The sequence below is a fragment of the Acomys russatus genome, chromosome 12, assembly GCF_903995435.1.
Source record: "Acomys russatus chromosome 12, mAcoRus1.1, whole genome shotgun sequence".
Lineage (NCBI taxonomy): Eukaryota > Metazoa > Chordata > Mammalia > Rodentia > Muridae > Acomys > Acomys russatus.
Genome location: NC_067148.1, coordinates 26,551,847 through 26,688,852, shown reverse-complemented (window position 1 = coordinate 26,688,852; position 137,006 = coordinate 26,551,847). Strand labels below are relative to the sequence as shown.

Sequence of the window (137,006 nt, the reverse complement as noted above, 5' to 3'; positions counted from 1 at the left end):
TTCTGAGGGTATGAGCAGTCTTTTGCCCCTCTTGATCTTCCTGATACTGAACTGTTGCTGGCTGTGAGTTCCAAAAATGCTTCCTCTAACATTGATTTTCTAATTCTACCATAAGCTCCCAGTGACCTTAGCTCAACTCTCCATCCGTGTGCTTTGCTTTGCTTTGCTTAGTGGTGTGTTCGTTCTTCTATTCTTTTTAGATGTGTTTGTGTATATGTGTATTTGGCATGCATGTATGTATGTGCACACCATACACATACCTGGTGCCTGCAAAAGTCAGAAGAGGGCATCTGATCTGGAGCTGGAGTTACTGGATGGTACTGGGAATCAAACCTGGGTCCTCTCTCAAACTCTGCTTTGCTTTTTGAGAAAAGGCTCTTAGATAGCCCAGGCTTGCTTCAGACCCTTTGTAGCAGAGCATGACCTGAACTCCTGCTCCCTGCTTCCACCATCCCAGTGCTGGCGTTACAATAGCCATGTGCCACGGGGTCTGGCTCCCAAGTTATCTTCTCGAACTTACTACCTTTTGTGGCCAGTTAGAGAAGCTGGCCCATTTTTAACCCTTTATTCTCTACACAGATTTGGACCAGCAGAGCCTACCAAGTGAGCCAGAAGAGGCTCTGAGCCGAGAACTCGGGGAGGGAGAAGAGACAGAGCTAGCCCCTCCTGAAGACTTGCTAAGTGCCCCTCCAGCTCTCTCAAAGCAAGCCCTGGATACAGACGAGGAGGCTGCAGTCAAGGAAACATTACTTCAGCTCTCATCTCCTCTCCATTTTGTGAATACGCACTTCAATGGGGCAGAGTCCCCCCAGGATGGAGTGAAACTCTCTCCTGGAGGACCAGTGGAAACCCTAAGCCCAGAGGTAGTAAGTGGTGACCTAATGGCTCCACCCAGCACCCTCTCACCCCCACTTGCTGAAAGTGGTCCAGTTTCCCTCCTGTCCCCCTCTGTGCACCCCTCCCTTCCCCAGGACTTACCTCAACCCCTGGCTGCCCCTGAGGAGGAAGAAGCACTCACCACTGAGGACTTTGAGTTGCTGGACCAGGGGGAGCTGGAGCAACTGAACGCAGAGCTGGGCTTAGGACCAGAGATGCCCCCAAAACCCCCTGATGCTCTGCCTCCTCCTCCCCTGGGGCCAGACAGCTGTTCTCTAGTACAGTTAGACCAAGAGGCTCATGCAGTGCTTGAGCCATGAGCCATGGCAGGATGAGCTGCAGGCATACTAGGGCTTCCTGACTAGGCATGTCACATTTCCTCTCCCTACCACTCTGGGAGAGGCACTGTGTGGAGAAGCTGGCCGTCAGAAGGAAGCCAGCACACTGCCTGCCTGGCTGCCTGCTGTCCTGGGACCTGGTATAGTACCTGTGCCTAGGATTGGTTTTACATTTGTAAATAACTTTCCATTTGGGTTAGTGGATGTGATCAGGGCTAGGGAAGTCCTTCCGTAGCCTGCACTTGCTTCCCTGCCTCATTGCTTCTCATTCTACTGTGTCCCAAGCCCTGGTGGTCACTTTCTTTTTCTTCCTTTCCTCAGGGACCTGTGCTGCTCTGCCCTCATGTCCCACTTGGTTGTTTAGTTCAGGCACTTTATCATTTTCTCTACTGTCCCACACTCCCTTTGGCTTTATTTCCCTGCTGTGTCTGTCCTTAGCAGCGTGATCCCCACTCTGCCTACTCCTGCTTTCCCACAGGCACTGGCCGAGTTTTCGGGCAGGTTCTCATCTGAGAAGGAATAAACCTGGAGTTGTGTAAGGCCAATAGTGCTGTGCTTAGGCCACTGTGGCCCCAAACCTGCACTGCACCCTTGCCCATTTCAGCCCTCATGATGCCGGACAGTGGGTCCCATAGCACTTTGCCAGCACTGGGGTTGATGAGCATGCTCTCTTGCTCTCTAAGGTCTGAGGTGAGGGACTCCTGTCTTAGAACAAAACCTACTGGACCAGTTGAGACTCCTTGCTAGGGTCCAAAGTGGATAGTAACATCTGCATAGGTGTTAACTGGAAAAATAAAGTGTCGATTGGCTAGAACTGCTGCCTGCCTGTCTCACTGTGAGCTGCACTTTGTCCCCTCCTCATCCTTATGCCCTTTATCCCAGTACTGGCTCTCTTGGTTATTTTCCTTGGTGTAAAAGCCAGAAGCAGGATTAGCCTAACAACCCTACTTGCTCCTCATCATCTTGACTGTATGATATATAGTGAGACTTAGCATGTGTGAATAAATTACATGCAGGAGGAAATTGCCTTGTCTTCCCAATCAATGAAAACATGGAGCCATAACAACTGTTTCCTACTACGTGCCTAACCCTTTAGTACTATTTCTGAAAGTCACCTATCTACATGCTAACAACTCAATCATGATTGTACTAGGCCTACTAACCAGCAAAGAGGACTGTAAATATTTATATAAACTGGCAAAAGGCCAAGGGACTAAAAGGGTATCTAAGATTTCTTTTTGTTCGTTTGTTTTGTTTTGTTTCAAGACAATCTCTGTGTAGCCTTGGCTGTTTTGGACTCTTTGTAGACCAGGCTGGCCTTGAACTCACAGCAATCCACCTGTCTCTGCCTCTGAAGATTTCTTAAAGTATAATATGTGCTTGGCACTAAGTATTATTTTTTGGTTGGTTTGTTGTTGCTTGTTTGTTTTTGTTTTTCTTTGAGACAGGTTTCTGTGTATAGCTCTAGCTATCCTGGAACTCAGAGATTTGCCTGCCTATGCCTCCAGAATGCTGGAACTAAAGGCATGCACCACTACTGCCTGGCTGATTCTGAGTCATTTCTATATACTAATACTTCGGAGCTTTTCCCTACTTTTAAAATGAATTGTCTTATTGCTAAGCATGGTAGCTCACATTTCTAATCACAGCAGTTGGGAAGCTGAGGCAGGATGGTTGAAAGTTTCAGTCTGGTCTGGTCTACTACATGAGAAGACCCTGTCTCACAAAACCAGAAGCCCACTATAATAAAAATACTGTCAATTCTGTTTTTTAAAATACAACTTAACTTCCTGAAGGACCTCACAAGGGTCAATGAATGGAGCCATGAATCAAACCCAGTGATTGATGCCAGTAAACACAGTTAAGCTTCTGGCCAATGATGGGCACACAGGAAGACGCCGGGAGCTGAGAAAACAATCTAGCATCTTGTTATTGTGCAGAGTGGGCTCTTGGCTGTCCTTCCATCTTGGTGAACAGCTCAGAGCCAATGATTTGCTTAGTGACTTTATGTCCTCAGCCTTTACTCGCAGCTACAATGTAGCAATGCTACTTTTGACAGTGACTTCTTTGCAGGTGTGTCCTGGTGTATGCCAGATAAAGAGAATTTTCTGGGCGTTTGACATTTGAGAGAGAATCCCTGTTGATTGAGCCATTGAAGAAACATGAACTAATGCAGAGATTTCTATTTCTGAAGAGAATGCAAAATAGATCTAACCAATGAATAGGCAGATCCAAAAGGAAATAGCCTATCGAGAAAAAATTGTTTCCTTAAGCTGGGCTTGGTAGTGCACACCTTTAGTCCCAGCACTCGGGAAGCAGAGGCAGGAGGATCTCTGTGAGTTCAAGGCCAACCTGGTCTATAAAGCAAGTCTGGGACAGCCAAGACTACATAGAGAAACCCTGTCTCAAAAAAAAAAAAAAAAGTTGGCTTAACCCATTTCCTTATTTCAAACTTTGGACTGAAAACTGGAACTCTGTAGCTGGATCAAACTATTACAGTAGGTCTGCAGTCTGTCACTCCTTCACATTTACCGTACCATCCGTGGTTTCTTGCTTTACTGATGATGATTTCCACTCTTGGCCAATGAAAGGCCTGAGAAGAAAACTTCCTGAGTAAAAGAAAAATGAGCAGAAATTTAAAACTCATTATTAGGACACACACTCCCTAAGCCGAGGAAGGAAGAATGAAGGACTGGGGATAGATTAAGGCCAGTCTGAGTTCCGTAAGAACTCCTGGGCAGTGGTGTACACACCTTTAGTACCAGCACTGGGAGGCAGAGGCAGGCAGATTCTAAATTTGAGGTCAGCCTCGTCTACAGAGTTGGTTCTGGGTAGCCAGGCCTACATGCACACAAGAGGGGGAGAAGAAAAAAAAGCTCTCAAAAAATAAACTAACTGTGATCCCAACACTCAGAAAGGCAGAGGCAGACGGATCTCTGTGAGTTACCCGCCATCCTGGTCTACAAAGTCAAGTCCAGGTCAGCCAAGGCTACACAGAGAACAGCTGTCTTGAAAGAACCAAAAATAAATAAACAAACCTACCAAATGAGAAGACTTGGCTACATGTTTTATGTTCAGGAAGTGGAACAATACATTTTAGTTAACTTATGTATCCAAATAGCTAATAGTGTAACTTGTCTGCCCTAATGGAAATGTAGTCTATGTAGCTTTAGCTGGCCTGCAACTTTAAATGTAGATAAAGTTGGCCTCAAAAATGCAGAGATTGCCCGGTGTGGTGGCCCACGCCTTTAATCCCAGCACTCGGGAGGCAGAGGCAGGCGGATCGCTGTGAGTTCGAGGCCAGCCTGGTCTACAAAGTGAGTCTAGGATGGCCAAGGCTACACAGAGAAACCCTGTCTCGAAAAACCAAAAGGAAAAAAAAAAAAAAAAGCAGAGATCTGCCTGTCTCTGCCTCCCAAGGGCTAGAATTAAAAATGTGTGCAACCGCCGGGCGTGGTACGCACCCCTTTAATCCTAGCACTCGGGAGGCAGAAGCAAGTGGATCACTGTGAGTTTGAGGCCAGCCTGGTCTACAACGGGAGTCCAGGGCAGCCAAGGCTATACAGAGAAATCCTGTCTCAAAAAACCGAGAGACAGAGGGGGAGAGAGAGGGAGATTAGTCAGGCATGGTGGCACATGACTGTAATCCCAGCACTCAGGGAGCAGAGGCAGGTGGATCTCTGGGAGTTCGAGGCCAGCCTGGTCTACAAAGTGAGTCCAGGGCAGCCAGGACCACAAGAGAAACCCTGTCTCGAAAAACAAACAAAAATGAGTTGCTGAGGCTGGAAATGTGGGTAGCATTTGCCTAAAACGCACAAAGCTATGGGATGGAGCTGATGCAAGCCTAGCACTTACGATGGGGAAGCAGGAGAATCAAAAGTTTAAAGTCAGACTGGAGAGACAGCTCAGTGGTTAGAGCACTGCTGTTCTTCCAGAGAACCCAGGATTGATTCTCAGCAGTGACATGGCAGTTCAAAACTATCTGTAAGCCCATTTCTGGAAGATCTGTCACCCTCTTCTGGTCTCTGCAGTCACAGACATGCAAATCGGGAAGATATCCATATGCATAAAATAAGATTTAGGACTGCGGTGGTGGTATATGAAGAACATTTGCTTAGCATATTCAAGACTTGAATCCCAGCACCACACCAGGTGATTGTCTCTCTATAAAATAAGAAAACAAGCATGGAGACGCTAGTAAAGGACACTGTGCTCTTTCTTGCAGCAGCTGGCATTCACTGGCACTGGGATGTGAGCATGGTGGAAGAGCTCCTTTTTCTATGTATTTGGTTGTTTATTGTTTTTTCGGATAGGGTTTTACTGTGCAGCCCTGGCTGTACTGGAACTCACTTTGTAGACTGGACTGGACTAGAATTCAGAAAGATCCTCCTGCCTCTGCTTCTTGAGTGCGGAGATTAAAGGCATGTGCCACCACCGCCTGGCTCATTATAACTTTTTTGTTGGTTTGGTTTTGGAGATAGGGTTTCTCTGTGTATCCTTGGTTGTCCCAGGCTTGCTTTGTAGACCGTGCTGGCCTCGAACTCACCAAGATCTGCCTGCCTCTGCCTCCCAAGTGCTGGGATTACAGGTGTGTGCCACCACGTCCAACTATAACATTTTAAAACAAGTATATTCTATACCTTGGCTCATGTTCACTCCTCTGCATCTCTGATGTGTACACACACACACACACACACACACACACACACACACACACACCAAGGCTTGTGTCCTTAGTGCTCAACTTCTAGTTAGCAGGAGATTGAAGAGAGGTTACATCGTAAGTCTGCTTGCTTTGTGAATAGGTAAATCCATTGATGACATCATAGCCAAATAGGCTATGGGATAAAACTGAGTCGGAGGATTATGTCACAGAGGGATATGCCTTTGAAGGGCATATGCTCACCCTGAACTTGTCCTCACTCTTTTCTGCTTCACCTGGGGAGAGGTGAGCAGCTTTACTTCATCCTGTCTTTTTTCTTTTTTTTTCCGAGACAAGGTTTCTCTGTGTAGCCTTGGCTGTCCTAGACTCCCTTTGTAGACCAGGCTGACCTCGAACTCACAGCGATCCACCTGCCTCTGCCTCCCAAGTGCTGGGATTAAAGGCGTGCGCTACCACGCCCGGCTTCATCCTGTCTTCTTTACCATGAGACTCTGTCTTAAAACAGGCCCAGAGCGCCAGGTGTGGTGGCATGCGCATATAATCCCAGCATGCAGGGAGGCAGAGGCGGGTGGACCTCTGTGAGTTTGACGCTAGCCTGCTCTACAAAAGGAGTCCAGGACAGCCAAGGCTACACAAAGAAACACTGTTTCAAAAAACAAAAAACCAAAACCAACAAATTAATCCACTGGGCCTGTCAATCATCTGGCAGGAGTCCACACCATGAAATCTAATTCACCTGAACACATGCTGAGGCTATAGGAATAATAATCTCTCTCTGCCCCCTCCCCCCCACACAGTTATTCACCGAAGCCTAGGTATACTTTCCAAAGGCTGTTGTTGCTTTCTCTTTCTCTGTAGCCACCCATTCCTTCTGCCATGGGCTACTTGCCCACCTCTATTATAGAAGTTAGAGCTGTCTCTTTTCTATCTCCCTCTTCTAGGCAGATGTTGAGGTTGATAGCTTGCCTGCCTGTTGTTCTTATCTCAAATTAAAATTAAATTGCCCTTAGCCTTCTGAGTCTGTTGTTTTAATTCAATTATTATTTGTGTGTCTGCATGCGTGTGTGCATGTGTGTGTGTGTGTGTGTGTGTCTGTGTGTCTGTGTGTGTGTACCTGGGTGTGTGTAAGTGCACCATGTGCATGCAGGTGCCTATGGATGTCAGAAAAGGGTATCAGATTCTCTGGAACTTGAGTTGCAGCCATTTGTGAACTGACCAATATGGGTTCTGGGAACCAAACTTGGGTCCTCTGGATGAACACTAAATGCTTATAACTGCCAAGCCATCTCTTCAGGTCCCCAGGTCAACATTTTGTTAGAAACCTTCAGGGCAATATCCACAAATCTTCAAGCTAGAGCTCTCTGGAGAAAACCTGTAGTTTCCAGGTTGGTGCATTGGCCTGGGTCCAGGAGAAGAAAGGCTGCAGTGCCTCCTGCCTACACTAACTCAGCAGATGGGCCTTCTACTTTACTCTGCAGAGAACAGGCCTCCTGTTTTTTCTCAGGGTAGGAGGATGCAACCACCTGACTGGCCAGATTAGGAGGGAGTCTGAGTGCCTAACTGTTCCTTTGACAAAACTTTGCTGTGACTTATATATGGGTCATCCATTTTGAAACTTCCGTTGAAAGTGAATCCCCACTAAAGAGTGTTGGCTTGGTGGTAAAGCGTTTGCCTAGCATGCTTAAAGTCCTGAGTTGTAGCCCTCACAATGTAAGAAAAAAAAATAATAAATGTAATCTCCATTATGAGATATTAATAGTGGTCAAGTGGGGGCATTGAAGAGTTCAGTAGGGCTGTAATGAAGTATCTCAAGAGTGCTTCCATTACAAAACCTATGTGGCTAAGACTTTCCTGCACTTCTGACTCTTGCAGTCTTAGAACTCCGTCAGCAAGAAAGTCCTGATCAGACATGGGTCTCTTACCTTGGACTAGAATTGTGAATCAAAACAAACTCGTTAAAAAGCTGTGTGTAGTATCACATGATATTAGAGATGTCTGGCCATGGCTGCACTTGCTAGCTATTAGAGGTGCCAGCGTCTGCTATTCCAGGAGGCTGTGGCTCACCCCTAACACTGCTGTTGCACAAAGCCATTTAGCAGGTTTAGGTGCTCGACTGTTGACTGATATCTTCTGAAACAGCCATGCAAGTTACAAATCGTTATTAGATTTCCTTCAGCATTCACCTTTACTCAGGAACCAAGGAAACCACATCCGAGCTATGTGTTGGGAGAGCTGAGACTGGTTTGTACGGCCTTCTCTCTGACACTGAGGGGCATAGTAGCAGGCTGTGTTAATGAATACCAAGAGCTGTGTGGATGAAAACTGGTCAGTAGGGAAAACAGTATCTAAGAAGATGCTCAGAGCATCAGCCTCTCTTACTAAGGTAAATTCATCATGGCAATTAAAATATCTGCCGGGTGGTGGTGGCTCACTCCTTTAATCACAACACTGGGGAGGCAGAGACAGGGGGATCTCTGAGTTCGAGGCCAGCTTGGTCAACAAAGGGAGTTCCAGGACAGCCAGGAGTACACAGAAAACCTATCTCAAAAACATACAAAAAATTATAATATTCTAGCTGGGGCCTAAAGTGTAGCTCTGTGGCAGAGTGTTTGTTCCTCATGTGTAAGGTCCTGGCTTCCATCCTCAGCTCTATAAACAGCAAAGTAAACAAAATCCATCAGACCATTCTGATTCATGCTCAAGCAAGAATCCCAAAGATATTCCCCCTCCCTCTCTCTCTGAGTTCTCAAACCCTTTAGCCATTCATAGAGTGGGAGTGAGGAATGATAACATTCATTTTTGTTTTGTCTGACCTGCACCAAAGTTCCTTTAACCAGAAGCCTACAATTCTAAAACAATGATGAGTGTAACATGGAAACCAAAAACTAGGGAGCTGGAGAGATGGCTCAGAGGTTAAGAGCACTGCCTGCTCTTCCAAAGGTCCTGAGTTCAATTCCCAGAAATCACATGGTGGCACACAACCATTTATAATGAAATCTGGTGGCCTCTTCTGGTGTGCAGGTGTACAGGCAGGCAGAACATTGTATACATAATAATAAATAAATAAATCTTTTTTTCCTTTCTTTTTTTTGTTTTTGTTTTTTGTTTTTTTGGGGGTTTTTTGGGGGGGGGTTTGAGACAAGGTTTTTCTATGGAGCTCTGGCCATTCTGGACTCACTTTGTAGGCCAGGCTGATGTCGAACTCATGAAGATACACCTGCCTCTGCCTCCCCAGTGCTGGGATTAAAGGCGTGAGCCACCATGCCTGGCACAATAAATAAATTTTAAAAGAAAGAAAGAAAGACTAAAAACTATAACTCCTAAAACCATCTGGTCATAATTTCACTTGGAAATAATTACTTAAATTCACTTGTTAAATTAAGTGGCTAAGACTGGTGGCACTCACCTTTAATACCAGCACTTCACTGGGGAGGCAGAGGCAGGCTAATTTCTGAGTTCAAAGCCAGCCTGAAGCCAGGGGTGGTGGTGCATGCCTTTAATCCCAACATTTGGGAGGCAGAGGCAGGTAGATCGCTGTGAGTTCAAGGAGGCAGAGGCAGGTGGATCGCTGTGAGTTCAAGGCTAGCCTGGTCTACAAAGTGAGTCCAGGACAGTCAAGGCTACACAGAGAAACCCTCTCTCGAAAACAAAACAAAACAAAAGGCTGTCTGAGGTGGACACGGTGGTGTGTGCCTTTTTAATCGTAGCATGCTTTTAATCCCAGGCAGAAGCAGGAGGATTGCTGTGAGTTCAAGGCCAGCCTGGTCTACAAAGTGAGTCCAGGACATACACAGAGAAACTCTGTCTCAAAAAAACCAAAAATAAAATAAAAGGCTGTCTGAGTGATGGCTGTCACAGATAACTTCAAAGTAGAGATAATTTTTCATCTAAATGAATAATATAAACTGGGTATGGTATTCTAGGTTTATAATCCCAGCACTCAGGAGGTTGCGGCAGAAAGTTTGCCACAAGTCCAAGGCTAGCCTTGGCTACATAGCAAGGGTATTTCCAAGGAAACAAACAAACAAAAAACAAAACAAAACAAAACAAAAACCCAAGCTGATTGTGGTGGCATTCTCCTTCAAGCCAGCACTTCAGGGGCAGAGGCAGGTAGATCTCTGAGTTCAAGGCCAGGTCTTGAACTGGTCTACATGGTGAGTCCCAGGCTAGCCAGGTCTACACAATGAGACAGAATCTCTAGCAAAACCAACCAAGCAACCAACCAACCAAAAATAGGGCCAGGTTAAAGCTCTAGGCTCACCCCCACTCCTTTGTACTGCCTAAACTGGGCATGTGTGGTGTCACATGCCTATACTTCCACACTGGGCGGGTAGAGGTGGCTCAGGAGTTCAAGGTCACTATTGACCACAGAGAGGTGCTCTACAGTGCACACCTGTCTCAAAAAAAAAAAAAAAAAAAAAAGAAAGAAAGAAAGAGAAAGGCATCTTCATTATAACATTGAAATCGTTAATAAGGAATGCAAAAATTCTCAACAATTTCTGGAACTAAGTCTTGAAGTTACTAGATTATAATGTAAATTGATTAATATTAAAAACAAATAGCTGGGCGGTGATGGTGCACACCTTTAATCCCAGCACTCGAGAGGCAGAGACAGGAGGATCCCTGTGAGTTCAAGGCCAGCCTGGTCTACAAAGGGAGTCCAGAACAGTCAAGGCTAACACTGAGAGACCCTGTCTTGAAAAACCCAAAAGAATAAAATAAAATAAAAACAAACAAAAGCCCCAGAATGCCTCTTCAGGGTTACATACGAGCAGCACCTTATCAATTTGTGCAGGGTAAACTACTTTTATCAGTATGGAGTTGTCAGTCAAGCACACTACAACGAAATTTGCAATTTCTGCGAGCAACAGATGAAGGAGAAGAGGCTTACTAGATAGGTACTAGTGGCTGTTTGTTTGTTTGTTTGGCTGGTTGGTTTGGTTTTGGTTTTTTGAGACAGGGTTTCTCTGTGTAGCCTTGACTCTCCTGGCCTCATTTTGTAGACCAGGCTGGCCTCGAACTCACAGCGATCCACCTACCTCTGACTCCCAAGTGCTGGGTTTAAAGGCGTGCATCACCACGCCTGGCTCTTTTTTGTTTTGTTTTTCCAGATGGGGTTTCTCTGTGTAGCCTTGGTTGGCTCAGAATTCACTCTGTGGAGCAGACTGGCCTGGAACTCACAAGTGCCATCCTGTCTCTGCATCCATGTGTTGGGATTAAAGGCATGTGCCAACTCTTGTGCCACCACAAAAACAAAGCCCACCACCACCACCAAGACCATCTACTCTAAAAGACTGCCTCTAGACAGCCAAGGAAGGCTACGTAGAGAAAAAAGAAAAACAAAATAAAACAAAACAATAACAACAACAAAAGATTGTAGCTGGAATTCAATGGTCAGTGTCTACAGTTTCAGCTACTCAGAAGGCTGAGGCAGGAGGATTGAGACCAGTCTGGGTAACTTAAAGAAGAGGCTCTGTCTCAAAGAAACAAGAAACAAACAAGCAAAACCAAAAAGGAGAAACAAAACAACCCCGTCCCCCAAAACAAAGAAACAAACAAACAAGAAAACATAAACCTTTAAGTCCCAGCACCAGGGAGACCGAGGCAGACGAATTTCTGAATTTGAGGCCAGCCTGGGCTACAGAGTGAGTTTCAGGACAGCAGGGGCTACACAGAGAAACAAAACAATACGCAACAAGCAAACAAAAAACCCCACAAACAAATAAACCAAAAAGGGCTGGAGATGTAATTTAATAGCACAGCCATCACTTCTATGTCCTTGGTTCAATCCCCAAAAACTGACAGAAAAAAAAAAAAAATTAACGGGAAATCAATGTGGAACCGCAAAGACACTCTTCAAAAACCAAATACAATTGTTTAATATGCGATAACTAAATAGGTTTTGTCTTTAGAAGGGAGGTGAGAAGCGGATATCTGACAGACAGTGAACAGAGCCAGGTCACAGCAGGAGGGAGACAGAGTAACACTCAATCCTGTTGTTCTCCAGATCAAAATCCATGAACCAAGACAAAAATAGCTCTGCACAGCCTAACAACCTCAGCATGTTCTCACATGGCACACTCGAAAAGACAGACGGATCTCTGTGAATTTGAGGCCAGCTTGGTCTACAAAGTGAGCCCAGGACAGCTAGAGCTACACAGAGAAACCCTGTCTCAGAAAACCAAAAAAATAAAAATAAAAAGCCACCCTTTAGTTTCTTTTGTGACACCGGTTGTTTTACAGATATCTATTCTTCCTGAAATTTTATCTGGGCATACGGCCACCTACATTTTCCACTTCCCCTGGAGCCAAGAATGACCATATGACTAAGTGCCAGCCAATGAACTGTCTAGAAATGACACACGCTGACACAGGGTCAGGCCTTCAAATGGCAGAGGTAGGTCCTCCTTTTCCTTTCCTCTATGCTGTTGCCTGAAATAAGAACTTAGTTGGGCCGGGCGGTGGTGGCACACACCTTTAAACCCAGCACTTGGGAGGCAGAGGCAGGCAGATAGCTGTGAGTTTGGGGCCAGCCTGATCTACAAGGTGAGTCCAGGACAGTCAGGGCTACATAGAGAAAGCCTGTTTTGAAAAACAAAAACACTGTCTTAAAAAACAAAACAAAACAAAAACAAAAACAAAAAAGAAATTAAATGTCTTTCTTGCTCATGCTATTGTGGGAGTATGTTGTATCATTGTTTTGTTGCCTTTTTTTCCCTCCAGAAAGGGTTTCTCCGTGTAACAACCTTGGCTCTTCTGGAACTTGCTTTGCAGATCAGGCTGGCCTCAAACTCACAGAGATCAAGCCAAGTATGGTGGCGCACACCTTTAATCCCAGCACTCAGGAGGCAGAGGCAGGAGGATTGTTCTGAGTTTGAGGCCAGCCTGGTCTACAAAGTGAGTCCAGGACAACCAAGGCTACACAGAGAAACCATGTCTTGGAAAAAAACAAACCAAAAAAACCAAAACCAAAAAAAAAAAAAAAAAAACTTCACAGAGATCTGGCTGCCTCTGCCTCCAGAGTGCTGGGATCAAAGGTGTGTGACACCACATCCAGCTTTATGTCTTTTCTGTTTGGTCAGTTTTTTGTTTTGTTTTGTCCCGCTCCCCACCCCCAATCCTGCACTGCCCCACCACCACCACAGGGTTTCTCTGTGTAACCTTAGCTGGTTTGGACTTGCTTTGTAGACCAGGCTGGTGTCAAACTCACAGAGATCTGAAGATCTGCTTGCCTCTGCCTCCCTGAGTGCTGGGACTATAGGTGTGTGCAACCGTGCCTGGATTGTTTTTGCTTTGTTTTTTCCAGACAGGGTTTCTCTGTGTTGCCGTGGCTGTCCTGGAACCCACTCTGTAGACCAGGCTGACCTTGAACTCACAAAGGTCCACCTGCCTCTGCTTCGAGTACTGGGATTAAAGGCATGTGCTGTTACCTCCTGGCTCTTCTTTTTTTTAAATTAAAAATTCCAAGTTTGTGTGTATGTCTTGTGTTTGCCACAACACAAATTTCGAGGTTGGTCAACAGCTTCAAGAGTCTGTTCTCAGGGACTGGAGAGATGGCTCAGTGGTTAAAGAGCACTGTTTGCTTTTCTGGAGGTCCTGAGTTCAATTCCCAGGGACCACATGGTGGCTCACACCCATCTATACTGGGACCTGATGTCTTCTTCTGGCCTGCAGGTGTACATGCAGATAGAACACTCATATACATAAAATAAATTTTTAAAAAAGAGTTTATTCTCTCCCTCCAATGTGTGGGTCCTGAAGGCTTGGCAGCAAGTGCCTGTAGTGGCTGAGCCAACCCACTGGCCCATGCTATCTAGCCTCTACCCTATTAGCTAAAAATAGAAGTCTGAGGATATTTCACCTGTCAGATTTTAAGGTGTATAGAGTTTTCCTTTTGAAGTTCTGTGGACTGAACTTGTACATACCGGGCAAGTGCTCCTTGTTCCACTGAGAGGTATTTCCAGTCTCCTTTCACTTTTTGAGGCGAGGCCTCACTGAATAACCCAGGCTGGCCTCTAGCTTCCGCCTTTCCAAGCAGCTAGGGTTGCACACCTATGCCGCCAGGCCCTGTGCCGCCAGGCCCTGTGCCGCCAGGCCCTGTGCCGCCAGCCCTGTGCCGCCAGCCCTGTGCCGCTAGCCCTGTGCCGCCAGCCCTGTGTTGCAAGGCCCTGTGGCACTCGGACTTTAAGCAATGCAAAATGTTTGACTTTGTTTTGTTTTGAGACAGGGTTTCTCTGTGTAGCTTTGGCTGTCCTAGACTTACTTTGTAGACTAGGCTGGCTTCGAACTCACAGAGACCTGCCTGCCTCTGCCTCCTGAGTTGCTGGGATTACAGGTGTGCGCCACCACGCCCAACTCTAAAACAGGTTCTTGCTATGTACCCTTGAACCTCCCAAGTGCAGCATTATAGACATTACCATTATAGCTTGGCTTGCTTTTGTAAAGTATAAAAACTGATTTAACGGATTTCTTCAAATAAAGCTCTCTTATAAAGAAAAAAAAAAAACCAACAAAGTTAAATACTAGAAACATCAAATTTTCGTCTAACAGGACTGATGCTGGATTTCACAGATGCGTACGTAAGTCTTGAAATTTGCAAATGTGAGCTCTTGGGTAACTGTCCTTTCTAAAGGTTTATGTCAACACTGAATGCCTTCAGTAGAGGGCCCTTAGATGCACATCTGAACAGAGTCTCCTCTCTACCATGTTATTATCCTGACCAGAGATTTTTGACAAAGCCTTAAACAATTGCTCCAATAAACAGAGCTACCTGTAGTCACTGTAAAGGAAAGTATCCTCTACATACACAAAAGGGGTGAAGGCTCACACCTTCCTGATGTGAGGGAGCCTGAGGTGGGAGAATCTCGGAAAGATGAAGACCAGCCTGCGCTATCCTGTCTTAAACAAAAATGAGGCGGTGAGGATGCAGAAATGGCTGATGGTCACACAGCACTTGCTGCTTTTTCAGAGCACTCAGAATTCTGGTCCTAGCACCCACACTGAGGGACTCAGTCACCTAGCACCCACACTGAGGGACTCAGTCACCTGTAATCCTTAACTCCAAGGCACAGGTCCATCACCTTTTCGGTCCTCAAAAGGCACCTGCACACACACATGGGATACATTCACAGACATAAATGTAAATAAAAAATAAAGGGGGAAACTGGAGAGAAAAGCAGGGGTGGGGTCAGCGGCGGAAGGGTGCAGCGAGATGGCTCAGTGAGTAAAGGCAATGCTAAACCTGAAGGCTTGAGTTTGAACCCACAGATCCGTACAGTGAGGGGAAGAGATATTTGACTCCTCCAATTTGTCCTCTGACCTCCACACTTGTGCTGTGCTTCCTCCTCCCCACCTCCCTCTGCAAGTGCTTATAACCACTGTGTAGGAAGGGGGGACAGAGACACACAGGTCCTGAGCGTTTTGTTGGCCAACCAGCCTGCCTAACTGAAAGGGTTAGCTTCCAGTTCAGCGAGAGAGACTGTCTCAAGGCAATAGGCAGACAGCAATAGATGACAACTGACATCCTGCTTTGGCTTCTATGAGGGCATGTGTACCTTCAGACTCATACACACACACACACACACACACACAGAGAGAGAGAGAGAGAGAGAGAGAGAGAGAGAGAGAGAGAGAGAGAGAGAGAGAGAGAGAGAGAGAGAGAGAGAGAGAGGGAGGGAGGGAGAAAGGAAAAATACAAAGTGGACAGGACAAGAGGGAGAGAGGTGAAATCAATAAATAGCACTTAGCTGTAGCTTTGCTGGGGGTTGGAGACTCAGAGACAAAACATGTCAGATAGTGTTGAGTTAAATCCTTGGTGGAAGGTGCAAGGTTAGTGTCTTTCTATGGAGCTCACTGTGTCTCATCAGTGTTGCAGATAACGTCACTTGGTCATTATTTCAGTGTGGCAGCAGGGCAGATGGTCATCCACCGAATGTATGTCACAGACCAACTTTATTATGAATACTGATGCTAAACCAGAAAAGAATCTGATTGGCCACATGTATCGGATGCTGCAGATCCCCTGTGCTATGCCTGCCCTGCCCATTTCAGCTTTCCTTGCAGCATTTTGTGTGAGCTTTAGTGGCTTGCCTGGCCTCAGTATCTCTGTCTCAGAGCATCTTGTAAGGCCTCTGAAGCTCAACCAACAAGCATGAGCGTGGTATAAAGACAATTTATATTTCAGAGGGCTTTTCTAATTACTCTCTCTACCTACCAAATGAATGATACAGAGATTATATTTATTAATAAGCTTTAAACTCAATAACTGGGAAGATATTCATTTAGACTAATTCTCTGTGCTAGTCTTGCTATTTCCCAATCATGTGTCCTGAGTTACTTGCCATATTGGTCCTGTCTGGGGTCCATCAGGTCAGTCCCTCATAGTGGTGTTCTCTCTTCTTCCTTCTTCTCTCTCTACCTCGTGGTCCCTACCTGAGACCCTGAGCCAGGAACGGAAGTCCCTCCTACCTATCTTCTCTGCCCAGAACTGGCTATAGAGCTTCTTTATTAACTAATCAAAGTACATGATAATGTACTTATCTGGAGTGCAACTAGATCTCAGGGCCCAGGATTCAGCATTTATATACACGGGACACCAGACCTACTCCCAACAGTGTGCCAGGCACAGAAGTTGGCAGATGACCCAAGTCAAGGTGGTTGGGCTCATTAGAGATGAGATTAGGACTTCTGCCTGAAGTAGCCAGGAAAGACAGTCTTAACGTCTATTGGCCTTAGCATCGTGAGGGTCTAAGAAGTAGACATAGTGAAAACCAAAGTTGGAAGAGGAGGGAAGGCTGAGAGGCAGAAACTGTCTTTTTACTTCACCTGTTTATTTGTTTCCAGGTCCAGGCCTGTGGGAAGAGAGTGTGACCACCAATTCCAGGTAGGAGAAGTCCTGTGCAAATGGGCTAAACCAGAAGGTTCCTAAAGGTGGACACTAGTTTAATACTAAGCTAATGTTTTTCAAAGTGAGATATACGAGAAATCTGTGTTAACATTCCTTTAGGAGCGTCCCACTGAATCAGAAGTCCTAGGACCCAGGAATCTGTCTTAAACTAGCTTTGTAGGTGACCAGGTTTCACATCTGAAACTGCTGGATGCTAGATAGTTAGGTGCTGGGAAACAGGTAGACCTGGTCCCTGACTCTTCACTATATTTTAATTACTATCGTGCGTGCGTGTGTGCGTGTGTGTGTATGTGTTGGAGGGAGGGGGTAGCTCCTATGGAGTTTTCTCCTTCTCTCCTTTCATTATGGATGCAGAGAGTTCCCTCGTGGCAGACGCTGCTACCTGGGAAGTCAGCTCCCAGTTCTTCTTTAGTTAACTTCTTTTCTTTTTTTGTCTCTATGTAGTTTTGGCTATCCTGGAACTCGCTATGTAGAACATGCTGGCGTCAAACTGACAGAGCTCCACCTGCATCTGCCTCCCAAGTGTTGGGACTGAAGGCGTAAGACACCATGCCAGGTTCGTGAACAGCTGATTTCAATGAGGTGCCATGGAATGGAAGGAAAGGAGTGTCAGAGCTAAGTGTGCCTAGGTTAGACTGATAAAAGGCTAGGGATGTGTTAGAGAGTAAACATCAAAGCTAAAGCCTGGAAAGGACTCTGCATCACAGTTAACTGTCACTTCTTACACAAAGAGGCAGCCTTGGCCTTGAGAAATGGCTAGAGAAAAGTGACGCGGTAAGAAGCAGACCAAAACCGAACCGCCTCCAAACCACCCTAGTCCACAGATGCGTCCACGCCTCTACTGGTCCTTTCGTTCATCCCCAAAGCTACCGAAAAACTCTCATCGGGTTCCCGGGCGTGGCTCAACTCTTCTGGGACTGTTGGCAATCTACTGCTGCTCGCGACGGGCCCGCCCGACGTGATGACGTCAGTGCGCGCGCGCCCTCCGGAGGAGGAGTAGGGGCCGCGGGCTGGCAAGCGCTCGGGCTTTGGTAACCTGTGCTAGGCAGGGGAGAGGGAGGGGCGGGGCGCCCCCCTCCCCTCGGAGCCTCCCCTCGGAGTTGCTGGGTTGCGGACCGGACCCGTAGCAGGAGTCCACGGCACGCTCAGCGCTCGTTTCTTCTCCGCAGCAGGCCCTGCACGGCCGGGCGATGGAGTTTCCGGACCTCGGGGCTCACTGTTCCGAGCCGAGCTGTCAGCGCTTGGGTGAGGGGAGGAGCACACGGAGCGGGGAGGGGGAGGAGGTCGGGGGGCGGGGCTGGACGGCTAGGGCTAGGGACAGCAGGTGGGGCGGGGAGGGTGGGCACTGGAGCTGGAAATACCAGAAGGGCGGGGCTCGAAGTTGGGGGCGTGGCCAAAGAGATCGTGAAAGGTGGAAGGGTGCAGTGTGTTGCAAGTAGGGAGGAGTTTTTCCTACCGGAATTGCAGCTTTAAAGAGGAAAAAGGACATCCAGGTTCCTTTGAACCTACAATCCGACCTACCTCCCTGTAGATTTTTTGCCACTCAAGTGCGATGCCTGTTCGGGCATCTTCTGCGCAGACCATGTGGCCTACGCCCAGCATCACTGTGGATCAGCTTACCAAAAGGTGAGGGGGCGACCGTGAGGCTGGCAGGGGATGGTTGTGAGGAGAGCGGGTGCAGATGCCTTCAGGAATCTATGTTAACATTTCCCCTCTTACTTACTGTTTTTCTAAGCCTCAGTACTGGGAAACTTTGTTTTCTAGTGTATTTGTAAGTGGTATATCCAGGTTCCTTAAGAGGTTGGTTGCCTCTCAGACTGACTCCTGCCCCTTGACTGTAGGATATCCAGGTACCTGTGTGCCCCCTCTGTAATGTGCCTGTGCCAGTGGCCAGAGGGGAGCCTCCTGACCGGGCTGTGGGAGAGCACATTGACAGAGACTGTCGCTCTGATCCCGCACAGCAAAAACGCAAGGTAAGTAAATAATGGAGGGATTAGTGATAAGACAAACCCAGCTTGGAGTATTGATCTCTGCAAACCTCAATGGCTAGCTTCATGGCACTAGAGGAAGAGATGTTTCATAAATGACAAACCCTGCTTCATCTCAGATTTTCACCAATAAGTGTGAACGTTCTGGCTGCCGGCAGCGCGAGATGATGAAACTGACCTGTGACCGCTGTGGCGGAAACTTCTGCATCAAACACCGTCACCCACTGGACCATGATTGCTCTGGGGAGGGTCATCTGACCAGCCGGGCAGGGTAATTACTTACTTGCTCTGCTCTAGCCATGTCTGCCTTGACCAAGGGAGTTTTTATACTCTGCCCTCCCCCCTGGCGCCCCCCCCCCCAACCCCGCTTTTGTTTGCAGTACTGTGGATTGAAGCTAGCCTCTTGCACATAGTAGGCAAGCACTCTACCATTAAGCTACTGCCTTGGCTCTTTTTGGTTGTTGTTTTGAGAGAACGTTTCACTTCTTAGTCCAGGCCAAATTGTGGCAATCCTCCTGCCTCAGACCCTCAAGTGCTGAGATTATAGCATATATTACTTCAGACTCTTATTCCTTGGAGACAAGGTTCAACTAAGTTGCCCAGGCTGTCATTGAACTTGCTGCCCTATACAGTTTTTTTCTTTCTTTTTTGGTTTTTGAGACAAGGTTTCTTTGTGTAGCTCTGGCTGTCCTGTACTCATTTTGTAGACTAGGCTGGCCTTGAACTCACGTGCTTCTGCCTCTCGAGTGCTAGGATTAAAGGTGTGCACCACCACGCCCAGCTCCTATACAGTTTTCTGTCTGAACCTTCCAGGTAGCTGAAATTACAGGCTGTCTATACAAATTTGGGCCAAATTCAACTCCTTTTCAAAGTATATGGTTTTGCAGAGTATTAGAGGAACTCAACAGGCTAAGCATATCCTGGAGGTATGTTAGAATGACTTTCTTTCCTACAGGCTTGCTGCTATCTCCAGAGCACAAGGTCTGGCTTCTACAAGTACTGTCACCAGTCCAAGTAGGACCACACCTTCCTCTCCCAGCAGGTAGGCCTACCTGTTTCCCCTCTCCCCGTTTTAACCCCTTCACATCTCTGACCATAGCCTATTTTAATGTCTGCCACAGAGCTACATCCCAGCTTCCACCCAGGACATCCCCTCCAGTTATTGCTTTGCAGAATGGCTTGGTGAGTTGGGGAAAGGTGGGATAGTCAGAAGAAAATCCACACAGAGTAAAGTCCAAGGAAAAAAGGTCTCTTTCTCTCCCTCTGCAGAGTGAGGATGAGGCTTTGCAACGTGCCCTGGAACTATCCCTTGCCGAGGCTAAACCCCAGGTCCCAAGGTACCCACTCAGAATGAGGACAAGAGCTCTTTGGAAGGATGGGGGTGGGATCACTCCAACCCACTACTTTAGCTAAAACTTAGCTTCAAAATTAAATGGACTCTATATCCCCAAAGGCCTTGATTTTCTCGGTACCAGTGGCAATGATGCTAATACCTACCCTGCTGGTTAAAGATTGAGGTCACACTCAAAAGGTACTCAGTACCTGATACTCAGGAGATCAAATCCTCAGACTTTAGATATTATGGACACCAATTCAAGTTCTTCCTTTCTCAGTTCTCAGGAAGAAGAAGACTTGGCATTAGCCCAGGCACTGTCAGCCAGTGAGGCAGAGTACCAGCAGCAGCAGCAGGTATGAGGTCTATGTAAAAATGAGTCCTGTATTGGTAGAAGGTGAGGAGGTAGGGCTGGCCCCTCCCAGTGGTAGATAGCGTTGTGATGGCGATCATCCCATCCCGTTGCTCCCTTCCAGTGACTCCAGCTCACGCTGAGCCCTGGAATGAGGCCTGCCCTCTCCTGTCCTTGCCTTTACACCCTGTCTCCTCCTCTCCTTGCTCCAGGCGCAGAGCCGCAGCTTGAAGCCGTCCAACTGCAGCCTGTGTTAGGGTCCTGGGCTTGGGAAGGGAGGCTCACCCGAGGACTGTGGCCCTCACATCTCCAGGATACACAGGGAAAAGAAGCACAGAGAAGCCCGGTTCACAGAGACAAGCAGGACTGACGTGGAGGACGCTCCATGGGGCCTGGAGAGGAAGGAAGCTTGTGCAGCTGAGCTGAGGAAAAACGCTGCTAGCTCTGCTGCTGCAGGAAGGGTGTTGGGAACTGTTCTGTGGTTGCGGCTCTGGTAGGTGCTAACCAGACTCCAACCCAGCCCTTTCATCATGTTACCCCTTTACCTTGGGGCTGCCACATGCATTGGACAGGGAGAGGCCTGGGGAGAGTAAAGACCTTGGCAGTTAGTAAGATGTCTGAGCTGTGTTTTTTTTCCCTCTCCAACGCACAATAAGCAGTCTTGTCAGGAATGTTCATTCAACTCAAGGATAGAGGCCCCTTGTACCTCACACAACCAAGCCACAGCCATCCTTGCTCAGTCCATTTATTTCCTTGCAGTGCTTTCTGGAAGGTTCCTTTCCCTTACAATACCTAGCACCAAACTCCTACACCAGGATGAAACAGGCCATAGAGAGGACACACATCTTTCTCCTGAGTTAGCCTTTGGAAGGGAGGAGGTCGCTTGTGTCATTATGCTGTGTCCTGAGGTTCAGAGTCTTCAGAGACAGTTTCTTGTCCTTGCTGCTGCAGCTGCCACATCTCAGCATACACACCACCTCGGGATAATAGAGCTTCATGCCTGGGGTAATGAAGCAGGGATGAGTCCCACCCATTGGTTTCACCCCAATCTCAAAGAACAGGGGGTGACTAAGGAAGACACCCTGTTCATCCTACATGGCTTACCTTCCTCTCTCTATGATGCCACCGTCCTTGATGACGAGGATCTGGTCAGCATTGACCACAGTTGAGAGCCTGAGAGGTCAGACATCAGTTACCTACTACCCCCATCCAAAATGGTCCACGCCGCCAGCCACATCAGCCCTGTCATCCTGTACCTGTGTGCTACTACGATGGTGGTGCGGTTGGTGCAGATTTTGGCCAGAGAGGCCTGGATGGCTCTCTCATTAGATGTGTCCAGTGCTGATGTTGCCTGCAGAAAGAGCCCGAGTGAAATGCTCTTGCTACCTAGAGGCTCCAAGGAGAGGAGGACGGAGGTGGCTAGTGGAGGTCTCAAGGATAGTTTGGGTTCATGACCTACATAGGGTTTTGGTGAAGAGAGACTAGTGATGCCTTTGCAAGGTGGGAAACTGCTCAGGCAGTGGCTTAGGCAGAGATGGGAATAGCAGGCAAGTGCTGGGGCCTCACCTCATCCAACAGAATGATGTCTGGGGCCTTGAGAATGGTGCGGGCGATGGCCACTCGCTGCTTCTCGCCACCGCTCAGCTTCAGTCCTCGCTCGCCCACCTGTGTCTCATACCCTGTGGATGTAAAGCACCTCCCTCACGTCACATGTAAATAAATTTGGTTTCTGCGGCCAGGTGGGCAAGGAAGCGGTGGAACTGAATGTGAGGGATTAAAAGGGCTTCACTGGGTAGGGAGAAAGACCTCACCTTCAGGGAAAGACAAGATGGCATCGTGAATGCCTGCAGCCTGGGCAGCAGCCTCTACCTCATTGTCCCCAGCTGTGACACGACCGTAGCGGATATTGTTGGCAATGGTGTCGTTGAAGAGGACAGTGTCCTGGGGTACAACTCCAATGTGAGACCGGAGAGAGATCTGGGTCACCTAAGACCAAAAGACCAAAAAGCACCCTGTCCTGTGAGATCCCTCCAGGATTTCTTAGAGCACCAGGGATAAGCAGCCTAGGATAAGACTCCACTCATTGCCACCACAAGCCCTAGTGGGATGAGCACATCACAGTCTCCCCAAGTCCTCCCCATTCATGAACAGAAAACATGGCTTCTTCATAGACAAGCATACCTCACAAGACACCATACACACTGTCCTTGTGATTACTTTCCTGGGTGACTCCTGGTCACATGGCACTGAGGTCACACTGTTGGATAGGCCACTAAGGTGTAGCCCTAGCCTCGAGCCCCCCTCCCTTATTTAGAGATAGGGCCTGGCTAAGTTCTTCAGGTGGGCCTTGAACTCTTGTAGCTCTGGCAGGCCTTGACCTCGCTCTCCTCCATCCTAGATGATAGACCTTCAGCATCAGACCATGCAAGGCCCCAGCTTTTTTGCAAGGCTGATATCTCAGGATGCCCACCCACGGGCCCCTAAATTTGTCTTCCCTGCAGCAACGTTACCTGTGAAATGTCCTGCCCATCTATTCGGATGCAGCCAGAGCTGATGTCATAGAAGCGAAACAGCAGGCGCAAAATGGTGCTCTTTCCCGCCCCAGATGGGCCTACCTTCATTGGAAACACGGGAAGAAAAGTCTCAGGCCCTCTGGCATCTAAGACTCCCTCTTTAAGAGGCCACCAGCATCCAGGAAGGCTGTTACATTCAGTCTCATCGCCTGTTCTAACCAGGCTTTGAATGCCTAGCCTGGCTCATAATGAGCTAGCTATCTGTAGGCACTGAGTGAGAGAAACTCAAGGAATATGGGCCAAGAAACTAGGTCTCCTCTCACCAGAGCCACTGTCTGTCCCGGCATCACTGTGAAGGACACATCTTGTAAGGTCTCCCGCCTGCAAAGAAGGGTGGTTGATTCAGTAGTGGATCTACTGAACCATACAGTAGCACATCGAGTCTCCATCCTCAGAGCTACTAATGGTCCCTCCCCCTCTCCTGTGTAGGGGCTCTTCCCTACCCCACAGTGGTGGATTGCAAGGCTGAGGCTCAGAGCAGGAAGAAGGGCAGGAAGGCAGTGTGCCAATGTATGAGGGGAGAAGAGAGCAAGCAAAAAGGTAGCACTCACCCATCAGCATAGCTGAAGTGTACATTTTCAAACTCAATCCGGCCCTTATGAAAACGAAGGGGCCCTGCTCCAGGAACATCCCTCACCTGGAGAACACAGGCAATGTGTGCTACCATCACTGGCCTGGGATGCTCCAGACACAAGAAACTCTCCCCTACCCCATCTTACTCCTCCCTCTGCTCACTTCTGTTTCCTCTTTCAGCAAATCAAACATGTTCTCCATGTCAATGAAGTTAGTCTGGATCATCCTGCAGAAAGAGCAAAGGCTGGGGCTCCTCAGGGAACCGAGAAGCAGCAGGGAACCCTGAGCCAGTGAGGGACAGGGATCAGATTACCTGTAGTAGGTGCCAAACCAGTTGAGAGGCATGTACAGTTGAGTGATATAAGTGCCAAAAAGCACAAAGTCCCCAACCTGTAGAGACCCAGAGAAGCAAATATGTCACAGGAAGCCTTGCAGATTGCTCTTGCTGTCGCTTTGTCTACGTCCTAGCCAGGAGCCTAGTGGCTCACACAGGGCCCACTTCTTGGTCCCCTCCTCTTTCCTTCTCAATTCTGTCTCACCTGCAGCTTCTGCTCACTGACGAAGTATGCACAAAGCAAGGAGCCAGCAAGGAGCCCAAGCCCAATCACCAAGTTCTGGGTCTGATTCAGTACAACCAGTGAGGCAGTTGACTTCCACTCCAAACTCTAGGGACCAGAAAACAGGAGGAAGGAATGGCCTGCATGGGCCGACCACCACTATGTCCTAATCTGGGTCCCAGCACCTTCAGCTTTACCCCTGGATCTTACTCTCCTCAGGCCTGGTAATGACACAGGACAGTTCACACGAGTACCCTCACCTGAAATTTGATGATAGCCTCTCGATAGCGTTCTACTTCATAGCCTTCAGCGTTGTAGTATTTTACCTGATGGATTCACATAGCACAGTTGAGGGACCATTCTCTCCAGAGTCCTGAGCCCTGTAGGCTCAATTTCCTTAACCAATATATTTTATTATGAACTTATTTATTGAGAGTACATCCCTTATAACCCGACCAACAAAACAATAGGAGGATTAAAGAATAACAAAACCGTAAGGATATCAGTTCCAAGGAATGATTCTCCTGGTGTTGCCAGCAGGATTTTGTCTGCTGGAACCTGGAGTAACCAGAACCCAGAACCTCAGCAGGAGCCCAGAGCCCCAAAGCCTTCCCTTGAGTGGTTCTCTCTAGGAGCATCTCAAAGTGGCGCGATGGACAGCCAAAACTATCCCAACGTCTTCAAAAGCCTCCCCTCCAGTTCTGGGCTCATTTACATATCTCCTCCCAGAGTCTGTGCCTGGATCTTTTCAGCTGGCAACAATCAAGTTCCCGCATGAGGTGGTTTGTTTTCTAGTGGAACCTGTTCTCACAAGACCGTTCCCCACCCCACACTTGAGATCATAACAAAACAGGCTTATCTCTCCTTCAGATCCCTTCTTCGAAATTTCTAAATTTTTTTTTTCTTTTTGAGACAGGGTTTCTCTGTGTAGCCTTAGCTATCCTGGACTTGCTTTATAGACCAGGCTGGCCTGGAACTCACAGTGATCCACCTGCCTCTGCCTTCCAAGTGCTGGGATTAAAGGTATGCGCCACCATGCCTGGCTCTTTAAATTTATTTTTAATAGAAAACTAGGTATAATATTTTGAGATGAGGCCTTGTTATGTGGCCTAGTTGGCCTGAAACTTGCTATGTTGCCCAGGCTAGTCTTGAACTCAGAGAGCTCTGCTTGCCTCTGCTCTTTCCCAACTTCTAATATCCTCTCCAATCCAGGGGTGCTCCCAGCATGCTCCTCCACCTCTCTTTGCTTCCCACCACCATCCTGGGGCCTCTGTTACCGTCTCAAAGTTTAGCAGAGAATCCACTGCTCGTGCCCGGGTGGCATTTTCCTGTGTGTTCATACTACGGCGAAACTTGGCTCTCCACTCAGTGACCACAATAGTTAGTACTAGAGGTGGGTGACAGGAGTGGAAGGAACAAGACGTCATCCCCAACAGCTGAGACCAAATATAGATGGCCATCCTCTGTGCCACACATGCCAAGCCTACTCTAGCATCCAGAGACCCAGAGCTGGAGGGAAAACTATAAATTCACCAAGGAAAGGAGTTGTGTGCAAGATACCTTTGCAGTCTTGCAAAGTTTCATGTAGAAGACCTTTTTGCTTGTTTGTTTGTTTTGTTTTTGGAGACAGGGTTTCTCTGTGTTATCTTGGCCGTCCTGGACTCACTTTGTAGACCAGGCTGGCCTCGAACTCACAGAGATCCATCTGCCTCTGCCTCCCAAGTGCTGGGATTAAAGGTGTGTGCCACCACGCCCAGCTAGAAGACTCTTTTTTTAAAAAAATTTACTTTTACCCTATGTGCACTGGTGTTTTTGCCTGCATGTATATCTGTGTGACAGTGTCAGATCTTGGAGGTACAGATAGTTGTGAGCTGCCATGTGGGTGCTGAGAATTGAACCCAAGTCCTCTGGAAGAGCAGTCAGTGCTATTAACCACTGAGCCATGTCTCCAGCCCCAGAAGATGCTTTTGATGAGTGCATGAAAAGATGCACTGTGCTGCATAGTTTTTCCTTGGCTGGTCACACAGTGAGGCTCTACTGTACCATACATACTTGCGCTTCCCTGGCTTCCATCTAGGTTGAACTAAGGATCAACTTTGACAGGGGAGTAGACCTTCCCATCATACCAGGAATAAATAGAGCCTAGTCTAGCCTACCAATCCTGCTGAAGGTCAGTTGGCTGAGTGGGGGTAGGGCTCGCTGCCAAGGAGAACCAAACACAGTTCAGGGAGCACTCACTGAGGTAAAGACTCATACACAGGAACACAATGAGGCCAAACCAGGCATTGAAGAACATGCTGAAGTAGACGATGCCGATGATGATGTCGGCCAGGGTGGGGATGATGTTGAACACCAGGTAGCTAGAAGGGTCAGTCAAGGAGAGAAGGGCTTGAGGACTCAGACCCACCAATCTAACCTCTACGAACTTGTTTTAGCATAGTTTCATTTTCAACAGCAACAGACCAGAATGAATCTAAATACCGCTCAAGAGGTAGATGGTTAATAAGGCCTGGTGGCAAGGGCCTGTAATCCCAGCCCTTTGGAGAGACCAAGAGGTTAAGGCTAGCCCTCTCCCCTCCTCCCCCAACACATGAACACACAAATGCAAACTCGGGCACACCAAAAACCAAAAACCCAAAACAACATCAACAACAACATAACCTCTATCAATTACAAGTAAGAGAGATCTTCATATGTGGATGAAAAAGAATTTTAGCTGGCAGTGGTGGCACACGCCTTTAATCCCAGCACTCGGGAGGCAGAGGCAGAGGCAGGCGGATCTCTGTGAACTCGAACCAGCCTGGTCTACAAAGCCAGTCTACGACAGCCGCGGGCTACACAGAGAAACCCTGTCTCGAAGGAAAAAAAATTTTTTTTGCTCTATCTGCATTTTAATTTCATTTTTGTTTAATTATGTGCATATCTTCATGGTTGTGGGAGGTGCCCCAGAAGGCTAGAAGACAGTGCCAGCGCTTCTGGAGTTAGAGTGACAGATGGTTGTGAGCTGCCTGAGACAAGTGGTGTTGGGCACTGAATTCAGGTCTTTTACAAAAGCAGTGCATGATCTTTCCCACACACCCTCCTCCTCCTTCTCCTCTTTCTTCTTTTGAGACAGGATCTCTCTGTGTAAAAACCTTGGCTGTCCTGGAACTCACTCTGTAGACCAGGCTGGCTTCGAACTCACAGAGATCCACCTGCCTGTGCCTCCTAAGTACTAGGATTAAACGTGTGTACGACCACCACCCAGACAGTATGTGTTCTTAACTACTGGGCCTTCTCTCTAGTCTCCATTTTTGTTTCTTGAGACAGAATCTTTAGTAGTCCAAGAGAGGCTCAAACTCATTATGTAGCCGAGGCTAGCCTTAAGCTTGCAGATCCTCCTGCTTCTGCCTCCCAAGTACTGGGATGACAGGCATGTGCCACCACACTGAGCTGCCCGCACTATTCGACGTTATACTTCTTCCTGTAATTTGCCAAAAAGACCGAACAAAGCAAGGTAGGAGGGGCAGAGCAGTTCAAGCTGGGCCTCCCCAGCCCCCCCTCCCACAGTCTTCCTTCTGGTGTGGCACCTGAGCAATCCTGTGACGCTGGATGTTCCCCGGTCCACAATCCTCAGCACCTCCCCTGTACGCCGGCCCAGGTGCCAGCGCAGTGAGAGTTCATGCAGATGGGAGAAGAGGCGCAGCTCCACGCCACGGGACGTGAACTGCTGCACCCGGATCCACAGGAAGGTTCGCAGGTTGCTCACAAAACCTGGGGAAGCCAGGAAGCTTTAATAGGTCTTGAGGGCTGAGAGAAATTAGCCCCAACACCTAGATGCTAGAGGTCTGAGTGCCCAAGGGGCCTGTGAAAGGAACATCAGAAGCAACGCAGTGACGGAGTTCCCGTGGGAGAGACTGATGCCAAACAGGGTAAAACCAAAGTCCTTCATACCTGTACTGCCAGTGCCACCCCCCTGGAGGAACTTGAGGAAGACATAGGTGGTAACAGTCCAGGCCAGGGAGCTCCAAGGAGCCTTCTCAGTCAGTAAGTTCACTGTGGATAAAAGGCATCAGGGTCCACTTCCAACAGCCAGCACTCTCTCCGGCAGGACTACCCCTGGTTCTGACCACCCGGATCTGCCTTTGCATAACCTCCCTAGGTAAGGGCCACCCCAGCCACTAAGCTGAACATACCCCTCCGCCCTCTCACCAATGTCCCTATAGAAGATGGGGACCAACACGTTGAGTGCTCGGTCTATCCCCATGAGCCCCAGGCAGATGAGCACAGTCAGTTGCAGTCCCGGACTCCCCCGAGGCCACAGGTAGCTACTCAGTAGGCGGAGCTTTCTGCCAAGGTCTCTCCAGGTAGATTGTCGGTCTGTTGAGCGGCTCTAGGAAGATGGCACATGGAGAGGAGCTTACAGACACAGAAGTATGCTTGCTCACCCAGGCTTCCTCAGGGGATAATATATGGGACTGCAGGTGACAGGTGTCTTAGGCTCATACGTGGTCCCTCTCAGACTGGAATGAAAGCTAATTCACCCCGGAGTGACAGGATTATCGATCGGGTCCACCAAGAAATTTCTTTTCCCAAAGTCTGGCCCTTAGACAAAAGCCAGCATCCCCTCAGAGGCTTGGAGACAATTCTACGTGCTAAAAGGAGTCATACTTTTTATCTCTGGCCAAAAGGGACATGAGGCATTCAGAGAGGCCTGGGAAGTAGCTTGGTGGTAGGACACGTGCTTAACATTCACAAGTGCTGGGTTCTATTCCCAGCACACGTACAAAGATATATTCTTGATTGAGAAACTTAGATATACCTAGTTGGTTTGTTTTGTGAGACAGGGTCTCCCCGTATACCAGGTTGGTCTTGAACTCAACAGAGGTGTGCCTGCCTCTGAGATTAAAGGTGTGTGCCACCACATTTGGCATACCTGGTTCCTTTCTACATCTTGGTCTTCTTCATGAACACGTAAGGTGTAAGACTGGGGGCGAAGTCCAGGGGCCCAGAGTCCCAGGATAAATAGCCCTCCGGAGGTCACATATCGCAGGACCCACAGGCCAAACTGAACCTAGAATGAAAGAGAGCACAGGTGTGAATGAGGATCCAAGCCTTATTGTATTACTTCTTATAACCCACAGATGCTTCTCAGGGGCCTAGCAACAGGTTTAAAAAAAAAAAAAAAAAAAAAAAAAAAACCAACCACAGTGACTCAGCACAGACACACCCCATTCAATGCTGGCTATCCCCAACAGTTTTGGCTATCAGCTTCCAGCCACTGCCAGATTCTCCCCCCCCCCCCGCCCGCCCTTTTTTTTTTTATCCCCTTAAAAGAATAAAAGAATTATCCTAAAGCATGGAGCCAGTAGGTCCAGGTGCAGTAGTTGTCAAACACCAGAGCTTCTCTTCTTCCACATAAAGCCCCTTACCTGCTGGCCCAGATCTGCTCTGGCCCACCACCACTGTGGGCTGTTCCAAGATACCAGGGCCAAGTTCTCAGCTGCAAAGGCCATGGTCCAGAGGAGCAGGAGCCCCAAGCTATGCCTGAACTTCATCCAGACGCCCATTGCCAGACTCTGCCGTGCCTGGCTCCGTTCCACCACGAGCAGCCACAAGCCACAGGCGCTGGCCAGACTCTCCAGCATGGAAGACAACAGTAGGTAGCCTGGCAGGCGGACCCCCTGAGCAGTACCTACTCGGCCAGCCAGACCGGCCAGGGGCAGTGCCATCTGAAGTGTGGCCAGAAACAGCTGCAGAGAATAGGGAGACACCCGAGGGCCAGCTGCCCAAGATAGTTCCTCTGTGCCAGCAGGCACCTCCCGACGCCTGCAGGGAACAACCAGCACCAAGGCCAGTACCCCCAGAATCGCGAGTGTCGAGGGTACCAGCGTAAAAAAGAAGCAAGGACTCAAGCCATTCTGAGTCCAAGCCGGACCCACCGGCCCTTCGGCCTCGCAGTAGTTACCCACAGTCACCATGGCGATGTGGGGCTGCTGGCTGAACTTGAGGTCACTGCAGGATCAGAGTGTCGGGCTGGCCATTCAGAGAAGGCCGCAGATTCCAGGGCGTCTTGGGACGTGGAGCTACGCCGCTGGGGTCGCGGGGAGGGACGCACGTGGACTTGCCATACAGCCCAGTGTCTTCGCTCACGCGCCGCCCCGACGCATACTCACGCAAGCCACGTACGCCGTGAATGCCTGTTCCCACTATCCAGCGGCTGGGGACCCTCAGGCTCAGAGGCGCCGCACAAAACTGTTGTGCCCTTTACGGCAGCGGCCACGCCCACCAGATGTATCCCGGGTTCCCATTGGCCAAGCGCGTCAAACGCGAATAGAAGGGCTAAGAGCTGACTGGGTCACGTGTTCAGGGCGGGAAATCTGACCTCGAGTCTGACGGGAGGCCTTGACCTCCAAACAATTGTGTAAATCCGCCATCCCTCACCCTGGCCCTTTAAATAGCTATTACAATGTAGGCTGGCTGGTCTCCACCCGCTTCGGTTCCCTGTCTTAGCGCGAGAGATCAAACCCAGAGGTTCACACAGTAGCAAGCTACTGAAATCCACTGAAAACAGCCCTTCCTGAGTCCTAGCACTGTGTCCCTGTGATGTCACAGCCCTTCTTTCCAGAGTCTCCCAGCCAGGTCTCTCTTACAGTCCTAAGATCTCATCTGCTACGTGGGAAAAAAAGAAAAGAAGCCACAACCCGACCAAAGTCCCTTCTTTATTAAGGGTTATCAAGCTGTACAGGGTTCCCACCCTGTTTGCTGTGGGCTAGGACAGCAGTGTCCACCACCTTCGGCATAATTTACCTCCCACAGCCGGAGCGGAGCTGGGGAAGGGAATGTGGGGGAAGGGTAGGAGCTGAGTCCCAGCATGCAGTGTCAGCCCTAGGCAAGGGTGAGCCCCTTATCCCTGCATCCTCCTTTAAGTAAGTGAGGGGTGCCGGGCAGAGCTCTCTCGCTGGGATGTAGGTAACTGAGGTCACATTCCTGCCCTGTCCATCCCCTGAGCAGATGGCAGGAGTACAATAAACAGAGTGGGAGGCCAGGAAGGCCTCACACTCCCAAGTGCCCAGCCTAAAAATTGAAGAGGGTAGGTAGTGAAGAGTTTTCATTCTTTTCCTGCAACTCAGAAACCTTCCATCTTAGTGTCAAAAGACAGTGTGAGGGGAGCCGGGAGCTAGGGCTCTCACCCCAACGAAAAGCAGAAGCCAAACAGAAGGGGGGCAAGTGAACAGAATGGGAGCAAGCAGCACACACATGCCAGTGATGTGCAGGGAGCAGAGGGGAGGGGAGCTGCTGCAGCACTGGGTGAGGACCACAGCCTGAGCTGCTCAGCTGTTCCAGATAGGGGCTAGGCTGCAGGGGTTGAGGGTTCAGGCCCTGCCTCCCCACTCCATAGTTGGCACAGGTTCCTCTGCTTGGCAGCTTCTGTGGCAGGAAGCCCTCTGGAGACTTGCAGGGGTGGATGCAAAGATGGCAGTACTGGGACTGGGCTGGGGACCAGTTTCTAGCACCACACTCTGAGCCAAGGGAGTCTTGGGGACTAGGCTAGATAGAGTCTTGTGCCCCTAGTCCCTAGGCCTCACATTCCTCTTGGGCTATGGCAAGCCCAGCGTTGGCACCTCCCTTGGCCAGGCAGGGACATACAAACACCACACACTTGGGGCCAGGCAACACTCTGAGAAGCCCCTCCCACGGTAGGCAGATGGGATGGCTGGGCAGCTGTCGCCTCCATCCTGGAGCACGGGGACCGACTTCTGCCTTGTCTATACCTGTGGAGAGAAAGTGACTGGTAGTGGAGATAGTCTTTAGCTAGCTTCTTGCCCCATAGGAGTCTCGAAAGAAAGGAAAGAAAAGCTGGAAACCCAGGGAAGGAAGCCTTGAACTTCAGAGCAATATAAGGAAGTGTTTTTTGCTTTTGTTGAAATTTATTTGTGAGCGGCTGGAGAGATGGCTCAGTAGTTAAGAGCACCGCCTGCTCTTCCAAAGGTCCTGAGTTCAATTCCCTGCAACTACATGGTGGCTCACAACCATCTATAATGTGATCTGATGCCCTCTTCTGGCCTGAAGGTGTAAATGCAAGCAGAACACTATACATAACAATAAATACATCTTTAAAAAATTTATTTGTTAATATCAGTGTTTGTCTGCATGTAAAAACAAAAAAGAAATTTATTTGTTAATATGGGTGTTCGTATGCATGTAATTCTGTGAATCACCTGTGCGGCACCTGTGGAGGTCTGAAGAAGACAACTGATTCCCTGGGACTGGGGCCACAGATAGCTGTGAGTCACCATGTGGCTACTGGAAATTGAATCTGGGTCCCCCAGAAGACCCTCCCAATGTTCTTAACCACTGAGGCATCTCTCCCCCATCTCTGAAGGGGAGTAGAGTACACATGAACGGAATAAGAGACACGCAACAGGAGAAGCTATGCTTCACTGGAAGTTACCACTTCTGGCAGTTGTTCTTGGCCTTACAACTCCTTACCTTGTGCACTTGAGGGGGGAGCTCATCCTCCGAGCCTTCCTCTGGCACAGGCTCTGGGTGTCTTGATGCTGGCTGCCCATCTTCTGCCCATCCTCCCAGGGGCAGCCTGGAGAAGTGAGAGGGAGGCCGGGGCACTGTGCCAGGATCTAGAGAGAGAAATCAGAACCACATGGAGACTTCGGGGATGACTTGGAGGGATAGTGTCATTGGATCCCTGCCCATTGGTCTCTTTCTTTAAAAGGACCGCGCATCCCTGAGACCGCTTTGCTTCTATATGGCCAGGTGGATGGGTACCTGTGATGCCCCCATAGCGCCTCTGGAAGCCCCCATGCAGGGCGGTGGTCTCGGGTGCTCCAGGCCGGGGCGTAGCACAGGGGTAGCTGGCAGAGCGAGGGATGGGTTGGGGGGCCCGGGCACCCTCTGCCCCCTCTTCAGGAGCACTCTCTCCACTCTCATCACTCTCTCGGCGGTGCCACACATGCCGCTCAGGCTCAGCCTGGGTCTGCTGCTTGTGGAGCTGGAGAAGTGGGGGAGGGGGGAAGCTGATTAGCTGGGGACAGAAGGATGTCTATCTGAAATAGCTGCACCCACCGCAGCATCTTCAGTTCCCACTCAAAAGCCCTCACCTAGGATCCTGGACACACAGCATCTCACATGTTAGTAGTATACAACAGTTGTATGTGATGCTCTGTGGCTCTCATTCTCAGGATACCAATGCAAAGTCTCTGAGTAGCTCAGTTTGACCCTGAACTCAGTGGCCAGTTGAGAATGGCCTTGACTTTCTGATCCTCCTGACTTTGTTTCCCCTGGTGGTGCTGGGGAGGGCACCCCGGGCCCTGTACATGCTAGGCAAGCACTCTATTAACTTAGCTACAACTCCAGCCTTCATTTTACCCACTCTTTGATTAAGGGACAAGTTAACAAGAGTCTCAGTACTAGGGACTGTTTTAGGTACTCAGAACACAACAGTGAGCAAACAGAACTGCCAGCCCTGTGGTGCTTGTACACTAGTGCTGGTGGTTGTGAGGAAAAATAGACCATAAACTATTAGATAGACAAAACCCAAGAATGTCAGATAGCACCAGATGCTATGGAGGAAAACAGAACAAGGAAACTCAGGAGGCAGCTGTGTGTGACAGCTTAACATGAGGTAGCAGGACCAAGGCCAGCCTGGTCTACATAATCAAGAGACAGCCTCTGTTTTAAAAATCCAAGGGGGTGGGGGGGGAGCAGAAGGAAAGGGAGAGAGGGATGAGAAGATGAGAGGAAAGACGGGAAGGAAAAGGATTCAGGAGGAGAAGCTGGGCCTGGAGGTGCAGGCCTGTCATCCCAGCTACTTGGGAGGCTATGGAAGGAAGACCACAAGTTCAAGGCCAGCCTAGGTAACTTCATGAAAATGGCTCTTAGAATAATACAAAAAAGGATGAGGATAGCACTCATGGCTTGCCTGGCATGTGCAAGGACCTGTGTTCAATCCTCAGTACTAGGGGAAAAAATTAGAATCAGGAGAGTAGAGACAGGAGGCTTTTACCAAGAACAATTAGGAAAAGTCTTGGAGAGAGCAGGAGGAGGAGAAAGGACTCTAGGTGGAAAACATCAGCGTACTCTTAGCTAAAGATGCCATTAATTGGACATATGTGATAGCTGGGCATGGTGGCATATGCCTTTAGTCCCAGCACTCGGGAGGCAGAGGCAGGTGGATCTCTGTGAGTTCAAGGTCAGCCTGGTCTACACAGTGAGTTCCAGAAAAGCCAGGGCTGTTACATAGAGAATCTTGTCTCAACTCCACCCAACACCCCCCATCAAAAAGAGGACATATGTGAAAATGTAGACTCCAGAGCAGGTAAGGGCCAGTGAAGGGCTGAAATCTACTATTTGGCAGCTGCTCACTCACCTGGTGCATATAGAGGGCATGAAGGCTCATCTCTGTGGATGCATATTCTGACAGCACCAGGCTCTGCAGCTGTCCTTCCCACACACTGCTCCCGGAGCTGGCTGTCCTGGCATCCACTCTGTCCCTCCCAGCACAGACAGCAGTCATCAACATTTTAAAGATCTATACAAGTATCTGTGGGTGACTGCCATGCCCTCCCACCGTGACCCACCTCCACTCACCCAGAGCCCGTCATGGTACTGGGAGCCCGGCCTTGAGGGGCCTGTCCAGGTTGAAGAGGGGAGAAGGAGCGAAGGGCAGAAGCAACCTCAGCTCTGTGCCTTGAGCCCTGCAGGTCTCTGGACAGTGGGGGTCCCCGGCAGGATGAGCCAGCCACCACATTTGCAATTAGGCTCAGGGGCTATGAAAAAAAAAGGGGGTGTCAGCTGGGCGTGGTGGCCCAAGCCTTTAATCCCAGCACTTGGGAGGCAGAGGCAGGCAGATTGCTGTGAGTTTAAGGCCAGCCTGGTCTACAAAGTGAGTCCAGGACAGGCAAGATAACATAGAGAAATCCTGTCTCAGAAAACAAAAACAAAAACAAAACAAAACAAACAAACAAACAAGGATGTGTGAGAGCAGAATCCTCAGGGCAGGGAGAGACCTCTAGGTCCCCTAATGTCCTGAACGTCAGGACCTGCTGGCCAAGACTGACCAAACAGAGGAAACCTTCCACCCCGTGTCCCTTGCCCATTCCCCTTACTGGAGTCCACTGCACCCATTATCATCCAGGCCCCAGATACACACCTCAGACTCAGACTGTAAGGACTGGATAGACGTGAAGAGGGCATTCTCGGGGAGCAGGCCACCTTGGGCAAGGCTGGCAGCTGCGCCATCTCGCTGAACCTGCTCCTTGAGGAAGCCCAGGAAAGCTGTGCTCTCACGAGGCGGCTGCCAGCCAGGGTTAGTGATGGCGAAGTGCATGAGTGACAGCTCGGTCTTCCCATCCTCTGCTTGCTGGTACACTGAGGCCTCAGTCTGCCCTCCAGACAGCCACTGCGTGAGGGAGCAGCAGTGAGCAAGCCTAAGTGCTTACAGGAGCCCTTCCTGGAGGACGGCAACTGTGGTGCCCTGTCATATCTGTGGAGGCCCTGATGCCCGCTCCTGGAGTAGCCACATACTGGGTCAGTCACTCATACTGTACTTTTCTCAAGGAAGTGTGACTAATGGTTCAAATCAGGGCTAGAATCCAGCCAGAGTCCTGGTGGCTGAACAGTGCAAGGATGCCTGCAGGCGGGGTTACCTTTCTGTCATTTGTTGGCTCATAAACAGTGGCATTTTGCAGTTTCCACAAGGTTACTATGTGCCAACACTGTCCCTGACTAGCTGCCCTGACCTCTCCCAGTCGGTACCTGAGGATGACCATGCTGGCGAACGTCCATCTGAGCAAAAGAACAGGTGTCTCCAACGCCGACAACCTCTACTGTGAAGTTGCGGAAGAAGTCTATGATCTCCAGGGCCCGTGGGCGTAGGCAGAAGATGAGAATGAGGGGTGTGACAATGGGGCTCAGCAACTCCTCCAAGATGAACACCTAAAAGGGAGGCGACTAAGGTTACAAGCAAGCAGGACACAGACCGGCCCTTATCACCAAGACACCAGTCAGTCACTAGCAGTCCCTAGCTCCAACTCCACTCACTGCCTTGTACTGGAAGAGCTGGGCAAACTCGTCCCGGGTCTGCGAGCGGTGGGCATTACCCTGCCAGTGGTCAGGCATGTAGTGGATGTGAGCGAGGATCACTCGGAGCAGCTGCTCGGGGCAGAACACCATGTGCTGGTCTGGGATGAAAGACCTGGTGGGGATCAGGTGCGTGGTTAAGGTACACGCCTTTCCCAGAATGCCAGTCTGCTTGTGTTCCCACCCACAGCCCTGGCACACCTGCACACAGTCACTGTGACTCCCAGAAGTGTGACGGTGGTGAGGACATGTTCCACGGCCAACACATCTTCGTCATAGATTGTGAGAGCAATAAGCACGGCCAGGATAGAGCCGGCGAAGAAGGCACCATTCTTGGCCAGCAGAGTCAGCAGCGGCGACAAGAAACAATTCATGTACTTGGAGGCAGGCTTGTAGCCTCGGCTGAGGCGGGACTGCAGCTCATGTTCCAGCTCATTGAAGTGGCGGAGGTAGCAACGGCCATACAGTGACCAGCAACGTGCTCCCAGGGCCCCAGGCTCTCTCTTCAGCACCTCAGCATAGCTGAAGAAGGCATAGAGGATCTGCCAGATGAGGATGAGGGGGCACAACAGGAAGTTAGCGATGCCGATCCACAGGATGCGGTTGCTGAGGCGCTGGGCCAGCTCCAGCCGTTGCCCCCCACGTTTGTATTCAGCCTTGAGGCTCCATTCATTGAGAAACAGAGAGCCAGGTCCCCAGAAGAGGATCAGCTCAAAGTTGTACTTGAGGCCACGGGTGAAAAAGACAACCTCTCCGAGGCCAGGCAGGCGGAAGCGCAGGGGCAGGAGAGACTTGTTCACCAGCGCCACCATGTAGTTCTGGAAACGCAGGATGCGATGGTAGATGTCCAACTCTGTCAGCTCACGCTTGTGGATGCAGATCTGATGCTCTTTCTGTGTCTGCACAATCCGGGCCTGCACTTCCTGCCATGTGCAGTACGGAAGGGCAGACTGCAGGGTAGGGTGGACAGGGGGCAAAGTGTAGGAGATGTTACTTGAACCCTTGGCTCTGCACAGATGTATGTAAGTCATGTGCTGAGATGAGAGATATTTCCTGACTTCCTGTTCAGGTGTGGGATGCGGGGCTGCTTTATATTGACCAAAGCAGCTGACCACAATGTGTCTTGTACTCTGGCAGGGGAGTGATTTGCGCCAGCTGCAGGTAGTTTAATTCTGGGAACTCTTGAGAGGGTCTGTGGTGGCTGCTGCGTTTGCTATTGCTGGATTGCTGAACTGCTGCAGATTCTGATGATGAAGACTGGACTTGCCTCAAGGAACTCTACATCCCTAATCAGCTGGAAGTAGTCTAAAAAGGGATCTATGCCCCATTTTCCCTCTAACCTACTTTCTCTCCTACCTAGTGTTGGGGGATTGGAAGAGAGGTAGAGGAAAAAAGAACCCAATAAAACAGATAAAAACAAATGCACCAACACATCCCTTCCAGCCTTCCTCTCTACTTCCTGACAGCCATGAAGTGAACAGGCTTCATCTGTCATGAGCTCTTGCCATAATCACCACAGGCCCCAAAGCAACTGGACCAATCAACTATAGAATCCGTATCTCCAAAACTGAGCCAGAATCAATCATTTCTCTTTATATGCTGATTATCTCAGGTATTCTTTTCACATTAACCTTGACAAGCACACCTGCCAGCGAGAGCCATGAACGTGTGTGTGACGCTCAAGAATTTATCCACCCTCCCTAAGAGCTCTTGGGCGATGTGGCTATTGTCCCAACTTCCGGTCTTACCATTGGGATACGCAGAGCATGCAGGTAGAAGGAGTGGATCTCCCAATAGCAGCAAATGTTATAGATGAACTTGATAAGCCGGTGGATCCAGAAGACACCAGCAATGACCAGAATGGTGATGAGAGAGCCGTTTTCCTGAATCCTGGTAGGGAAGAAGGGGAAGTGGGCTCCTTGAGGATGAACTCTTGGCAATACCTTCTTGAATGTGAGCTGCTGCCTCACATCCCTCTTTAATCTCTACTCAGCACAGGGTAACCCTCACCTGGCACTACAGACTTGGGCAGGCAAAAAGGCGTCTGGCAGCGTGACCTTGACGGGCTCAGTGGGATGAAGACTGTGGTTCACCATCTTGTTGGCAAATAGGATGTCGTAGTCCACACAGCTAACCAGGAAGGTGGTGAAGGCGACCACAAAGAGGAACTGCCTGGAGAGTCGAAAAGAAGGGACGTAGGCCAAGAGTCGGGGAGGTGCCAGGGAAACAAAGCGGAGCAACCAAAGAGGCTGGAGAGCGCTGAACAAGATCTGGTCCTGATGGGCTCTGTCTACCACTCAATCTCACGGGACCTTCTAGGCACAAAACTGGCTCCTATGTTTTACTCTTAGATTTAGGAACTTCCATGTCATGATAAGCTGCCATCACCACTGGACTTGATTTTCAGAGGGTTTATGATTATGGCCTATGGTCCTTAGTCTTTCACCTTTTTTGTTTGTTTGTTTTGGTATTTCAAGACTGGGTTTCTCTATGGAGCCCTGGATGTCCTGGAATTCTTTTTATAGACCAGGCTGTCCTTGAACTCACAGAGATCCGACTGCTTCTGCCTACCAGAGTGATAGGATTAAAGGTGTGCACCAGCAGGAGGCCCCGCTGTGAACTTTCTTATCATCAAGAACTCCCTTCCTGGGCTGGATGAGTCTAGGTCAGCCAAGGTTACACAGAGAAACCCTGTCTCAAAAAACAAAACAAAACAAACAAACAAACAAACAAAAAGAACTCCCTTCCTGGGGCTGGAGAGATGGCTCAGCGGTTAAGAGTACTGATGGCTCTTCCAGAGGACCTAGGTTCAATTCCCAGCACCCATTCGGCAGCTCACAACTGTCTGTAACTCCAAGCTCTGACACCTGCACACAGACATACATGCAGACAAAATACCAGTAACACCAATGTGCTCCCCTTCCTGCTGGGTGTGAGGGTTCATGCCTTTAACCAGCACTCAGGCAGTTGGATGTCTGAGTTTGGGGCCATCCTGATCTACAAAGTTAGTTCCAGGACAGCCAAAGCTACACAGAGAAACCCAAGAAACCCTGTCTCAAACTGCACCCCAAAAGCCTAAACCAACAAACAACCCCCTTCCTCCTCAATTCCTCCCCTCTGGCAATAGGACAGTGTTTCTCCCCACTACTAAGGCTCTCTACTCCAGCAGCAGGGGTAATGTGCAATCAGGTAGACTACAAGCTCTTTCCTCCTGACTGAACCACACACAGCCTCCTAAAACCTTGGTGGAATGACTAAGTTATAAGTTCCTGTCATGAAAGAGATAGGAGCTGGGTCCCGGAAGCTCTTCTTACAAGACGCAAGGCTATAGGTTTAAGGCAGGTGGTGCACACCTTTAATACCAGCACTTTGGAGGCACAGAGAGATGGATCTCTGTGAAAGCCAAAAGAGAGAGAGAGAGAGAGATGCTACTATAGGTTTTAATGCCATACTTGGTTTGCATAGTGGGGTAGCCAGGCATGAACAAAAGGAAAGAACGCAGTAAGTATTCCTTTACCACAGCACGCATCCCTTTGTATACTTACATGAGTTCAAAAATCTCTCCAATGAGCATACATGTGAAGCCATTCTTCTGATGTAGATTATAAACGTGTAAGTGTTAAGGAAAAATGGCCAGTAAGCAAAGACACTTAAGAATACAGACTTTGATGTCAACACACCCCCAACCGACAGTCCTGGCTCTGTAACTCTTCGGAGTGTGATCTTTAACAAGTTACTCCCCTAAGCTTTGTCCACAGTAGCAAATTAATAGTAGCCACACCTACCTTTTAGGATTATTAATTACTGGCTAGGATAATGCACTCAAAATATTTAACACAGAAATGACCGTCAAAAGACATTATTACCATTAATAATCCTATTAGAAAAAATTCCTTATAAATTAACACCCTTAGAAAGTTCTTCATAACCAGGGCATGGTGGCTCGCGCCTTTAATTCCAGCACTCAGGGAGGCAGAGGCAGGTGGATCTCTCTTGAGTTCAAGGCCAGCCTGGTCTACAAAGTAAGCCCAGGACACAGGCTACACAGAGGAACCATGTCTAGGGGTAAGGGGAAAGGAGTTCTCCATAAATTAACACAAGTGCACAGGACTCTCAGCAAATATGAGGTGGTATTATTATTTTTAACAGCCGTTATTTCCAAATGAGTTTCATTTCCCTGTGCACGGACCGGAGAGGAACTCATCCCTATTTCACATCAGGGACCCAGCTCAGAGAAAGGTTTCTACAAGGTCCCAGAGCTCCAACATACAGACACAAAGGATATTCGAGAGAAGAAGAGGTCAAGGTTTTCGATGTGGTGCCAAGGTGCTGTGGACCCAAGAGCAGAGATGTCAGAGTCCTGAAGGAGCTCTCTCCCCCTGCTGCCCTGCTGCCCTGCTCCCTCAGCATTCCTCTGCTAACTTTCACCCATGCCCCTGCTCTGACTGTCATGTCCCAATACTCACATTTGCTCCCCTCAGCCACGTGCACCAACAGGTCCTCTTCCCCAGGGGGTGAATCGCTGTAGGAAGCCTCTAGGCGCTGGTATTCAGTGTCAAACTGTGCCATCACCGCAGCCCCCAGTCCACCTTGTTAACCTGTCAGACGTGGTGAAGAAAAGTAGAGCCCTATCAGAGCCAGCCACTGTCTACTTGTTCTGCTGCCCACCAGGCCAGAAGGAAAAAGAAGGAATCCTTAGGATCTGTCTTTACCACTAACCTCCTTGCCTCGGAACAGAACAGGGATAACCCAAGAAGAACAGTAAGCTTGGGACTTAAGGGGGACTTAATTCTGGCCATCATTCTCAGAACCTTTACTGGGAGGCTACCGTGCCAGACTCTGCCCCTTTGGTGTGGGGTGAGTTATTTCATCTTCTGTCCAGTGAAGAGCAAGTTTCCTCCTCCCCTGCCCCTCCTGGAAACCCTGGTCTCTACAGAAGTTTGGAAGCAATTTTTTTTTTTTTTTTTTTGGTAATAAATGTTTAAGATAAGCACATGGCCCTACCAGCTCCATGGACAGTTTCTGCTCCACGCCAGTCCTGGATGCCCTGGTTGGACAGCTGCTGGAGGAAAAGGTGTCAGGCCTCAAAGAATGGGGAGTTGGGACAGAAAGGAATCCAACCCCCTCACCCCCCAAGCCCCACTAAGAGGAGGGCAGAGAGATGGGGAAGAGGCATCTTTCCAGTTGCGATCCATCTCTCCTAATGGCCTATGTAGGACCATTCATCTACTTCAAGACTAACTAGGAATAACTGAACCCTCTTGACCGTATGGAGACTGAGTCAGTACAGGTTGGAGTCCACACAGCCCTTCGGGACTGTCTTACCTTTGGTCTACCTCAACTTCAGAAATCAGATATGCTTTTCAGATCCCAGAAAAGCCCAAATGAGAATCATCTCAAGATTTTTCTGGACAATCCCTTCTGCTTCCCTAGCACCAGAGACCTAGGCAGCCATGGCTTCTGAATGGGAAATGTCCAGTCAATGTAGACTCCAGATCCCGGTAGAATAACTGGGTTCCCTAGGCGGCTAGTGCCAGGTGGGGTCAAAGTGGTATGGTATACTCCCAGTCAGTGAAGACTCTGGGGACGGTGGATCTTGGTCCGACCTGGTCCTAGAGGGAGTCCCTCGGTTAGTAAAAGCCCTTGTGTCTCAGCAAACACACTCACCTGGTCAGTGTAGACCCAGGGCCCATGGATCTCCCCAGGAAGGGCCTGTGCTCAGGGGTGTCTGTGGATGGTGGAGGCGTTGAGCCAGACCTTACAGCTGGTATCCCTGGTGGACTGGGATGCCTCCCCAATCCCAGCCACCTAGCCCTGAGCACAGCGTGCCCCAGGGTCGCCCGGCCCCAGGCCGGGGGCTTAGGCTCCCAACAGCGGACAACCCGGCGCGCGGCCCCGGCGCACGCGCGCTCCCCTGGCCGCGCGCGCCCTCTATCAAAACATTCTGGCTGCGCGCCCCCGGCCCGCCCGCGGCTCCCCTTCCCCCCCCCCCCCCCCCCGCCCCGTTACGCATTGCGAGCTCACTTGGGGCTCTGTGGGCGCCCCCCAGCCAGCTTGGGCCTGTGTCTCGGGATTCCAGTTACCAGCCTCGCGTGTCACCGCAGGAACCGCGACCCGGGCGATTCCAGAAGCCCGGTCTGTTCTGCTGGGCTCGGCCCGACCCAGAGCGCTAGGCCCTCCGTCTGTCATTCACTGTCACCCGCAACCAGTCTGGCCAATGAACAAAGTGGGTGGAGACATGATGGCCAATTCTCGGCCCAGGAGGCAGGGACGAAAGGTTGGAGGCGGGTGTTGGAGAGCAAAGGACCAATAGCGTGCTCTACATGACGAGGGGCTGGGCTGTGTGGCCCCTTCGCCGCTCCGTAGCCGCAGGATTGTCGTGGTGTTGCAGAAATCCAGCTTCGGAACGGTGGACCGGCGTGCGTCTCGGCTCTCGGACATTAGTGGCGGCTTCGGAGGGCGGTTCTGAGTGACGAGGTTGTCGGTTTCGGCGCTGGTCGATCGGTTGAGTAGCTTCCGACTGGTAACTGCTGGACTCGATTTGGGTCTGGGTGTTCGCCATTTCACTCCTATAAGACTCACGTATTTGCCGCAGAACTGATTCGTGGTTGTGGGTGAGGGCCGAGGGGCCTTTCAGCGTGGAGATGGCCTGAGCCGGGTGGCTGGAGCCGCCGCAGTAGGATCTCGCTTTGGAGGACTGTCTCTCCCCTCCGTTTCTGTTCCAGGAGCTGGCTTCTGGATAGTTCTTCTAACTTCAGCCATGTCGCCGGCTCCAGGTGCCACCCCAGCGCCTGCCTTGATCTCCCTGTTGGACCTCACCGTGGAAGCGCCACTCGTTCGGGGCCTGAGCCTGGTGAGCCAACCTGCCGGGGAGGCTCCGGCCGGGGCGCCGCGTACTTCCTGTCCAGGTATCCGGGATGCTTTGGGGTGGACCTATGAGGAACGTCACAGGGTTCTGTGGACCCGGTCAACAAGGAAGACTTTCATACCGTGTTTTCACAGCTTAGGAATCCATACTGATTCTTTCTGTTGGACACGTTTGTTCCAATGTATTTCAACCTTGGGTGGTTCACCGTGCTGGCCCATGAATTGTCGCCCAATAACTCTAGCCGATGTTTATATCTCGTCACATTAATACCACTGCTTTTAAAACTCAGTTCCTAGGTCTGTTTCAAATTGAAGTGGACTCTACTCAGATGTATTCCCCTGTGCTAAATATAAAATAATTTACCGAGTTTTGTACATTAGTTTGTCTCTGGCTGAGGTTTGCAGTTTTCTTAGGTTGCCCATTGTAACTGGAACTGTAAGGTGTAAACTGGCATTTAGGAACTGGTTTTATATAGTTAAAAGTAATTTTAATCTGGGAGTTGTGGCACACACCTGTAATTCCAGCACTGAAGAAACGGAGGCAAGAAAGAGACGTGGAGGTTCAAGAACCACCTTATACTATACAGTGAGACCTTATCTGAAAAAAAGAAACAAAACAAAACGGTTTACGTGCTGGAGAATGTAGCTCAGTAGTAGACCTGGCTTCCATGCCCAGTACTGCAGAAGTACTATTCTAGGGCTTAACGACACCTGAAGTGAGGTTTTGATTAGATATCAAGATGTTGTGCAAAATTCTTGTTTTCCTGGGTGTGTGCTTGCTCATCCTCAAAGAGGCCACGGTGTACACCCACAAGTTTACTGTTGGGAGCAGGAGGGCCTACGGGGTTGCCCATTATGCATAAGTGAGGGTTTTTTTGGGTTTGGTTTTGAGACAGGGTCTTACTACATAGTCTTGGTTGGCCTAGAACTCACTTTGTAGACCAGGCTGACCTCTAACCCATAGAAATCTGTCTGCCTCTGCCTCCCGACTGCATTTGTAAAGAGGTAAGTATACTTCTTTAGCCTTTACTGTGTATCTGAGGGTTTGGAAGACATTGATTCAGGAAGCATTTTCCTGATTGATGTCTCAGTTTTGATAATTTACCCTTGCTAGAAGGCTCTTCAGGTGTGTTAGGTAGCACTTAACAGACTGAAAAGGGGGAGGAGTGGGATGCAAACTGATGATACAGAACATGCTTAGGATGTGCGAGGTCTTAAATTAAAGCCCTAATACCAAAAAGAAAAGAATTTAACCTATCATTTGTTTCTACAAGATTTCCCTAAACAATCCATTTTGGTAATTGAAATGTAACGTTTATGTTAATTTTCATGTATCATTTCAAAAGTGTATTTATTGTATAAAATAGTTACTTTATCATTTATTTCATGATTGCCAGAATGTAAATTCTTGAAAGGCAAAGTCATACCATCTTTTTCTTCTGTATTGTCCTTGTAATAGCTATTCACTGTAGTTGTAGGTACCGTAGGTTCACTGTAGGCCGGACATAAACCCTCTTTACTTCCAGTTACCCCTTTCTTTCTTTTTTTGTTTTTGAGACAAGGTTTCTCTGTGTAGACTTGGCTGCTCTGGACTCGCTTTGTAGACCAGGCAGGCCTCGAACTCACAGAGATCCACCTGCTCTGCCTCCCAAGTGCTGGGATTACAGGCGTGCGCCACCACGCCCGGCTCCAGTTACTATTTTCTTTTGTTCAGGAGAGAGCACAAGCTCAGGAAGAAAAGTATCTCCTTGTTCTCTGGATATTTCAGACAAATTGTTTTGTTCAGCATGTGACCAGATCTTCCAGAACCAGCAGGAACAGGTAAGGCCAGAGATGGGGCTGGATGTTAGAAGCAAAAGTGTAGTGGCGGGTGGGAGGAGGCAGCCGTGGGTTTACCTGAAGTCAATAAAGATCCATACTTGGTGCTAAGCTGGTTATACATCCCAGAGGTCTGGGACTAGCTTTGCCTACTGTACAAGGCCAAGATGGAGCACAGTTCCACTCTCTGTCTCCTTCTCTCCCTTCATACCAGAGAGAACATTATAAGCTTGATTGGCATCGCTTTAACCTAAAACAGCGTCTCAAGAACAAGCCTCTCCTGTCAGCTTCAGACTTTGAAAAGCAAAGCTCCACAGGTGACGCTTGGTGTGGGAAAGCCTGTATGTGGGCAGGAGATAGGGTGGAAAAGCCCCCAGGGTTTGAATAAAGGTCAAAGGGTGGCCTGTCAACTTGTATATCCCATGTTTGTCGACAGGAGATCTTTCCAGCATCTCAGGATCAGAAGACTCAGACTCAACTAGCGATGAGGACTCGCTGACACTGGATGTGGGGAGGGCTGAATTTGAGAAACCTAAACGACCCCAAGGATTCTACCCTCATCGGGTCCTTTTCAAAAACGCCCAGGGCCAGTTTTTTTATGCCTATCGATGTGTCCTAGGCCCTCACCAGGCAAGTAACAGTATAGGTTGTGTCATCAATCCCAGCTTTTGTATACTCAACCTAGGTTTTCTTTAGCCAATGTATATTTTATTTCTTTTGTTCCTTTTGGGTAAGGATAATCTTGAATTGAAACTGGCCAGAATCTTGAAAGGGTCAAGTGCAGTGGGATTAAGTCTAAATTGTGATTCTTCCACTCCCATCTTCCACCACTACAGCTGCAATCCTCAAATATCCTTTGCAGAATGGAAATGAGGCCAAGGCGGTTGCAATGATGATAATGCAAGGGTAACACTTGGTCTCTTGCTCTCAGTCGTGTAGCATGTGGAGTATTTTTGTTGCATCTGTTGTCTAGGTTCCCCCAGAAAAGGCAGAATTGCTGGTTCAGAACCTACAAAATGGAGGTCCCAGATACTACGTGGTGCTCATGGCTGCAGCTGGACATTTTGCTGGTTCCGTTTTTCAAGGGTGAGAGGGTGCTGCATGGGGTAAGGATGGACCCCATTAACCGGGGAGCACCGCCTGGTCTCTAGTACTGAGTCTGTGCCATCTACAGAAGAGAAGTGGTGGCACACAAAACCTTTCACCGCTATACCGTGCGGGCCAAGCGGGGTACAGCCCAGGGGCTTCAGGATGCCCAGGGTAGGGCATCACGCTCTGCTGGAGCCAGCTTGAGGCGCTACAATGAAGCCATGCTATATAAGGTGAGTTAAGCCTCACAGATCGGGCACTCTTCTGATCTCTTGGTTGTTCTGGTTTTCTGGGTAGACAACAGGGATCTCCAGAAATGTCCTCTCATTGTTTCTCTATATATATCTTTCTTTCCCTGCGTGTGACCAGATGGCCATTGTTTGGTCTGGAGATTTTTTTTTTTTAAAGACAGCAGGTGAAGATATACTAAGTTGAGTTACTTTCTTTAGGATGTTCGTGACCTGTTGGCAGGGCCAACCTGGGCTAAAGCGCTAGGAGAAGCAGAAACAATACTGCTACGTGCCCCACGCTCTGGCCGGTCCTTGTTCTTTGGAGGCCAGGGAGCACCCCTACAAAGGGATGATTCCCGTCTTTGGGATATCCCCCTCACCACCCGCAGACCCACTTTTGGAGAGCTTCAGCGTGTACTCCATAAGCTGACCACCCTGCAGGTGTATGGTGAGCTTTCCAGACCATGGGATCTCGTGGACAGACCTGTGCATCTGTGGGGTCTTCCAGCCCAGGAACTGCAGCCCAAATGATCTGAGCCGGCTTCTCCACATCTACAGTTGAGAAAGTTTTTGTGTTTCACAACAGATGAAGACCCTCGAGAATTGGCCACATTTCACTCACCTGAGACACACTGGAAACCAGTGAAAGAGAGAAAAAAAGCTACTGAGAAAGAAGAAGCAAAGGTCCCCGGTGATGCTGATAAGGCCCTGGGGCAGGATGAAGAATCACTCAAACAAGGTTTGTGTACCATCGGGCATTTTCCAATGTGTCTGCATGTCTGCCTTGGAAATGCTGTGGCCATGGCCAATTCTTATTACTGGGCCATCTACCAGTTTGTAGGTGAGCCCTTAAGCCACGCCCATAGCCATTCACTTATCCCTATGAGCAAGTGTTTGTAAACCAAGTATGCTGTAGTGAGCAAACATTTTTTTCTTTTGTTGTTTTGATAGTATCTCACTTCATCCCAGACTGGTCTAGAACTCACTATGTAGCCCACACTGGCTTTGAAATCATGGCAGTCTCCCTGCCTCAGCCTGCCAAATTCTGGGATTGCACACATGAGCCACCACACCAAGCTGCTTCCTTCCTGGGGCAGGGTCTTTGTTGTCTAGCCCAGGCTGATCTGGAACACTCACTCTCCTGCCTCCAGTTTCTGAATGCTGGGATTATGGGCATGTCCTACCACATCCATCAGCTGAGACATGTTTAGCGACCCTGCCAAATCTTACTGCTGCTCATAGACACTGCTCTGGTACTTAGCATGGAGGGAATGCATTGTTTTGAGTTTGGTTGGATGCTGTGTTTTGGGCTAACAGTTGCCCTGTCTGTCCTACAATTCATCATGTAGACCAGGCAGGCCTTGAACTCTCAGAGTCCACCTATCTCAGAGTCCACCTGTCTTTGGCTCCCAAGTGCTGGGATTAAAGCCCGTGCTGCCATGCTGTTGTTTCCTCTATCTGTGCTGCCCTAATGCTGCTCATTGGGAAAGTCCAGGCACGGAATAAAAACACTTCATTTCAAGAGGATCTGGAATATCTTTTATAAACATAAACCCATCCGAGGATGCCCACATCCACACCTTTTCCCTAGTCCTAACATAGCTCTGACATCATATTTTTTTCCTAGGTCCAGAGTCTCAGGAAGAAGATGGTTCCCAAGTAGAGTTGGAGCTAGTAGAATTGACACTGGGGACCCTTGATCTTTGTGAATTTGAGGTATTACCCAAGCGGAGGAGGAGGAAAAAGAAGAAGGAGAGAAGTCAAGACCAGCAGTGTGAGACACATGTGACTCCTCTTCAGCAACCTCAGCCAGCCCAAAGGGTTACAACCCCAATAGACACTTTGGTTGATGAAACCAAAGCCCCTGGTCAGCCGGAGCTCTGGGATATGCTTTTAGCTGCTTGCCGAGCTGGGGAAGTTGAGGTGCTAAAGCTGCAGCTAGCCAATGGGCCTGCAGACCCTGGGGTTATGTCCCTACTCAATGCCCCTTTGGGATCTGGTGGCTTTACTCTCCTGCACGCAGCAGCTGCAGCTGGAAGAGGCTTAGTAGTTCGTCTGCTGTTGGAGGCAGGTGCTGACCCCACTGTGCAGTAAGTATTTCCATCCTGAGCCAGTTTAGGTATAGAGAGCATAACGTGGTAGCTCATGTTGCCACTTGATGCTATTTCCTTGGGTGATGCCAGGAAAAACAGGAGGCAAGTTGAACTTGGTTTGGGATTTTTGTCCTTAGGGACTCTAGGGCTCGGCCACCTTATATTGTAGCAGCTGACAAGTCAACGCGTAACGAATTCCGAAGGTTCATGGAGAAGAATCTTGATGCCTATGATTACAACAAGGCTCGGGTAGGCTGGAAAAGGAGCTACAGGGTGGGGGGCATCATAGATCCTCACTCAGTCTTTCTACTTCCTTGTAGTTTTACATTATCTTTGGGAAATCTTCCAGGTGCCAGGGCCACTGACTCAAGAGATGGAGGCCCGGCAGATTACAAGGAAAAAGGAGCAGAAGGCAGCTCGACGGCAGCGGGAGCAACAGCAGCGGAAGCAGAGGGAGCAGGAAGAACTGGAGCAAGAAGAGCAGCGGCGATTTGCTGCCCTCAGTGACCGAGAGAAGGTGAGGCCATAGGTTTTTGCACTGCAAGGCTTCCACAGGAGCATCTGTCCCCTCCCCAGCCTGAGCTGTTATTTCCTGAGTGTGCTGTTCACCTCTGGGACTTGTCGGTAACTTCTTTTCTGCTTTGCAGAGAGCTCTGGCTGCGGAACGCCGACTTGCTGCCCAGTTGGGAGCCCCTTGCCCTCCAGTTCCTGACTCCGCAGTTGTCAATGCTGGGTATGGGGCTGGGGGATGAGTCAAAGGGTGGGCTCGTGTGTTGCAGGAGCCATTGGGATAAGGGGAATGAGTACCTGCATGCTGTGCAGAAGGGTTGTGGAGGGGACTTGAGATTCCCTGGGAGCTTTAAGCACTGGGCAATGCATGGGTGGGAAAGTTGTGGGGTACTTGAGTTGTGGAGTACTTGTCCAGTCATTTTTCTTCCTTTTGTTCAGACGCTGTTGGAGTTGTGGAGGATCCCTCCAAGGCATCACTCCCTTTCACTACCTCGACTTCTCTTTCTGCTCCACACGTTGCCTCCGAGACCATCGCAGTCAGGCAGGGAGGCCTTCTTCCTGATTTCTTACAGCCACCTGGGGCCAACTCTAGGCCCTGAGGACACATCCAGACCTAGAGCTCCCTTCCTTCTCATGAAGCTCAGCATTGTTTGGAAGATGGGGGTGAAGGACACTCAGGAACCAGGGCAAAGACAGGGCCACAGAGGTGTGTGAAGCCAGTACTGTCTTTGGAATTTAATCACAATAAAGTTTGGAAAGAAAGCTGTATGTGTACTTACATTCAGAGGGATTGTAGCCTTTGATTCTTTATGGTCACTGTAGCCAGCACCAAAGGATCTTGCCCTGTATCCCAGACTCAAGGGTCATCTTTCAGTGCCCACTTAACTCCATTGGTTCAAATGAACGTTGTGTTTCTGAGAGAAAATAGGTATACCCCCAATGCAAAGTGCTATTGAGGATAGGCTTGTCCAAAAATTGGATTTGAGGGTCATGAGGCGCATTTTCTAGCTCCAGCAATGTGATTTTGTTCATCGATCTACTAAACAGGAGAAGTTTTGGCACGTATAGGGTCTGTTGTGGGCCCCGCTTTGTCCAGTACCGGCCCAAGTTAAACCCATTGATCCACACTTGGCCCTGGTGGAAGGGATGAAAGAGAAAAACCAAGGATCAGCTGCGGGGTGGAGTTAGCCCTCTCAAATTTCTGATCAGGCTAGTAATTTCTGTTCCCTGTTGGTTTTTCTTTTAATGTGCCCCCACAATTCCAAACACCACCATCAGTAGTACCTTGGTCCATCCAGGTAGGTAGAGAAACGTGTCCCCAAGTGGGCCCACAACTGAAAACGTTGTGGAATAGAAGGCAGGGACAGTGGGGGGAGCTTGAGGCTGTGCTCTCTTCATCAGCTGCAGGGGGAACCACCATCTCACCAGCTTATCCACTTTGAGAGGGAACATCATCCACTCAGTGAGGATCGTCTGCCCTAGGAGTGGTGGCTCTAACAGGCCCTGTGGGGAAGTGAAGGAGGAGGCACTGAGTCGGGGCTCACGCTGCCCCTCATCAAGCTCTGGATGTCACTGCCATGTCCACATCCTCAGCCTAAGGACAGAGGTCTTCCATTAGGCCCCCGCTCTCCAAGAGGTGTCAGCGCACTGGGGAAGGAGAGGCAAAGGCAGCTCACCTTGAAGTCACTGTGGTTAGACCCGAAGCTGAGCCTCCCCATGTTCTCTAGCAATATATCCAGCGTGGCCCCTGCTTTCCCAGTCAAATACAGTTCGTGTTTCAAATTCCGCTCTAGAATGCCCTTGAATACCTGCGGATAGGAGACAGGCTGTGGTGAAGCAGGAGCCCAGAGCTCGGCTCTTGGCCACTACACAGCTTGTTTGCAGCTAAGGAGAGCAGTCACCCTATGGCCATCTGTCATGCTACTGCTCTGCTTTTTGAGACAGGGTCTCTACGTAGTCCAGACTGCCAACATTCACTAGATAGCCCTGCTCTGTGATTCCCTGCGTCAGCCTGCTGCATGCTGGGAACGCAGGTGTGCTCCATCATGTCCCTAATCACGTTCTCCCTTGTCCCAGCGTGCCAGCTTGTAACCATGTGGGCAGACAGGTGGGGAAGGGTTGAAGATGGGGAACATTAAAGCTATTGGGTATTTGGGAAAGAGATGAAATCGAGATCAGAAATTGGTTGGGAATTAGGTTCTTACCCCATCTACCATCACATAGGCACGGTCATGAACTCCATTATTTGGTACCCAGAATGGTGTTGGTTCAAAAACAGTGTAAGTAAGATAGGTCCGGTACAACATGAAGCCATGGTCCTAGATACAGAAGCATCCTTTAAGATGAGCTGGTGATAAGAAGGGCACTGTGAGGAAGATTACTAACTAAAGGGACTTTTGGCAGTAGCTGTTGAAGGGGCCTGCCATTCTTGTCAGGTGTGAGCTTAAGCCTTACCTGTTTGGCAGCCTCAAAGGTCAATGGCAAAACTGAATGGATGGGGCCATGGGGGCAGAGAAAGTCTAGGAAAGCCAGCAAACTCCCATCCTGTGAGGACATAGGGCAACCAAACTGCTAAGTTTCTGAATCAAGGGCTGCTCAGGGTAGCTGATTCAGAAAACAATGGTATAAATCAGAAAAGGTGAGGAGAAACTTACCAGGTTCATAGTCAAAGGTCCAAGTTTCATCTTGGGGCTGGGGGGAGGTAAAGGTCCCAACGGGATTTCCTGGAACTGAGCCCAGATTCTCTCAGTAGTCATAAGAAAACCCAAATAATCCAAGGCTCTAAAAGGTTCTTGACCTGGAACCCAGGGATGGGCTGAGGGAGCCATGAAGACCCTAGCATTTCACATGTGTAATTCCCCAGACGGTCCTATGGGAGTGGGAAACGCTTCACAGAACGCTAAGAGGGCTCTGTTACCCACACAAACACCACCAGTTTGTAGGGCTCCTTTTACAATGTGGGCACTCTCCCTTTCCCCAATTAATAAAAGGGCACCTTGCTGATGACATTTCGGATTGCAAAAAGCTTAGGTGTGGGGTCCCCTGCTTCAGATATGGGTGCATCGTAGTCATAGCTGGTGGTAATTGGAAGGAAGCGTCCCTTCTCATCAGCACCTGGGTTAAAATAATTGGATTAGTTCAGCATCATCCTAGGAGATAAACACTAAACTAAGAGCCTTGTGCAGAAAATCTGGCCATTGGCAAGAAAGTGTAGTCACAGCTACTACACATGCAAATCTCTCCAGCCCAGGATTCTAGTTCCTTGTTTTCCCCCTGCTTCCACCACAGGGATGTTACTCACCATTCCAGTATCCAAAGTTAGTGCCTCCATGGAACATATACCTAAAGTGGGGGTGGATGGGGAGAAAGGGCAAAACTGACCTATAGAATCTCAACTTTAACCCCCAGCTCCCAGGAACATAGTGTGTCTCCAGTTACATGTTCACACTGGCTCCCAATTTGAGCATTTTTTCTAGTCCTTGGGCTACAGTTGGACTGGGCCGTGTGGAATGATTTTGGCCCCAGTAATCCAGCCAGCCTGTATAGTACTCAGAGTTCACCTAGAGGGAGACGTGAAAAGGGGCCACAGTGAGGAGGGAACAAGCTGGACCCGTTCCAGCCAGACTATCTTTCCCATTTCCCTTCCTGATGGCCTCTTACCAATGGCCCATGGGGTTCATAATTTCGAAGCATGGAAAATATTTTGGTCATGTTGTCAGCTGCAAAAAGAAACAAGGGTTAAAACAACAACAACAACAAATATCACAGAGGGGGTGCCCATGCCCCAGACTCCACTCCCAACCCTTCTTTAGGAGACCTGGGCCAAAATCTATAGTGGTATAGAGTCCCTGGAGGGAGCCGCATTTGAGTCCTAGAGGTCCATCTGTGGTAAAGAGCAGGATTGTGTCTCCTAGTAATGCACGGAAGAGGCCAGCCAAGTGTCTCATGTAATTGTAGTCACAGGCCTTGTAGCTCCCATATTCATTCTCCACCTGCCAGGGAGAGGTGCGGGGGGGGGGGGGGGGGGGGGGGGAGGAAGAAGAGCCCAGCTGTGAGACAAAGATGGTAAGGCCACCTTGTACCCACTTCTCTTGCCCAGCCCATTTCCCATTCATACCTGAATGCTGATGATGTTGCCTCCATTGTGGTAGAGAAAGGGATATATCTTCGGCAGCAAGACGTTGAACCAGGAGTCCACAGCAGCAAGGAAGGCTATGGGAAGGAGTGGTGTGCTCTGCCTATTAGGGGCCACTACCTTCATAGCCTTCCACCCCCACCAGCATGCCTGATAGCATCCACAGTGCTAACTCTGGGCCATCGCTTCCCTTTCCCTGGATCATAACTAAACCTCGAGCATTGACTTTTTAAAAAAGATTTATTTATTTATTATGTATACAGTGTTCTGCCTACATGTGTGCCTGCCAGCCAGAAGAGGACACCAGATCTCATTATAGGTGGTTGTGAGCCACCATGTGGTTGCTGGGAATTGAACTCAGGACCTTTGGAAGAGCAGCCAGTGCTCTTAACCTCTGAGCCATCTCTCCAGCCTGACTTTTTTTTTTCAGAGATTTATTTATTTATTTTACATATTTGAGTGCTTTGTTTTTCACGCACACCAGAAGAGGAATTCAGATTCCATTACAGATGGTTTGTGAGCCACCATGTGGTTGCTGGGAATTGAACTCAGGACCTCTGGAAGAGCAGTCAGTGCTCTTAACCGCTGAGCCATCTCTCCAGGCTCTGAACATTGACTTTTTAAAAAAAGTAATTATTTTTATTTATTTATTTGTTTATTTGCATGTGTATGAGTTTTGCCAGCATGTATGTCTTTGCATCGTGTGCTTGGTGACTGCAGAGGAGGCCAGAAGATGGGGTTATCCTCTAGAACTGGAGTTACAGTTGTGAGACACCACATGGGTGCTGGGAATAAAATCTGAGTCCTCTAGAAGAACAATCAGTGCTCTGATGCACTGAGCCACCACTTCAGTCTCAGGAGCAGTGACTTAGAGGAAAGAAACCTTCAGAGCACAGGAAACTGTAGTGGTTCCTCAGACTCCATGTAAGAAAAAGGCAAAACACATAGCATGGAGCTAGTATATCATCAACTTGCACCTGAGAGTATTGTGAACTTTCACAGAAAAGTGTGTTTGACCTGTATGGACTCTGATGTAATGAACAGTCCACAGGAGTTCATGCCTTAAATTCTCAACTCCTATAGCAGGGCATGGTGGCGCACTCCTTTAATCCCAGCACTCCAGAGGCAGAGGCAGATAGATCGCTGAGTTTGAGGCCAGCCTGGTCTACAAAGCAAGTCCAGGACAGCCAAGGCTACACAGAGAGACCCTGTCTCAAAAAAAAAAAAAAAAAAAAATCTCAACTCCTACTTATTACTTTGATGATTGCCTCAGTGACTTCATCCATGTTATGTCCTCTGTCCAACACATTCTCTCCCATCCTAGTTGATGCTAATTTGTCTTAATTTTTTATTTTCTTTCTTTCTTTTTTTTTTCTTTTTTTGGTTTTTTGAGACAGGGTTTCTCTGTGTAGCTTTGGCTGTCTTGCACTCACTTTCTAGACCAGCTTGCCATCTACATCCCAGAGTGCTGGGATTACAGTCATATGCCACTGTGTCTAGTTTACGCTCATATTTTAAATTTTATTTATTTATTTATTTATTTATATGCATGTATATGCTATGACGATATGCCAGCTGAGGGGGCTGGAGAGATGGCTCAGAGGTTAAGAGCACTGACTCTTCCAGAGGTCATGAATTCAATTCCCAGCAACCACATGGTGGCTCACAGCCATCTATAATGAGGTCTGGTGCCCTCTTCTGGCCTGAAGGTGTACATGCAGGCAGAGCACTGTATACATAAATAAACAAACACAATCTTAAAAAAAAAAAAGGTATGTTAGCTGAGAGCTGATTTGGACCAACAAATAGTTAAATTTAATGTTGTTGAGAGTAACACTAGTGGTGTGTGTGTGTGTGTGTGTGTGTGTGTGTGTGTGTGTGTGTGTGTGTGTGTGTGTGTGTGTGTGTGTACATATGTACCACGGCAATGTGTGAAAACCAACCAGGAGTCAGTTTTCTTCTTCTACCATTTGGGTCCCAATCATCAAACTCAGGTCATCAGGCTTAGTGACAGGCATTATTTATTTATTTATTTAATGTATGAGTGCTCTATCTGGAGGTCACCTGCATGCCAGAAAAGGGCATCCAATCTCAGTATAGATGGTTGTGAGCCACCATGTGGTTGCTGGAAACTGAATCAGGACCTCTGGAAGAGTAGACAGTGCTCTTAACACCTGAGTCATCTCTCCAGCCCAGTGGCAGGCATTTTCACTCATGCCTTAATATTCGTATTTTTAGACAGAGTCTTCTTGTAGCCCTGACTGTCTTGGAACTCACTATGTAAATCAGATTGGCCTTGAACTCAGAGATCCACCTGCCTCTGCCTCCTGAGTGCTGGGATTGATGGTGTATGGCACCACACTAACTAAGTCTTCCATTTTGTTTTAAATTTTCTGGCTAAAGCCCCTAAACCAGAAGTGGTATCCCATGACTGCAATCCCAGCACTGGAGGATGAGGAATCCAAGGTCATTCTCTTCTCTCAACAAGATTGAGGCCATCCTGGACCACTAGTCTCTCTCAAAACATGCAAACAAGCTTCTACCGCCCCCTTCATGCAGTCTCTTTTATGTACTTCACAAATCATACATGACATTTGTGTCCTTAACTGTTGCACTAATGGCAGGGCTCAGTGTTGTTGAAGCATCCCTGGCCATGAGGAAAAAGAAAGCTTAGCAAATAGCAGAGTTTCTGAGTAGATTCAGTGAAAGGTATTTTAAAGGACTTTTAAAATTTTTTGTTTGTTTCTTTGTTTGAGACAGGGATTCACTTTGTAGACCAGCCTGGCCTTAAACTCACAGCAATCTGCCTGCCTCTGCTTTACTGAGTGCTGGGTTTACAGGTGTGATGCCATATCCAGCCCTTTTTTTTTTTTTTAATCTTAAATTAAGGCTGGAGAGATGGCTCAGGAGTTCAGAGCACTGAATGTTCCTCCAGAGGACCCAGGTTCAATTCCCAGCACCCACATGGTAGCTCAAAACTATCTGTAACTCTAATATCTGACACCTTCACATAGACCTCTATGTGTGAAGCAAGTGAAACAACAATGCATTGAAAACAACAACAACAGGAAAACAAAAACAAAAACAGGGCTGGAGAGATGGGCCAGAGGTTAAGAACACTGTCTGCTCTTCCAGAGGTCCTGAGTTCAATTCCCAGCAACCACATGGTGGCTCACAACCATTATTATGAGATCTAATGTGCACTGTCTACATAATAAATAAATAAGTCTTAAAACAAACAAACAAACAAACAAAAACATTAAAAAATATATCCCAGCACTCTGGAAGGCAGAGGCAGGAGCATCTCCGTGAGTTTGAGGCCAGCCTGGTGTACAAAGAAAGTCCAGACAGCCAAGGCTCCACAGGGAAACCCTGTCTTTAAAAACAAAACAAAGCCGGGCGGTGGTGGCACGCACCTTTAGTCCCAGCACTCGAGAGGCAGAGCAGGTGGATCGCTGTGAGTTCGAGGCCAGTCTGGTCTACAAAGTGAGTCTAGGCCAGCCAAGGCTACGCAGAGAAATCCTGTCTCGAAAAACCAAAACCAAACCAAACCAAACCAAAACCACTACCACCACCAACAAGAACACAAAAGCCTATTTTAAAACCATTAAATCATTTAATTATTTTTCTTCTTATATTTTACATAAAGGAAGCCCATCCAGGCACATATGAAACCACATTTATTCACTCAACAAATATCCATGGGAGCTGACTATACTTCAAGCACTAGTATAGGTGTTTAGAAGGATGGATAAAGACAGAAAGAACCTCTGTCTTATGGATTCTCTCTCGAGTGGAGGCAGACAATAAAAACATGAGAGAAACTACATAGTGTGCTAGTGCTAAGAAGAACAAGGCAGGAAAGGTTCAGTATGGAATGCTTAAAATGTAGAAGGTGGCAGGAAGTGTCACGAAAGGCGATTTCTGCAGCAGGACTGGGGGAATACTACACGCGAAAGCCTTGAGGCTGTACGAAGGACAGCAATGCAGGCAGTACGGCCAGGGCCACGTGAGCGAGGCAGAGGGCAGATACCAAGGAGGCAGGCCCAGGGCCTGGGAGGCTGGTTAAGGAGCATGTGTTTCCTATTGAATGAGACGAGAGTTTATTAGGGAGGTTTAAGCGATTTATGACTTGACCCAAGATGTATGTTTAAACTGGTTTCACAGAACCCCACTAGCTGCTACAGATTACACAGGAGAGAAGGCCAGCAAGGAAAAGCAATGAGGATAGTAAGGTGCCAGCCAGGGGAGGTCTGGACCAGTAGGCGGCAGCAGAAGTGACCAGAGAGAGTTAAATTCAATGTTGATGAGAGTCATGCTGACAAGCTTGTCTAATGGTCTGAATGTAGGGTGACATGAAAAAATGTGAACAGAGGAGAGGTGTTACACTACAGTGCTTAGAGTGCTTGGGGGAGAAGGGACTGGGGTGCTGAGATGGGAAGAGTCTGGAAACAAGTAGCTGGTTTGAAAGGCCATACTAGAAACTTAGTTTCAGCAGTATCATTGCACCTTTTATTTGTCTGAATAGAGAAGCAACGTAGGAGTTAAGTGTGTGGGGGGAAATCCTGGGAAAGGCCCTCAGGGAGACATACATACTTGAAAGAAAACACAGGTCAGTTCTATAACACAAATGGATGAGATTACCTCGAGAACATAAGTAGAAAAGAGATCTATCCAAGGGCTGAGTCCTGAGGCAGTCCAGCATGCAGACGAGATGGACAGACAGACTGGCTGCTCAGAAAGCTTGTGAGGCAAGTGAAGCATCATTAAAGAAAAACTGGACTTTGTGGCTTTATTTTTCCTAAGGTAGTTTCACTGTATAGACTAGGCTGCCCTGAATGCTAGACCACCTTGCCTCAGCCTTCCCAGTGCTGAGATTTCAGGTATGCACCACCATGCTCCCTTAGAAGACTGAAGGACACAGTGATAGTCGGCTGAGTGCTGCTGACTAATTAAGAGGCACAAGGTTGCCAGATCACTGTGAAATTTACAACTAGTGGTCTTGAACAAAACAGAAACTGCATGCTGGCATTCTGTTAACTTCATCATTTTAAGTGTTCTGCCCAGTTATTTAGGCTTTGGAAATACTTTAAGGAACATTCTAGTACCCTATCCCCCAAACACGTCCATTTGCACCTCTAACCTCTTCTATTCTCCTGAATAAGCAATATCATCTTGATTGGCCAGAAAATTGATTTCTTTTTCCACCTGGGCTGCCATCTGGCCCCCTCTTTCAATAATTGCTTCCAAACTGTCTCTTAGGTCTGCTCTCTTCTTTCTTTCTTTTTGTTTGTTTGTTTGTTTATTTTTATTTTGTTGTTGTTGTTTTTCGAGACAGGGTTTCTCTGTGTAGCCTTGGCTGTCCTAGACTCGCTTTGTAGATCAGGCTGACCTTGAACTCACAGCAATCCTCCTGCCTTTGCCTCCTAAGTGCTGGGCTTAAAGGTGTGCACCACCACACCTGGCTTTATTTATAGCTTTGAAAAAACACCTGTCTCTGTTACAAGGACTCTGGCAGCCCATGCTGGCTTCCAATGTGCCCTGTAGTGGAGGGTGGTCTTGAACTCCTGATCCTCCTGTCACTACCTTGTAAGTGCTGGGATTATTGTGTGCATCACATGCCTGCTGTGCATCTCACACTATTTTTTATTTTGCAGAGACTAGACCTCTCAGTTCTCAGTGTCTAGCAGTGTGGTAGACATGAAGGAAAGAATAAATAAATGCATGACCTCCAAGTGAGGGATGGCCTCTTGTTCAGGCACTCAAATCTATCTCAACTCACCTGGATCTGAGGTTCTCAGAAGAATATTAGGTTTTCGAAGCAACCAAGATGGGAGACCTCCCTTGAGAAAAACATAAAAGCAACACATAAGCACGTAGGGGGTTTTGTTTTGACACAGGGTTTCACTCTGTAGCCCAGGCCAGCCTCAACCTTAAACAACAGTCTTCCTGTCTTAGCCTCCCAAGTGTTGGGATTACAGGATAAGCCACCTCTTGAGCTATAGATAGGTTTTGTTTTGGAGTGCATTGTTTGGTTGGAGGTGAGGGGGCAGTGGGGGTAGGGAGGAGGTGGTCGTAAAACCAGAGGGAGTTGAGTATAGTGCTGGAACTGGCCCCTAAAGTATGGGCAGAAAAGAGTGCTTGGAACCCAATACCTCCACCTTTGGTTCTGCCCTTCTTAACTAACTCACCATCTCCCACTCTGCACAGATGTAAGGTCCTGGTCTCAGTATGACTAACAGGTTCGCTTTAGCGGCCTCATTCAGAAAGGCAATGAGGTCCCGGCTGCCATTAAAGTTATAGACCCCAGGCTCCGACTCATGGTAGTTCCAGGGCACGTAACTGAGAAAGGAAGACGTTAGCAGAATCCAGAGGTACCTAGGAGACTCAGGACTTGAAGAGAAGCAGGTAGGAAGTGGTTCCAGGCTGCCCTTTCCCACCCTTGCCTGAGGAGTCCTGAGGCTCAAACCCTTTTCAAACTCAGTTTTCCTGGGAACCCCGTTGAAGAAAAGGTAAACCGCGCTTTCGCAAAGCTCCCTCAAGCACTTCTTACAACTGTACAGCGTTGAGGCCGCTCATTCGCATCTTGAGAAGCCGGTCCGCCCAAAGTACCCGAGGTACGCGAAAGTAGTGCAGGCTGCCAGAAATGTAGCGGAACGGGACCCCGTCTAAGAGGAATCTGTCATGTTGCCGATCCACTACGAAGGAGCGAGTGGCTCTCCCTTCTGCCTGCAGAGGAGACCGCCTGGCTCAGCAGAAATCTAGAGTGAGGGTCAGTGTCTGCCAAGCGCTTAAGAGATAAAACTGGCCCTGTCCGTGGTTGACCTTATCTCCTCTGCCGGATCTGTTTCCCTCTTTCCACACCCATACCGGCAGCTCGACCTCCCAGTTTACCTGGCACAGCAGCGGCGGTAGCACAAGCCACAGTAGCAGGGAGGGCAGGTCGGGCCGCATCTTCCGAGTCACGGCACTTACAGGGTTCTTCTACTTGGTGAGGGCTGTCCCACCCGTCACATCACGTGGCGGATTCCTGGGAGGGAACCTCATCAAGCAAAGGGGCGGAGACCACCTCAAATTTTCAGGCAGTTAACCCGGACTTTGCCTTTTGCCTGCAGTCATCCACCATACCCACTAGTTTGTAAAATCCTCTATGTGTTACTCCCCAAACTGCTGTTCACAATCAGCATCATCGGCATCACCGGGGAGCTTGTTAGAAATGCAGAATTTCGGGGCCCTACTCCAGGCCTATAGAATTAGAATCTGTATTTTAACAAGAAGCCTTGCTCTTCTACACTGAACTCTCTGAGGGCTGGTAGGACATCCTCAATCTTCGTGACTAGCAAACGGTCTAGCTCATATCAGGTTAAATCTATATAATGGTAGCAGGAGGGCTAAAACAGGTTCAGAAATATCAGAAAACGTAGAAAATCTTCACGGTGACCACAATTATGGAAAGGGGAAACCGGGGTACAAAGGGCCTGGTCACTGTATCATTTTTGGAGGTACACTCCTTTCCAATATATCTCTGCCTGTCTAGCAAAAGATGTGCAAAGGCTTGGAAGTCTAATTTTTCATTTATCCTGCCTTCACAGCTGTGGATTTGAGGATCAGGGTAGAAAATATTATTATTCCTGATTATTGACAAACATTGAAGGCTATGTGTCAAATATTATATGAAAGACATCTCATTTAATCTTAAAACAACCCATGAAATAATCCTTATTCTCATCTTACACACGAGGAAAATGAAAGTTGGAAATATTAAGTGGCTGTCCAAAGTCACAACCAGTTCAGTAGAGCTGGGATTGGAACTAGTCAGTTTGGCTTCACAATTCACAGCACTTAGCCATAGGTACTGTCTTACATCTGAGAAAAGTGGGGATCTGAGAAGCTAAAATAACTTCCTGGAGGTTACACAGCTAGGAGACTGTTAGGACCAGATTGAGAAACTGACACTCTGGTTCTAGGGCGCACTCCAACACTAGCTAAGGCAGTAAAACATAGGCCAGAGCCCCGAAAGTGTTACGGGATAAGATCTCCAGGCATCTAAGGACCAGCACCAGCCCCTCTCTGGACCCTCCTCCAAGCTACACTGTTTTAAGCCACTTTCTGACCCCAGCTTGTGGGAGTTATGAGACCTCCTACCTCCGACATTGGGGGTACGGAGGTCCTAAGGGCCCCAAGGCAAGAGCCTGGATTGCTACAAGCCCCTGAGTCTTGACCCTTACAGAAGGTCAAATGGGAACCCTAAGTGAGATAGAGAAACCATTCCACCCCAAGTCTAGTCGGGCCCCGTCTCTCACTTCCGGGTCCCCACATCCTCTTGCCGCCTCTTGCTGCTAGGATACGGCGGGCCGTTACTTCGACGCGGGATGATGACGTCACCGGTACTTCCGCTCCCTGGCCCTTTGCTCGGGCCTGAGCCAGGTCAGTGAGGAGTGTGTACCGGCAGACCCTCGGCTTGCTCCCGGTCGGCAGAGGGAGGGATCGGCCAGAGGTGGGCTCGAGTCTCGCATCTCCTGCGCGGCCACGCCATGCTCAGTCGGCGTGAGAGTTGGACCTGGCTGAAGGTGGGCCGGGGTTGAAAGAAGCGGCCTGGTAAGACGCAGCGTGCGTGGCCTGAGGCTTTGGGGTGCCAGAACTCAGTCTTCTTAGCTCTGGAGTCGCCAGGCCTCTTTTCTTTAGACGGCCTGAGCTTCTCCGCATTGATACTTCTGTGGCTGTCAGGATTGTTTCTTGACCCGCGGCGACCTACTGTTTTCATTCCAGCATGATCCGCTGGTCCTCCAGCCCATCGCCTGGAAGAGCCCACTCTCCCTGGAAGAAAGACCATCCTTGAAGAGGATGACTGAGAAGTTATGGGCCACGCACTGTGTGTCTGCTCCCGGGGGACTGTCATCATTGACAATAAGCGTTACCTCTTCATCCAGAAATTGGGGGAGGGGTGAGTGTTTGGAAGTCACTTAGCTAGTCCCAGGTCACTTAGGGACGGTGGTCTGCCTTATAGTCTACCTCACCCGACCGCTTAGCTGAATGGTCAACAAAGTGGATTCTGGACCCCAGCCTCCCAGATCCACCTTGTGTGACCCTAAGTATGGTTTCTTCTGCTTAAACAGAGATGATGATAATGCCTCACCGAGGGACTTGGGAGAGCTAAGTGATATAGGATATTTTTAAAAATGTGTCACTCGGTGGGCTGGCTCATGTGCAATTGATAAATGTTGGTTGCTATGTCAAATTAACTGAATGTCTTGTGTTCAGACCAGAGGGACCTCAGTGATTCGTGTCCCTGCTCTTAGGAGCTCAGACCCTAATAGTCTTGAAACTATATGAAAGCCACATCTTGGGAGGGTTTTCTGGTCCATGTGAGAGGTGCTCCTCCCTCAGGGAATGCCTCTGAGTCCAAGCCGTGTGGGAGATGACCTTGGTCTTTCACTGACCCCCCTTTGACCCACAGTGGGTTCAGCTATGTGGACCTAGTGGAGGGGTTACATGATGGACACTTCTACGCCCTGAAGCGAATCCTGTGTCATGAGCAGCAGGACCAAGAAGAGGCGCAGCGAGAGGCAGACATGCATCGCCTCTTCCAGCATCCAAACATCCTTCGCCTCGTGGCTTATTGTCTGAAAGAACGGGGTGCAAAGCATGAAGCCTGGCTGTTGCTACCCTTCTTCAAGGTCAGAAAGACTGCTGGTTACAGGAGGGATTGAAACAGCCCTACCCAAATATAAGCAGGCTAGGAACACATGCCCTGATTATGGCCACGTTACATTTGGGGCTTAGAGGACCATAGGGTCCTACGTGAACTCGACATCCTGGGACACTTTGAAGAGGCTTCAAAAACATCGCCACACAAACTTGTGTTGTAGAGAGGTACGCTGTGGAATGAGATAGAAAGGCTGAAGGACCAAGGCAACTTCCTGACTGAAGACCAAATCCTTCCGTTGTTGCTGGGTATCTGCCGAGGCCTTGAGGCCATTCATGCCAAAGGTTACGCGCACAGGTCAGTGGGAGGGCCCTATGCTCTTATCAGGGCCAAGGGGAAGAACTGTGCCAAGAAAAATCGGGGTTTCTCTGCACTCTCCCCCATAATGCTCCTTGGTATCTGGGCTTCCCTGCCCAGGATGCCTTTGGATCATTTTCACTTCCCTCTAGGGACCTGAAGCCCACCAATATTTTGCTTGGTGATGAGGGGCAGCCGGTTCTAATGGACTTGGGTTCTATGAATCAAGCGTGCATCCAGGTGGAGGGCTCACGCCAGGCCCTAGCTCTCCAGGTAAGAGAGTCTCCAGGTTCTTTTGGCTGTCTCCTCCCCATCCCCAGCTCATTCTGATGCATGCACTACTTTGGTCACATGATAAGGCTTATGCTCCACTTTTGAGCTCTGGGGACACTATTCCAGGACTGGGCGGCCCAGCGGTGCACCATCTCCTACCGGGCACCTGAACTCTTTTCTGTGCAGAGCCACTGTGTCATCGATGAGCGGACTGATGTCTGGGTGAGGAGCATGTGGGTGGGAACCTGGGTGGGGAAGGGTGCAGCGTGGAGTAATAGGAAGGAGACCTTTGCTTTCTGTTGCACGAACCCCAGAACCACAGTGTGTCTCCATACCTCTCACTTCCTTCCTGGAACCATCACCGAGATGTTCTCAAGAAGCTGTGCAATCTCTGTGGCTGAACTGCCAGGGGCAGCAGCTAAGCAGGGGCTGCGGAGGCTTCCTGCTAACAGAGTTCCTCTGGGTCAGGTTGGCATATCTTTAGCTTACATGGTCTCCTTTTACCATAGCAATAAGGAGCGAGCTGCCATTTCTCACCTGCCAGAAACTAACCAAATTCTGCTCAGTCCCTAGGCTGTGTGCTTTATGCCATGATGTTTGGGGAAGGCCCCTATGATATGGTGTTCCAGAAGGGTGACAGTGTGGCCCTTGCTGTGCAGAATGAACTCAACATCCCACAAAGCCCCAGGTGAGCAGTAAGGGACACCGAGTGTGGCAGACTTTTGCCTAGTTGGCCAAGTTGGGATCTTAGCCTGGACTGGAACCTCTGGGCCTCTGCCCTCCACCTCCCACAGGCACTCTTCAGCACTGCGACAGCTTTTGGCCTCCGTGATGACTGTGGACCCCCAGCAGCGCCCTCACGTTCCTGTCCTCGTCAGTCAATTGGAGGCGTTGCAGCCACCAGCTCCTGGCCAGCACACCACGCAAATCTGACCAAACCAATGGCCATGTTGGGAAGATGACCCTGAAACACCCTCATCGGAACTCCTTCCGTTCTACTCAGGATGGCTCATACAGCTAGGGGCAAGGATGGCGGGTCCTAGTATGTTCTGTTCTTTTATCCCAAGACCTGGGCAAGGAGCCTAGGGCGAGTTGGGAGAAAGTAAACCAGAAAATATGGCTCAACTGGGTTGCTGGGTGCACATCATGTTCTGCCTCCAAATCTGGGAGCAGGAGAATAGGTAAACAGAATAAAGTGAAAACAAACCATGTGTATTTTAGGTCAGTGTGTCTGGAGGGAAAGGAGAATGAATTGTCTGATTGCTATTTCCAAGGGAATAGCCTCCGAAGAGGAACTGGTATGGTGTCAGGACGCAGATGTGCTTCTTAAGATCTGGCTGCTTAACAGCAGGCAGGTCCTTAAGCTTGCCTTAGTCAAAACCAGAGAACCCCCAGCCTGAGCTGGTTCCTCCCTGTGCCAGCAGTGGGAACAGGGGCCCCTTGAAAACACTCTTTTTGTCATTCGTTCCCAGGGTGGGTTGCTTAGTCAGAACAGCTCAGCTCAGCAGGCTTGCCAAGTCCATGACCTCTGGGTGGAAGCACACCAGGTCTCCCTTCTCAGCGGAGGACAAAGGGAGTGAAGCTGGCAGCCATTTTTCCAGTCTCCCTGACTCTTCTAGCTCACACATAGTTAATAATTGATGAGGCTACTAGCCTGTGGCAGCATCCAGCAGCCACTTCCTGCCCCATTTGCTGAGTAAACAGGCACCCTGCCTTAGCTGGGTTTTAAACCCGTTCCTCAGGGAAGGGCACTGCGTCCCTGAATCACCAGGGAGGGGAGGCAAGGGCAGGGTTGGTGCTCCTGTTCTGAAGACTTTGAAGCTTCCTCCCCCAAGCCATGACCACCCCTAGGTGCTGACGTCAACATGAGTCCTAGGGTGCCTATTAGTGAAGTCTAATTTTTCCCTAGGGTCCAGGCAGGAGGCACCCGCCTCAAGCAGAGGGTGAAGCCAAAGAAAGCACAAACAGAGGGGAGACGACCTGACTTTTAATAGCATAGTTCCAGCCCCAGAAACCAAGATAGACAGCAAGCTATACAAAGCTGCCAGAGGTGCAATGGTACAAACAACTAGGAGAGTGTCCTTGTTCCCGCCCATCCCCCAAGTGTGTGAAGTGGCTCTATGCCCAGAAACTTCAGTCCCACCCAGCCTCCATCTCCAAGCCCTCAGGGTTCAAAGGAGCCCAGGCCAATCTTTCCATTGAAAGAAGCAGCAGCAAGAAAAAAGCAGTGCAACTATTGATCACAGAAACTACCAGGCATTGGTTTATATTTAGAAAAGTGAAGACTTGTATCTTGCAATAGTTTGTAGCTAGACAGATGAGTTCCCAATTTGGTCCTTGTTTCTTTCCTATCCTGGGATTGCTTAGGCACTTAGGTCAAAGTCCTTAGGTTCATACTTTCTTGGGCTTGGTGCAGGGCCCCTTGGCAAGTCTCACCTTCAGCCCTGTAAGAATAAAATAAAAGGGCACCATCAGCACACAGCAGGAGTTAGCAGCTACAGCAGAAAAGGAGACAGCAAGAGCTCAGGCAGTAACAAAGGGGACAAGAAACTATGCCAGGAGACTTTATTTGGAGATGATTTTTCAATAAACACAGTGAACAGGCTCCAAGTAGCTGTCTATTCTTCTACTTCATCCTCTTCCTCATAGGACTTGATGCCTACTTTCTCATAATCATTTTCTAGGGCATCCATGTGCTCTCAAGCCTCAGAGAACTCACCCACCTCTATGCCCTCACCCCCACACAAGTGTACAAAAGCTCTCTTGGCATACATCAAGTCAAACTCGTGGTCTAGGTGGGCCCAGGCTTCAACAATGCCACTTGGGTTGCTCAGCATGGAAACTGAATGCTGTACCTTGTTCAGGTCACCTCCAGGCACCACAGTAAGTGGCTGGTAGTTGAAACCAATCTTGAAGCCTGTGGGACACCGGTCCACAAACTGGATGCTGTGCTTGGTCTTGATGGCAGCGATGGCAGCGTTCACATCCTTAACCACCACATCTCCTGTTACAGCATGCAATAGGCCATGTACTTGCCATACCAAGGGTCATACTTCACCTTCTGGTTGGCAGGCTCAAAGCAGGCATTGGTGATCTTTGGCACTGGCAGCTGTTCATGGTAGGCCTTTTCTGCAGAAATGAGTGGTGCAAAGGTGACCAAGGAGAAGTAGATTTGAGCATAGGGAACCAGGCTAGTCTGGAACTCTGTCAGGTCCATGTTGAGAGCCCCATCAAAGTGCAAAGAAGCTGTAATGGAGGATACAATTTGACTGACAAGGCAGTTGAGGTTGGTATAGATAGGGAACTCAATATCCAGGTTGTGGCGGCAGATGCCATAAACAGCCACATTGTCCACCATGAAGGTCCAGTCTTAGTGTTCCAGGGTGATATGGGTGGTTAGGAAAAAGTGATAGGGAGCTACTACATCTGTGGACACTTGTGGAGCTAGGTAGATGGAGAAATCCAGCTTGGACTTCTTGTCGTATCTGACAGAAAGCCACTCCATCAGCAGAGAGGTGAAGCCAGAGCTGGTGCCCCCTCCAAATCTGTAGAATACTAGGAAGCCCTGAATTCCTGTGCACTGATCAGACTGAAAGGCAAGGAGGAAAGAGCAATATAGGCAGGGGAAAGGCCTGAGGAAGTTTCTTCTAGTTTTATGAGGCCTAAAATAGCTCAGATGTTAGGGCAAAGGCTGACTGTCCCCTAACAGCAACAAATTCTAAAACACAACTAGAAATGATCCCAGGAATGGATCTGAAAAATCACTTTCCCTGAGCACAGAGTCCAAAGCCCCCCACCCCCGCCCCCACCAGGCTGCAGTCTCACCAGCTTTCGGATCCAGTCCACTACTGGGTCGATGATCTCTTTTCCAATGGTGTAATGGCCACCAGTATAATTGTTGGCTGCATCTTCTTTCCCAGTGATAAGCTGCTCTGGGTGGAAGAGCTGGCGGTATGGGCCATTTCGGATCTCATCTGAAAGACCACAGATCACATTGCTAGGGCAAAACCACAGGGCTATGCTCAGCCGAGACCTTCCTCCTCCCCACCCTCAGAGTGGCAGCTGAAGATAAATGTAAGAGCTACGTTATCCTTCTGCCAGCGTGGGGTCAGCATTGTTCAGCTTCAAATAAAGCCAAGAGGCTTCACGATCACAAAAACCCAGTCAAGACACTCTTAAAGAGAGACACTCTCCACTTTCCACGCCCCCCCCCCCCCCAGCTCATCAATGACAGTATGCTCCAGATCCACAAAAACTGCCTCAGGCACATGCTTTCCAGCTCCAGTTTCACAGAAAGTGATGAAGAATCATCCCCTCCACCAATGGTCTTATCGCTGGGCATCTGCCCATGAGGCTGAATACCATGTTCCAGACAGTAGAGCTCCCAGCATGCATTACCCACTGGGACACCTGTTTGCCCCACATGGACTGTAATGCACTGACGCTGGGGGGATACAGAGAAGGTCACAGTGTAAGTGCCACATCAACAACCCCCCCCCCCCATTTCATAAGGTTCCCTCCCACCCTGTTGCCTATTAGCTAAATGACTCAGTTGGTAAAAGTACAGTAAGGTTGGGGCTGACAGAGGTCAAAAGCAGCTGGCAGGCTCTCCAGTATTCTAAGTACAGGGCTCCCCAGAAGTCCGGTAAGGCAGTCAGACCCCTTGGCCTAGTTCTTGGTAGAGAATTTATTAAGTGAGAGAGAACTGCATAATCCTGTTACAGCCACAGGATACCCAGAGAGGACAGAGAGGGCATGCACACAGGACAGGCAGGGCTGCAGCAACCATGGGTGGAGGTGGAGCAGAAACAGAGATAACAGACTGACTGACTTTCCGGCTGCTTCTAGAAATATGTTTTACAATTTATAGCCAGCAGCCTCCTACTTGGTTAAGCTTTGCCTTGAAGATTAACTAAAATTTCTTACAACACTCTCTCCTTCTTTCCTGTGGGCAAAAAGGTGTCTCAACCTTCCATCTGGTATCAACTGACCATTCTGGCCATCCGGATGCCGGAACCCCCACTTTAAATCCCATCTGGCCCTGGGGGGATCAATCCCATCTGGCTCCTCTCCCCACCTCCACCCCCACACTTTGCGTTGCTTCACCACCTCCATCCTCCGCCTCAGCCCGCACGGAAATAGCAGCGATAATGCGGGGAAGAGCTGACGGCAGGTGCAGGCAATACAGGTATACTGGAGCCCAGGCAGCCTGCGGCTCCGTTCAGGCGGCCCATAATTTAACCCCTGCAGCACCAAAGTTCCACAACCAAATGACGTGTGTGTGTGTGTGTGTGTGTGTGTGTATGTGTTTGTGTAGGCACACGACAATGTCTAAATACTCAGAAAAGGAAGTGGAACCTGCTAGGGGGCCCTTGAGGAAACCCGTCTTGCTGCACCAGGCAAGGGGAGCGCCATCTGTACCTGGGCCCTACGTCTCTGTTCTCCCACTGGAGACTTTCCAGTTATTTCCCAGCCGAAAGCCCGGATTGGGTTTCTGCCCCCGCTCCGGGGCTATAAATACAACCCCCTTCATACACCTCTTTCCCCTCCCCCGCCAACCTGGCCTCGACCGGGGCTGTCGATCAGCGCCAGCTGTCTCTTGCCTGTCCCTCTGGGCACCCGCGCTCCCGTAGGAGGGGCCCAGTGGCCTGCCGATGCCGAACCCCGTTCCCGCCACCCCTCCCGGCTCAGAAGGGGGTGCTGAGTCACGTAGGGGGGTGTAGGTGGGAAAGAGGCACACAGCGGAAAATGGGGTGCAGTACCAAGTAACCCCTTCCACCAGCCGGCGCTAAGCACGTGTTCAAGCAGTTCCCGGGATTCAGGGAGTAGGGAAAGGTGAAGGGGGCAGCCAGGGGCAACCATGCAGGTCTTCTGCCGCCGGAGGAGAGAGGACTGGGTGCAGGACCGCGTGACTCCCCTCTGGAGGGTTGGGGCACAGACGCTTTTATACGGCAGGAAGGCACTACATGAGGGCTCCTCTCTGCTGGTGAAGAAGCACCCTCTCCCAGTTCCCAGGCTCTGAAGGTGGACAGTACACTAGGCCAAAGTCACCAGGAGGGGTGGGGGAAGTGCAAAACTCCTGCATCTCCTGGAGACTAGGAATGCTAAGGAAAGGGTCCTCAGCATCTCTAGAGAAAGGTTCCCCCAAAGGAGCGGGGGCATTTATTTACAGGATCAGAGAGATCTCGGTGGGGGCCTCACTCACCATGATGAGTCTAGGTTGTGCGTCTCACGTAGAGTCGGGGTCACGGGTCTCGGTGAGATCTGCGGAACTGCAGTGCCGCACCTCTCTTATAGGCAGGAGGCGGGACCCGCGCACTCAGCCCGCCCACCATGGGGCGGGGTGGTCTAAAAACTACACCCACCTCAGGGTAGGTAGCCACTAGTGAAGCCAAGTCGGATCCCCACCCACTGCCACGCCAGATTTCCCTCACCTGTCGGGTTTGGGTTAGAAGCAGCGGCCCATTTTCGTTCCTAGTTTTGAGTCCCGAATTCCGAAGGCCCGAAGCAGGGACGCAGGGTGTGGTGGCAGGGCGTGTCTCGACTGCACCTGCGTAATGCGGACGCCCATAGTGCAGGAGTTCCGATTTAGGGCGGATGAGGTTCAAACAATCCTTTAGAAGAGGCTGTCCCGGGCCTTCTCCGGGGTCTTCCCAGCGTAGCCTCTCGGGCTCAGGCGAGCTGGGTTTTGGGAGCTGGTCGTCCGAGACCCCCTTAGAGCAGACCGCCACCTGTTGGTCCCCGGCCGAGATGACAGGCTTTCGCCCACACCTGTGGGAGGCCGAGGACCGAGAACTACAGAGCCTGAGCCCCAGGGTGCCGATCCTGTAAACTGTTCCGCAGCGCGGAGCCGAGTAGCCAATCTGTGAGGGCTGACGCGAGAATCTGCCACCTCTCACCGGCCACCGCTGGTCAGTAGCTCCGTCATTTGCGCCGTCACTATTAGTGAGCTCTAACCACGACCGCCTGACTGCTGCGGTGGAGCACACCGGACGACCCTATGTAACCTTGGGATAGTGACTTAGCGTTAAGAGCCGAAAAGATTTCTCCTTTCTATATTTTCGATTTCCTACTAGGACAGGCCTTTCTAAAAGCTATTTCTGCTTTCTCAGATTTACATTGCTTCTACCGGGAAAATCCCTGAGGCAGAGCTCAGGTGCTGACTTTTATGGCCTTAAGAAATCTGACTTCCAGCCGTTGGGCAGTGGTGGCACACGCCTTTAATCCCAGTACTTGAGAGGCAGAGGCAGGCGGAACTCCGTGAGTTCGAGGCCAGCCTGGTCTTAAAAAGTGAGCCCAGGACAGCCAAGGCTACACAGAGAAACCCTGTCTCGAAACAACAACAACAACCAAAAAAAAAGAAAGAAAAGAAAAGAATTCTGACTCCTGCCCAGGCTTTAATCCTAGCACTCAGGAGGCAGGGGCAGGCAGATCACTGTGAGTTTGAGGCCAGCCTGGTCTACAAAGCGAGTGCAGGACAGCCAAGGCTACACAAAGAAACCCTGTCTTGAAAAACCAAAATAAATAAATAAATAAATAAATAAATCTGACTCCCAGGCCACTCATTACTTGGATAAGATTCGCTGGCCTTTCTTCCCATCTTCTTCTAAGGGACAGGCCCGTTTGACAACATAACAGTACTATAAAATATACAGTGATGGCAACTTCCTATCAACAAAGTAGCTAGTGGCTTTTGACTTAGAGAAGACATAGAAAAGAATACAGTAAATTTCACAAGCTCTCTCTTCCGGGTTCTTGCCATCTGGCTAGAATCGAGGCTCATCTGGAGAGGCTGAGTGTGTAGTTCAGTTGGTAGCACCCTTGTCCATCGCTAGTCATTTGTGAAGTCCTGGGTTCAATCCCTAGAGCCACGGGTGGGGGAGGGGCTTGTTCATAAATAGAAGATGGACAAGGGCATCTGGTTAGGCTGCTTTCAAACATGGGCCATGGTCCAAGCAGAGGATGGAGCCTTGCTGCTCACAGGACACAGTGGCCACCTTGCAGCCCTTCTCTTGTCCCCTTAAGTACTTATAGAGCAAGAGGGATATAAAAGATCTCAAGTATCAGACAAAACTCTAAACTTGTCTGCCCTTCAGCTTTAAGTCTTCATTTTTTAAAAACTGAGGTGACCGATTCAGTTGTGAGGACCAGACACGCCCAGCAGAGCAATGTACAAGAACCTCCTGGGTTCTCACAACCCCCCACAACCCTGCAAGAAAAATGAAAATGGGAGGGAGGGGGAGGAGCAAATAACAGACATCCTTAAGTCTCAACAGCCCATTCCACAAGCAACATCTGGGAGGAGGGAATGACCTAGACTCACCCCTGGGTCTGAACAATTGGAAAGGCAAATGCTTAAAGGAAATCTGGTTAAGGAGTCGGGAGAGGGCAGGCAAGGCTGTCTGGGGTGTGGGGTGGGGGTTGGGGTGGTGCACTGTACCCTGCCTTAGCAAGTAGCTCTTCTTCTTTCCTGCTACACCATTTGTCCAAGCTATGCTGTCCTCCTTCCTGCATACCTGAGGTCACCTCCCAGTAGGCTCGTGGTCTACTGTGAGTCCCTATAGCACTATATAGCCCTATAGCTATGATCTCTGCCTCCCAAACACAAACCTGCTGGCCACTGTGCCTAAAATAGTGCCGTTGTCTTTGAGGCCTTTCTTGTTCCCGGAGCTCATCTTGCCCTAGTCTTTCCCTCTCACCTTCTGTTGCTTGGAACACACTAGGCTTACTACTGTCTAGCTTATTACTGTTTACTGTCCCATCTGAAACTGCTGAGCTGTTCAGCTAGGAGCACCATTTCCAGGTTTTGCTATATAGCCAACGCTTCAATTGAGTCTTGGTTGTAATTTTTTTTTTTCTTTCTTTCTTTCTTTCTTTTTTTTTTTTTTTTTTAAGAATATTCTATTTATAATGCAACTAAGTGAAAAAGGATATAGAACTAGAAATGAAATTGCTCCATCTTTTTTTTTTTTTTTAAAGATTTATTTATTATGTATACAGTGTTGTCTGCTTGTAGGCCAAAAGAGGGCATCAGGTTACATTATAGACGGTTGTGACCCACCATGTGGTTGCTGGGAATTGAACTCAGGACCTTTGGAAGAGCAGGCGGTGCTCTTAACCACTGAGCCATCTCTCCAGCCCCAATTTTTTTTCTTTTTGAGACTGGGTTTCACTATGTAGCTTTGGCTGATTGGAATTCAGCATGTAAACCAGTCTGGCCTTGAACTCATGGAGGTCTGCTCCCAAGTGCTGGGTATTAAAGGTGTGACTGTAATATCGTCTTCTTAGAGAATGATTCCTTCTTCAATCTCAAACAGTAGGCCTCCCATCTCTTTGTTTCTTTACCTTGTGTTTATGTTTTATTTTAATAAGTAAAATATATAAAAATAAAACAATAACTTATAAATAATAAAATGTATTTTGTATTGCTTTATATCACTATTACTATGTGTGTGTGTGTGTGTGTGTGTGCACATGTGCCATGGTGAGTGTGTAGAGGTCACAGGACAACTTCCAAGTAGGCTTTCTCCTTCTACCATGGGATCTAGGGGTCAAACTCAGGTCATCAGGTTTGTTCAATCCGTGGTTTTATCTGCTGAGTCATCTCGTTGGCCCTTTGAGTTTTATGTTTATTGTCTGTCTTCTCCAAGGAAGGTACAAGTTCCTTAAAAATACTTTTTTGTCTGCTACTGTACCCCTAGAACCCAGGCCAGTGTTTTGGCATGTATGACTGCCCAATAATATTTGTTAAAAGAATTAACAATATTGACTGCTTCTTATTTTATAACTTAGATAACATTTATATGCTTAAAAAAATTCAATCTCTGGGCAAACATGATGGCACACACCTGTGATCCCAGTGAGTAGGAGGCTGAGGTAAAGGGTAGTAAATTAGAGACCAACATTGGTTATGTAGTGAGTTCCAGGATGGCCTTGGGTGACACAGAAAGAAAGACTGTGTCTTAACAACAACAAAAAGAAAGAAAAGAGAAAGACCCATCTCAACACAACACAAAAGAAAAGGCCCTCATCATCTTTAACAGGGTTTGCATGGTATCCACCTAACATCCAGACAATTGATGATGAAGAGCCCAGTTCTGAGACATCTAGTTGAAGGGCCACACAAGTAAGTTTGGGGCCTAGAAGGCCCTTTTACTCCACATGTATTCACCTGGTTAGTAATTCCTAAAGTCTCTGGCTTCTCTGTGGACCAATTTAGCCTGAGGTTTCTCTCCCCACCCTTGGGTATTTTCATACCTCCATGTCTCCTTTCTTTGCCAATTAGACCAGAAGAAAGAAAATTATGGCTTTGAAGATTTTGGTCCATGCCCATGAGCCAGATGGCAGGTTAGTCACCTGGAGATTCTAGGATTTTTACCTGGGTGTTAAGAGAGCCTCTTAAAAAACATCTATCTCAAAATAAATTTTCTACCATTGGCCACAGTAGCTATAATTCCCCATTGGCCACCACTTTCTGGGCAGGATTGCTATATGACACATTTTTAATCTTAATGGTGACCTGTTTGTGGTTGTGAGTGTACCTAGAGATGAAGTGAAGAAACGCACTGTGATGTCCAGACAACACTGGGGTCCCTTGAAATCGAATCTGTCGGTAAGTGAGGCTCTGGCTTTCTCTACAGCCACTGTTCAGTTGGTGAAGATGTGGATTTAACAGAGGTTATTGCTTAGTCAGATAAGAATGATGAAGCTAAGGAGGACAAGAGGGACGAGGCATAAGCAAGGGAGTGATTTGGGCCGGTAATGGAATTAAGACTGGAGAGGAAGGAGATAAAGACACAGGAGGGGTGACTTTTAAGAAGCGGTATGCCCATACATATAATTTTAAGTAGACACAGGTGGGCTTGTGGGGCTATGAACATGCCACATGCAAGAAGAAGCTGAGCCTGAGATACAGAAGACTCTTAATTCCACCACTAGGGCGCCCCCACGTGACTTCATCTTGGGCAGGACCCCAGAGACTTCATCTTTCTTTTCTTCATCCTGGAAGAGAGAGGACCATCTTGACTCCTTTGTAAAGTTGCTGAGGGAATCAAAGTAGACAAGGTCAGAGCTTCATTATAAATTACAAAGCAAAACTCAAGTATGGTGGTCATGTCTATAATCCTAGCACAGGCAGATCTCTATGAGTTTAAGGCTGGCCTGGTGTACAGTGAGTTCTAGGTTAGCCAGAACCACGCAGTGAGAGCCTTTGGCAAAAAACAGAACAAAACAAAACAAACAAACAAAAAAAACCACCCCCCCTAAAAATTAAACCAATTAATCAAACAAACTCATTATCTTGCTTTGCAGCAGCAATTCTGAACCAAGCACTTATGAAAGTTTTTCCCCTTTGAAAAACTCTTACTATTCCTCATCCTCACTGGACAGATGAGAAGTCGGGGGTGCCTATGTGCTTGTAGGTCTTAGACATGGGTTTTTACTAGATTCTGGTTACTTATATTTCATGACATTCTGAGTTCTACCCAGAATGCCCCAGGCCTTTATCTCTTGCTCAAGGACTCATTATTTTTGGATTGCTAAAGACAACATTTTTTTTATTTATTATTTTTTTTAGACAAGGTTGCTCTGTGTAGCCTTGGCTGTCCTGGACTCACTTTATATTTATAGACCAGACTGGCTTTGAACTCACAGAGATTCGACTGCCTCTGCTTCCCAACTGCTGGGACTCAATTCCACCCACACTCCACTCCCTGCTTGCTAACCTCAGGAGAAGGTGTTGCTGCTCCAGGGGCTTGATTTCAAAATCTTCTGCCAGCTGTGAGGGTCAGCTAGGGCATAGGATTGTGTGGCTGAACACCAGTGTGCAGATGCTAGCCTTGGCCTCTTCCTTTGCCCAGCCCACTCAGCTCCTCTATTTGGATCCATACTAAGCTCTTGGATGCTTGCCTACTGTTCCTGTAACAGTCAACAGGTTAGGTTTCCTGGGACACAGTGTTTTTTGGGTTTTAGTATTTATTTGTTTGTTTACTTATCATTCCCCACTAAGAACCACTAGAGAGGAGATCAGGAGTGGGTCTCTCACAGATTCATCTTTCTGCCCCGTGGCTGACACACAGTCCTGAGACCCCAGCCATTCCTGGGGTGGTGGCATGGTAAGCAAGGATTGGAGGCCCACTAGGTCCAGAAGGCTGGGGTAAGACAAACTCAGGAGTCCAGATGTTCACAGCACGTAGTGAAACAATGTTAGATTTGGGAGAGGCTTCCATATGTGCTTGCTGGACCAGGGCAGAGGTGGGTGGGGCTGGGGGAGGGGGGTGGGAAGGAGGGAGGGGGCAGGGGGTGCACCTACCGGGATTGGAGCAGAGGCAGGACAAAGCCTAGGCTGAGGACAAAGTCATGGCCGTCCCAGGAATGTGAATTCAGGGGTGACCAGTGGCAGGGATGTCACTAGAATTTGAGCATTAAATGCAGACACTGTCCCTTTTGGCTGACTCTCCAAACCCTGCACCCACTTATGGCTGCAGACTGCTGCGGCTCCGGTGTGCCCTTCTTTCAGCTGTCAAAGGACAGCTCTGGAAACACGTTCTTCTATAACGCTGTCACTCACACCTTGCTCACCTGTCACACCTTTGTCTGACCTCCCATTTCAGCTACACATTAGCAGGAGAGAAGGAAAGTGAAAGGAACGCTCCACGCGTCTAGATTTGTTGGTCTGGGTTGTACACGGGCCAGACATGTTTGATGTCTTCAACTGTCTTTCCACCAGGCAAGATAGACAAGCAGTTAAAGGCATGGTTGGAGCCAGGCTGTTCCTGCTCAGAATATGTCTGCTTCTGCTCATGACCTCGAAAAGGTCACCTAACCTTTCTGAGGGTCAGTTTCCTGTGCTGTAAAGTGTGGGAGGCAGCTACCTAAGGGGACTGCATAGGAGAAGGTGGTGCATGGCACCCAATAAGCGCATATTAAATGGAAACCAAACAAAACAATAAAGCCTTCCAAGTGGGAGATTGTACTACATTTACAGAAATAGGAGCTTGGGAAGCTGTGGCAAAGAAACATGTCTCCAGAGGCGAGTTCTTTGTTCCAAACCTGCTGTCTCACAGCATGGAGCTTTGTTCTCTGAGAAGCCAGATACCCTACATAGGCTGCCGGTTCTTGGGGCCAGGACTGTGTCTGATTTCATGGACAGAGGCTGAGGAGGCTAAGAAATACTTCAGCTGGTGGCTTTGCCTGGCACTGGGTGAGGCAAATCAGGCTCCCTCCTTCCCAGACCTGGGGAGTTCCTGAGTCTTCAAATGTCTATATCTCTCCCAGGTCAACTCATTATCTTCTCTTATCATGACATTGGGGGGGGGGGGAGCTGAGAAACTGGTAGGGGGCTCCCACATGTGGGAAGCACCCCAGTGTGTATGTAAGGTGATGGGATAGGCAGCTTTCAAGCATTCTTTCATTCGACTCTCATAGTCAATCATCCCAGGAGAAGGCTCTTATCATCACCGACATTTCACAAGGAAGGACATCAATAAAAAGGTTAAGACTCTTATATAAGAGGAATCGAGGCACCCTAGGCCTCAGATGGAGATTACTTCTGGATAAATCCCATTCACCTAAAAATCATAAATCAAAGTCCTTAGGTCTTATTTTAAAAGCCAATGATGTGTTATGTTTATGAATAAAACAGCCTCATTAAATGTTAAAAAATATTAACCAGGCATGGTGGCATATATATGTGTGTGTGTGTGTGTGTGTATAGATAGATAGATAGATAGATAGATAGAGAGAGAGAGAGAGAGAGAGAGAGAGAGAGTTTTGCTTTTTATTTTTTGAGACAGAGATTCTCTTTAGCCCTGGCTGTCCTGGAACTCACTTTGTAGACTAGTCTGGCCTTGAACTTACAGAGATCTGCCTACCTATGCCTCTCAAGTGGTAGGATTAAATGCGTGTGCCACCGGGCACATCCAAGTCTACATCGAGAAACCCTGTCTCGAAAACCCAAAAATCAATCAATCAGTCAATAAAGGTGTATGCTGCCGCCACCACCAATTCTCTACCTTCCCATCCCCCACCCCTACCAAAAATAATTTCTTTTAAGGGCTAAGGATGAAGTTATAGTAATGGAGCACTTGCTTAGCACATGTGAGGCCTTGGGTTCAGCAAAAAATGATAAGAAACAACAAATAAAAACACAAAACACAGTCATGCAAAAAAGCACGCAACCAATATCACAATGAAGAGTGGCTGCCAAGCCTCCAATTGTATCTACTTCCATCTCTCACCACAGAGATCCATTATCCCAAATTTGGGAATAGCATTTCTCCTTGCTGTCATTATCTCTGTATTATTTTCTTTCTTTCCTCGCTGTTGGCTCCCTATCCCTTTCTGAACATGTACGGGTTATTATCACACTCTGCCAGACCTATGGCATCCCCTCAAGTCCCTCATTGGGTGCTTAGTCATTGAGCGGAGCACTAGAATCTACCCACATCTACTTCCCCCAGAGCTTTGGCACAACCCCCAAGAGCCGGTGCCTGTTGGTCCTCAACACCACAAGTAAAAGCTTAGACACAGGAGGTGGGCCAAGGAGCACAAAGTCCATGATATTGACTTTCAACTAGAGAACCAGAGATGGAAAAGGGGATGGAACTTGTGTCCAGGCAAGATACAGGTTTCTTCAAAGCTGTCCTCTGCCTGCTCAGTGTGAGTGCATCTCAGACCACTTAGGGTGGTCCAGTGTGTAGAAGGCCAGTGCCCACTTGGAGCTCTACTGCCTGGAACATGGGACCCAACCGGAGGGACAGATGCTCTATGACAAAACCATCAATGGAGGAAATGACTCCTTCCCCCACATTTTCAGTGAAAGAGAGGCTGGAAACCATGTGCCCCACGCAGTGTTTGTGACCTGAAGATGGGTTATCAGTCCCTGTCACAGCCTTGTCTGCTGCATTTCTGAAGAGCTTTGGGGTTAATCATCACCACCTTTTCGGTTCTGCAACCAATTCCAATTCCAGATCTAAGATCCTGGTCATACATCGCCTGAGTCCCAAGGTCACACACTACATCCCTTTCCACAGCAGTAAGAAGCATGCCCAGGCAAGCTGATAATGCGTTCAAGGCAGCTCATCAAATGTCACTACACCATGACCAAAAACAACTTGGGGAGGAAAGGGTTTATTTTATTTTATACTCTCAGGTCTCCCCTGAGGGTAGTCAGGGCAGGAGCCTGGAGCTGAAACATGGAAGATGCTGCCTACAGGTTTGCTCTCTGGTTTATGCTCAGCTAACTGATTTTGTCCCCACAGTGGGACAGACCCTCCTATGTGACAAATATGATCACCCCAGACAAATATGATCTAGGAACTCTTTAATTGAAGTTCCCTCTTCCCAGGTGTTTTAGTTCAGAGTTTCTATTGCTGTAATGAAACACCATAACCAAAAAAAAAAAAAAAAAAAAAAAAAAAAAGCAAGGAAAGGGTTTATTTGGCTTGCATTTCCACATTGTAAGCCATTACTGAAGGAACCCAAGACAGAAGCTCCAACAGGAACCTGGAGGCAGGAGCTGATGCAGAGGCTATGGAGGAGTGCTGCTTACTGGCTAGTTCTTCATGACTTTCTCAGCCTGCTTTCTTAGAACCCAGGACTACCAGTCCAGGAGTGGTCCCACCCACAATGGGCTGGGCCCTCCCCATGAATCACTTATTAAGAAAATGCCCTCCGGGCTTTCTTACAACCTGATCGTATGGAGACTTTTTTCCATTTGAGGCTTCCTTTTCTCTGATGACTCTAGCTTCTGTCAAGTTGACATAGAATTAGCCAGTATACCAGGTCACTATAGGTTGTGTCAAGCTGACAATAAAAATCAACTAGCAAGCAGGGCGTGGTAGCACATGCCTGTAATCCCAGCAATGAGAAGGCAGAGACAGAGACAGAGGCAGAGGCAGAGGCAGAAGCAGATGGATCTCTGTGAGTTTGAGGCCACCCTGGTCTACAAAGTGAGTCCAGGGCAACCAAACAAACACAAACACAAGCCAGCATACTGCACAAGCCACAGCTGTTTATAAGCACTTTATATTATCTTGTTTAAACCTAAAATGTGTGTAGTAGTCATTGTACCTACTGCAAGCCCCATGGGGACAAAGCTTGCTCACTATTCTATTATTGGCACCTCAAACGTCGCCTGCTATATTAGTCAGTCAGTCAGTGTTTGTTGAAGGAAGTGTTATACGGATACCTGTTTTATAGACGTGGAGATGAGGGTTCTAGAAGTTCTGCGTCTTGCCCAAGGTTACCTTGCTAGTAAATAGAGGGACCGGGATTCAAACCCAGGCAAGCCTGAACAGAAGCTGGTGCTCTGGCTCCCTCAGATCACCACCCTTCTTGTCCATGGTGGTGCCAGACTCCACCTCCTCTGGCCTGCCAAGTGCCCCAAACCTAGACAGTGACTCAGGCACCCTGAGGGCCGGGAGGGATAATTGCTGACAGCTCCTCTGCCCTGACTCTGGGATAGAGCACGTCAAGGTACGAGAAGAAGCAGTGGCCTGAGCCAGGGCAGACGCTTCTTTGGGGACAATCTTTAGGCTGCTACTGCCCTTAGGAAGAGTCTCATTGTACCTCATAAGGAGGTGTGGCGAGGGCCTAGGAGAGACCATTGGGAGGCCTGAAAAGAAAGTCACTGGCCAATTTAGCTGGGTGCTCAGACAGATAGGCATAGTGTTCCTTTCTGTTTGGTGTACTAGCCAGCCCACCCTGGTTGTCTGTGGCTATCTCCTTCTGGTTATGCCTCCTAGCTAGCACACACATCTCCATGCTCCCATTGGCATGCACTGACAGGCCTGGGTGGGATGGAATGTGGGTATGAGCACCACCCAGTTTGGCTCCTGGGGACTCCTTCCCTCAACGCGCAAGGAAATGCTTTCATCCTTTATACTTGTAAAGCCAGGTACAATTACATCCTGCACAGCAACTCATGAGACAGGTTCCCAGCTTTGGCCCTCATCTTTGCTGTGTCAGGAGTGCTCCAAAGCTGTATTTCTTGTCATCTCCTTCTGAGATGCCACCTCCCTCTGCTTAGTGTTGCTGTTGCCATGCCTTCCAGCTTAGGTCACAGACACCTAGAACCTGGGAGCTTCCCCTTCACTGGCTTCCCCTGGGTCCTAGCTCCCACCTGTCCGTGTGACTCATTTGGCACTTGGAGGGAGCTGCCTTGAACAGTATGCCGAATCTGTGAATTTATGCTTTTACATATGGAGCTTCTTGCTGTTGCCCTAAGTCCCTGCCTAGGTTTCACTTTTTATGTGTATTTGAATGCCAGTGTGCACACGCTTCAGGATTTGGAAGGTACCAACAATTTTTATGAACTGTAATAGCAAGTCTTTATCTGATTCTCCTCTTGGCAGCTACCAAACCTAGTATCATTTTGTGTTTATCTTTTTTTTTTTTTTTTTAAACTTCTGAGGCAGAGTCTTGTTAGGCAATCCAACTTGGCCTTTAATTTATGATCCTCTTGTTTCAGCTAGGTGCTTGGATTACAGGCACGTTCCACCACACCTAAATGTTTGTTTTTTTGTTTTGTTTTGTTTTTTGAAACAGGGTTTCTCTGTGTAGCCCTGGCTGTCCTGGACTCACTTTGTAGACCAGGCTGGCCTCAAACTCACAGCGATCTGCCTGCCTCTGCCTCCCGAGTGCTGGGATTAAAGGTATGCGCCACCACACCTGGCTTAAATGTTTGTTTTCTAAAAAGACTTTCTTAATTTCTTTCTTTCTTTCTTTCTTTCTTTCTTTCTTTCTTTCTTTCTTTCTTTCTTCCTTCCTTCCTGGGTTTCTCTATGTAACAGCCCTGGCTGTCTTAGGCTTGCTTTGTAGACCAGGCTGGCCTTGAAGTCATAGGGATCCACTGCCTCTTTCTCCCCAGTGCTGGGATTAAAGGTGTGTGCTGACATGCGTGGTTTAATATATATATATATATATATATATTTTTTTTTTTTTTTTTTTGAGACAGGGTTTCTCTGTGTAGTCTTTGCCATCCTGGACTCACTTTGTAGACCAGGCTGGCCTCGAACTCACAGCGATCTGCATGCCTCTGCCTCCCGAGTGCTGGGATTAAAGGCGTGCGCCACCACGCCCGGCTTTTAAGACATATTTTTAAAAGCCTTGCATGGTAGTGCATACCTTTAAACCCAGTACTTGGGAAGCAGAGGCAGGCAGATATCTAAATTTGAGGCTAGTCTGGCCTACACAGAGAAGTTCTTTTTCAACAAACCATACAAAAGATTTATTTTAAAGTGTATTTGTGTGTGTCTGTTTGTTAAGGTGTGCACAGAGGTCAGAAGAGGTCATCAGCTCCCCTGTGGCTGGATTTGCAGGCAGTTGTTTTGGGCACTAGTACTGTAGATGCTGGAATTCAAATTTGTGTCCGCTGTAAGAGCAGTGAGAACTCTGAACCACACGATCTTGGTTTAGTTTTCAAATAATTTTTACTGTTTGTTTGTTTGCTTGTTTACTTGTTTGTGTTGAGCCAGAGACCCTCTAAGCAGTTCTGGCTGCCCTAAACTCTGCTTTGTAGACCAGGCTGGTCTCAGAGTCATAGAGATCCTCCTGCCTCTGCCTCTGCCTCCTGAGTGCTGAGTTTAAAAGGTATGCTTTATCTCACAACTCTGGCCCCACAGATTGTTTTATTTTAAACATTTTATTTTTCTTTCTTTTTAAATTTTAATTATTTTATTTTTCTTTTATGTGCATTGGGGCTTTTCCCTGCATGCACGTCTGTTTGAGGGTATCAAGGTCCCCGAAAGTGGAGTTACAGTTGTGAGCTGCCATGTGGGTGCTGGGAATTGAACCCAGTCTTTTGGAAGAGCAGCCAGTGCTCTTAAGCATTGAGCCATTTCTCCAGCTTCCCTTCCTTTAAGACAGGGTTTCTCTGTGTAGCTGGACTATAGCTGTGCCCACAGCCCTGCCTTCAGTGTGTTAAACTTTTTGAACATTGTCAATCATTCAAAATGCACAGCACTTTCTGGTAGCTTTTGCTTATATAACTCTTGCTGTAATGGGACTGAAGATCTTTTCATGAATTAGAAGCCAGTATTTCATCCTCTGTGAGCTATCTGTGACCTTTAACAATCTAAAATATTACACTGGGTTTGAGGCACGGTGGCTCACGTCTGCAAACCCAGCACCTGGCAGGAAGATCAGAAATCAAGGCCTGTCTCAGGTACATAGTGAGTTTAGAGGTCAGCCTTGGCTACATGAGACCCTGTCTCAAAACTTCCTGACTATTTGACCACTCTAGAGAATGGAGAGACTGGGAGAATGGAACCAACAAGTGAGGTAGACTAAAGTCTTGTGCAGTAGCCAACTCTTTATTTAGAGCATTTATACTCTGAAGGTTTATACTTTACAATTTATACTCTGAAGGTTAAGAGGAGTCACAGGAGTAAAGTGTACAATCGCAAGGCCAAGCACATGTGGTGGTAGATAAGCCACATGTGGCAGAAATGTGCTTTCCCATAGAGGCATATAAATAAATAACAACAGTCTGTTGTAATGAATAAACTCACTCCTATCTGCTATACCGAGGAGGGGCACAAAAACATAATCCAAGAAAAATTACATGTTTTGAAGAAACTGAGGTCACAAGATTATGGTCTTGGTTTCTTGGCATTTTCTCACAGGCACTCAGAAACCTCCTCACACAACTCCATTCTTAGACTGTGTTCTGACACCCCCCTCCAGAAAAAAATTTTATAAAAATTACACAGAGTGCAAGAAATGCAGTACATTCACATAGCAGGCATGAGACCCTGGGTTTGATCTCCAGTGTTAAATTGTTATTTGTATTTTTAATTATTTTTTAATTTTTAAAAAAGATTTATTATTATTATGTATACAGTGCTCTGCTTGCATATACACCTTCAGGCCAGAAAGGGTACCAGATCTCATTGTAGATGGTTGTGAGCCATCATGTGGTTGCTGGGAACTGAACTCAGAGCCTCTGGAAGAGCAGTCAGTGCTCTTAGACTCTGAGCCATCTCTCTAGCCCAGTGTTAAATTTTTAAAAAGAAGTTTGTCTTACAAATTATTTGACTTTCTTTTTTGAAAAAAGAAAAATAAGGGGGCTGGAGAGATGCCTCAGTGGTTAATAGCACTCACTGCTCTTCCAAAGGTCCTGAGTTTAATTTCCAGCAACCACATGGCAGCTCTCAACTGTCTGATGCCCTCTTCTGGTGCACAAATGTAAATGCAGACAAAGTACCCATATACATAAATACATCTTTAAACAAACTTTTTAAAAGATGTGTTTATTTATTATTATTGAACTCAGGACCTCTGGAAGAGCAGTTGGTGCTCTTAACCTCTGAGCCATCTCTCCAGCCCATAAATAAATACATATTTTTTTTTTTTTGAGACAGGGTTTCTCTGTGTAGCCTTAGCTGTCCTGCACTCAAGTAAGCCTTTATCTGCTTCTGCCAGGTATGTTCCATACATGTTCCTTTGGTCTTATCTATTTTTTGTCAAAAATCTCCTTTGTTGACATAATGTTCTTGTGGGCTGTGCATGGTTCACCCTTGTTCATTCAAATGCTGCCGTCGCTACTGCATTATCTGGTCTCAATCCAGACATTGCATTGTGATGTTTATTCTAAGTATCACCTGTCTCAAGTTGTGTAAACACGTCACCATTTGTTCTCTGTATTGCCAATAAAAACCAACTAGCCAATGCTGAACAGTAACAGAGAATAGGGTGGGACATCCTGGTGAATGAGGGGAGGAGAAAGGATGGGATGGAGTCACAAGGAGAAGACCAGGAAGCACCAGCAGGAATGAATCAGATGTAGGATATAAGTAAAAATCAAGTATAATGTGGGAAATCTGAATGAGAGGAAACTATACTAGCATGGCAGTTTAGGATGGAGTAATTATTGCACAGCATTGTGCTGTAGGCTAGTTAAATAGATCCTAGTCTCTCTGTGTGGTTATTTGGGTATGGTATAAAGCTAGTTAAGGAGTAACTGCTGATTTCCCTAAAATAAGAATTCAATATTAAATATTAATAATCCTTCAACACTCTTTGAGCAAAACTTGGAAGATTTGGGGGTAATTAACTTTTGATTTGTTTAAACCAAATATAAACCTTTCTCTTTTTGTATTTGCTACAAAGCCTGGGCCAGTCTCTAATTTTTTTAATCCTTTCATCTCAACCTCTAGGCTTATACACACCCTTCTTGCTTTCTTGTTCTTCTTGCTGTTGCTTTTTTGTTGTTGTTGTTGTTGATTTGGTTTTAGACAGGTATTCACTTTGCAGCCCAGGTTGGTCTGAAGCTCACTATGTAGTCTAGGCTGTCCTTGAATTTGAGGTAGTCCTTCTCTCTCGGCCTTCTAGAGGGTTGAGACTATGGGTGCAATCTACCACACCCAGGTTTTCTATTCTTTAAAGTTGAAAAATCACATTTATTGTGTGTATGTGTCTGTGTATGTGGGCACACTTGAGCCATAGCAGGCAAGTGGAGATCAGTGGAAAACTTGCAGAAACCAGTTCTCTTCTCCCCTGTGGGAGGCAGGATTGAATTTAGGTCACCAGGCCTAGTGGCAAGCATCTTTACTCCTGAGCCATTTGTCACTGAGCCATCTCACTAGCCCTGGCTTTTCTATTAATATCACATACCTGCTAGATAACTGTTGAGATGAGAAAAGGAAATAGCAAAAACTTGGAAGATTTTGGAGTAATTGACTTACTCTTGATTTGCTTAAACCCGATATAAGCAAGCCCTTGGCCACTGGGTCAGCAAGGACTTCTATTGCAAACAGCAGAAGCTAATTCAAGTAAATAAAGCCAACAAGAAAACAAAACAACAAAAACCTAAACCAACCATTTCCCTCCATTACCCTCAAATTAGCAACATATGGAATTCATATTGACTCAGTCAATACAAAGGCTGGCACACATACCTCAGCAAATAGCAGCACCAAATGGCAGTCCCTTCCCATCCCTGGCAGTAATCATTAAGTCCTCGGTGGAGATTGACACTTCCTCCTCCAGGCACAAGAGGCCGCTGCAGGCCCCAAGGCAGCCTGCGTCACACAGAAATAAATTCTTAGCCACCTTCATCTTCTCCCTGCCTCGCTCCAGATTTAAAGTCCCACTTAGCAGCGGCACCTCCTTGGCAGAGCTCGTCTTGTGCCCGCCTCCTCAGACCAGGGAAATGTGTGAGAGCCACAAGGTTCTGTGGTAGATACTATTTTTGGGGGGTAGGAGGCGGGGTTGGTTTTTGGAGACAGAATTTCTCTGTGTAACTCTGGCTGTCCTGGACTCATTTTGTAGATCAGGCTGGCCAGGAACTCACAGCGACCTGCCTGCCTCTGCCTCCATGAGTGCTGGGACTAAAGGTGTGATGCCACTATGCCTGGCTGACTTCATCTCTTAATAGTAGGGCTGAAACAATCAAAATTCCCTAAATGTAGGTGGGAAGTCTCCAAATGTAGGCAGGTAGTTCAGAAGGTGGGCAGCCAGGAAAAGGGGACAAATGATTGCTGTCTTCTCCTCTCAGGTCCTGCTCAAGCTATTGCTTTGATGCGATGTCCCCAGGTCACCCATCCTCAAACACTGACTGGACTCATACAATCATTACTGCTTGGGTCAAGTGTGACACCAGAAAGCCCCGGGCTTATAACACCTATAAACCATGCTTCATTTGGCTTTCAAACAACCGTAGTTGCTACCTATATTTAAGAAAGAGACCAATCCCCAGAAGTTCCCACAGCAGCATCAGATTGCAAGGCCAGGTCTCCCTGCTCTTGAGTGTCCCAGGGGGCTCTGCTGACAGGCTGCTGTCTTAGCAGGGACTGGGTCACATTTTGTGCCGTCCCTGCCTCCCCTCCCCTCTTATCCCTTCCCCAGTGCTGGGAATGGAGGTTAAGTAAGGTCTATCGTTTGCCAGGCAAGTACTCTACTCCTGCACTGTGCCCATAGCCCCGATGCTTAGAACATTCTAGCAGCATCCACTAAACAGAAGACACTCCACTAATGCCCAGGAATGGAATAAAACAAGAGCCAGTTCTGGAAGCTTCCCATTTTCATGAGGTCTGAATCCAGGAATCATTCTGAGTTGGAATAGATCTGTTCAGGGTTCGCTGTGGAAGCGGAACTTTGAATCTAATAATTTCCCTTTTCTAGGCCCTTCTACCCCCACCTCTCCTAGGTATCAAAACTATTAATAAGATTCTCCCAAGTATTATTTCGCCTTCCAACTGATATTTTTCAACTCTGACTAAAGACTAAGCGGTGTGGGGCCGATGAGGACAACGGCGACACAATTCTTATGCTGTGGAATTTACAGTCTAGTCCGGGAGGAGGAGGATCATCAAATTAATGTTAATTTGTGGCTCTGACAAGCGTGGAGAAGGAAATGCCACGAGACACTATAAAAAGCAGCCCTGACCTACTCAGAAGAGCCAGGGCAGCCTCTTTTGAAGACTTGGGTCTGGAGCTAGGATATGAAGAAGGGGAGGAGTTAGGCCCAGGGGATGGCCTCAGGGGTGTGTGTGTGTGTGTGTGTGTGTGTGTGTGTGTGTGTGTGTGTGTGTGTTGTGATATTCAGGGATTATGAAGCATGTTTAGAGGCCAGCGACAGGGGGACAAGGCGTTTGCGCATAGTTTGCCGACCGCCTCTCTGACTGTGTTTGCGAGAGTGCGTCATGGCTGGAAGGATGTACCAGACTTCAGCCTACTAAGTCCCACCTGGGAATGACGTCGCCTGGGTGCAAAACTAAAATAGACGGCTCCTCCCCCATCTCCCAGCAGTCCCTGCAGCGCCCACTCCCGCACCGCCCCCCCCCCCCGGCGCCCTCCCCTGTTTGACCGGCCCAGCCGGCCCTCTCTTGGTCTCTAGTAGTTTCCACGGTGCTGACGCATGCTTGCGCACACAACCCAGTCTGGCGCGTCGTACGCAGCAGCCGCGAGCGGGGCTGCGGGTGCCAGGCGGTTTCCCCGCGGGGGGCAGGGGCGGGACTCCTCGCAGTGGAGGTGCGGCCCCAGCTGGGTCAGGTTGGGGACCTCAGATCGGGTTGCTGGAGTTAGGAGGTTCGGGTAGGGCTCTCTGCCGCGAGATGGCCTTGGGCACCGGCCTGCGGGACTAGATAAGGCTGCGAAGGAGCCTAGTCACCGGCTGCAGGCGCGGCTCCCCGGGCCGGCTGCCACCTCTCAGCGTCTCCTGTCCGCCGGGGGCGGGCGCTGCGGCCGCAGGGAGCCGCGGTACGTCGTCAGCCTGACCCCTTCTCTCCCGCAGCCCGGAGGAGGACCGCCTGACGGCTGAGTTGCCATGGCATCCTACTACGAGATTCTAGACGTACCGCGGAGTGCGTCCGCTGATGACATCAAGAAGGCGTAAGTGCCTCGGCTGTGCGGCAAGGAGGCCCTGACCCTTGTTCCCCGCCCCCTTGAGCGCCAGGGGCCCTTTTGAGGGCTGCTTGTAAGGAGGAAGGGAGACCCTTGGGAGAGTATGGGGACCAAGTCCAGCGAGGGAAGAAGTGCTGTCTTTCGCTGGGGCCCAGTGTACACTCCCGCCCTGCTTGCTTCCCCTCTCTAGCTTCTGCATGTGGGCTTGCCCAGGTGGCAGTGCTAAAATGCCCAGTCTCTATGAGGCAGGCCAGTGTCCCCAGACTCTTTGTGGCTATAGATAACTCTATCCAGTGAGCCACAAGAGAGGATTTAGGGTGGGGGCACCCTTCTTTGCCTTATATCCCTGGCACAAAGCAGGGAGAGGACCCCCTGAATACATGGCTGCAGTGGTGGGGGCATTCTGGGATCAGAGCGGTTAAAGGGTGTTAGATGCCAGAGAGTCTAGGGAAAGCCTGCATCGTTCCGTTCTGTTCAGTTCCCCTCACCCTCGCTCTGTACTCACTTCCTGCAGGTATCGAAAGAAGGCTCTGCAGTGGCACCCAGACAAGAACCCGGATAATAAGGAGTATGCTGAGAAAAAATTTAAGGAGGTGGCAGAGGCCTATGAAGTACTATCTGACAGTAAGGCTTGGGGTCCTGCAGGACCAGCATGCCCCCGCCCCCTTTGCTTTCTCATCCCCGCTCATCTCACCCCTTCCTAGAACCTAATCTCCATCATCCACTCTCCTCCATGCTTTTCTGTAAGATAGCATCTGTCTGCCCCCCAGGGTCTGGAAAGCAGTATGGGTCCTGACCAGGGAAGGGTACAGCTTTCCTGCCTGGAGGCCTGTCACCCCCCACCCACCCACTCCCATTTTATAGGATAAGCAAACTGAGGCTGAGGGAGATGAAATAATTAGTGCATTTCGTGAGCTAGAATATGAATCCTGGTCTGACAGGTAGTTGGTTAGTTAGTTTTTTCCTGTGCTGAAGATTGTACCTAGGCATTGTGCATGCTAGGAAAGTGATCTACTGTTAAACCACAATCCCAGATCCAGGTCTGTCATTCATTCATTCAGAAATTATTCTGACTAGACATGGTTATAGTTCCAGTACTCCAGAGGTAAGGCACAAGTGTCGTAAGGTCAAAGGTCCTGTCTCAATAAGTAAGCAAACCTCAAAACAACAACCCACGGGCTGAGGGTGTAGCTTTGTTGGTAGAGGTTTTGATGACATTCACAAGGCCCCGGGTTTGGTCCCCCAGGCATAAACTAGGCCTGTGGTGCTTGCCTGTAATCCTAGGAATGTAAGGGGGAAGCGGGGTGGGGGGTCACAAGTTCAAGGTCTCCCTTGGCCACACATTAAATTCAAGCCAGCCTGGGCTACAGGAATAGTGTATTTAAGAGTGTACTTCTTGGCTGTGGGTGGTGGCTCACCCCTGTAACCTCAGTGCCTAGGGGGCTGAGGTACAATGACCTCCAAGAGTTCGAAGGCAGCCGGCATACAGAATGAGACCGTGTCTCAAAACAAAACAAAACCCACGAATGATCCCAGAAAAATCCCCTACACCAGGTATTTTAGGGGTGCTGGGGAGACAGTGGAGGACAAACAGGCCTTGTCCTCATCCTGTGGGCCTGTCACATTCCAGTCCGAGGAGACTGGCGGTAGCCAGGTAAATGCAAAGACAGGTTACACACTGAGGACGGTATTTTAGGGGAGAGCAGCCATACTTGGGAAGAGTGGTGCGGTGCGTGCTGTGGCTGTGGTCCTCGCCAGGCCTCTGTGGAAGTGGCTTGATTAGGCTAAGCCTCCTGGTAGTAATATGGGAAGACTTGGCTGACATTTGTTTACTTGTCTGTGTTGGACCCAGTGTCTTGTTCCTGTTAGGCAGGGTCTCCACCACTGAGGTCCACCTCAGCCCCTAGCTTAGCTTTGTCGCCGTATGTGTTCGGCACTATGGGAGGCAGTTTTGTGAGTTAATCTTGTTTCCTTCCCTCAGTGGCCTAGAAGTAGGTGCGTTTAGTGAATCTGTTGTACAGATGAAGCTGCTCCCCCAGACACCCTGCCATCCCCCCAAATTACATTTTCTGAAACTCGTCCTAGGCCAGGCCGGGAGATAACTATCCTAAGTGGAGGAATAACCAGGTCTCTTTTTCCAGAGCACAAACGGGAGATCTATGACCGCTATGGCCGAGAAGGGCTGACAGGGGCAGGTAGGTGGAGTGGTGGGGCGCCAGGATGGAAGTGGGTCAGGGAGGGAGGGGGAGGCAAATTCTTGCAAAGCATGTTCTTTCTACGGTTCCCGGGCACACCTTAGGTGGGTCTCCTGCCTCAGGGCCGTATGTACACTCTAAGCCCCCTCCTCATCTGGACTCTCCTCCAGGAACTGGTCCCTCTCGACCGGAAACTGGTGGTATGGGACCTGGTTTCACCTTCACCTTCCGTAGCCCCGAGGAAGTCTTCCGGGAGTTCTTCGGGAGCGGAGACCCTTTTTCGGAGCTCTTCGGTACGTAGACTCAGGGTAGTTCAGCTCCCTCCTCCAGCCTCCTGTCTGTCCCCTGGGGACCACTCAGGCTAGAGGCTGAGAAGGGATTGGAATTTCACAGGCAGAAGAAGATTTGAGGTTGTAGGCGTGAGCCTAGGGAAAGCTAGGACAGAACCTCACACATGCCAGGCCTCACGTGACACGCCAGTGGCACTTCACAGACCGCCCTTATTAGATGACAACAAGAACACATTGTTAAACCTCCACAACAGCCACCAGTGGGACAAGACTCAAAGCATCATGTGACAGCCTGGAGCAGCATTACACATTACAAAAGATACCTTTTTTTTTTTTAAATGAATAACATATGTCCAGAATTCTACATCCCTCAAACCTCTCGTAAATCCTGAGAGGTGAGTCATTTTAATTCCCAGTTGCAGATGAGAAAAACAGAATCATATTAGTTAGTTAGCTTAAGAGACACACAGGAAAGGATGGCACGGTGGGTGGCTAGGAAGGAGCTCTGTGGGACAGGCACTGATTTCATCCCCAACACCACAAAACAAAACACAAAGGTAACTCTGGTGACTAAAAGACTCCTTCGGCAAGCGTGGTTGCACATGCCTGTAAAAGACAGCTCTTGAGAGTGGGCCGTGGTTGGGAACACATTTGATCCCTGTCTTAGGGAGGCAGAGGCACGCTCTTGTGAGTTCGAGGCCAGCCTGGTCTACATAGCAATTTCCAAGCCAGCCAGGACTGTGCAGTGAGAACCTATCTTTAAAATAAAATAACTTTATAAACTTGGGAGGTGGAGGCCCATGATCAGGGGTTTTAGGTCATCCTTATCTACTAAGTTTGAGGCTAGCCTGAGTTCCCGAAAGTCTTTTTTGGGTTTGTTTTTTGTTGTTGTTTATTTGTTTGTTTTTGTTTTTTCTTTTTTCAAGACAGGGTTTCTCTGTGTAGCCTTGGCTTTGTCCTGGACTTGCTTTGTAGACCAGGCTGGCCTCGAACTCACAGAGATCCACCTGCCTCTGCTTCCTGCTGGAGTGTGTCATCACTGCCCAGCTTTGATTTCTAGACTTTAAGGCCACATTTTTTTTTGAGGTAAGCTCTTCACCAGTGACTAATGTTCTTGCAGATGACTTGGGCCCCTTCTCGGAACTCCAGAACCGGGGTTCCCGACACTCTGGCCCTTTCTTCACCTTCTCTTCCTCCTTTCCTGGCCACTCTGGTAAGCACAGTCCCTGTCCGTGTTTGCAAATCCCAAGTCCTGGAATGCCAGGAATTGGCTTTGCTTTTGCTAGCCTGGGCAGGTCTGAGTGAGGCCCCCAAGATCCCTGCTTCCCGTGATGGTTATAAGTAGTCAGCAGCATCTCTCTCTCTCTCATCGCTTCCCCTCCACTTTTTTTGTCCCAATGCCAGATTTCTCCTCCTCGTCTTTCTCCTTCAGCCCTGGGGCTGGTGCTTTCCGCTCTGTTTCTACATCCACTACCTTTGTCCAAGGACGCCGCATCACCACGCGCAGGTGAGCGCTCGTTCTGGGGCAGGACATGGGGAGGGTCTGGGGATGAGAGGTAGCAGCAAGCGCTGTGTGAATTTGGAGTCTTGCCCTGGGCACGGTAACGGCCAGAGCCTAGACAGTGTCTGCTCATGGACTGAGCTGTGCCTTCCTCCACAGAATCATGGAGAACGGGCAGGAGCGGGTAGAAGTGGAAGAGGATGGACAGCTGAAGTCAGTCTCCATCAATGGTGAGCGGGGCCTCAGGCAGAAAGCCTTAGGCCCACGGGCTCCTTCTGCCTCCTGGGGTGGGGCTAGTGGGAGAAGAAGGGTCTCAGATGGCTAGCTAGTTGCCATCATCATGTGGGGTGCCTTACATTTGCAAGGCTGCTGACTCTGTGTGTGTGTGTGTGTGTGTGTGTGTGTGTGTGTGATGCTAGGGATTGGACCTAGAGCCTGAGACATGCTAGGCAAATGCTCTACCACTGAGCTAGCCTCAACTTGCACTTTACTTTTTTTAAAACATTTTTTATTATTAATTTATTCTTGTTACATCTCAATGGTTATGCACTTTACTTTTTTAAAAGGACATGCATATATACAGTGCCATTGTTGGATTTTCCCTTCTCTTTCTTTCCTCCTCCTCCTCCTCTTCTTCTTCTTCCCAAGGCAGGTTTTCTCTGTGTAGCCCTGGCTGTCCTAGAACTCACTCTGTAGACAAGGCTGGCCTTGAACTCAGAGATCCGCCTGCCTCTGCTTACTTGAATGCTGGGATTAAAGGACTGTGCAACAGAGCTCGGCTTTCCTTTTCTCTTCTCTCCCCCTCTCTGCATGAGCCCATAAGTGCACCTGTGGACTCCAAAGGTTAATGTCTCTCTCTCCTTTGCTCTTCTTCTCAATCTCTACACGTACACATATACATATATATACTTATTTTATTTTTGATTATGTGTAGTTGTGTGTATATGTACGTATGTGTATGTACGTGTGTGTGTGTGTGTGTGTGTGTGTGTGTGCGCGCGCGCGCGTGTGCACTTCTGTCCGTGCAGGTGCTCACAGCTCTGGGACACATGCAGGTCCCCTTGGAGATGGAGTTACAGGCAATTGTGAGCTTCCAGATGTGAATTCTGAGACTCAGACTTGGGTCCTCTCAGGGAGCAGTGCCTGCTCTTCACTGTTGAGCCATCTCTTCAGCCCCAGTTTATTTACTTTTTGAGAATTTCATACCTGCATACAGTGTATCTTCATCATATTCCTGTCCATCTTCACCCTCTAACTTCTTCCAGGTCCCACCTGCCATGCCCCTATCTCCATTTCATGCCCTCTTTTTTTCTCCCTGCCTTATTTTTTGAGGCAGAGTCTCTCACTTGAACCTGGAGCTCACTGGTTCAGGTTAAGTGGCTGGCCAGCAAGCCCCGGGGATCCACTTGTTTCTGCTTTTCCTGCACTGGACTTACAGGTGTGCACTGCCACACCCGGGTCTTTTCATGGTTGCTGAGGATTTGAACTTCGGCCCCCATGCTTGCACAGCAAGCACTTTATACACTGAGCCATCTCCCCAATCCTCCTGTGTTCTTAACGGGAGTAAAGCAGTGTAGATGATATTTACCCAGTTTTTTGTTTGTTTGTTTTTTGAGACAGGGTCTCTCTGTGTAGTTTTGGCTCTCCTGGAGCTCACTCTATAGAGCAGGCTGGCCTTGAGCTCCCAAAGATCCACCTGTCTCTGCCTCCCAAGTGCTGGGATTAAAGGTGCGTGCCACCACCACCTGGCGTATTTACCCAGTTTTTATTTGAGGGGCTTGAGCCGAAGCATGTTGGAGTGACCCTCACTTCCAAGTAGCCTCTGGCTCAAGACAACTGCTTACCAAAGAAAATGAGTAAGTTAAGCTAGGAATCAAAATCAAAATGTGCGTGTGTCTGCATGTGTGTGTGTGTGTGTGTGTGTGCGCGCGCGCGCGCGTGCGCGTCCAGGTACTGGACTATGAGGCAGAGCCATGAGCTACAGTGCCAGTCCAGGAATCAAACCTCAGCCACTGTGGCTAGCCACTTACCACCAACACTGAGCACTGTGGCAAGCACTTCACATGGACTGCCATATTTAGTCATTGGAGCAAGTTTGCATGTGTAGACTATTCCCATGTTGTTGTGTTTTGTTTTGGTTTGGTTTTTTGAGACAAGGTTTCTCTGTGTAGCCTTGGCTGTCCTGGACTCACTTGTAGAACAAGCTGGCCTCGAACTCACAGTGATCCGCCTGGCTCTGCCTCCCGAGTGCTGGGATTAAAGGTGTGAACCACCATGCCCGGCTGACTATTCCGATGTTATAGATAAGGGAGTCACAGGGGCCTGGGTACTGTGCCTTAGGAGACACAACCGCAACCTGGGACACTGGTTGTAACCTTGTAACCTGGTGCACATGTATCATTCCCAAAGAGGCTGTGAGTCACGGTCATTACAGTGTGAGGCAGCCCTGTGTGATGCTCTAGCTTGGGTTTGGAACCTGACGGTGGATGTAACCCTTGCAGGTGTTCCAGATGACCTGGCTCTGGGCTTGGAGCTGAGCCGTCGTGAGCAGCAACCTTCAGTCACCTCCAGGTTGCTGGGCACACAGGTCCAGTCGGCCCCTGTCCCCCGTCGCTCTGACAGCGACCTTTCTGAAGATGAGGACCTGCAGCTTGCCATGGCCTACAGTCTGTCAGAGATGGAAGCAGCTGGGCAAAAGCCAGCAGGTGGGCGGGGGGCACAGCAACGACGGCAGGGGAGGCCCAAGGCCCAGCACCAAGATCTTGATATGGGGGGCGCGCATAGGGGGGCAAGGGGCGACGCAGCCAAACCCAGCCCATCCTCAGAGGAGAAGGCCTCTCGCTGCCTCATTCTCTGAAAGCCAGGTTGACTCAGAGTCTAGCTCACTGTCAGGGAGCGCAGAGTAGGGTGTGGCCTGAGCTGCAGGATTCCAAACTCTGTCCTCTATGGGTTCCCCTTCCAGGCCCACCATCCTATAGCGTGGACAAGGATTTACTGTACTCTGTCCAGAGCTGATAGGTCCCTGGGTAAAGCCCAGGATTTGGAGCGTCAGGGCCATGGAAGGACCTGTGGAGCCCAGAGAGAGGCACTGGTTGGATCTGGCACTGCTGAGGGACATTAGGGGTTTGGGGTGGGCCTTTGGTGCCCAAGTCTTTTTCTGCCATCTATGTTTGCTGACAATGTCAAGGAAGGAGGACTTGGCCTGGCATGCTCTGAGCTTTAGTTGGCAGCCCCCCCCACCCCCCGCGGGGAGCAGCGAGGCCAAGTGGTGCCTCTGCTGTCCTTGCCGAGCTGCAGACCTACTGGGCTCTGTGCAGAACTGAGCTCTCACCCACCCACCGGCTCGTCTCTCCGTTTCCCTTCTGTGGCTGCTCTCCTTCTGCTCATCTCTCTGCAACTCCCTGCGTTCACGTCGCTCGCCCTCACTGCTGCTTGGCTAGGACTCCTTTCTCCTTTTCTTTGAAGCCCAGGAAGATGCTGGGACCAGTGGGGCCGTAAGATCTTCTAGGGAGGCTAGCTAGGTGGGGTAGAAGCCTCTCAGCCCTCCAGAGTCTCCACCAAAGTCAACTGCTCTTCCCTTCTTCTTGCTGCCTCAGCCTGCCCTGGCCATAGGACTAGGCAGAGGTGAGGCCGGCTATCCTTGGAGAGGTGGGCTAGGGCCAGGGTTGACCCCAATGGGAGGGCTTAGGTGGGGACTGTCTCTGTACTCCTTGCCCAGTCACGCACCAGAGCTCAGGGGCCGTGGCCGCAGGGTTGGTGTAGGTGTGCATGCTCAGCTCCATCCTCCATCGGCTTGCAGCTGACCCTCTCTCCTGTCACCCACCCCTGCTCTCTCCCCAGATGTGTTCTGAGCTGGATATCCTGGATACAGAGTTGCTGCAGTTCCAACAGGACAGCGCCCTCCCCAATGTGCTAGGAGGGAACACTACATTCCTCTTCCCTCACTTAAAGCTGAGTGTAGTAGAGCTGGGGCCGGGGTGGTGGGTGGGGACTGAGTGGGAGGCATCTGTAGTCTTAGCCTCTGACCTCTCTTCCCTGGGTGCTTAGCGCTGTCTCTTGCGGATTACAAATCCCAGAGTGCAATGCACCCTGGCCTCATTTCTGATAGCTCTTATCCCAAGGGAAGTGGTGCTCACTTACAAAGCTGTGCATCTTGGGATATGTAGTTCTAAGCCTGGCCAGCCTGTCACTCTCTCTGAATGGGGGAGATCTTATCTTTGCTCTTGTCCCTATGAGAGTTGTAGATGAAGGAGAAAGACCAGAACTTGATTTCCTATGACACTTCTTGCTAGACCCAGGTTGGAGTGAGCAGACCAGAGTCCTGTAGTGTCTGAGAGAGGTTGTTTTTCTCTTGGGCAGTCTGGGGTCCAAGGAATAAAGGAGTGGGGCAATGGGCTGAGCAGGCCGGGAATGGTCCTGGATGGCTGTGAGCTGGCAGAGCGTGGGAGAGAAGGCTGCCTTGGCTGGAGTGTGTACGGCAAGGATTGGCATGTGGAGGAAGTGTTGGACATACCGCTTGAATGGCTTTCTTTGGCCTCTGATCTTGCTGCCCATTCTTTCTTATCATCCATCCACCATGAGCCACCCGTCCTCCTGCTTGGGAGCCCAGGGGCAGCAAAGGGGTTGGTGGGACAGGCTGCCGCCGGCTTGTGTAATACTGAGCCTCTGACACCCACCAAAGCCAGATGAGCTGAGCTCAGACTGAGGAGAAATGGAAGCAAATAAAACTGAGCTTTGAGAGCTTGGTGCCCTATGTCCCTCCTTTCCACGGTGGCCTGAGAGGGACCCTCCGGAACTACGAGATGACACTTCAGGCCTCACACCCTCCTTCATGCCAAATAGCTGGAGGCACAAACTCTGACTAGGTTGTCCTCCCCAAGTATGTCCTGTGACACACACACACCACTAACAACAACAAAAACCTTAAATTCTTGGCCCCCGCTTCCAGGACCCCACAACTAACTTTACCCTGAAGGTCCCTCTCATTAGGAAACCTACTTCTCAGTTCTCTGTAGCACTTCCAGGCCCAGACTAAGTTGACTAGAAGCGTGGGACTCACAAACATATGATACCTGATGAATTTTTGTTTTGTTTTTTGAGACAGGGTTTCTCTGTGTAGCCTTGGCTGTCCTAGACTCACTTTGTAGACCAGGCTGGCCTCGAACTCACAGCGATCTGCCTGGCTCTGCCTCTCGAGTGCTGTGATTAAAGGCATGCGCCACCACGCCCAGCTTGATACCTGATGATGTTAAACAGCACTCAAGGCCCCTAGACTAAACCTCTCCAGGAGTGGAGGGTGGGGGTGGAGGGGGTGGTGAGCCAAGAGCATGTGGAATGTCATCGAGTGTCCAGAGCCAGGGATGAAGGAGCCGAGAACTCCTCCCCACTTACTGTCGTCTCCAGCCACAGGACTCTTTATTGTGTTCTACCAAATGATGTGGCCCTGGTTCCCTCTCCCTAGAATTCACAGTCAGCTTCACCTTCAGGAGTCAAAGGGCCTAGCCGACTTCTCAAAGCTAAAGCCACAGCCTACCCCTGAGGGGGAAATTCCAAGCCCTCACTTGCCCTGAGCATCTGCTGGGTCTTGCAGAAGGGTGCTTTACACACTTGGACCCTTTGTCTCCTAGAACATTGAAGCTGAACCTCTACAGATAGTCGGTAGGTGGGATGGGGTATTGTTCCTCACCCCCAGCATTCAGAATTCACCCCAGGTTTTCATCTGAAGTCCAGCATGAACAAGTGGCCCCAGACCCTGGGTTCAGCTCACCTCACTTTTTGCATCTGGAATCACTGAGCGCTACTTATGACACATGAGGGTTCCCGAGGGAGGAGCACAAGGGCCACATTAAGGGTAAAGGGCTGAGACGGTGGATAAGATGGAAGGGAAAAAGTGTCCTTGTCCCCAGGTGGCCTGCCCCAGCATGTCACTGGCAGAGTTGGCTGTGGTATCTACGGCCTGAGATGTGGCAGGCAGTGGGTAGATGGTCTCCACAGGCCCAAGCTCAGTCCTGTGTGACACAGATGTCACTCCTGAGGCTGAGGGACATGTAGCAGCAACTTAAGAAGAGCTGGGAGGAAAAGCTATACGAAGTCCTGGCTTCCCACGTTTGAATCCTGACTCCACCACTTACAAGTTTCCCAGCCAAACCGGGCATGGTGGCACTTGCCTGTAATACCAGCACTTGCGGAGACAGAGGCAGGCAGGCTGACCTCAGTGAGTTCAAGGCCAGCCTGGTCTAGAAAGTGAGTCCAGTGCCTGGCAAGGCGGCACATGCCTGTGATCCCAGCAGTAGGGGAGACAGAGTCAGGCGGGTTGCCTTGAGTTTGAGGCCAGCCTGGTCTACACAGGGAATCCAGGACAGCCAAGGCTTCACAGAGAAACTCTGTCTGAAAAACAAAACTAAACAAAACAAAAAACAAAACAAGTTTCAGAGTGGGGCTAGGGTCATGCTGCACTCTCTGTCTGGACATGAGGCATTATTGGTCACAGTTTTACCTTGGAACCTGCTAGCCAGCCTCCGCAGCCAGTGTCACCCATGGCTCTCTGCTTTCAATGTTTCCAGGGAGACAGGGCAGGCCAGCTCAGACCCAAGCTACAGCTGGAGCCTTGAAGTTTTTGTTTGTTTGTTTACTTTTATTTTATGTGCATTGGTGTTTTGCCTGCATTTATATGTATGTGAGGGTGTCAGATCTTGGAGCACAGACAGTTGTGAGCTGCCATGTCGGCTGGGAGTTGAACTCAGGTCCTCTGGAAAGGCAGCCAGTGCCCTTAAGCCCTGAGCCATCTCTCCAGCCCCTCAGTTTGGAAGCTTAACAGACAGAACTGTAAAGGCGTCCATGTTGCAGCTGCACAGACAACACACTACCTTTATTCACATTGATACAAAAGTAGATTTTTCTAGAAATGTTCTCTTGTTCTAGAGGGAGGAGGCTGAGCAGGGTCAAGGTGGCAGGCCAGCGGTAGCAGGGCTGGGGAGCTGGGGTACCTGGGGCCCTCTTTCTGCTCTGTCTATATACTGCAGACTGGCGGGAGTGGGTAGGTACACAGACTGGCTGGGGATATCCAGAACCATGAGGGGACGGAGACAGAAACTCAGGTAGGATGGGGCTCGGGCACACTTGCTGCTGGTGCCCACTCCTCCCCCTGCCTGCTATCTGTCTCCCATGGGCTCCCATGAAGCAGGGTGGACCTGCCTCTTCTCTCTCCACTTTTTTCTACACTGGGTTGGGAAGGGCCACCCTGCCCAAGACGGGCCAAGGCGCCGGATGGGTAGGGGCTGAAGAGTGGGTGCACAAATGCTCACGCAGGCAGAAGGAGCAGAGGCCAGGATGCCCACTGAGGTGACCCCCCGGGGGCTCACTGGGGCAGGGCCTTGAGAATGGCATTCACCTCTTCGGCCACAGCTGTCAGCGCAAACTCAAACTGCTCCTGTGCAAGGCCAGCGGCATAAGGGTCAGGGGAAACCTAGCCTCTCTGCCGCCCCCCCCCAGGGACACTGCAGGGGTGGAGGGTGCTAGGCATCTGGAAAGAGGGGGGTCCTCTCCTGGGGGGCGAGGGAGGGGCAGACTGCTGTCGGGTTCTTCAAGGTGCCATGAAGAGATTGCTTGGGAAAGGGGAATCAACTGGGGAGAGGTAGGGAGCCACTGTCACCTTAGAGCGGACAAGGCCAGGCCGCTGGTCACGGACATGCTCCAGGGTGGCAGCAATGTCAATCTCCTTCACTCCTGGGGATAGGATGGAGTAAGGTGTGCTTATGGGGCAGGGGGGGGGGGGGGGGGGGGGGAGCCAGGGGAGAACAAGCCGTATAAAGCCTGGCCATCCTTGGCAAAGCTTGGAGAAGGGACCACATGCTCCCCAGTGGGCTCTCAGGCCATGAGGGACCAGGGTCTGTGGTCCTGTGGGAGCAGATCTTACCTTTGGCCATGCGATTCAGTACCATGTCAATAAGGATGTAGGTGCCTGTCCTCCCTGCACCGTCACTGGAATAGGAGTCGGTGACAGACAGGTTTAGCCCTGACAAGGCAGTAACGGCACAGAAATGGGGGCTGGGGGGTGCAGGGTTGGGGACATTGGCTGATTATTAAGAGTTGGCCTGGGAAGAGCATTAGTGAGTCAGAGGTGAGAAAACAGAGGCCTTGAGTACCAGGCCTGTGAGCCCTGGCATGTCCCGAGGCGTGGGGACAACTAGAAAGGCCAGCCACGGCTCAGTTTTCAGTGGAGGCAGCAGGACAGAATGGGAACGGCTCTTTTCAGCCTAGGGCCAGGCTTTTGTTCAGCCAGCTCTCCATAGAAAAAGCCACAGAGTAAACATTCCCAGTGCTGTGGGCTGACAGTCTTCTGGGTATGCATACATGCATGTGCGCGTGCATGCTTGTGTGTATGTGCGCATGTGTGTGTGTGTTTTGTGTATTTTTAGTTCACTAAAGACAGGGTGTGCCAGATTTGGCTCATATCTGTTGTTTGCCAACATTAAGAGGCAAACAGGCAGTGTGTCCGAGGTTTGTGCCCAAGGAAAGGGAACAGAGGGAAGGACAGAAGCAGGGAAGCCCCGGCCCAGGGCCTCCGTGTGACAGGTCCCCACCCACCTGCAGTGCACTATGATGGGGCAGGAGCGGCCTCTGTAGCACTTGTTCACCTTCCTGAAATGAGAAGTGAGGTCTGAAGGCCAGAGACCACCCGAAAGAAGGAAGCCTGCAGTTATCACACAGGCAAGCACAGAGCAGGAAGAGAGTTGGAGAAAGGATTTGGGGCTGGGGACAGAGGACCAGAGCTGGTGTGGGTGGCCCCGGGCAAATCAAGTCAGTTGGGAGCCATGTGCTCAAGCTGTGACCCTGGAGTAGTGGATTTAATTTCTCAGTTTTCATGCCTATAAAATGGGAGATGATAACAGGAATTAATTTTTTTAAAGGATTCTTATGAAATGCCATGAGCTAACCCTACATAAAGAAGTTGCATGCCGCAGGCACTCTTCATAAGTAGCAATTGCTAACGGTGGAGTAGTATCAGGTGGTCCTGTTTAAATCCTAGGCTTTTTGATAACTTCCATGTCAGCTCTTTTTAGTCTACAGCCATGAAAGTCATTAAAGATTTATTACGTATACAATAATTGGCCTGCATGTACACCTACACACCAGAAGAGGACACCAGATCTCATTACAGATGGTTATGAGCCACCATGTGGTTGCTGCGAATTGAACTCAGGACCTCTGGAAGAGCAGTCAGTGCTCTTAACCTCTGAGCCATCTCTCCAGCCCCTGAGTAGGAGTTTATAAATGCGGGGAAAATAATTTAATACACTGTCATCAGAGTGTTCTGACTGGCTTGCAGGGACCCAGTCAGCAGAAATCACTGTAGTCCTGGAGTTCAGAAACTACTAAGGTCCCCACCTCAACTCTGCTTCTCTGCCTGGCATTGGAGACCCAGGCCAGCCTTGGCACAAGACAGAGGGATGGAAAGCTTCAGTACAGATGATTCTCTGACACCTGCGTGTGGGGAAAGGCAGGATTGCTAGACGCGTGGCCTGGTCATGGTGTTAGAACAGGTTAAGTTCCTCTGCTAGGTTCTGTCTTAGCCCCTGCCTGTTCCATGAACTTCCTGCAGGATAATCTAGGAGTCTAGGTCCCTGTCTCTCCGTCTCTCTTTTTCCAAGGCAAGATTTCTCTGTGTAACAGCTCTGGCCATCCTGGAACTCACTTTGTGGACCAGGCTGGCCTCAACTCACAGAGATCAACCTTCCTCTGCCTCCCAAGCGCTGGGATTAAAGGCCTGCACCACCATGCCCAGCTTCTAAGTCTCTTTCTAAATTCCTGTCCCAGTTCCCCCAGCAGCCTTCAGGGTATAGTCCCTTCTCAGACCGCCTGCCTGTCTGTTCTGTCTACGCGGTGGCCACACCTGCCAATGACCACTTTTGTGATTGTCCAACTTAAGTGAGAAATCAGCAGAGATCATGAAAAAAAAATGATGTTGGCAGCTGTGAGTCAGGGAGAAGGAGAGGGAGAGACAGAAAGATGCAGAGGGAGAAATGGAGGGAGGAGTGACAGATGCGGGAGAAGAGGGAAAGAAAGGAAAAGAGAAATTAAAAAAAAATACAGAGGCGAAAAGACAGGAGGAAAGATGAGGATGGAAGCTAGACAGGAGAGAGTGAAAGAGAAAGTACAGGGCTGAGGGCCAGGACAAGGTGAGGGGGTAGGGGACGGATCAAAGCAAGGCTCAATGGATGCTGGCACCCGGTCTCCAGCGAAGCCCGCAAAGGAGCCAGATGACGGAGAGGCTCTGGGAGAAAGTGGGTGTGAGAAGGGCACCCCTCTTGGGTGGGACGGCCAGACTGCCAGTACTGGTTTGCGGATGAGAAACTGGTGGAAGGGACAGAGGTCAGGGACGAAGCTCCAGGTCAGACCTGGAGGAAGAGCTTGCAGCGGGCTTACCGGCGGAAATCCAGCAGCGGCCGGGTGGAGGCCGGAGTGCCCTCTGCCGGCCAGCTGAGAAAGTGGAACTGAGTGAGCGTGCGCGTCTCCTGGGTCTGCACGTTCTTAAGGTAGAAGCTCCGCACCAAGAAGTCCTCGCACCAGATGTGCTCCGACACCAGGTTCACCTGACAGGTACCCGCCCCGGGTCTCAGAGTAGCTGCGCACGCGCTCCGCTCCTGTCCCCACCCTCCTGCCTCCCAAGCTGTCCAAATGCTAAATCCTTCAGGAAGGTAAAGGGGGGGGGGTGTCTTAATTTCAGTCTTCGACTATTTATTTTCCCTGTCTTACATACTCATGGCTCTGAGTTTTATCAAAGAACCTACAAATGCTTTTCCGTGCTAGACAGAATACAGAAGCGTTCATGTATGTATGATATGTGTGTATATATATATGCATCTATACATATACACACCCATAAATAAAATACTAGGGCACCACCCATCTTCTGATTCTCATTGGCCTTTTACTGTGGGTTCCCGGCTGACCTCATAGACGTGGTAGAGGGAGGAGCCTTCATCTGGCCAATAGCGGTCACACTGTTTGACACCGTCCTCCACCAATGGGGTCAGCATGACAATGACAGTGCAGCCACTCTCCCACACCATCTAGGGACAGAGACCCAGGTTAAGTGGCCTTCTTAGCCTCCCTGGTCCTGGTTAGCTCCAGGGGCCTCTGGTTGTGAGAAAAGCCCACTCCATGAGTGCACCTGCCAGAAGTCTGCAATGGTGTGGGGCAGCGGTCCCTGCGTGGCTATGTAGGCTGGCATCCGAGGGTCGTGCTCGATCTAAGGGCAGAGATCCAGAGTCAGAAGGGCTAGCTCCCCAGCACCCGGGAGGCAGAGGCAGGTGGATTGCTGTGAGTTCGAGGCTGGCCTGGTCTACAAAATGAGTCCAGGATCGCCAAAGGCTACACAGAAAAACCCTGTCTCAGGGTAGGGGGTGGGGGGAGAAGGGTTAGCTTGGAAAGAGGCTTGGTCAGGAGTGGGTCAGGGTTGTGAGAAGACTAAGAAGCCCGTATTTTAATTCAGTGACCTGGGCTCTACGATTTCAGGGCTCCACTGAAGTAAGAAATGACTGGAGGGGATAGAACAAAGAGGAGAAACAGAGACGGGCAGAGTGAGGGTGGGAGCGGGAGCCACTTACGATGGGGCTGGCGTTGATGTAGTCACTCCGAGAAGGGCTGCTCTCCGCTTTCAGCTTGATCCGGGCATGGTCATCTGCACAGAACCCCCAAACGGCCTTCTGGCACCAGGCCTTGGCCACCCATCCTGAACCAGGTGCCTAGCGGCTTCCCCACATCCTCAAATTGCTCTTAGCAGAGGGTCGGGCCAGGTTGGCCCATGGCTGGCTCACTTACAGGGTAGGTAGTCGGGATGGCGGTTCTTCTTGATGTTGCCCTCATCCTGTGCCGTGGCACAGGTGTTTGGCTCTGCTTGGTAGGCACACAGGGCCTGCCACTCCTTGGCCAACCGGTCCCGGTTCCGAAGGTGGTCTTCCATGTATGCCTGTAGGGGCACCACAGTCTGGCTCTGGCCGTGGCCCATACCCGCCGCCCTGCCTCTCCTGCCATCGGATTCCCTCCCCCACTGTAGGCCTGGGCCCTTTGCTGACCAGAATCATGTGTCCTGTGGAGATGTCCATGTTGGCCTGGGCAGGTTCCTCGCACCAGGACGGCGTGCTGCTGTGGGAACTGGGGCTGGCTTGGGCCGCATCGCTGAACTGGGAGGACACACTGCTCACCCTCGAAGGCTCTGGCTGACCCTCTGCCCGGTTGAACAGAGACTTGGTGGCCATGTGCTGGCGACACAGGTCCTGTAGAGGAAGGATTGGGTGAGGCCTAGGGGTGGGGTGTTCCTTAGAAGCCCTTCAACAAGGCCAGGGGGCTGGAACTCAGTGGTGGAGTGGGAAGAGCACTTGGCACAGCATGCACAGCCCAGTTCCCACTGCTACAAACAAACAAGGCCATTGAGTCGTCCCAGTCTGGAGCATTAGTCTCCTCTCTGATCAGTGGGATGAGTAAGGTCTGATTTGACCTTTGTTCTTTTCTGCCCTGCTGGTGCTTATTGGCAACCTCAGATATCACAAAGTAGAACCCCAGAATCATAGCCCCAGGAGGGATCTCAGGAGCTATTCCCAATGTGTATTCATTCAAAAAGCGCATCACAACACCCCTTCCAGGCCCTCTCCAGCCCCTACCCAGGACCTTATTTCTGCTCCCACCCTCACTCCACCGAAGATGGAGTCTCTCAAGCCCCTGTGCTTCCTTCCCTCCTTCTCTAACTGCACACCTGGTACTCAAAAGTAGTGTCACCATGGGCCCCCTCTGGCCCCAGCGCTGCCAGGCGCTCCTTCTCCCGTTGTCTGGAATGATGGCGCATACACAGGGCTACTGCCAAAGCCACTAGCAGCCCAGCGACACCTGCCAGGGCCACCAGAGTAAGCAGCACTGAGCGCATGGGAGATATGCCATGGGTCTGTCGGGGAAGGACTGCAGCGGCCTCCTCCCTCTGTGGGAACAAAGCCAGAATCAGGGGGATGGTGCCAGGGGAGCCTGGGCCATGCCTCCTATTTAGGTCACCTTTAGGGGACAAAGCTGTGAAGGCAGGGGTATGGAGGCAACATGCAGAACAGCGTACAGCCTTTTTCTCAATCCATATTGTACCCACTCGAGAGCCAGAGACCTTGGGTGACCCCACCAGAAGGATTTCCATATAAACAGAGAAAAGGAGGCGTCATCATGAAAACAGTGTTATAGCCCTTCAGGAAAGCGCCACCGCGCCACCTGCTGGTCAAAACGAGAACTGCGCAGAAACGGGCTGTTTGGGAAAGGAGAATGGAGAGCCAAAAGAACTTGGAACCCTTTGGTTCTTTCTCCCTGGCCTTGCCTCCTCTCATGTGCGCAGAGGCAGGCCTACGGGGGCTTTGATGGATTCTACAGTTAGTGCTTACCTGTCCTACCCCCGTCTGCAAAATTTGGAGCCCTGTCTGCGCTTCCAGTTCAGACTTCACCAGCCCTGTAGGAAGGGTGCAGGTCAGGCTCTTTTCAGCCCCATGAGGGCTGGGAATAGTTTAGGAGGGCATCAGCACAGGCCCGGGGTCATGCTGAGTCTAGGTGTGCGCATAGCGCCGTATTTACCAGCTTGTTGGGTCACATCTGCCAAAGACAGGTTCTGCTCATTGTGCCGGATTCGGAAGGTGACAGCTGGTCCCACCACGCTGCCAAGTAAGAAGTACGTTATACTACCTAACCCACCCGAGACTCCAGACTCTATTAAAATAAAGAGGCCAGCACTGGGGGGTCAGGGATTCCTATGAGTGGGTCTAATGACAGGGATCAGGATGGGGACTCGCCGCAGGCATACAGGTGGCTGTCCTGCCACACTGGGAGCATCTCTGACCCAGCGCTTTCTTCCCGTCCTTTCTTGTCCCTTCAGCACCACCTTGATGAGGCTAAGACCCGCCAAGATGGCAGCCCCACCTGATGTTGATGAAGCTGCCCGAGGACATATGCACGTGCTCAGCCAGGATCTCCAGCAGCTTCACTCCAGCCACCAGACTCAAGGGCCTGAAGGAGGGAAGCAGGCAGAGGGAGGGAAGATGAGGGGGATTCACCGGCCCCCTCTTGAGACAGGCCACCTCCAGAGGGGCAAAGCTACCCACCACCTCGCTGCTTCCTCCCCACCCCCCCCCCCCCCCCCAAGAGCGGGATGCTTGCTCTCTGCTTCCTGCTAGACAGGCCAACCCACACCCCCCACCCCCAACTTGTCCCCCAGGGACTGGAAGCCTTCCCCAGGCTGCAGGGCTTACTTCTGGTCAGTGACTATATAACCATACTCCTCGGCCGCTGCAGGTGGAGCTGCAGGCTGTCCCACCACTGTGGGCTGGCTCTGGCCTAAGGGACTTTTCTTTTCCAGAAGGACAGACGAGACTCCTGGAGGTCTGGCTGTTTGGAGAGGCTCAGGGAAGGCAGGGCTCAGCACCTGCTGAACTTCACCGAAAGTGGGGCTGCCTGTGGGGTGTCCAGGAAGCCAGGGTGTGGGGGGCCGAGGCTCTGCTGTGTCTGCCCTCTGCACGTGGTCTTCTGGTGTCTGTTACAAGACAGGACGCAGGTGTGAAAAGACTGCGGGGGTGGGGGCTGGGGGGAGGGGTTCGTGTGTGTGTGTGTGTGTGTGTGTGTGTGTCACACTTTGGGGTCTAAACTCTTTACAAGTGGAACTTAGGAACTATTTAGCTTTCTACCTGCCCCTCCCCCACCCCCAAATCCCCTGCAATGGGAGAGCACACACAGGGAGTGTAAATCAAATGGGTGAGTGAATAAAGGGTTTAACGAGCAAAACGTGGTCTGTAAGTTCACAGAGTGGGGCTGGAATGGGAAGGGGAGCAGTTGAGCCTGATAAACCTGGAAAGATAAACAGAAAGGCCACGGTTTTTAGGCCTTTGTTCAGTGGCAACATGTTAGAAGCCTCCGTCTAAAACGGAGAAGCAAAACTCCTCCAGCTGTAGCAGGATGGAGCCTCCACCAAAAGCCTCCAAGGTAGGAACCATCGGGAGTCTGGAAGGACTGTGGTAAAAAGAGGAATGGCCTAAGGATTCTGGATGCTACTTCTGCCAACTTGAGGTGAGGCCACAGGTGATGACTTGAAGTCGCAGGGCCTTAAAATGAGGGACCAGGGGACAGATTCTGAGCCATCGCTCAAAGATTCAGAGATTTCAGATGAGGGGCACTTAGGAGGCCGAAAGGGGCTGTGAACTCACTTTCTTGACATCAGCTCCGACATTTACAGCCCCTCCTGTAGAGACAGGAAAAGCAAGAATCTTGGGAAATAGTGTTAAGACCAGGGTGAGGAGGGACCAGAGGTCTTCAACCTGCTCCATCTATGTGACCCCTGTCCTGTCAACAGTCCCAGATGCCTTCCTCTGTTCTCAGCTTCCTCTCACCATCCTCTTGGGCTTGCTGCCCTCTGTTTTTTCCTTCTTTAATTCTACAGCTTACCTTCTTCCCCTCTTGGTAATGACCCTGTCCTCGAAAGAACTCCCTTTTCATCCAGGCATGCTGGACCATGCCTGTAACCTCTACACTTTAGAGGTCGAGGCAGGAGGATGATGAGTTCTTACATCAGCTTGGGCTGATTTCAGCAAGACCCCATCTCAAGAAAGAGCAAAAACAAAACCTCTCCCCATGTGACTGTCCAGATAACTCCATGCAGGCTTGAGAAATGGGGCAACAAGCCTCTATGGCGATGGGCATTGCAGGCCTCCCTGCCTGGACACTCACCAAGATTTCTTCCTGTGCCCTTGGGCAGTAACTGCAGTAGGGTCAGGAGAGTAGAAAGCTGCTCCGGTGTCAGCTGACGCAGTTCCACTCCATAGCCTGCCAGTACAGCAGCCAATCTCTGCAGACTTACATCTGCTGGGAGCCAGACACAAAGCTTACAGCACATGGAAGGATAAACTGATGAAATGCAGAGAGGTGGTTGAGGGAAACACAGGACAATCACCTCTAAGAATCCTTTTGGGAGGCTGGGACACTGATACCCTCCCATCCCCAGATCCTTGAATATACTTGAGGTATGCCAGGTGCACACCCCACTGTCTCCGCGTCGAAGCTAGCTAGTGCCTGTGTAGATTAGCTTGTCAGTAGACAGCTAAATGTGTGAACAAAAGACAGAACGCCAAGTGTGGTGATTCATGCTCAGAGTCTCAGCACTCAGGAGTCTGAGGCAAGAGGATTGCACCAGATTTGAGTTCAGCCTCAGCTAAAAATGAGCTCAAGGATAGCCTGGGATAATGGCAAGACTTCATCTTAAAAATAACTGAATAAACAAATGAATACGTGAACATCTTCAGAGACAGGAAGGACCCACACACACAGAGAGGTGGATGATGAGGACATTGTTACCTGGCTGTACTGCTTGGGGAGGGGCCTTCTCCCCACGACCCCCTAGTACTTCCTCCTCATAGCCCTCTGAGGAATCCTCTGCCTGGATGCTGCCCCCTTGCTCTGGCAGCCTTGGCATCCTGGTCCTGCCAGCCATTGGCAACTCTTGGGCCATGTAGAGCATCCCTGAATCCTGGAAAAGCTGAGCAGGTGAGGGGCCTGGAAGGTCCCCGAAGGAGTGGCCAGAGTGAGCCCCCAAAATGGCCTTGGAAGCACTTCTGCTGAAGAGAGTGTTAGCTTCAGCCTTGGGCAGGTGGCTAACGCCAGCCACCCCTGGGGAGCTCTCTGATCCTCGGGAGCCATCTCGGGAACCAAACTGTGGGAAACCAGAGACATGGGTGAGAAGAGAATCAGGCTTGGGCACTGGCGTTGGAGCGTGGTGGCCAGAGTGTAGGGCTCACCTGGTGGAAGAGGTAAGGCTGTAGCAGTGCAGGTTCATAAGTCAGAGCGGGGTGGGGAGGCGGTGGGGGCATTAGCAGATGCTCCAAGAGAGGGGGCAACAGCTCAGCCTGCAGAGAGGACAGCGGGGAGCCCACCCCAGCTCCATTCCCACCCCCTGGAGGCCGAGGGAGCCCCTGGGCAACAGGAGAGGAGCCAGTGGGATTGCCTTGAGAGAGCAACTCCACAGCAGGGCCTGGTCTCCTGGGCACCAAACCAGACCTGGGGAGGAAAGGAGAGAGATAAGGAGTGAAAAAGAGGAAGAGAGAAGCGGGCGGGGGTGGGGGGGGAGGAGAAAGAAGGAGAGAGATTGTTTATTTGTATGTCTATATAGGACAAGGGTGTGGACAGCTTACAAGGTTAAAGTTGGACAGAGTCAGTGGTTTAGAATAGCCCTGTCCCCTTAAGAAATGGAGAGGAAGCTGGGTGGTGGTGGCACACGCCTTTAATCCCAGCACTCAGGAGGCAGAGGCAGGCAATCTCTGTAAGGTCCAGGCCAGCTTGGTCTACAGAATGAGTCCACGATAGCCAAGGCTACACAGAGAAACCCTGTCTGGAAACAAAACAACCAAATAAATAAATAAGAAAAAAAGAAAAAAGAAATGAAGAAGAGAGATAGGCTAGAGGGCTTGGAGGTAAAGGTAGGCCAGAGAGCCAAGCTTGTCAAGGGAGCTAGATAAACATGTCTGTCTTTGGTAGAGAAGAGCAGGTATGTGTTTACCTGGGGATCAAACCTAAGGCCTTGTGTACGTATGTCGACTACTCTACCACTGAGCTACAACCCCAAACCACACAGTTACACAGGCCAGGTAAGCGGAAAGGATTATGAAAAGGAGACTGAGAGCAGGAGAAGGCAGCTGGGGCATAGATGGCATGGACTGTGACTGTAGGGTGCTTCCGCGTTGTCCCTGTGTGCCACCCCACCCCCACCCCAAGCTCTCTATGTTCAAACAACAGAGACTGCCCTGACCCCACCACTGCTGCCTTCTTGGTCCACGTGTCCTCTGAGCTCCACAGACCCTCCTTTTCTCTGAGACTTGCCTTTAGAGCAGCAGCTCTCAACCTGTGTGTCGGACCCTTTCACAGGGGTCACCTAAGACCATCGGAAAACACAGATATTTACATTATGGTCCATAGCAGTTGCAAAATTACAGGTGTGAAGTGGCAGCAAAGGTAATTTGATGGTTTGGATGATTCCCACAACGTGAAGAGCTGTATTAAAGGGCTGGAGCATGAGGAAGGTTGAGAACCTCTGGCCTAGAGGCTCTAACCACAGAGAGACAGTGCTGTTTCCTGGCAGACACAGTTCCGCACAGCAGCGAAACAACTTAGGTCCAAGGCCATTCTAGGTTGTCCATAAGAACCACTTTAATACTTCTTTTGAAATATCAAATACCAACATTTTCTCAAAGTACATATTTATTGTCCTGTTTTGCTGGATCTCCAGGATAAACTCAGCTCCTACTGAGCATGTCAACATGCCAGAGGGAGGGAGGGACCTTTTTTTTTTTTGGGTTTTCGAGACAGGGTTTCTCTGTGTAGCCTTGGCTGTCCTGGTGTCCTGGACTCACTTTGTAGACCAGGCTGGCCTCAAATTCACAGCGATCTGCCTGTCTCTGCCTCCAGAGTGCTGGGATTAAAGGTGTGCACCACTACCACCCAGTTGGGAGGGACCGTTCTTGATGCTGTTTTGCCTGTGCCCCAGTCTGCTGACCCCAGCTACCCCATCCCCTCATCTCCCCACCCCGATGCCCGACCATGAGGACGGTCACAAATCACCAGTTCCAAGAGTCTAAGGCTGCCTACCGGTCCCTCAGATGGGGCTCTGGGGGACGAAGCCTGGGGATTCGCTCCATCTCCTGGGAGATCACATGCTGGGTGAGGTCATCATGCCATGACAAGCCTGTTGGGAGAAAAGATAGGGCAAAGTTGACTTGAGACTGTAGGCCCAGTTCCAGAGGGAGCAGAGGCCAAGAGTGTACTCCATTTCTGTCACAGGGTTGTGATTGGCAGAGCAGGAGGAAGTGCCAGGGATTGGAGACACAATGGCTGAACTGAGCTGCCTCCCCACCCCTATCCTCAGGTACAACTTTTGGAGTCAAGCTGCCACGGATGGAATTTAGCTTTGGTTTCTAAAGAACTAGAATCCTTGGGCAAGCTGTTAAGCCTCCATTCCTTCATCTCAGTTCTTTTTTGGACATCAGCTCTCTCATCTGGGGGTATGTATCTCCTAAGATTGTTGTTATAATTAAAATAACACATCATGGAAAATAGTCCTGACACATGAAGAAGTCTGAACAAAGGGGCTGGAGAGACAGCGCAGAGGTTAAAAGCACTGACTGCTCTCCCAAAGGTCCTGAGTTCAATTCCCGGCAACCAACTGGTGGCTCACAACCATCTAAAATGAGATCTGGTGCCCTCTTCTGGCCTGCAAGCATACCTGCAGGCAGAACACTACACAAAATAAATAAATATGAACAAAACAAAACAAAAACCTCTTAACAAATGCTATCACCGCTGTGATCATTACATGTCTTCGTTCTGAGCCTGAGTCATTTGTAGAGTGGGAATACAATATATTTTGTGGGCTGCTGTGGAGATCAAGTGTGGTCAGGAAAATGAAACGCTCCAGGTGCCTTTTCCATCTTCCATCATGTTCTCCTAGCAGCAACATCTCGATCTTCTGCTTGACTCTTTACCCATGAGGCTCTGCTCTCAAAAAAGACCTCTCACGCACCCAAGAGGGATCCCATCTCAGTCTCCTCCACTTTTCCTTCTCTGGGTTTATTCATTTAGAGCCAGGGTCTCATTGTGTAGCCCAGGTTGACCCGGAACCCATGGGGGTCCCTATGCTTCAGCCTGCTGAGGGCTGGAGTCACAGCTGCAGGCCACCATGTCCAGATCCTGCCCTAGACTTATAATAATCTAGGTCACTCAGGACTCATATCCTGGGATCTACACACATCTGTTCCATGTATTACAACTATCTGTGTTCCTATTACAATCAACTCCTCCAAGGGACCACTAGATTTCAGCCTCTTTTTCTTACTCATGAGTATTGTCCCACAAATTCTCTTCAATATTCACCCTTTTACTCTGTACTGAATTATTTCTTAAAGCACAAAATCATGATGCGATTTCTTCCATCTTTTTTTAAAATTTTATTTATTTATTTATTTATTATGTATACAATGTTTTGCTTGCATGTACCCCTGCAGGCTAGAAGAGGGCACCAGATCTCATTATAGATGGTTATGAACCACCATGTGGTTGCTGGGAATTGAACTCAGGACCTCTGGAAGAGCAGTCAGTGCTCCTAACTGCTGAGCTATCTCTCCAGCCCCCAATTTCTTCCATCTTAAAACAATGCTATTTTACCCATGTCCTCCTGCTTCTGTCACTGCCTTTCATTGCAGAAAACTTTTTCTTTTTTTTTTATTTTGTTTTTTGTTTTTGTTTTTGTTTTTGTTTTTGAGACTGGGTCTCTCTGTGTAGCCTTGGCTGTCCTGGACTCACTATGTAGACCAGGCTGGCCTCGAACTCACAGCGATCTGCCTGCCTCTGCCTCCAGAGTCCTGGGATGACAGGTGGGAGCCACCACACTAGCTGCAGCAAACTTCTTAAAGACAATCATAGACGCTGGATGCAGAGGTCCATGCCTGTAGTCCTGTACTTAGAACGTTAAGGCAGAAGGATCACCATGAGTTCCAGGCCAGCCTGGGCTACATAATAAGTTTGGAGCTAGCCTGGGTTACACAGTAAGAGCTTATCTCAAAACAAACAAAATTCCAACAAACCTAAAAAAAATATTTTCCGGCAACTTCAGCTGCAGGCCTCCTGTGTGCAACTCCAGAGAACTCATATGAGTAGCCCATCCCTAGGTCCCAGCCCCTTTGTCTGGCCCCTTATCCAGCAAGATCGAGGAGGGTGGGGCTTCAAAGTAGATATAATAATTAAGTTGTATCAAGAAACAATTTTTGCATGAGGTGGACCCTTACTTTCCCACCCACTAAGTCCCATTCTCCGTATTCTAGTACAGCGAGACCTCACCTTGGGACATGAGTTGCCGGAGCACACCTTGTAAGCGCTGGAGAACAGGGGAGGTGACTTGCAAAAGGGGCCGTGCCTGCCCCGCTCCTGCCTGGCACTGTCCAAACAAGCCATCTGGAAGCACAAAGGTGCTGTTGTCAGGGCTTTCGCAGGAGGCCTTCCAAAGTCCAGGCTGCAGATGGTCACTGCTCTCTTCACCCTCTCTGGTTTTAGAGTTCTGTTCCTTTTCCCTCCTCATAGCTGGCCTCTCCCTCCCCATTTTTGTTTTTTGAATCCTACGCCAGGGCCCTACTCACCCTGAATACAGACTTCCAGGTGTGAGCAGAGTCTGCGGTCAAACAGACAGCCTGTAGAAAAGCAGATGTTCAGAACACGGAGAAGGGTGAGGTGGCTGGGAAACAGGTGAGGCAGCCAAGGCCCATTACTTCATTCTAAGGAGGGCTTCAAGTTGGGAAGACAGTAGGGAAGAGCCCTAGAATTCTCACTCTCTGGCCTACATATGCAAACAACTTCATATATGTGCATGCATGTGATATGTGTACAGAGGCCAGGAGTCAATGTTGGGTATCTTCCGCACTTGTCCACTTTATATTCTTAAGACTGGGCAGCTCGCTGAACCTGGAGTTCACACAGCACATCCCAGGGATTTCTTTGTCTCTGCTTTTCCCAGCACTGGTGTTAGGGTGTTAGACATCAGTCACCATGCATGCCTTTTTTTTTTTTTTTTTTAAATATGGGCCCTGGAGATCCGAATTCAAGCACCCTATCGATGAGCCATCTCTCCAGCTTCAAGGCCTAGAATTCTTGAGGAAGTGTCGAGGTCTAGCTTCGGATTTTGAATGTCTTAGTTTCAATCTTTAAAAGACTCCATTTGCCTGACTGGGAGTTGGAGCACTGGACAGGCTTGGGAGGAGAGGAGGGTAGATCACGTAGCATCGTGGGAGTATTTGTGGCCAAATTCAAAAGGAAACGGTAGTTTCCTAAATCTCCCAAAGCTTTCTAACTCTAGCGGCCTGGAACTAGAGGCTGGAAGTCCAGCAACGCCGCCCCACCCCACCCCCACCTCCGCCCGCGTGGCAGGGAAGGGGTGCTGGTGCTCGATTTTGAGGCACTGTCCCAGGCCTGAGTCTGTAGTGCTGTCCGTGGTGCTGAAGAGCTACGCGCCAAGGGCACGTTGGGAAGGGAGCGGGGTAATTGAGGGAGGATTGACAGGACAAGGAATTGTCACAGGATCTTATCCCTCCGCTCTCTCTTGTTAACAACTCTGGGCCTCACAGGAAGTACCATGCATTGGCCTCCAAGCCAGCGTGGGGAAAGACGGAGCCAGATGGAGAGGCTGTGCCCCTTCCCCCACGCGCCACCGTCCCACCCCCATCCCGGGGCCCGTGAGTCAGCGCTGACTATGTCCGCTTAGATGTGAGTCAGCACCAGGCCTGGTTGTGAGGAGGGGGGCAAGCAAAAGACCCTCCCTTTTTTGTCCTCTTCCGCTCCCTCCCCCGCGTGTCCCCCTTCTTATAGCCGACCAACTCGCAGCAAATGGCCTCTCTAGACTTGAAAGATAAACCCTGCTCTCTGTCTCCAGCCAGGAAGCTGGAGCCGGGTGGTCGCCTCTTCTTCCTTCCATGCCGGCTTCCGATTCTTCAGCTTGGGTCTCCACTTCGACGCCTCTGGCTTCTCCCACGGTCCTGAGTCTATCTAAATCCCTTGACTTGAGCGCAACCCCCCACTTCTCCGGAACCTGGTCTTCCTTGGAGCCCACTTTTTCCAGGTCCCGCCTGCGTCTCCCGGCTCCACCTCCCGGCCTACGCCCCTTTCCTCATCTTCCTTCGTCTCCCTTCATCTCTCATCTTCCTCACTCTAAAACCTCCCCCGCCCCCCGCTTCCCGCCACATTTATTCTACCTGAGCTTCTTGCTTTCACACGCTTTCCCCCAATACTGAGTTTTGCTCCCAGCCCCTGCTCTCCGCCCCGCCCCCATCAAGTTTCCTCCTGACCGTGGGCACTGATGGCACTGCAGCCCCCAGGACGGCCGCTCAGCAGCAGCAGACAGACCAGCAGCCGGAGGCCCCCAGAGCCCCCGGAACCCCCGGGCCGCCGCGGGCGCCGCATCCTTCCCGGCTCCGAGGCTCGCTACCCAACCAGAGTCTCAGCGACGCTGGCGGGAGTCAGCGGAGGAGCCTAGGCGGAGCCTGCCACTCCCCACCCACCTCCAAGGCGGGGTCTACATGCCCCTCTAGAGGCGACCCGACCAACTGCGGGCGTGCAGTGACGACATCTCCACCCCCTGCTCTTATGCCTATTTGCGTCATACTGGCGTAAGAGGCCCCTCTTAGCCGGGGACCTACTCAACCTAAGCCTCTTCCACCATATAGTGGGTTCCTCACTAGAATTCCCACTGGGTCCACCCACTCATGCCCTGTATTTTTCAGGTCCACCGCCTCTGTCTCCCCGGCTCAGGGTTGGTGAAGAGGACTAAAGCTCTCTGGGAACAGGAAAGAAACGTGGGCCAGGGAGTATAAACCCTGATACAAGCGTAAGAGACCAGAATAGGAACTCTTACTGCGTCTCCAGTACGGCTACTGGCGTCATCCCGAAGATCCGTAATGGCTAGGCATGCGTGCTGCGGTAGCCTTGAGCTAGTTGCTCATCCTGGTTTTTTTTTTTTGTTGTTTTTTGTTTTTTGTTTTTTTTTTTGGTAAAGTAAAGGAGTCCCCCCCACCCCACCCCCCAAAAAAAGCATCTGCCACACAAAGCGATGGTGAGAATTTATGTGTTAACTTGTCGCGGGAATAAGATCTGAACCTGCGCATCCTCGACACTCCTATGCATTAACTTCTTTTCCTCTTGCAATCTACTCGTCTGTCCTTTGAAATTGCTTCTTTCTTTAGCATTTGTTTTCTTTTAGTTGGTATATGGCAATCATACATAAGCGTACAGTGGAAGCGCATCCGCATCCAGCCCCAGAGCCTTACCCTGGACCTCTTCAGCGCATCAGCCGGGCATTAACAGTGACATTTCAGTACATGCATGTATGCAGTGTATTATGATCAATGTGTAATGCCGCATATCTGGCATACCTACTGCCTGAGGCATTTATACTTTCTTTGTGTTGGGAATGCCCAGAATCTTCTCTATCAGCTAACTTGAAATGGCCAATTAATTGTTGCCACCTATAGTTATCCTACTGTGTTATGGAATATCAGCAGATGCACCCCTGTCCTCGCTACCATCTGTTATAAGCTTTGGCTGCCTCTAGGCTCTCTGGTCTCAAGCTGATCAACGATCTTACGATTTCTACATAAGGTACACATCACATCAGACCACTTTTCTCCTCCGCAATTTCTCTGGTTAGACCATTTCCTCAAGCTTTATCACAGTAATTTCTTCCATGGCTTTTTGATATCACTCTTATTTATCCAGTAAGCTGCAGAGTGAATTTTCTAAAGTTCCCATTTGGTTACATTAACCTTTTGCTTTCTAGATGTTTCTTTTTGTTTTGTTTTGTTTTCAAGATGATATGAGTCTGGTGAGATGGCTCAGGGGGGTAAGGACATTAACTATCCACAATCGATAGCCCGAGGTTGATCCTTTGAATTCATATAAAGGTAGAAAGAGAGAGTCTACACTATGATGTTGCTTTCTGACCTCCACATGAGTATGAGCACGTGTGCACGCACACACACACACACACACACACACACAGACACACAGGAGAGAGAGAGAGAGAGAGAGAGAGAGAGAGAGAGAGAGAGAGAGAGAGAGAGAATATAAGGTTTTTATAAAGTGAATGAAAAATACAAAATGGTTTGATGGAAAAAAACCAAAATGGTTTAGTGAAAAAAACACTTATCTAGACCTCACAGTAATTGACATTTGGGGTGTGTTTGCTCCTTTTTAATATTTAAATAGAAATGATAGAAATTATGAAACTTCTCTTATAAATATTTCAATGTGCATCTCTAGGAAATAAGGGTACTTTCCTACAATAAAGTCATTTAGAGCCCAATTCATATTCAAATATCTAAAATTGTTTCCAAAATGTTTTTCAGCTGTTTGTTCAAATAGGAGTCAATCAAGGATCATTATTGCATTTAATTATTTTCTTCCTCCCTTCCTTTCTTTTTATTATTGTTTTGTTTTTTCAAGACAGAGTTTGTCAGTGTAGCCCTGGCTGTCCTGAAACTCACCCTGCAGACCAGGCTGGCATCGGACTCAGAGAGAGCCATCTGCCTCTGCCTCCCAAGTGCTAGGACTATAGGTGTGCACCATCACATCTTGGCTGCATATAATTATGTTCTTAATTACTTTTTAACTTAGCACAGATATCAAATCATCACCCCTTCTTCACTTTTCACATTGTCAGGTAGAAGAGAAAGCAGGTCATCCTCCCCCCCCTCCACCCCCGTGGACTCTTCATCTCCTAGATGATTGGTTTCCTTGCATTGCCCCTGTGTGCAGCACACATGTCCTCTGCATCCCCTTCTGTAAAGCAGGCATTATGCACCAGGTCATGCTACTACATAGGGATGCTAAGACTGATGACTGGTCTCACGCAGAGCCAGCCACATCGTTCCTAAACTGATGAAATCCGTGGGATATGTTGGCACCATAGGAACCATCAACTTTTCCATCTAGTTTCCTGGTCCCCCTCCTCTTCCTCCGTCCTCTCTTTGGGATGATCTCTGACATGCGAGGCAAGTTTTATAAGTTTTACACCATTGAGCTACAGCTCTAGTCCCCAATGGTGGTGACTGACTAAAATATTTCATTCTGATTTGCAAAATGCATTTTAAATTTTTTTTCATTCTTTTGACATTTATCAGCCTTTGGTCATATCCCTGAAATCCAATGCCAACTTGTAGAATATATTCTTAACTTCTGCTGTTTATCTACTTGCAAACTAAGGAAGGAGTAGTTGTAATAGTTATCTCAATAGTGGCTAATGAGATTTACTAGAGTATTTTTGTGATTTTTCTTTTTTGAACATTACTATTTATATATTCAATGTGCATTGATCAGTCATAGTAATTATTCTTTTGATATTCAAATTATCCCCAAACAAGCCAGTGACAAGTCCTTGAATCAGATTCCAATGTCCTTTTGAAACATCCTACTAATCACTAAAATCTCCTTTTTTTCCACTTTAGGGTGTACCATGTTTTTCGCGTTTTATTCTCTCTGCAATATGGAAGAAGCCATTTATCTAAAGAGCTGTGGTACCTTTTATTAAGAGCTGATTTTAGAGACCAGAATCTAGATATTAGGTGTGATAATGGCTCCTGGGCACTGACTCTAGAGCTTTTCTATGAACAGAGCCAGGATATTAGAGTAATACACACACACACACACACACACACACATACACAAACACACGTGCACACACGCACACCACACACATATACACATATGCACACACACATTCAACATACACACACACACACACACACACACACACACATATATATATATTTTTGACACAGGGTTTCTTTGTGTGGCCTTGGATGTCCTGGACTCGCTTTGTAGATTAGGCTGGCCTCAAACTTGTAGCAATCCACCTGCCTCTGCCTCCCGAGTGCTGGGATTAAAGGCGTGCACCACCATGCCCAGCTTCCAACCAATATTTAATTACAATCTTGGCTGATCTCTCTACACTTGCAGTTCTTTATTGTTATGATGAAAACTTGGGTTTCTGAGGACACTAATATAACCACTTGTATGCTTGATCCAATACACACCTAACAATGTACATAGTGGAGTAACAAATATTACTCCACTAATAAAACAGCAGAGGCCTGGAGAGATAGATGGATCCATGATTAAGAGCACCTGCTGGGCCTGTGGAGGACTGGGGTTCAGTTCCCAGCTCCCATAAGGAGACTCACAACCATCTGGACTATACCTCCAGTTCCAGAGGGTTGAAGCCCTCTTCTGACCTCTGCGGGTACCAGGCATACATGCTGTGCATATACATACATGCAGGCAAAACACTCATACACATTAAAAAAAAAATGTTTTTGAGATAGAATCATGTAGTCTTGGCTGGCATAGAACTCTCTATGTAGACAAAGTTGACCTCAAACTATTAGAGATCTTCCTGCCTCTGCCTCCCTAGTGTTGGATTAAAAGCGTGTGCTACCACCATATACATTTAGCCTAAATTTTGCCTTTAAATATAACTCCTAATGATACATCATTAAAATTCTGTGCTTTAGGAATGCAAACATCTCTTTTGTTTGCATTCATGTAATTATGATTGACAATTTGACATATAATTAGGGCTTTTGTTTCAGATTATTTTTAGTTTCAGGGTAGTGCCTTATATTCTTTATATTTTTATTTTGAACCTTTTGATATGCTTGCAGAAGTCTTCTGTGGACTTCTGCAATAACCTTTCCACCTTCCACTATATTCCAGTTGCCCCCTTTTAAAGATTTATTTATTTACTTTTATGTATATGAATGCTATATCTGCATGTACACCTGCATGCCAGAAGAGGGCATCAGATCCCAGTATAGATGGTTGTGAGCTGTGAGTTGAACTCAGGACCTCTGGAAGAGCAGAAAGTGCTCTTAATCACTGAGCCATCTCTCCCGCCCTTGCTTCTCTTTTAAAGATGTAAATTGTTAAATAACACAAAGATGTGAAACAAAAGAAAGGACCTTACATTTTCATGAACATCCAGGCAACACAGTTCCAGAAGTAAAGTGTTTCTAGCACTGCGAGACACTGCCTTTTCTGAAAGCTAACTATTATCACTCTCTCACTGACCACATTTCTTTGCTTTCATATATGACTTAAAGCTAAACATGGCACCATTAACTGTTGGTAGATGGGGACGGTGGTCATCCTAGTCTTTCTCAGATTGCAGTGAGTAGAATCACTGTGTTTGCACTGAATAGATTTACTATTGCACTGAGTGTCAGAGGAGGCAGGATGTATGTGGGGACCTGGGGAGGTGAATACACTCTCTTCTCCTCAGCACTCCCTCCCTAATCTCCTTCCAGATGTCCCATCCTGCTAACCTAATGAGCATCAGAGGAAGACATTCATTCCTGACAACCCCCCCACACACACACAGAGAAGGAGGTGAAGATTAATGAAGGGAAACTTGTTGCAGCAGAAAACATAAAGCTCCTACTTATTTACCCTTTATTTGGTTGTTTTATTTGATTTATTCCCTCCCCCCTATTTTTGTGGAATAATTGGTCACTACAAATTTTTTTTTTTTTTGCTGGGCAGCAGTGTTGGTGCCACGCCTTTAATCTCAGCACTTGGGGGAGGCAGAGGCAGTTGAATTGCTGAGTTCAAGGGTGGCCCGGTCTACAAAGCGAGTTCTAGGACAGCCAGGGCTATGCAGAGAACCTCTGTCTCAAAACAAAGCAAAACAAAACAAAACAAGAAAGAAAACAAAAAAAGCCCATGGTGTGAAGCATAAAGCTTATTGTTGAACAGGGTACCACTGTTGAGCTGGTGGCTGCTGTGTGGAAAGGCACTGCCATCCTCCAAAGATTACTGAGTATCCTTCAGAACAACCCAGAAAGATGGAGGAAATAGATATATTTGTACTAAGCTAAACTCAAGTCCTTCTCTGCTTAAGAGCTGCCTCAGGAACATTAAATCCCAGATCCTTTGGGACAGTCTAGAGCACAGAGAGGCACATTCTATGCATTTCCAGATGAAAAGCAGAAGACTACAGGACTTTGGATGGGAAAATGGTAGCAGAGACAGGGACTATCCACTTGCGATGGTTGGGTGAAGAAGATGTGGTCCAGGAGCTAAGAGGTGGGATGCTGACTGTGTTTTCTCTCTTCAGATGCCTCTGTACAATCCCAGACTACTCTTCAAGGTTTTTGAGATTATAAAATATATCCACAGAGGAATCAGAAACAGTCACGGGAGCTTGGCACAGTGGTTCTCGGGATTAGACAAATGAAGAAGAAAGGTATGGGAGAGGGTATGGAAGAGCAACAAGGTTAATTGATTTGATTCATGCAAGGAATGAACAAACGAAAAAAAGCTGACTGGGAAAATATGGATCTTACTTCCCCAATATGTGAAAGGATGGGCAACAAATCACACAACATGACTAGGGTACCAGTGGAGAAGACTGCCATGACAGCTGTGATCACCCTCATATTCTCTATCCCATAAAGGAAGGGAAAAAGGACAGACACCAGCTTTTAACCAAGAACTCAGAGATGTGCTTGCCTCACCCTTACCTTTGTCGCTTGGGATGTATGGTCAATTCATGTCCCACGTGTCCTATCTCAAGACAAGCTCACAGAAAGGGTGTGTGTGAAAGTCAACTTTAATTATCCACATTTGAGTCATCCAAGAATTGCCTCAATGCGGGCAGTGAGGAGGGTCCTGGGGCCTTAAATGATGAGATCTCAGTCCGCAACAAGGTTGAGGCCCACAGTGGGGAATGACCCAAAGAAACCCTAAAAGAGAATAAACAAGGGAATTGAAGTCAGGCTGGAGAGACCTAGGGCCTCCCTACCTGCCTTCCTTCCTCAAAATTTTAATAACTGCTTGATTTGAGTAAGCCTTCTCCGTTGGTGACTCAGCCCAAGGGTTGCTAGCCTAAGCCCCTGGCTCCCACATACAGCTTGTCTTCCCTCTGTGACTTTCCATTGAACCGGGGGTTGGAGAAGAATGGCATAGCTTTGTTCGTGTTCCTGGAAGCACTACGGCAACCAGCTCTGCACAGGTGGGCCTCCGCCATTTAGTTCATAGTATGTTACCCCAGCAACTAATCCAGGCTTAGGGACTCTAGCTGCCATGCTGCAGGGATGGGGACCTGTTTTCCTGGAAGGCATCAGGGGCTAGGACCCACTTCTTACAGGCTGTCTCTAGATGGAGGATGTATATGGGGGGAAAGCAGGAAGGGATAATTGTCAGCTCTATTGCTACTACCCAAACCCAGGCCCTCTCTACTCCCCTGGACCAGTATGGTCCTCTCACATCCTCTCTGTTTTCATTTTGCTCTTCTTACTGTTCCATTACCCAACATCACTGTAGTGGTTTTTTATTTTTGTTTTTAAGAGCACGGTTTTGCTCTGTAGCCTTGAACTTACACTTTTCCGACTTCAGCCTCCTGAATCCTATGATTACAGGTATGCAACACCACGCCTCACAAGTAGGGTGGCCTTGGAATAAAGTGCAAAGTTTGTTCTGTGGGCCCCTACATGGGCTTCCTTCTCCATCTTCATCTCTGTCCCTGGATGGTCTGCTCCTCTGATGGTCGATGACATTCTTGCCTCTGGACAGTTGTTACAGTGCCCTTTCTTTGTGCTTCTTTTGCCTGTCACTCTCTTATGATTTGTCTTATCCCTACACAAGATTTTTTCAGTATGGAGAAGTCTGATGTTTGGAACAGCCACACCCCCAGGCCTTGAGAAAAAGGGCAAGAATCACACGGGGCAATCTGGAAATGGGGGTGGGGGAGGGGTGCTGGGTTTAGAGGCACAGACACAGCATGGCAGGTTGAGGGAGTTGTATTACCATCCTGTGCCCTGGATTTTCATCTGTAAAGATACTAGGTGGCTGATTTCTAGTCTGGATTCCAAGGAGATGATCCTTGCTCAGGCACTAAAGCAAAGCAAGGCAGAGGATGAAGTTAAAGGCTCTGCATCGTGCCTTCACTATTCTCATGGGCTTCCTGTATCTAAACTGACAACCCTTCAGTTTTCAATTCCTGTTTTTAAATATTTAATTATTTACAATGTATACAGTATTCTGACTATGTGTATGCTGGAACACTAGAAGAAGGCACCAGATCTCATTGTAGATGGTTATGAGTCACCATGTGATTGATGGGAATTGAACTCAGGACTTCTAGAAGAATAGCCAGTGCTCTTAAGCCCGAGCCTCTGAGCCATCTCTCTAGCTCCTCAATTTCTGTTTTAAACTAAAGCCTGATGTATGATTATTCTGTTTTTGCCCTCCTTAGAAGCTCCCAGCAGCTGTGTCATGCCCACCCCTCCTCTACCTTTTGGGTGCAAGAGTTTGTTTTATCCTAACACTTACTCCCTCTCTTGTTCCTGCCCCCCTCCCCATTTGAACATGCCCTTGAATGTTCTAGTCTTCCTTAGGAAAACAGCCCCTCACCTTGGTGGGGTGGGTTGCTTCTTGTTTCGGGGCCTTTGGACCTACTCTGGTGGCAAAGCATCGGTCCCTGTTCACCTTGACTGCTGGACTCTAACTGGGGAGAGAAGTCAGGAGTCAGGAAAAAGGCAGTCAGGGCAGATGAGATGGCCTTAGTGGGAAAGCCAAGGAATCCAAAGTTAAGGCTTTACAATTTGGTGAAAGATAAATGGTCTCATCTTGGGGAATAAGAGTTGAAGTTTCTTCTCTTGCTTGTCCCTAGAAGAAACAAGGATGGCAGGAGGAACATAGGCTTGCCAACGTCTCCCTCCTTTCGCAGGTACGATTTCCCCCCACCATGGGACTGTTCCCCACTGATCCTAGAGATGCCTGCTAGAGTACAGTACTTCTGATAGGTTCTATGTAGTACCCTAAATAGCAGGGGCCTATCACAGGGTTTCTTGCCTCGCCCCAGTGGTTGTAGTCGGGGAGAACTGCCTCTCCATCCTTCTGGCATGGATTCTGGAGGTGAAGTCGGGTGAGGTGCTCCACCCTTTGGTCATTAATTCTTGAGCTATCTCATCTGTCCAGAACAGGCCTGTATGGTGAAAAGATGGAGTGAATTGACACCAGGGGCCAGAATAACCTCTCCCGCAAGTATATGTAAGACTACTTTTGATGGAGAAAGTTAAGTGACTTGGAGTGGAAAGGTTGCAGAGCACATCCCTGGCAACACTGTATCTTATGAATCTATTGAGTCACTTATTTTCACAGTAGGATTATTCTTCCTTAGTGAAGCTAAGGATGGAAAAAAGTATTAAACAAAACAAAACAAAAACAAAAACCCTCAAACCCCTCCAAAGCAGTGATGCACACTCCGTTGTTTTATTAATGCAAGACTTATTAGTACAAGGTTGCTGCTTTTCACATCCATATACAGTAGGTTAGGGTGAAGTTCAAGAGCTACATTTAATATTTGGGGGGGGTTTCGAGACAGGGTCTCTCTGTGTTAGCCTTGGCTCTTCTGGACTTGCTTTGTAGATCAGGCTGGCCTCGAACTCACAGCGATCTGCCTGCCTCTGCCTCCCGAATGCTGGGATTGAAGGCATGGACCACCATGCCCGGCTTTACATTTAATATTCTACTTTGTGTGTGTGTGCATGTTCATGCAGGTATGTGTAGGCCAGAGCATCTTCCTCAATCACTTTTCTTTCACCTTTTTTTTTTTTTTTTTTTGAGACTGGTTTTTCCCTTGACTTTTCATTTCATTCTATATTTATCATTATCAATACCATCATTATCATCATTGTGTGTATGTATGTACATATGCACATGGTTGTTGGAGGCCAGAGCAGGATTTATATCTTTATATGGGTTCTGAAAATTGAACTCAGTCCATCCAGCTTGGTGGCACATGCCCTTACCCACCTAAGCTATCTCATTGGTTCTTCATCTTAATTTTTTTGACAGGGTATTTCATTGATTTTATTAGGCTAGAGTAATTATCCAAAGAACTCTGGGGATCTTTGCCTCCCCTGCCACCCACACCCACCATTGCACTGATTTTACAGACACATGCTCCTGGCTTCTGTATGGGTGATGGGGATCCAAACTTGGGTTCTCATATTGGATGGCAGACACTTTGCAACTGATCTGCCTCCCCTGACCTAAGCTTTACTATTTCTGACAGAGTCCCTGCTGATTACACCTGTTTGCTAGTCTAGGATGCACCTTGAGATGTATTGCTCTAAGGAACCACACACTTCTTAAATCATTGTGCATAATAATGTGGACTCAAGGCAGATTTTATCTCTTACCTACATGCACGTGAACCTCTATGGAAGGGTCAGCTGTCCATCTCTAATGGACTCCTTACTCCCTCCCATCTCTCTCCTTTATTACATAGTTCTCCCTGATTCCTACACCGAGGCTGGGATGTGCAGCTGGTCCCTCAGCTGAGTACTTAAGTAGAGATTGGGGCTCATCCCAAGGACTTGTGTGCTATCCTTTTTTGAGTTGCTGATGTGTCAACAGTCTCTTGTCTTGTTACCTTCCCACTAAGGTGATTAAAAAAAAAAAAAAAAAAAAAAAAAAAAAAAAAAAAAAAACCAAACAAAGTAGAGCTATCCAAGCAAGAGAAATCCTGCCCTCTGTCCAATAGCTCCTCGCTACTCTCCCTCATATCTGACCGGCGTGCCGTCTTCATGCTCCAGCTTTCGCTTACCGTGGGGTACAATCTGGTGGAGTATAAGTTGTAAGAGCCGGAATACTGGAGCAGTGAATCCTTGGAATGGCCAGAACTTCCCCAGTCCTACTTGGCCCTGACCATCTAAGGGCAAGATAGTGCTGTCAGCAAGTACCTTGGTCAGAATTACTCCAAATCCCAGGTGAAGAGAAGCCACCACCTTTCCCTTCATTATGAACACAAAGCCAAGTCCTTTCCCCCCTTTAAGTGCCCCTTTGTCATTTTCTCCTTCATCATCACCAGCCCCTGAACTCCACTCACTCTTTGTTGCTATTGTTATTGTTGTTTGATATAGGCCTTCATGAAACAGTTCTAGCTGTTCTAGAACTCACTATGTAAACCTCGAATCCACAGAGATCTGCCTGCCTGTGCTGGGATTAATGGTATGCGCCACCACACCTGGCTTCCTTTCACTCTTGGTATCAATATTCAGGCAAGAACCAAAGCACACAGAATACAAAGTATCCTGCAAAGGTGCAGAGAATCCTGGAGAACTGCCCAATGCGGTGGACAACCCGATAGACTGGCGGAGTGTGAGCTGCACCTTAAGGAAAGCTTCGAAGGCAGGAGGGAGGGATTAGGGAAAAGAACTGAAATGCTAAGGAAGAGAAAGTACCATCTCCCCTAGTATCTCCAGGGAGGTGGGTCTCAGATTACCCTCCATTCCTAAATCTGTAGATCTTCAAGAGCATAATACAAAATGACTTCATTATTTGTATGCTAAATATCCTCCTATACATTTTGTTTTCAGTTGCACATAGTGTGTGTGTGTGTGTACACTCACACATGTGCACATATGCACATAAAAATATGGGCCACAGCATGGATTTGGAGACCTGAAGACAACTTTAATAGTCAGTTTTCTCCTACCGCGTGGGCCCTAAGGACTCAACTCATGTTGTCAGGTGGCAGGTGTCTTTATCTGCTGAGTCGTCCTGCCAGTCCCTTCTTGTATATTTTAAATAATCTCCCAATTATTCGCAATAGCTAATATAATGTAAATAGTTGTTTTAAGCATCACTTAAAGAATAACGACAAGGGGGCAAAGTAGGCATTCAATCCGCAGTTGATAGAATTGAAGATGCAGAATTCCATGACGAAGAATGTGGGGCAGGGAGGGCTGACTGTATTCATATGTGTAAGGTCTGAAGGTTGATATCTCCCCCCACCAACTCACGGTTTGCCCAGCTGTGTGTAGGAGAAGGGCAGGGATGAGGGAACCCCTGGTTCTTGTTTCAGATAAGTGAGTAGAGCTAGAGAAAAATCTCCCTGCAACACTTCCGTTAATTCAAAACAAAACAGCAACAAACCCCCAGTCTGGCTAGGTCTCACAGGCTGGACTCGAATCCTAGGTCTTCTGAGAACGGGCAGTTCTCCACCTCACCCCATTCAGATGGATGCCCCAATGCAATTTCTTGGCCCTAGAAAGAAGTGGAACTTTTAGTGTCCTGGTAAAAAAGAGAACTTCCAGAGGAGAGGCAATATACCTCTGCGACAGTGTTCACAGAGCGGTAAATGGAAGGGTACGGGCGGGGAGTTAACCCGGAAGAAGTGAATGGCTGGAGCTGTCCGTGGTGCTGAGAGACAGGAGTAGTGGGTGGTAATGAGTGACACCTCCGTAGCTGCACTTCACACGCCACCCCCATTCTACCCCATGCCCACCACCGCTCAGCCCTCCCCTTGTCTGTCACCAGGCCTCCACCCACAGTGCTTTGCGAATCCCCTACTCTGGTTTCCAAACCCCGGGGTCCGCCGGAGATTGGGTATCAGACTAGGACTTTGTGCGGGGTGGGGGTGGAGGTGGGGTCTGCGCAGGTGTTCTGAGATTGCGCAGTCTTGTGCCTGACTGTTGTGAAGTGAGCGCGCGCCAACCTAGCGGCCCTCCCCCCCCATGCGGCCCCCAATTCCTGAAACTGGATCCCAGCTCTTGAGCTCTGCAGGTTTACCACTGAGCCTTGATTTTATCTCTCAAGCCCACTCACCTACGCCCTTGATCCCGGACCATGTACCCAACTACATACAAGCACTCCTGGTCCTCCACCAATCCCTGTTCTTCCCTTTCCTGGCCTCTCAGAAACGTCTGCGTGTACCTCGGCAACCCTTGCCTCATCTGTCTTCCTCATCCTTTCCGAACCCCAAATCTTTCCCCGGGGCCGCTCCTTCTATGCCTTGACTTTCTGCATCTCACTCTTGTCATCCTAAACAGTTTTCTTCCTGAGTCTCTTAGCCTGGAAAGCTAGATCCTGTGCCCTCAGAATTGTCTCTGGCCCTGTCCGCACCCGACCGGCTTTCCTTTTGACCGTGGCACTTATGTCGCTGCAGCTGCCTGGACAACTGTAAAGCGTTAGGAAGCAGGCCGGTAGCTGAAGCGTCCCACCCCCGAGCACGCGGGCCTCAGTGAGCTCCGCATCTTCACTGGACCCGAGCTCTCGCTGGGGTGGGGGAAGGCGGGGCAAGGGAAAGGGCGGGTGTGTAGGGCCTGGATGTCACTTTCCATCTGTTAGCCAGGCAACAACGCATCTGCAGAGCCCTCCTCTGTAACTCCGCCAATTGCAAGCAGGCCCTGCCCCAGTCGACCATCCCCTTACGGCCTCCATTCAACCTTTTGGAATTTCTGTCCCCAACCTCTACACGCTTTTCGAGATAAGCCTCCGTTTTGTCTCCGAGGAGGGAGGAGCTGCTTGCTTATGAGATGGGGGTGGGAACGGAACCGACTTCATGGGTTTGCTTGTGATAGGTAAATGTAAACTGCGGGGCAAGAGTGAGCGCTCAGTATGGCCAGTGTCCGTTGACACTCATTTTATCTTCATCCATTTAAAATCTCTTAGCAACCATATGGGTTCAGCCCACAAAACGTCGAATGTCCATCCTCATTTTCCCACAGCCACTGCGGTTTTCCTAATCCAAACCACGGAACTCTTTAAAATAGGTGCAGTTCAATCACCAACCGCTTGACCCACAGTTTCCTGCAGGGACAGCGGGCCACTTTTCTAAGCTCCAATGTAAGAAGTGTTGCTGTAAACTGGATGTTTTGGGTTGATTCAGTGTGGATTCTCTGGATTATATATTATTGCTGAGATTCTTTCCGAAGCCCCAATCTTTCCCAGGGTCCGCTCCATTCTTTTGAGACTTCAGTGAGAGATATTTAGGAAAGTCCTATAATTTATGGGTCCTGGATTCTAGGCTTTGCCTCCCTAGAACTGTGGCAGCTGCAAAAAAAAAAATTTTTTTTTCCAGATATTTGGCTTTTTCTTTAGGTTGTTTGAAACATCATCACCCTGTGCATATGCTATTTAGAAGATAACTAAAAATTTGAGGGGGATTTGTATTCAAATTTTAGGTTCCCTCTCTGTAGACCACTCTTTCTCCAGATTTCTTCTTCAATTTTCAGCTGCTTTGACAACCCAGTACTCACCACTCCGCTTCCCAGCCAGTTACGCCATCACTTTCTGCCTGACTTTATTTTGCTTTGCTTTCCCTCTGTGCTGCAGGGAATGGGGAGATATCTTGAGGGGGAAAGCCCATGGAATGCGGAGTTTACCTGGTGGGCCTTCTATTCAGCAAGTGTTATGATCTCATCACTTTCCTTCCTTTTGCTTGGATTCCATGCCTTCATACAGCTTCATCTGTGTCTTGTATACACACACACACACACACACACACACACACACACACACACACGTGTGTGTGTGTGTGTGTGTGTGCCTGCGCAGGACAGTCTCAGACAAGCTGTTTTACCATGTCAGGACCTGGAAGTTTGTCTTGTTATCACTGATTATTTTGCTGGACATTTTATTTTTAAGTGATTTATAAAAGCAATTTGAGAGGTGTTAGGAAACAATGAGTTGGTTTGTTCCACCCTAGAGGGAACCTTTTAAGACTCAGGAAATACTTTAATCCCAGCACTCAGGAGCCAAAGGCACGTGGATCACTGTGAGTTCAAGGCCAGCCCGGTCTACAAAGTGAGTCCAGGACAGCCAAGACTAACATAGAGAGACCCTGTCTCAAAAAATCAAAAAAGAAAAGCAAAACAAAAAACAACAACAACAACAACAACAAAAGACTTAGGATATAAAGCCGGGTGTGGTGGCTCACGCCTTTAATCCCAGCACTCAGGAGGCAGAGGCTGGTGGATCACTGTGAATTCAAGGCCAGCCTGGTCTACAGAGTGAGTCCCAGGATAGCCAAGGCTACACAGAGAGACCCTGTCAGAAAAAACCAATAAGTAAGTAAATAAGTAAATAAACAAATCAACCCGAGGCATAGGGATGCATGAGCATTGCCTGCTTAGAGAGGTCTAATACACAGGAAAAAGGGTACCTGCTAGTTTCAGCGTTGGTGGCACATAGTCTCCTTTTTAAGATTCCAGTCTCTCTGGGACTAGCTATTAAAATGGCAGGTGTGGCACATGCCATTAATCGTGGGAACTGGGAAACAGAGGTAAGTGCTCTCTGTGAATTTGAGATAAACCTAGGCAACATAACAAGTTTGTAATCCCAGCACTCGGGGAGGCAGAGGCAGGTGGATCACTGTGAATTCGAGGCCAGCCTGGTCTACAAAGTGAGTCCAGGACAGCCAAGGCTACATAGAGAAACCCTGCCTGGAAAAGCCAACAAAACAAAACAAACAAATGAACAACAACCAAAACAAAAACATAGTAATTTCCAGGAAGGCCAGGGCAACATAGTGAAACTCTGTATCAAAATAGAGATGTGCGTAAGCACGGATACTCTTTCTTTTTGCTGCTTGTTAAAGAGGATTCTACTGCCAAGTGATGCCCTTAGAGGACCTTAGGATCTCATGCCTACTGAACCTGGAGCTCACAGGGGTGCGGGGGTGAGCTTTCTTCTCTATAGAGAAAAGACAAAGTATTCTAATGCATGACTGTGGGCAGCAGGGGAGAGAAGGCTGCAGTCTATTGGTTCTTCCTTGTCCTGCCTTCTTGTTAGGAAAGATGCTAGGAAGGAAGAAGCACACAGCAACCTGGTCTCCATCCATACCAAGGATGTCACTGCTCCCTTGTCCTCTCCTTAGATGCCTCCCTCTCCCGATCCATTCACTGACCTTATGGATTTAATTTCAGAGGCTCTGGCTATGACCTGTTCTTCTGCCTCTTAGGCTCAAATAATGCTTTCATGAAAAGTTCTTTTTTAAAAAATCTAGTAGCATGTTACCTTCTGACTGACTTGTGGAGGGTAAGAAGGGTGGAGAAGCCTTAGTCGGCTATAGAGTTGTGCTCAGAGAAGAAAACAGCTCAAAGGAGCTTTAAAATGGGAGGAAAATGGAATTTGTGTGCATTCATGCTGGCCTCCCCTCTCCCACACCACTTCATTGGGGACTGGAATGTCAGTATTGGTTTGGGCAAGTCTTGAGGCACAGTGACTCAGCGATTGCTTGATGGCTTGCCTTCCCCTTGACTCTCACACCCTGATCTTCTCATCCTTTCTGCTTTTCTGCGCAGAGCGAGATGAGAAACTTGAACCTGACAGATTCTTATTATCATACTTCATAGCACCATGACAACCAGTTATCATTGTGGGAATCAGTCACTCAGTACTGTTAATGTCTCCCAGGCAACCCTTCCAGGCAGAAGCTGTGTATCCTCCATGGTGAAGTCAGAAGCAATTTCTTTGGACTCGGGAGGATCTGGGTCTCTTCCCTTCCGTTGAGAATGCTCTGTGTAAAATGCAAGGTGCTCAGCTGTAGCACCCTGGTCCTCCCAGCCACCCCAGTTATCTTCAGGCCATGACAATACCTTCTAACATATCTATCCAGTCCATGCTTGTCTTTGCTGGTGCTTTCTTCAGCAATGGTAGGATAGGTAGGATAGTCTTAAAATTGTTTATGACATCAATCTTTCCTTTCCCCTAAGGTCCCCAGCGGTTTTCTTGTGCACATTGCATAAGATCTAGGTCCCCCTCTATGGTCATTTTGGGTTTATTTCCAAAACTATTGTTGTTTGTTTTTCTCATGTGTCATTTGATGTCCCCGTCCCGCGGGTTTAGTTATTCGGGTTCTCGAAGGGGGTCGCGGCCTGTAAATAAGAACGGGCGGGAGAGAAGACACGACTCTTGAAAGGTTGGTCTTATCAAGAGTCATTTACTGAAAGCAGGTGTATGATTTTTAAAGTGTGCTTCAGGAAGGGCGGGGGAAGGAGGGAGAGCAGTGAGAAAGTACAGAATCTTCTGGGGTAGGAACCCCTGGGACAATGTATGGGGCAGGGGGAGAAGACAGGTGGCCCCGCAGTCCTCTCCCAGAGAGCACAGCACGTCAGATGTTCATGTACCGTGACTCCTGTGAAAGGCTACAAAGCCACGGTACGCTGAGTGTTCCTTTTCTCAGGGCCAAGTTCCCTCTCCTGGGGCCAAGCACGACGTTTGCGGTTTGTCCGTTGCCAGGCAAAATGTTTGATAAGTTCTTTCTGTATAGGCTGGCTGGAAAGGGTCAGCTGGAGTTCAACGCAACCAGGGTCTCTCAGCTCAGCCAGGGTCTCTCGGCTCCCGACAATTTGAGAACTGAGAAATAGGGGCTGGGGAGTTGGCACAGGGGTTGAAAGCACTTGATTCCTAGCTCCATGGTGGCTCACAATTACCCATAACTCTAGATCCATAGAACTCAGTGCCCTTTTCTGGTCCCTGCAGGCATTTTACATACACGGTGCATATACAAACATGCAGGCAAAGTGCTCATACTCCTTTAATAAAAAGAAAAAACCCCTTAAAAAGTAAAATGCTGTGGTTTGAATATAAAATATAGTCCTAGGCTCATGTGTTTGAATATTTGGTCACCAGCTGGTAGTACTGTTTTGACACACTTTTTTTCCCTTTGAGACAGGATTTGTCTGTATAGCCTTGGCTATTCTGGAACTCAATCTCTGGACCAGGCTGGCCTCGAACTCATAGAGCTCCAGCTGCTTCTGCCTCACAGGTGCTGGGATTAAAGGTGTGGGCCACCACTGCCCGGCCTTACTTTTTTTTTTTTTTTAAGATAGGGTCTCAATATGGCATTTGTGTTGGCCTAGAACTCACAGTGTAGATTAGGCTTGCCTCAAATTCACAGATATTTACTCATCTCTGCTTTCCAAGTTCTGGTATTAAAGACCTGCACTGCCACACCTGGTTTGGTGGTACTGTATAGAAAGTTATGGGATGATTAGAGAACGGAGACTCGCTGTAGAATGTGGATATACTGGAGATGAGGTAGCCATTTCGAACACTGAGTCAGAGACTTGCATGCTCTGTAACGGGCTGAAGTTGGACAGAACAAGGGAACTTGTGGAGAAGAGACACCTCCATCTTGCTTTGATGTCCTCATCTTTTCTAAGGTTATCTATATGCCATGATTTGCTACTGAACTCTGACACAGACCTCAAGACCCAGCTAGATTGTGTTACTTTCTCAGTGAAGCCTTCCCACATCACTCATTCACAATGGGAGTCAAAGATTGCAGTGCCAGAAAGGTACAATGGAGATGAACTGTTGGCACACACACACACACACACACACACACACACACACACACACAGAGAGAGAGAGAGAGACAGAGAGACAGACAGACAGACAGACACAGACACAAGGGGGGTGAATTTTCAGATGAGATGGAGATTGGCAGGGATTAGGAAGAGAAACTGAGCTTGCTGGTACCTGCCTTGAATTCTAGTGGTTCTGAAGCGGAGTCAGGAGGATCAGGAGTTCAAGGTCATCCTTGCCTACCTACACAGTGAGTTCAAGTTCAACCTGGGCTAAGTAAGACCTTGCCTCAAACAAACAAACAAAAAAACCCACCACCACCAACAAAAACAACTAGATAGATGATAGATAGATATGGCTTTGTAGACCAAAGAAGACTAGATATTTTCCTTTAGATTTTAGGGTCATCCTTTCTTGTTCATCGTTCTATCCCCAGTGTCTAAGATGGAGTAAAAAACATAGACCGTCTCCGTTTAGATTCACCCAGAATGAAATCTCTGTGTGTGTGTTGTACATGTGTATATGGTGTGTGTATGTGTGTGAGAGCGGAGGGGGAGGGGTGTCTTACTCAGTCATCTTCCACATAATTGACTGAGGCAGGGCCGTTTGCTAAAACTGGAGTTCTGTGATTCGGATTAGGCCAGCTACCCATCTTTCCCTAGGGATCCACTCTCCTCCTCCTGAGAACTAGGATTCCAGAGAGACCACCATCCCCACCCAGTCTTTAAGTAGGTGCTGTGGCCCTGAACTCCCATTTCCATGCTTTCAGGGCCAGAGCTTTCGCCAAGGTCTCTGCAGCCTCCAAAAGGAATCCAGAAGGTGAGGATCGGGCGCAGGAGAGGCAGGGGGAGCGAGGGTCAGGAAGAATAAAAGCCAGCAAGGGCCATGCTGGTGAGGGTCCTTGCTGTGTGCACGTGGGAATCAGCCCTGCTGGTGGCTGCGTGTGGCGACTCACTCGTTAATCCCAGCACTCAGCTGGCACAGGCAGGTGGATCTCTGTGAGTCTAAGCTACATAACAAGTTCCAGGACAGCCAGGGCTACACAGGGAGACCCTGTCTCAAAACCAACCAACCAAAATCCTGCCCACTGAGGGACAAATATGGAGAATATTGATCTCTCGCCCAGCTTTTAACCAGTCAGGGGTCGCCTGGCCTGCAGAGGATGCTACATCCCAGACCCGGCAGGGCTGTCTACGCCCAGGTGTGTGCGTCTGGCATTCCAGAACATCTGCAAAATGACAGTGGAGTGTTCCCAAGACTTAAACGGGAAGCTCATGCCCTAGACTGAGAGTCCACTTGTTACCGTAGGTGACTTGAGAGTCAGGCTAGGGCATGTGAGTCAGGCACCCATGGGTCTACTGCAGAGGTCTTCATGCCTGCTGAATTCATGTACTTCATGTCCAGCGTGTGTTTTGAACTTCCTTGATGGATTTTCAGTTGCCTTGGAGCAGGAACCATATATTGCAGTGGCCAGACAGGGTGAAGCATGGAGATGCAAAGCATGCTGGATAGGAAAGAGGAGACCGTACGAAGAGGAAGAAGGTAGGAGTTAGCAGGCAGTGGAGCTGGTCAGAACCAGATGCAAATAAATGTGATTTGTTGGGTGCTACCTTTAGCTGTGTCCTTACAAGCAAGAATCAAGGGAAAAGATGTGCATTAATTGTACTGGCAGGTGACAGGGTCTTGGCATTGCTTTGTTGTATTTCCTGAGTAAGCAGGCTGGGCACATGCCCATGTGCTCCTGTTTCTGAGAACAAGACGGGTTGAGTGCAAAGGTGCTTTGAGCAACACTGAACTGGAAGCCTGGAACATGCTGGAATTTGGTGGGTAGAGCAGTGATGGCTAGACTCTTTCTTTTCTAGGGACAACTGTTTGGAGTCACCAAATATACCATTTCCATGGTTGTTGGTGGAGATTTCTCTTGGTAGCTGCTTAGGGTGGGGCCAGTATGATTGTCCTACAGAGAACATTAGTGACAACAAAGGACTGTGGATCTCAGAAGGCAGAACAAATGTGACCTAAGGTCCAAAAGAAAGGGCTGCCACGGCTGTGTTCCCAGAGCCCCTGCCCTGTCTTGTGTTTTGCTCCTGCTGAGGAGGCCTGGTTCAATAGGCCTAACCAACTCCATGCCAGGCTTCATTCTCTCACTGAGCCAGCCTAGGTCTAAGTTTCTGTTTCTCAGAAATAGAAACTTCAGTTATAGGAAACACACACACACACACACACACACACACACACAATCGCAGTCTATCAGAACTGACCAAGACATCTGGCCAGGGGAGAAAAAGTTGCTCAACTGCCAGTTTATGTGGGCCCCTAACTCATGACTAACTCCTGACTTGGCGCCACCTAATCCCCAATGTACCCATACCCGCACTTCTAGTTTACACCAATGGAAATAAAAATGACCTAACTGTAGCTGGACTTCCCCTAACTGGCTTTAAAAAGAGCCTGTGAGCTCACCTTGTGGTCACCATTTTGTAAAGTGGCTGACCCCTGCATGCAGGATTCTTACTTGCTCGAAATAAAAACACTCTTGCCAGTTGCATGCGTGAATGGTGGTCTCCAAGTAACGATTTCAGACTTAACACTGCCTCTCACCTCAGTGATGCTGACCAGGCCCAGAGCTCACCCATGCTGCCTTCAGAGACATCTGTGAAAGAGCCAGCTTGAACATTAACCTTAGCTGTCTGTGGTGGCTCATGCCTGGAATCCTAGCATTTGAGAGGCTGAAGCAGTAGGAACAGAATTCAAGGCCAGCCTTGGCTCCATGAGTCTCTACCTCAAACACACACACACACACACACACACACACACACACACAGAGAGAGAGAGAAAGAGAGAGAGAGAGAGAGAGAGAGAGAGAGAGACAGAGACAGAGACAGAGACAGAGACAGAGAGACAAAGAGACAGAGACAGAGGATACACAATCAACACTAACATATCAGGACAGTGGAGGTTGGGAGAAGAAGGAGCAGAGAGGAAGAGGAGGAGGAGGAGGAGGAGGCTTCCATTGCAGCCTTCATCAGCTGAAGTGACTTGGAGTAGCCACAGTAAAGAAGTCCTAAAATGGAAAGAAACAAGGAACTTTTTTCTTTTAAGATTTATTTTTATTTTATGTGTATCAGTGTTTTGACTGCATGCAAATCTATGTACTATATATGTCTGTTGCCCTCAGAAGCCAGAAGATGGTGTTAGATCTTCTGGAATCAGAATTATAGATGGTTGGTAGTTACTATGTGGTTCTGAGACAGAACCCAGGTCCTTTGCTTTTTTGTTTTGTTTTGTTTTGTTTTTGTTCCCCCCCCCCCCCAAGACAGGGTTTCTCTATGTTATCTTGGCTGTCCTGGACTTGGCTTTGTAGACCAGGCTGGCCTCGAACTCACAGCGATCCACCTGCCTCTGCCTCCCAAGTGCTGGGATTAAAGGTGTGAGCCACCACCACCCGGCACCAGGTCCTTTGGAAGAGCAGAAAGTGCCCTTAAGCCACTGAGCCATCTCTCCTGATCTGAAACAAAAAGTAAGGCATTTTTCACTTACTGCAAGACTGTCCCTCCCTCTCCTCCTCTTCCACCAAGCAGAGCAGCTGTAGCAATCAAATGAGCACAGAGACAAACAACTCAGGCTTCTCGGACTCTTCCCAGGCTTTTCCACTAGATACACTGGACTCTGGTCGTGTCCCTGGAGCCCGGAGAACAGCAGCTGCTTGTTTGCATACTTGACGGAACCATAGCAACCATTTCCCATTACAGGGTCAGTCACAGGATGATACTGTGACCCAGCAACCAATCCAAGCTGAGGAGACCAGCTGCCATGGTGACAAGGCTGGGGGCCATGATGACAAGGCTGAGGACCATTTCTCTGAAAGAAGAGAGAGGTTGGGAGCGCCTTGAGGAGCAGGCTGTCCTGGGCCAAATCCAGCTGGTCCCCCAGCTGCAGTGTTCCCACTCTAGACCAGGGTCCATCAGGTCCCTGCTAGATAACTGCAGAGCCCCTTATCTGTCTACCTAGATATACTGTTCTTGCTTCATCGTCCATTATCTGGCTGTGTCACAGTGTCTTCATATCATCCCTTAAAAACCCACCAAGGAGGGGCTGGAGAGATGGCTCAGTGGTTAAGAATGCCTGCTCTTCCAGAGGTCCTGAGTTCAATTCCCAGCAACCACATGGTGGCTCACAGCCATCTATAATATGCAGATAAAACACTCATGTACAATAAATAAACCTTTAAAAAAATCCACCAAAGATTGGCCAGTGTTCTTTGAATAAAAAAAAAACAAAAACAAACAAAAAAACAACAACAGCCAGGCGGTGGTGGCGCATGCCTTTAGTCCCAGCACTCGGAGGCAGAGGCAGGCGGATTGCTGTGAGTTCGAGGCCAGCCTGGTCTACAAAGTGAGTCCAGGACAGACAAGGCTACACAGAGAAACCCTGTCTCTAAAAACCAAACCAACCAACCAGCTAACCAACCAAACAAACCAGTTTCCTAAAAACTGTTGTTACTGTCAACAAGAAAAACAAGTAAATGGAAATCACACACACAGTAAGATCTCCCAGAGACTAGGCCTAACAGAGCTGCATGGGTCTGAAAGTCCATTTCCCTGTCAGTTCTTGAGTTACTCTCACTGTGGGGGTTCCTGCTCTAGATTCATTCAGCTCCCTCTGACGCCCCCACCCCCCACCCCACCCCACCCCACCTATAATCAAATGCCATTTCTCAAGCCTGTA

The 137,006-nt window shown here is 49.0% G+C and overlaps 11 protein-coding genes across 22 annotated transcripts in view; 5 read left to right on the top strand and 6 right to left on the bottom strand.

The window, feature by feature from the left end:
- Retreg2 (reticulophagy regulator family member 2) overlaps positions 1–2,024 on the top strand; it is a 5,373-nt gene extending 3,349 nt beyond the window's left edge. Inside the window, exons 8-9 of the mRNA XM_051154069.1 lie at positions 1–8; positions 580–2,024. The exon at positions 1–8 is cut by the window's left edge and continues 128 nt beyond it. Of these exons, the coding sequence (XP_051010026.1) occupies positions 1–8; positions 580–1,196 (625 nt within the window). The 3' untranslated portion in view covers positions 1,197–2,024. The remainder of the gene's footprint in view (positions 9–579) is intronic.
- Positions 2,025–17,877: 15,853 nt separating this feature from the next.
- On the top strand, positions 17,878–20,713 carry Zfand2b (zinc finger AN1-type containing 2B). Its single transcript, XM_051154545.1, has 9 exons — positions 17,878–18,028; positions 18,315–18,409; positions 18,625–18,756; positions 18,891–19,042; positions 19,727–19,813; positions 19,893–19,953; positions 20,041–20,108; positions 20,385–20,460; positions 20,669–20,713. Exons 1-9 carry the CDS (start codon positions 17,974–17,976, stop codon positions 20,711–20,713), a joined length of 771 nt encoding a protein of 256 aa, XP_051010502.1. The 5' UTR covers positions 17,878–17,973.
- A 425-nt stretch (positions 20,714–21,138) lies between these two features.
- Positions 21,139–30,668, bottom strand: Abcb6 (ATP binding cassette subfamily B member 6 (Langereis blood group)). The gene is made up of 19 exons (XM_051154068.1): positions 29,571–30,668; positions 29,075–29,212; positions 28,351–28,531; positions 28,093–28,194; positions 27,729–27,912; positions 26,398–26,519; positions 25,437–25,546; positions 24,420–24,485; positions 24,142–24,267; positions 23,916–23,992; positions 23,765–23,828; positions 23,581–23,666; positions 23,293–23,350; positions 22,967–23,071; positions 22,268–22,442; positions 22,023–22,135; positions 21,713–21,807; positions 21,561–21,629; positions 21,139–21,456 (listed from the first exon to the last, which is right to left on the bottom strand). Exons 1-19 carry the CDS (start codon positions 30,117–30,119, stop codon positions 21,348–21,350), a joined length of 2,529 nt encoding a protein of 842 aa, XP_051010025.1. The 5' UTR covers positions 30,120–30,668; the 3' UTR covers positions 21,139–21,347.
- A 1,095-nt stretch (positions 30,669–31,763) lies between these two features.
- On the bottom strand, positions 31,764–42,843 carry Atg9a (autophagy related 9A). 11 transcript variants are annotated; one of them, XM_051154056.1, is made up of 17 exons: positions 42,262–42,843; positions 41,563–41,965; positions 41,242–41,296; positions 40,704–40,835; positions 40,523–40,566; positions 39,783–39,847; positions 38,248–38,409; positions 37,986–38,127; positions 36,439–37,187; positions 36,199–36,352; positions 35,914–36,093; positions 35,309–35,557; positions 34,747–34,925; positions 34,526–34,643; positions 32,926–33,148; positions 32,632–32,777; positions 31,764–31,913 (listed from the first exon to the last, which is right to left on the bottom strand). In XM_051154056.1, exons 4-17 carry the CDS (start codon positions 40,804–40,806, stop codon positions 31,908–31,910), a joined length of 2,520 nt encoding a protein of 839 aa, XP_051010013.1. In that variant the 5' UTR covers positions 40,807–40,835; positions 41,242–41,296; positions 41,563–41,965; positions 42,262–42,843; the 3' UTR covers positions 31,764–31,907. The 11 variants fall into 11 exon arrangements, with proteins under 11 accessions (XP_051010013.1, XP_051010016.1, XP_051010014.1 ...); XM_051154059.1 differs by having other exon boundaries at positions 41,242–41,299; positions 41,905–41,965; XM_051154057.1 differs by having other exon boundaries at positions 41,905–41,965.
- An 8-nt stretch (positions 42,844–42,851) lies between these two features.
- Positions 42,852–49,428, top strand: Ankzf1 (ankyrin repeat and zinc finger peptidyl tRNA hydrolase 1). Of its 2 annotated transcripts, XM_051154066.1 has the most exons (13): positions 42,852–43,145; positions 44,819–44,925; positions 45,137–45,239; positions 45,359–45,552; positions 45,896–46,008; positions 46,097–46,244; positions 46,461–46,689; positions 46,828–46,980; positions 47,869–48,331; positions 48,472–48,583; positions 48,684–48,851; positions 48,982–49,067; positions 49,283–49,428. In XM_051154066.1, exons 1-13 carry the CDS (start codon positions 42,998–43,000, stop codon positions 49,404–49,406), a joined length of 2,148 nt encoding a protein of 715 aa, XP_051010023.1. In that variant the 5' UTR covers positions 42,852–42,997; the 3' UTR covers positions 49,407–49,428. The 2 variants fall into 2 exon arrangements, with proteins under 2 accessions (XP_051010023.1, XP_051010024.1); XM_051154067.1 differs by lacking the exon at positions 46,097–46,244 and having other exon boundaries at positions 45,862–46,008.
- Positions 49,429–49,711: 283 nt separating this feature from the next.
- Glb1l (galactosidase beta 1 like) lies at positions 49,712–59,940 on the bottom strand. The gene is made up of 16 exons (XM_051154065.1): positions 59,874–59,940; positions 59,533–59,708; positions 59,171–59,321; positions 58,762–58,822; positions 52,962–53,056; positions 52,662–52,836; positions 52,505–52,563; positions 52,283–52,404; positions 52,146–52,186; positions 51,840–51,958; positions 51,499–51,573; positions 51,299–51,388; positions 51,049–51,162; positions 50,521–50,652; positions 50,129–50,347; positions 49,712–49,978 (listed from the first exon to the last, which is right to left on the bottom strand). The coding sequence occupies exons 1-16, from the start codon at positions 59,931–59,933 to the stop codon at positions 49,715–49,717; spliced, it is 1,953 nt and encodes a 650-aa protein (XP_051010022.1). The 5' UTR covers positions 59,934–59,940; the 3' UTR covers positions 49,712–49,714.
- A 1,437-nt stretch (positions 59,941–61,377) lies between these two features.
- Stk16 (serine/threonine kinase 16) lies at positions 61,378–64,466 on the top strand. Its single transcript, XM_051154053.1, has 8 exons — positions 61,378–61,577; positions 61,749–61,923; positions 62,437–62,656; positions 62,849–62,982; positions 63,135–63,255; positions 63,382–63,477; positions 63,822–63,943; positions 64,050–64,466. The coding sequence occupies exons 2-8, from the start codon at positions 61,838–61,840 to the stop codon at positions 64,186–64,188; spliced, it is 918 nt and encodes a 305-aa protein (XP_051010010.1). The 5' UTR covers positions 61,378–61,577; positions 61,749–61,837; the 3' UTR covers positions 64,189–64,466.
- Positions 64,467–65,873: 1,407 nt separating this feature from the next.
- Tuba4a (tubulin alpha 4a) lies at positions 65,874–67,612 on the bottom strand. Its single transcript, XM_051153717.1, is given in 5 exon segments — positions 65,874–66,265; positions 66,268–66,844; positions 67,081–67,224; positions 67,452–67,552; positions 67,555–67,612. Coding segments are annotated over 5 exon segments (1,257 nt in total). The 5' UTR covers positions 67,598–67,612.
- A 19,434-nt stretch (positions 67,613–87,046) lies between these two features.
- Dnajb2 (DnaJ heat shock protein family (Hsp40) member B2) lies at positions 87,047–94,449 on the top strand. The gene is made up of 8 exons (XM_051154052.1): positions 87,047–87,588; positions 88,115–88,224; positions 89,742–89,795; positions 89,966–90,088; positions 91,206–91,298; positions 91,490–91,592; positions 91,746–91,816; positions 94,088–94,449. Exons 1-8 carry the CDS (start codon positions 87,524–87,526, stop codon positions 94,441–94,443), a joined length of 975 nt encoding a protein of 324 aa, XP_051010009.1. The 5' UTR covers positions 87,047–87,523; the 3' UTR covers positions 94,444–94,449.
- A 4,347-nt stretch (positions 94,450–98,796) lies between these two features.
- On the bottom strand, positions 98,797–114,669 carry Ptprn (protein tyrosine phosphatase receptor type N). The gene is made up of 23 exons (XM_051154051.1): positions 114,473–114,669; positions 112,775–112,825; positions 112,479–112,592; positions 110,235–110,331; positions 108,392–108,650; positions 107,952–108,306; positions 107,328–107,462; positions 106,808–106,842; positions 105,860–106,140; positions 105,531–105,617; positions 105,189–105,268; positions 105,002–105,066; positions 104,341–104,559; positions 103,664–103,864; positions 103,410–103,557; positions 103,196–103,269; positions 102,760–102,837; positions 102,539–102,658; positions 102,012–102,178; positions 100,173–100,226; positions 99,502–99,566; positions 99,238–99,311; positions 98,797–99,015 (listed from the first exon to the last, which is right to left on the bottom strand). Exons 1-23 carry the CDS (start codon positions 114,585–114,587, stop codon positions 98,944–98,946), a joined length of 2,946 nt encoding a protein of 981 aa, XP_051010008.1. The 5' UTR covers positions 114,588–114,669; the 3' UTR covers positions 98,797–98,943.
- Positions 114,670–120,868: 6,199 nt separating this feature from the next.
- Resp18 (regulated endocrine specific protein 18) lies at positions 120,869–127,219 on the bottom strand. The gene is given in 9 exon segments (XM_051154543.1): positions 120,869–120,919; positions 122,589–122,680; positions 122,803–122,843; positions 122,995–123,118; positions 123,121–123,162; positions 124,789–124,893; positions 126,984–126,992; positions 127,118–127,193; positions 127,196–127,219. Coding segments are annotated over 9 exon segments (564 nt in total).
- Between the last annotated feature and the right edge of the window lie 9,787 nt (positions 127,220–137,006).

Bases quoted from the DNA above. Each gene is read 5' to 3' on its own strand.
- Atg9a (XM_051154056.1), bottom strand. From the start codon at position 40,806: ATGGCACAGTTTGACACTGAATACCAGCGCCTAGAGGCTTCCTACAGC. The intron at 36,353-36,438 runs GTGTGCCAGGGC...GATCCCCACCAG, and splicing joins GTCACAGTGACTGTGTGCAG to GTCTTTCATCCCAGACCAGC. The intron at 34,644-34,746 runs GTGAGTGGAGGT...TGGGAGGGACAG, and splicing joins AGTACCATGACGGGCTCTGG to AGTGGATGCCAGGACAGCCA.
- Ptprn (XM_051154051.1), bottom strand. From the start codon at position 114,587: ATGCGGCGCCCGCGGCGGCCCGGGGGTTCCGGGGGCTCTGGGGGCCTC. The intron at 103,558-103,663 runs GTCAGCAAAGGG...GTGCCCCTACAG, and splicing joins CCACAGGACACATGATTCTG to GCATACATGGAAGACCACCT. The intron at 102,838-103,195 runs GTAAGTGGCTCC...CTCTGCCCTTAG, and splicing joins ACATCAACGCCAGCCCCATC to ATCGAGCACGACCCTCGGAT.
- Abcb6 (XM_051154068.1), bottom strand. From the start codon at position 30,119: ATGGTGACTGTGGGTAACTACTGCGAGGCCGAAGGGCCGGTGGGTCCG. The intron at 27,913-28,092 runs GTATGAAGGACT...TGGCTTCCCCAG, and splicing joins GGGTGGCACTGGCAGTACAG to GTTTTGTGAGCAACCTGCGA. The intron at 25,547-26,397 runs GTGAGTGCTCCC...ACCCACCTCTAG, and splicing joins GTGTATGAGTCTTTACCTCA to TACTAACTATTGTGGTCACT.
- Glb1l (XM_051154065.1), bottom strand. From the start codon at position 59,933: ATGCGGCCCGACCTGCCCTCCCTGCTACTGTGGCTTGTGCTACCGCCG. The intron at 58,823-59,170 runs GTGAGTTAGTTA...GTTTTTCTCAAG, and splicing joins TCTGTGCAGAGTGGGAGATG to GGAGGTCTCCCATCTTGGTT. The intron at 53,057-58,761 runs GTGAGTTGAGAT...TCCTTCCCATAG, and splicing joins TCTGAGAACCTCAGATCCAG to CCTTCCTTGCTGCTGTGGAC.
- Stk16 (XM_051154053.1), top strand. From the start codon at position 61,838: ATGGGCCACGCACTGTGTGTCTGCTCCCGGGGGACTGTCATCATTGAC. The intron at 62,657-62,848 runs GTCAGAAAGACT...CTTGTGTTGTAG, and splicing joins TGTTGCTACCCTTCTTCAAG to AGAGGTACGCTGTGGAATGA. The intron at 63,478-63,821 runs GTGAGGAGCATG...AATTCTGCTCAG, and splicing joins ATGAGCGGACTGATGTCTGG to TCCCTAGGCTGTGTGCTTTA.
- Zfand2b (XM_051154545.1), top strand. From the start codon at position 17,974: ATGGAGTTTCCGGACCTCGGGGCTCACTGTTCCGAGCCGAGCTGTCAG. The intron at 19,814-19,892 runs GTAGGCCTACCT...TGTCTGCCACAG, and splicing joins ACACCTTCCTCTCCCAGCAG to AGCTACATCCCAGCTTCCAC. The intron at 20,461-20,668 runs GTATGAGGTCTA...TCCTTGCTCCAG, and splicing joins AGTACCAGCAGCAGCAGCAG to GCGCAGAGCCGCAGCTTGAA.
- Dnajb2 (XM_051154052.1), top strand. From the start codon at position 87,524: ATGGCATCCTACTACGAGATTCTAGACGTACCGCGGAGTGCGTCCGCT. The intron at 91,299-91,489 runs GTAAGCACAGTC...TCCCAATGCCAG, and splicing joins CTCCTTTCCTGGCCACTCTG to ATTTCTCCTCCTCGTCTTTC. The intron at 91,593-91,745 runs GTGAGCGCTCGT...CTTCCTCCACAG, and splicing joins CGCCGCATCACCACGCGCAG to AATCATGGAGAACGGGCAGG.
- Ankzf1 (XM_051154066.1), top strand. From the start codon at position 42,998: ATGTCGCCGGCTCCAGGTGCCACCCCAGCGCCTGCCTTGATCTCCCTG. The intron at 43,146-44,818 runs GTATCCGGGATG...TCTTTTGTTCAG, and splicing joins GCCGCGTACTTCCTGTCCAG to GAGAGAGCACAAGCTCAGGA. The intron at 48,584-48,683 runs GTAGGCTGGAAA...GAAATCTTCCAG, and splicing joins ATGATTACAACAAGGCTCGG to GTGCCAGGGCCACTGACTCA.